Here is a 121,896-nt window from a genome sequence, read left to right as displayed (position 1 = left end):
ACATGGAGATATAGACAGTAGATAGATAGACAGAGGCATAGAGAGAGACAGTCATGGAGATTAGATAGATAGATGATAGATAAACAGAGACAGACAGAAAGACATGAAGATATAGATAGATAGATAGATAGATAGATAGATAGATAGATAGATAGATAGACAGACAGACAGATAGATAGAGGCATACAGACAGACACATGGAGTTTAGAGAGAGAGAGATTGATAAACAGAGACAGACAGAAAGACATGAACAGATAATAGATAGATAGTTAGATAGACAGAGGCATAGAGACACACACACACATGAAGTTTAGATAGATAGATAGACAGACAGGCAGGCAGGCAGGCAGGCAGGCAGCAGGCATACAGACAAACAGACAGACAGACAGACACATGGTTTAGATAGATAGATAGATAGATAGATAGATAGATAGATAGATAGATAGATAGATAGATAGATAGGCAGGCAAGCAGGCAAGCAGGCAGGCATACAGACAGACACATGGTTTAAATAGATAGATAGATAGATAGATAGATAGATAGATAGATAGATAGATAGATAGATAGATAGAGACAGAAGAACAGAGATAGTAGAGAGATGATAGATATATGCAGAGACAGATATAAGTCGATAAAGAGAGAGACTGACAGTGCTGCTGGTTGGAAGACATAGTTGTGCCTCTGAGCATATCCAGAGTGTTGGCTTTCTAAACTACCTCCTTCCAATCCCTTTTTTCCTGGCAGAAGCCTCTGCTCCCTTCTTGGTTTGGGCTGCAACTTCCAAAGAGGCGGAGTTGTGTTTGTAGGGGGAAGGCAATATATCCCCCCCCCCCCCGCCGCCCGAAAAGAAGAGAGAGAGAAAAAAAACCTATCACAGCCAGCAAAAGGGAGGAGTGGACCCCCCAATTTCCCCCGAAGGCTCAAGAGGAAAGGGTGTTTTGCATGCCTCCCAGATGCCAAGACAGCTGCGGTTCCCCCTCGACACCCCTCTCCCAAGTCTTTCTTTCTCTCTCTCTCTCTTTCCTTTTAAGTGGGTCTTTTTTTAAAGATGCCCAAAGAGGGTTGCAACTTTGGAGCTTCACTTTAAGCCTCCCCCAAAACAACTAGTTGGATCCGTCGGCAGAAGGAGGCACGAAGGGGAAACCCGATTCTATTTCGTTTAGAAATATTGAGAAAGATTATTTGTATTTTTTAAGAAATCCAAATCTCCGCCTGGCAGTCGGGAAAATGCATTGGAAAACCGGGAATATCAAGGAGGAAAGGTACTACTTGCAGGTAAGGAAGCGCCGGGGAAAATCCCTCGTTTGGGTATTTCTATAGCGACTATAATACATATCAACACACAAATATGATATTGTATTGTATTATATTTAGATTATACTAGCTGGGGTTGTTAGAAGAAGGCATTGTTTGCTTTTGGATGCTGGGGAATATCATTTAAGTTTGGTCCAGATCCCTCGTTGGCTGGATTGAGTGCTCTCTGGATCAGGGAGAACTACAACTCCCACACACACAACACACACACACACACACACACACACACACATCTCGCATGCTGATACTATTATAATATACACACATATGCACATATTGCATGCTCATAATATATACCCCTCATGCTGATAGATAGATAGATAGATAGATAGATAGATAGATAGATAGATAGATAGATAGATAGATGGATGGATGATAGGATAGATAGATGATAGGATAGATAGATAGATAGATAGATAGATAGATAGATAGATAGATGATAGGATAGATAGATAGATAGATAGATAGATAGATAGATAGATAGATAGGATAGGATAGATAGGATAGATAGATAGATAGATAGATAGATAGATAGATAGGATAGATAGATAGATAGATAGATAGATAGATAGATAGGATAGATAGATAGATAGATAGATAGATAGATAGATAGATAGATAGATGGATGGATGATAGGATAGATAGATAGATAGATAGATAGATAGATAGATAGATAGGATAGATAGGATAGATAGGATAGATAGATAGATAGATAGATAGATAGATGATAGGATAGATAGATAGATAGATAGATAGATAGATAGGATAGATAGGATAGATAGATAGATAGATAGATAGGATAGATAGATAGAGAAAAGTATACAGCATGCAATACACATATAAATATTATCAGCTTGCTATAAATATACTATAAAAATAGCATATTTCAGCCTGACAGAGACATGTATCTATAGTATAAGAATCTCAGCATTTGTATTTGACCATATTAAGCTGATCATACAAAATAATATAAAATAATAGAAATATGTATACACAATGCATTCTCATATTGTTATAATATGCACATATACAATCTATATATATATATATATATACACAAAAATGCTCTGTGCATAATGAGTACCTTAAAAACGAAAGAATCAAGGAACGAAATCACACCAAATTTGGCAGCAAAACGTCTCACTACACAAGGAGTGACCATCACTCAAAAATTTATGCTTTTGTCATTTGGGAGTTGTAGTTGCTGGGATTTATAGTTCACCTGCAATCAAAAAGCATTCTGAACTCCACCAATGATGGAATGGGACCAAACTTGGCACACAGACCAATAGCAAATACTGGAAGGGTTTGGTGGGCATTGACCTTGAGTTTGGGAGTTGTAGTTCACCTACATCCAGAGAGCACTGTGGACTCAAACAATGGTGGATCTGGACCAAACTTGGCACGAATATTCCATATGCCTAAATATGAACACAGATGGAGTTTGGAGGAAATAGACCTTGACATTTGGGATTTGTAGTTACCGGGATTTATAGTTCACCTGCAATCAAAAAACATTCTGAACTCCACCAATGTTGGAATGGGACCAAACTTGGCACACAGACCAATAGCAAATACTGGAAGGGTTTGGTGGGCATTGACCTTGAGTTTGGGAGTTGTAGTTCACCTACATCCAGAGAGCACTGTGGACTCAAACAATGATGGATCCGGACCAAACTTGGCACAAGCGCTCAATACGCCCAAATAGGAACACAGATGGAATTTGGGGGAAATAGACCTTGACATTTGGGAGTTCTGGTCACTGGGATTCACAGTTCAAATACAATCAAAGACCATTCTGAACCCCACGAACGACAGAACTGGGGCAAACTTCCCACACAGAACCCCCATGACCAACAGAAAATACTTAAGGTCACCCAGTCCAACTCCCTTCACCAGGGCAAGAAAACGTAATCAAAGCCGTCCTGACAAAGAAGCATCCAGCCATAGATATAGAGACGAGATATATTTGATTCACACACATAGAGAAATAGTATCCTAGATTTGAAAGGGACCCTTAAAGAAGGACAATAATATGTTGCATGTTCCAGGGTGGACAAACCAGGCACTCTCCACATCAACACTGACATAGAAACAACAAGAAATACTGTTTACCCACAAGCATAAGGAAATTACATATATTAAAAACCAACACTTTCTCATCCCCTTTATTTTCCAGATCACTAGAATGGGCCACAGCAACGCGTGGCAGGGGACAGCTAGTATACTATAAAAATAGCATGGAATACACACATAATATGAAATATTTCAGCTTGACAGATACATGTATCTGTAGTATAGGAATTTCAGCATTTGTATTTGACTATATTAAGCTGATCATACAAAATAATATAAATATGTATACATAATGCATTCTCATATTGTTATAATATACACATATACAATATTATATATACACATATATAATATACAATATTATATATGTGTAGATAGATAGATATAAACAAAATACACACACATATATAATTATATCTATGCATATAATTTTATAATAATTAATTGTACATATAAACTACCTTATATAATATACTATAATATATATTATATAAATAATATGCTATTATAATATAGTAATTTTATATTATAAATAAATATAAGCTATTATAAAGTAATATATAATTGGGTCGTTGTAGGTTTTTTCGGGCTATATGGCCATGGTCTAGAGGCATTCTCTCCTGACGTTTCGCCTGCATCTATGGCAAGCATCCTCAGAGGTACAACCTCACTACCTCTGAGGATGCTTGCCATAGATGTAGGCGAAACGTCAGGAGAGAATGCCTCTAGACCATGGCCATATAGCCCGAAAAAACCTACAACAACCCAGTGATTCCGGCCATGAAAACCTTCGAATATATATATATATATATATATATAATTACATATTACTTTGATAATTATTTTAATAATTACTTTAATAATTATAATTATATATATTATATATTATATATAATTATATATTATATATTATAATAATAAGATATAAATATCATATTTATTTATAATATTATTTTCCATGCTATTATAATATAGTAATTTTTATATTATAAATAAATATAAGCTATTATAAAGTAATATATAATTATATATATCTATATATAATTACATATTACTTTGATAATTATTTTAATAATTACTTTAATAATTATAATTATATATATTATATATTATATATAATTATATATTACTTTATGATAGCTTATATTTATTTATAATATAAAAATACTATATTGTAATAGCATGGAAAATAGTATTATAAATAAATATGATATTTACATCTTCTTATTATATTATATTATAATAAATTATAATAAAATAAGATATAAATATAATATTATTTTCCATGCTATTTTTGTGTGATATATATAAAGAGAGAGGGGGGAGCCTGCTGATAATATTTATATGTGTATTGCATGCTGATACTTTCAGAATAGCTCTATGTAGCACATACTTACGATATATATTATATTATAATATTATATTATAATATTATATTATATGAAATTATATGAAATTATATTATATGAAATTATATTATATTATAATATTATATTATATGAAATTATATGAAATTATATTATATTATATGATATTATAATATTATATTATATGAAATTATATGAAATTATATTATATTATAATATTATATTATATGAAATTATATGAAATTATATTATATTATATGATATTATAATATTATATTATATTATATGAAATTATATTATATTATATTATTATATTATATTATTATACTATATTATATTATATTATAAGAAATTATATCATTAAAATTGTGTGTGTGTGTATGTCTCCGCTCATATTGTAATGCAAATCCACACTGATAGACTGGGATCTACTTCAGTGTAACCTGTGTTTACACTGCGGTAAATCCCAGTCTGTCAATGGGTCTACTCTACTGAGAAACCCACCAATGGCTTTCGGGTTCTGTTCGCCTGTCCGGAATGGAAGGCTTACTTCTGAATAAAGCAAGACAAATGGAGTGGAGGGGTCCCAATCCTAAAAAGGCACAATTGACCCGCTTCTCTTTCCTATTAAAATCAATGATCTGTGGGCTCTTAAAGGGAAACCGATGGAAGTTACTTTGCAACCGGTGTCTGTGGAAATCAACGCTTCCTAAAGAAGGAATGTCATGATTGTTCTAAAACATTAGGGTTGTCTCTGAATCATGATCACAGAAAAGGCACAGAGCAAAAGAGCTAGATAATATACCCTTATTATATAGTAAATGAAGACTACATAGATAGATAGATAGATAGATAGATAGATAGATAGATAGATAGATAGAGGAGTGTGAGGTGAAAGCCTCTGAGTCCCATTGCAATGCCTGCTTTGCTACTCTCTGGTTAGTAAGAATAGATAGGTAGATAGATAGATAGATAGATAGATAGATAGATAGATAGATAGATGAGTGTGAGGTGAAAGCCTCTGAGTTCCATCGCAATGCTTGCTTTGCTACTCTCTGGTTAGTAAGAATAGTTAGATAGATAGATAGATAGATAGATAGATAGATAGATAGATAGATAGATAGAGGAGTGTGAGGTGAAAGCCTCTGAGTCCCATTGCAATGCCTGCTTTGCTACTCTCTGGTTAGTAAGAATTGTTGGATAAATAGATAGATAGATAGATAGATAGATAGATAGATAGATAGATAGATAGAGAAGTGTGAGGTGAAAGCCTCTGAGTCCCATTCCAGTGCCTGCTTTGCTACTCTCTGGTTAGTAAGAATAGATAGATAGATAGATAGATAGATAGATAGAGGAGTGTGAGGTGATAGCCTTTGAAGCCCATTGATACGGTCACCCTAAGCCTTGGAAGTTGGTATTATTATTATTACAGAGATAATATCTAATGTAATATTATAGCCTTAGTTAATAAGAATGGATGGATGGATGGAGAGACGGGGGGAATGTGAGGTGATAGCCTTTGAGGCTCATTGATATGGTCACCTTAAGGCTTGGACGTTAGTATTATTATTATTACAGAGATAATATCTAATGTAGTATTATAGCCTTAGTTAATAAGAATGGATGGATGGATGGATGGATGGATGGAGAGAGCGGGGAGTGTGAGGTGATAGCCTTTGAGGCTCAGTGATATGGTCACCCTAAGCCTTGGACGTTGGTATTATTATTATTACAGAGATAATATCTAATGTAATATTATAGCCTTAGTTAATAAGAATGGATGGATGGATGGATGGATGGATGGGGGGGGGGGAGTGTGAGGTGATAGCCTTTGAGGATCATTGATATGGTCACCTTAAGGCTTGGACGTTAGTATTATTATTATTACAGAGATAATGTCTAATGTAATATTATAGCCTTAGTTAATAAGAATAGATGGATGGATAGATAGAAGAGTGTGAAGTTATAGCTTCTGAGTCCCATTGCATGCCTGCTTTGCAACTCTCTGGTTAGTAAGAATAGGCAGATTAGATAGATAGATAGATAGATAGATAGATAGATAGATAGATAGATGAGTGTGGAGTGATAGCCTCTGAGTCCCATTGCAATGCCTGCTTTGCAACTCTCTAGTTAGTAAGAATAGAATAGTAAAGTTCCATGTTACTGGTGTTAATTTAACACAATTAGAACTTCCATAGATAGACAGACAGACAGACAGACAGATAGAGATAGAGGAGTGTGAGGTGATAGCCTTTGAAGCCCATTCATAAGGTCGCTTTAAGGCTTAGAAGTTAGTATTATTATTATTACAGAGATAATATCTAATACTGTATAACATTATAGCCTTAGTTAATAAGAATGGATGGATGGATGGAAAGATAGATAGAGAGATAGAAGAGGTGATAGCCTCTGAGTCCTGTTGCAATACCTGCTTTTCTACTCTCTGGTTAGTAAGAATAGATAGATAGATAGATAGATAGATAGATAGATAGATAGATAGATGGAGGAGTGTGAGGTGATAGCGTTTTTTTGGCCACTGATATAGTCACCTTAAAGGTTGGACGTTGGTATTATTATTACAGAGATAATATCTAATGTATTGTAAGAATGGATGGATAGATAGTGTCAGCCTTTGAGCCTTGAAACTATGGTTCCTATGGCAGTGAAGTAAATTTAGCCCATATATATATATATATATATAGGCAAGAAACCTATCCGTATGATAGATAGAAGTCTATATATGCGAATGATTTTTGTGTGCACTTATATAAACACACACACACTCAATCATATTAGAGACACCACCTATTACTATGTATGTATATATAAGCACATACACAAATAACTTTATGTATATATATGAGAGAAACAGCCTATTATTATATATGTCTGTATATGTAAACACATAAGCAAAACTTATATGTGTGTGTTTATATAGAGATATACATAAAGTAATAGACTGTGTCTCTCATATCTATATCTGTGTATGTGTAGTCCGGATTAGTAATATAAAATAAAGGGATGGAAAGAAAGAAAGAAAGAAAGAAAGAAAGAAAGAAAGAAAGAAAGAAAGAAAGAGGTAAAGTTTGATATATGCCAGCCTTGAAATCCATCAGTTACTATGAATGGATATATGAATGGATAGAGAAAAGGATGGATAGAGATGTAAGATTATAGCCACTGAGTCCCATTGATATGCCAGCCTGAAAACTCACTGGTTCATATGGATGGATAATTAGTTTGCAAGCCTGAGGGCTGGGAACTGTTTTGTGGTTCTTTTTACTTCTAAAAGGCCCCGGACAGTGATGGCGCTATATAAATAAATAATGATGCTACTAATAAGAATAATAAATAGACATGGGAGTATAAAGTGATAGCCTCTGAGCCCCATTAATATGGTAACCTTACCACTTGCTGGGCTGGATGGATGGATGGATGGATAGATAGATAGATAGATAGATAGATAGATAGAGGTCTGTGAGGTCCTCTCTCTCTCTCTCTATCTATCTATCTATCTATGACTTGGAAATTATTATTATTATTATTAAATAAATAGGTAGATAGATAGATAGATATTGTATTATAGTCCGATTGCAATGCCAACCTTAAAATACTCTGAGAAAGAAGGAAGGAAGGATGATAGATAGATAGATAGATAGATAGATAGAGATAGCCTTTGAGCTCCGTTAATAAAGTAGTCTCAAAACTCTTTGCTATTAGTATTACAGAGATAATATCTAATGTATTGTAATATTATAGCCACTGAGTCCCATTGCAATGCCTGTTTTTCAACTCTCTGGTTAGTGAGAATAGATAGAGGTGATAGTTTTTGAGATCCATTAATATGGTTACCTTAAGGCTTGGAAGTTGATATTATTATTACAGAGATAATATGTAATGTATTATAATGTTATAGCTTTGGTTAGTAAGAATGGATGGATAGACAGATAGATAGACAGACAGACAGACAGAGGAGTGTGAGGTGATAACCTTTGAGTCCCATTCATAAGGTCACTTTAAGGCTTGGAAGTTGGAATTATCATTATTACAGAGAAAATATCTAATGTGTTGTAATGTTATAGCCTCTGAGTCCCATTATGATGCCTGCTTTGCAACTCTCTGGTTAATAAGAATAGATGATAGATAGATAGATAGATAGATAGATAGATAGATAGATAGATAGAGATGGAGATGTGTGAGGAGATAGCCTTTGAGACCCATTGATATGGTCGCCTTAAGGCTTGGAAGTTGGTATCATTATTGCAGAGAGAATATCGAATATATTCTAATATTATAGCCTTGGTTAATAAGAATGAATAGATGGATGGATCGATGGATAAATAGATACATACATAGACAGATAGATAGAGTGTGAGGTGATAGTCTCAGAGTCCCATTGCAATGTCTGCTTTGCAACTCTCTAGTTAGTAAGAATAGATAGATAGATAGATAGATAGATAGATAGATAGATAGATAGATAGATAGATAGAGATGGAGATGTGTGAGGGCATAGCCTTTGAGACCCATTGATATGGTCGCCTTAAGGCTTGGAGATTGGTATCATTATTACAGAGAGAATATCTAATATATTCTAATATTATGGCCTTGGTTAATAAGAATGGATCGATGGATGGATCGATTGATAAATAGATACATAGATAGGTAGATAGATAGATAGATAGATAGATAGAGGAGTGTGAGGTGATAGCCTCTGAGTCCCAATGCAATGTCTGCTTTGCAACTCTCTAGTTAGTAAGAATAGCTAGCTAGCTAGCTAGCTAGCTAAAAAGATAGATAGATAGATAGATAGATAGATAGACAGACAGAAAGACAGACAGACAGACAGACAGACAGACAGACAGACAGACAGATAGGAGAGTGTGAGGTGATAGTCTTTGAGGCCCACTGATATGGTCACCTTAAGGCTTGGAAGTTGGTATTATTATTACAGAGAGAATATCTAATGTAATATTATAGCCTTAATAAGAATGAATGGATGGATGGACGGACAGAGAGACAGACAGACAGACGAGTGTGAGGTGATAGCCTCAGAGTCCCATTGCAATGCCTGCTTTGCAACTCTCTGGTTAGTAAGAATAGATAGAGAGACAGACAGACAGACAGACAGACAGACAGATAGCCTTTGAGGCCTATTGATATGGTCGCCTTAAGGCTTAGAAGTTGGTATTATTATTATTACAGAACTAATTCTGCTCCTCTTGTCTGGGATAGCTAATACCCTGAAGACAGGAGCAGAATTAAAACTATCTTAACAGATTAGAGAGATGATTGGCCAAAACTAACAAAATGAAGTTCAGCAGAGGCGAATGCAACATACTCCACTTAGGCAGAAAAAAAGTGAAATGCAAACATACAGAATGGGGGACAATGCCTGGCTTGACAGCAGGACATGTGAAAAAGATCTTGGAGTCCTCCTGGACAGGAAGGTGAACGTGAGTCAACAATGTCATGCTGCAGCAAGAAAAGAAAAACAATGGGATTTTGGCCTGCATAAATAGGAGTCTAGTGTCTAGATCCAGGGAAGTCATGCCACCACCCATTCTGCCTTGGTCAGACCACACCTGAAATAACACTGTGTCCAATTCTGGGTACCACAATTGAAGGGAGATATTAACAAACTAGAATGTGTCCAGAGGAGGGCAACTAAAATGATCAAGGGTCTGGAGAGCAAGCCCTATGAGGAGTGGCTTAAGGAGCTGGGCATGTTTAGCCTGAAGAAGAGAAGGCTGAGAGGGAATATGATAGCCGTGTATAAATATGTGAGAGGAAGTCACAGGGAGGAGGGAGCAAGCTTGTTCACTGCTTCCATGGAGATTAGGATGTGGAACAATGGCTTCAAACTACAAGAGAGGAGATTCCATCTGAACATGAGGAAGAACTTCCTGACTGTGAGAGCCATTCAGCAGTGGAACTCTCTGCCCCGGAGTGTGGTGGAGGCTCCTTCTTTGGAAGGTTTTAAACAGAGGCTGGATGGCCATCTGTCAGGGGTGATTTGAATGCAATATTCCTGCTTCTTGGCAGGGGGTTGGACTGGATGGCCCATGAGGTCTCTTCCAACTCTTTGATTCTATGATTCTAATGGGTTGAGCCGCCCCTGGGGACCACTTTATGCAGAGAGGCCAATTTAATGAATTTACTACGTGATAAAACTTTCCAGCAGCATGCATAAGAATGAGGAAGTACTCCATCAAAAGACGCTGTGTCACAAGTGGAATGTGAAGCGGCAGCTCCCCCTGTGGCTGGAACGTAGCATACCCTCATGAAACCAGAAAAGCTGGAATGCCTCAATGTCTGCCTATCAGGGGCGGCTCGTCCATTACGCGAAGTAAGCGGTCGCAGAACACTTTTTTTTGTCAGGGGTGCAGAGGCGCCTCTTGAGGAGCACCCCCTCAACTCACAACAGCCCTAGCAGTCCGGGGGGAGCCTCAACTTTGTTGCCTCGCTACCGGGTGATCGTCTTCCCAAAGGGGCCTAGCCCCTCACAGGGTGTGCGAGCAGAGCCGGCGCTCAATAGTTCTCCAAGTTCGATCCCTTCCCCATGACTGGCTCCCTTTCCCGTTCCCTCCCGGCGCTCCACCCGCCTGCTCTCCTCTCCCCAATCAGCGGGTGGGCCAAGGGGTGGAGCCACCACGCCTGGCCCGCTTCGGGTCCATCCCAGCGTGCGCACCAAAAGTCGCCTCTTCTCCTGACTTTTTCTTCAGCCATTGGGACCAAGAGAGAGAGAGAGAGAGAGAGAGAGAGCCCCTCCGGCTGGAGGTATCTCCCACCTCCGCTCCCTCCTTAGTTTTTGCGCCTACCTTCAGGAAAGGTGGGCATCTCCACCTCTGTCTCTCTCTCTCTCTCTCTCTCTCTTGGTCCCAATGGCTGAGGAGAAAGCCAGGAGAAGAGGTGACTTTTGGTGCACAAAGCAGGCCAGGCAAGGGAGCAAGTGCGGCAAGTGTAGTTACTGGGATGTATAGTTCACCTACAATCAAAGAGCATTCCGAACTCCACCATTGATGGAATTGAACCAAATATGGCACACAGAACTCCCACGAGGAACAGAATATATATATCAATGATTGGTTGGGGCGGGGGGGGGGGGGGGCAGGCAAAATACTGTTTGCTTACAGTTGAAAATTACCTAGGGCCACCTCTGCTGCCTATATATGTTGTATGTCTAAATGGCATAAAATGTTTGCCCGGTATATGTACATTGTAATCTGCCCTGAGTCCCATGGGGGGGGGGGGGGGTGAGAAGGGTGGAATATAAATACTGTAAATGGATAGATAGATAGATAGATAGATAGATAGATAGATAGATAGATAGACAGATAGATATTAGTGTCAGCCTTTGAGCCTTGAAACTGTGATTAAAATATAGCAGGGGTGGGGTAAGGTTATCCCCCTTGAGCTCCAGTTTTGGGGGCCAAGTGGGTTATAAATAGATATAACAATGCCTAGGCTGCAACCTCTGAGTCCTGTTAGGGTCCCAGCTTGAAAACTGGCTCCCCAGGGCTACATGGCTATTAAAATCCATATCCCATTGTGGTCCATTTTCCCCAAAGCCTTTCTAAAGTGCAAGTCTGGGGGTCTCTCTCTCGACCCTTGTCAATGGCAGAGCTTGGCTTTGCCTGGTGGATTCCCTCCTCCCTCCCAACCCGCCCTGCAAGTAAACAACAACAACAACCAAACAACAGCAACAACAACTCTCCTTGCATCTGCCTCCTCTTTTCTCCCCCTTCAAATATCTTTTTAATCCGACTCAAAGGCACCAGCTGGAAGGAGAAGCGCCCAGAGCCGGAGGGCTCGACCTGATGGATGGGAAGGGTCTCCCAAGCCCTTAAAGAAGGGAAGGAGAGAGAGAAATGGGAGGAGGGAGGGATGGAGGGGAGGGAATGCAATATTCCTAGATATTTTCTTTTTAAAGTGGGTTTTAAACACAGTAGGAACAGAAGCAATTCGCACCTCCCTAGTTTTCCATAGCAAGAAGTCAAAGCAGTTGACTTGGCAGTTAAACTGCATTAATTCTGCAGTGTAGATGCTCCCCAAGACACAACTGATCCAAATGACAGAGAAAGATATCACATCTAAACATAGTAACCCAACTGATAGCAACCCAACTACAACATTAAACCCATAGTAGCTGTTCTGATTGGAGTAGAGCTTTAGTAGTAACCTAACTCCAACTATATTAGTTATATTAACTATATTAGTTATATTATATATAATATTAACTAATAGTTATATTAACTATATTAGTTATCTATATAAATAAAAATGTAATGTGGGATTCACAGAACTCAAAAACCACTGGACGAATTGACACCCAATTTGGACACAAGACACCTAACAACCCAATGTATGTCCTTCACTCAAAAAAATTGATTTTGTCATTTGGGAGTTGTAGTTGCTGGGATTCACTTACAATCAAAGAGCATTCTGAACCCCACCAACGATGGAATTGAACCAAACTTGGCACACAGTTCTCCCATGACTAACAGAAAATACTGGAAGGGTTTGGTGGGCAGTGTCCTTTGGTTTTGGAGTTGTAGTTCACCTACATCCAAAGATCACTGTGGACTCAAACAATGATGGCTCTGGACCAAACTCTACAAGAATACTCAATATGCCCAAATATGAACACTGGTGGAGTTTGGGAAAAATAGAATCTTGATATTTGGGAGTTGTAGTTCCTGGGATTTATAGTTCACCTACAATCACAGAGCATTCTGAACCCCACCAACGATAGAATTGGGCCAAACCAACCACGCAGAACCCCCATGTGGACCACAGTAACTAATAATAATTAACTACAATAATAATAATAATAATAAACTATATTAGTTATATTAACTATATTAGTATCCCAAATAGTCTAGTTCTAATGGGAACAGACCCATGGTAGTCCAGCTACAGCATTAGTCCCATAATAGCCAACTTCTAATTGAAAATTAGAAATGCTCCCCAGTGACATTAGACTCAAATTACATGAACAAGAACAGACCCGTAGCAGCCTAACTACAACATTCAATCCATAGTAGCCTAATTTTAATTGGAATGGTAACCCAATTACAACTGGGGTCATTGAAACAATCCATAATTCCCATTGATTCCTAGACCCCTTCTACAGTGCCATATAAAATCCAGATGATCTGCTTTGAACTGGATTACATGGCTTTGTAGACTCATATAATCCACTTCGAAGAAGATAATGTGGATTATCTGCATTGGGAATGTTAGATTCTCCCTTTTTCCTAGCCAGGGAGGCAAGCTAATAATAATAATAATAATAATAATAATAATAATAATAATAATACTAATAATACTAATAATAATAATAATAAATTTAGACTGAAGCCTAACACAATCAGGGGGCAAGCGAAGAAGAAGAAGAAGAGGAAAAAGAGGAAGAAGAGGAAGTAGAGGAAGAGGGGGCAAGCTAATAATAATAATAATAATAATAATAATAATTAGACTGAAGCCTAACACAATGGGGGGGGGCAAGCGAAGAAGAAGAAGAAGAAGAAGAAGAGGAGGAGGAAGAAGAAGAAGAAGAAGAAGGAGGAGGAGAAGGAGAAGAAGGGGGAGAAGAAGGGGAAGAAGAGGAAGAAGAAGGGGAAGAAGAAGGGGAAGAGGAAGGGGAAGAGGAAGAAGAAGAGGAAGAAGAAAAAGAAAAAGAAGAATATAGTATTTAGACTGAAGCCTAAACAATAAGGGAAGCAACAATCAGGGGCAAGCTAATAATAATAATAATAATAATAATAATAATAATAATAATATATTTAGACTGAAGCCTAACACAATCAGGGGGCAAGCTAAGAAGAAGAAGAAGAAGGAGAAGAAGGGGAAGAAGAGGAAGAAGAGGAAGAAGAAGGGGAAGAGGAAGGGGAAGAGGAAGGGGAAGAGGAAGAAGAAGAGGAAGAAGAAGAGGAAGAAGATAAAGAAAAAGAAGAATAAATTTAGACTGAAGCCTAAACAATAAGGGAAGCAACAATCAGGGTCAAGCTAATCATAATAATAACTATTATTATTATTATTATTATTATTATTTATTATTATTATTATCGACAGAAGACTGAACGATCAGGGAAGCAAACAAGAATGATAATGACAATGATAATATAACGATATGATAGAATATATTTAATGTAATAATAATAGTAAATATCTCTAGGCAGAAGTCCAAACAATCAGGGAAGGAACAAACAAGGGGACAAACAAATTGTTGTTGTTGCTATTGACAGAAGTCCAAACAACTATGGAAGCCAGCTAGTATAATAATGATAATCAATATCTTTAGACAGAAGTCCAAACGATCAAGGAAGCAACAATCAGGGATCAATCATCTGTATTGAAAGGGGAAGTGAAGCGCGTTTGGAACAGATCAGAGTCCCTTCTTGGGTCCTGATCCGAAAGGGTTTGACTCCGAATCGGAGGCAAGGCACCTCCTCTGGAAAAGTGGGTTAGACTCCCAGGATCCATGGTTGTTTGGACTTCTGTCAATAGCAACAACAACAACAACAACAACATATATATATAGAGAGAGAGAGGGGGGGGAGTAATACATAAAGTATATTCCTTTAAAACAATCAGGGAAGCAACAACCAGGGAAGGAACAATCAAGGGGGCAAGAAAAATTATTATTGTTATTATTCTTATTTTATTGTTGACAGCAGTATGTGTGTGTGTATATATACATATTGCTATATATATTACTTTAAAACAATCAGGGAAGCAACAACCAGAGAAGGAACAATCAAGGGGACCAAACAAATTATTATTGTTATTCTTAGTTTATTGTTGACAGAAGTGTGTGTGTGTGTATACACACACTATATATATAAACACACTAAACATATATATATACACAGACACACACACACACTAGCCGTCCCCTGCCACGTGTTGCTGTGACCCAGTCTGTGTATATGTGTTTTGTGTGTGTATATGTTTATATGTGTGTATATATTTGTGTGTGTGTGGTTTTGTGCATGCATTGTAATGTACTTTTTATGTTTTTATGCTTTTAAAGTCTCTTTTGCTGTGTTAGGAGGGTCACTCGTTGGCCTGCTATGTGTGTCTTGTGTCCAAATTTGGTGTCAATTCGTCCAGTGGTTTTTGAGTTATTTTAATCCCACAAACGAACATTAAAATGTTATTTATATAGAAGAAGAATATATATATATATATTATTTTGTTCTTATTTTATTGTTGACAGAAGTATGTGTATATATATAGAGAGAGAGCTATATATAGAGAGAGAGTAATATATAAAGTATATTATTTTAAGACAATCAGGGAAGCAACAACCAAGGAAGGAACAATCAAGGGGACCAAGCAAATTATTATTGTTATTAATCTTATTTTATTGTTGACATATATATATATAGAGAGAGAGAGAGAGAGAGAGATCTTCTTCTTCTATATAAATAAAAATGTAATGTTCGTTTGTGAGAATAACAGAACTCAAAAACCACTGGACAAATTGACACCAAATTTGGACAGCATACACCTAACAACCCAATGTATGTCCTTCACTCAAAAAAAATTGATTTTGTCATTTGGGAGTTGTAGTTGCTGGGATTTATAGTTCACCTACAATCAAAGAGCATTCTGAACTCCACCAATTATGGCATGAACCAAACGTGGCACACAAGGCTCCCATGACTAACAACACACACACACACACACACACACACACACACACACATATATATATAAGCTGTCCCCTGCCACGCGTTGCTGTGGCCCAGTCTGTTGATCTGGAAAATAAAGCAATGAGAAAGTGTTGGTTTCTAATATATGTAATTTCTTTATGCTTTGGATAAACAGTATTTCTTGCTGTTTCTTTGTCAGTGTTGATGTGGAGAGTGTCTGGTTTGCCCACTCTGGAACATGCGACATATAAAAGTCCTTCTTTAGGGGTCCAGTTCAAATCTATGATACTATATCTCTCTGTGTGTGAATCATATCTATCTATCTATCTATCTATCTATCTATCTATATCTATGGCTGGGTGGCTCTTTGTCGGGAGGGCTTTGATTATGTTTTATTGCCCTGGTGAAGAGAGTTGGACTGGGTGACCTTAAGTATTTTCTGTTGGTCATGGGGGTTCTGTGTGGGAAGTTTGGCCCAATTCTATCGTTGGTGGGGTTCAGAACGCTCTTTGATTGTAGGTGAACTATAAATCCCAGCAACTACAACTCCCAAATGTCAAGGTCTATTTCCTCCAAACTCCATCTGTGTTCATATTTAGGCATATGGAATATTCGTGCCAAGTTTGGTCCAGATCCATCATTGTTTGAGTCCACAGTGCTCTCTGGATGTAGGTGAACTACAACTCCAAAACTCAAGGTCAATGCCCACCAAACCCTTCCAGTATTTTCTGTTGGTCATGGGAGTTCTGTGTGCCAAGTTTGGTTCAATTCCATCGTTGATGGAGTTCAGAATGCTCTTTGATTGTAGGTGAACTATAAATCCCAGCAACTACAACTCCCAAATGACAAAATCTATTTTTTTTAGTGAAGGACATACATTGGATTGTTAGGTGTCTTGTGTCCAGATTTGGTGTCAATTCCCCCAGTGGTTTTTGAGTTCTGTGAATCCCACAAATGAACATTACATTTTTATTTATATAGATATATAGATAGAGATATATAGATATAGAGATAAATAGATAGAGATATATAGATAGAGAGAGAGATAGAGAGCTATAGATAGAGATATATAGAGATATATAGATATATAGATATATAGATATAGATATAGATATAGATGAGATATAGAGATATAGAGATAAATAAATAAGAATAATAATTTGCTTGGTCCCCTTGATTGTTCCTTCCCTGGGTGTTGCTTCCCTGATTTTATATATTGAAGCCCAAAACACCTTATATACACATATAATATATATATATATATATATAATACACATATAATAATATATATATTATATGTGTATATAAGGTGTACACATATAATAATATACACATATAATAATATATATATTATATGTGTATATAAGGTGTTTTGGGCTTCAATATATAAAATCTGGGAAGCAACACCCAGGGAAGGAACAATCAAGGGGACCAAGCAAATTATTATTATTATTATTATTATTATTATTATTATTATTATTATTTAAATGTTGAGAGAAGTATATAACTTCATATATGTAAAGATATATGGATAGATAGATAAAGTCAGATAGATAAAGTCAGATAGAAAGACTATCTATTTATTTATCTATCTATCCTGTGTAAAGATATATGGATAGATAGATAAAGTCAGATAGATAAAAGTCAGATAGATAAAGTCAGATAGAAAGACTATCTATTTATCTATCTATCCTGTGTAAAGATATATGGATAGATAGATAAAGTCAGATAGATAAAGTCAGATAGAAAGACTATCTATCTCTATCTATCTATCATGTGTAAAGATATATGGATAGATAGATAAAGTCAGGTAGATAAAAGTCAGATAAAGTCAGATAGATAAAGTCAGACAGAAAGACTATCTATCTCTATCTATCTATCCATCTATCTATCATGTGTAAAGATATATGGATAGATAGATAAAGTCAGATAGATAAAGTCAGATAGAAAGACTATCTATCTATCTATCTATCTATCATGTGTAAAGATATATGGATAGATAGATAAAGTCAGATAGATAAAAGTCAGATAAAGTCAGATAGATAAAGTCAGACAGAAAGACTATCTATATCTATCTATCCATCTATCTATCATGTGTAAAGATATATGGATAGATAGATAGACAAAGTCAGATAGATAAAGTCAGATAGAAAGACTATCTATCTATCTATCTATCATGTGTAAAGATATATGGATAGATAGATAAAGTCAGATAGAAAGACTATCTGTCTATCTTGTGTAAAGATATATGTATAGATAGATAAAGTCAGATAGATAAAGTCAGACAGAAAGACTATCTCTATCTATCTATCCATCTATCTATCTATCATGTGTAAAGATATATGGATAGATAGATAAAGTCAGATAGATAAAGTCAGATAGAAAGACTATCTATCTATCTATCTTGTGTAAAGATATATGGATAGATAGATAGATAAAGTCAGATAGATAAAAGTCAGATAAAGTCAGATAGATAAAGTCAGACAGAAAGACTATCTATCTCTATCTATCTATCCATCTATCTATCATGTGTAAAGATATATGGATAGATAGATAAAGTCAGATAGATAAAGTCAGATAGAAAGACTATCTATCTATCTATCTTGTGTAAAGATATATGGATAGATAGATAGATAAAGTCAGATAGATAAAAGTCAGATAAAGTCAGATAGATAAAGTCAGACAGAAAGACTATCTATCTCTATCTATCTATCCATCTATCTATCATGTGTAAAGATATATGGATAGATAGATAGACAAAGTCAGATAGATAAAGTCAGATAGAAAGACTATCTATCTATCTATCTATCATGTGTAAAGATATATGGATAGATAGATAAAGTCAGATAGAAAGACTATCTGTCTATCTTGTGTAAAGATATATGTATAGATAGATAAAGTCAGATAGATAAAGTCAGACAGAAAGACTATCTCTATCTATCTATCCATCTATCTATCTATCATGTGTAAAGATATATGGATAGATAGATAAAGTCAGATAGATAAAGTCAGATAGAAAGACTATCTATCTATCTATCTTGTGTAAAGATATATGGATAGATAGATAGATAAAGTCAGATAGATAAAAGTCAGATAAAGTCAGATAGATAAAGTCAGACAGAAAGACTATCTATCTCTATCTATCTATCCATCTATCTATCATGTGTAAAGATATATGGATAGATAGATAAAGTCAGATAGATAAAGTCAGATAGAAAGACTATCTATCTATCTCTATCTATCTAGCTATCTATCATGTGTAAAGATATATCACATGTAAAGATACATGGATAGATAGATAAAGTCAGGTAGATAAAGTCAGATAGAAAGTCTGTCTATCTATCTATCTATCTATCTATCTATCTATCTATCTATCTATCTATCTATCTATCTATCTATCTATCTATCTATCTATCTATCTATCTATCTATCTATCTATCTATCTATCTATCTATCTATCTATCTATCTCACCTCGTTGCCCAGAACCCGGGATACGGCTCCTTCCGAGGTCTTCTTTGAGGGCGCCTGTGCCTTTAAGGCGCGCCCCCGCCGCCCGGCCGCGCGCTCCCGCCTCTATAAACGGGCCGCCCTGGGAGTTGCGAAGGCTTCAGAAAAGAGCAGGCAGGGAGGCTGAGCGGCGGCGTAGAGGGAGAGAAGGAGGGAAGGAAGGAAGGAAGGAAGGGGGCCTGCTTTGGACTTAAAGAGACCCTCAATTTGGGGAGGGGGCTCTTGGGAAGGGAGTCCAGGAAGGGTCCGGGAAGACCCCCGAGAAAGACAGCCAGAGGGAGCCTTCAAATATGTTGGTGCACACCTATTCCGCCATGGTGAGTTCAGAAGTAGTTTGTTGTGTGTTTTGTTTTGTTTATTTGGGGGAGAAGAGAGAACCCACTCCCCTTTATTATCCCAGGATCTGATCCCAGATTATTTGACAGTCTGGACGCATATAATCCGTCTCAAAGCAGACTATTATTTGCTGAAACCGAATCCAAGCCATAGAGCTCTCCTTTTCTGTCCTAGCAACCCCGATCCGTCCGAATTAAACCCGATTTCACCCTTTAATGCGGACCAGATGGGAATTAAGGGGGCAAAGGGTTTCCCGAAGGAGGGATTGAATGGAGACCTACTTCCATTGATGAGGAAAGAGGGAGAGATTGAGAGGAAGGACAAGAGTCTCATTAGGATCCAAAACAAGAGTCTCATTGGGATCCAAACCCCAAAACTGTTAAGGTTTGGGGTTTGGAGGGAAGGCAGAGGGTTGGTTGAAGGAGGGAAAGGAGGGACACACACACAAAAGGGAAAAGAAGGGCTGAAAGTCGGAGGAAAACTCAAACCGGGTGGGAAAAAGATCCCGCAAAAAGGTTGGAAGGGTTTTGAGTGAGTTGGGCAGTTGCCTCCAGGAACTCTATCAGACCTGGGTTTGTTTACCTTTGGAATGAGTCCCATAGACAACCAGAAATGCACCCCCAGTGACATTAGACCCCACATTACATGGGCAAGAACGGACCTGTAGTAGCCTCACTACAATATTAGACCCATAGTAACCTAGTTTGAATTGGAATGGACCCAGAGTATCCCAGTTACAACCTCTCTCTCTTCTGCTTTCTATCCCATTGAAACAGTCCAGAACTCCCATTAATTCCCAGGCCATATACAATCCAGATGATCTGCTTAGAACCGGATTATATGGCAGTGTAGACTCATATAGTTCACTTCACAGCAGATAATGTGGACTATCCGCACTGAGAATGTTAGATTCCCAGTTACAACCTCTCTCTCTTCTACTTTCTCCTTCTATCCCATTGAAACAGTCCAGAACTCCCATTAATTCCCAGGACATATACAATCCAGATGATCTGCTTAGAACCACATTATATGGCAGTGTAGACTCATATAGTTCACTTCAAAGCAGATAATGTGGACTATCCGCACTGAGAATGTTAGATTCCCCCTTTTTTTCAGCCAGAGAGGCAAGATAATAATAATAATAATAATAATAATAATAATAATAAATATCTTTAGAGTGTAGCCTAAACAATAAGGATAGCAACAACCATGGGAAATAATAATAATGTGGACTATCTGCACTGAGAATGTTAGATTCCCCCTTTTTTCCAGCCAGAGGCAAGATAATAATAATAATAATAATAATAATAATAATAATAAATATCTTTAGAGTGTAGCCTAAAGAATAAGGAAAGCAACAACCAGGGGGAATAATAATAATGTGGTCTATCTGCACTGAGAATGTTAGATTCCCCCTTTTTTCCAGCCAGAGAGGCAAGATGATGATGATGATGATGATGATAATAATAATAATAATAATAATATCTTTAAAGTGTAGCCTAAACAATAAGGAAAGCAACAACCAGGGGAAATAATAATAATGTGGACTATCTGCACTGAGAATGTTAGATTCCCCCTGTTTTCCAGCCAGAGAGGCAATATATTATTATTATTATTATTATTATTATTATTAATATTATATGGTTGTTGCTTTCCTTGTTGTTTAGGCTACACTCTAAAGATATTATTATTATTATTATTATTATTATTATTATTATATGGTTGTTGCTTTCTTTATTGTTTAGGCTACACTCTAAAATATTATTATTATTATTATTATTATTATTATTATCTTTAGAGTGTAGCCTAAACAATAAGGAAAGTAACAACCAGGGGAAATAATAATAATGTGGACTATCCGCACTGAGAATGTTAGCTTCCCCCTTTTTCCAACCAGAGAGGCAAGATAATAATAATAATAATAATAATAATAATAATAATAATATTTTTAGAGTGTAACCTAAACAATAAGGAAAGCAACAACCAGCGGGAATAATAATAATAATGTGGACTATCTGCACCGAGAATGTTAGATTCCCCTTTTTTTCCAGCCAGAGAGGCAAGATAATAATAATAATAATAATAATAATAATAATAATAATAATAAATATCTTTAGACTGAAGCCTAAACAATAAGGAAAGCAACAAACAGGGGGAATAATAATAATAATAATAATAATAATAATAATAATATCTTTAGACTGAAGCCTAAACAATAAAGAAAGAAACAACCAAGGGGAATAATGATGATGATGATAATAATAATAATAATAATAATAATAATATATTTAGACTGAAGCCTAAACAATAAGGAAAGCAACAATTAAGGGGTAAGCTGCTTATTATTATTATTATTATTATCGACAGAAGTCTGACCAATCAAGGAAGCAAATATAAACATGATAATATAATGATATAATATATTTAATGTAATGATAGTAAATATATCTAGGCAGAAGATAATCTGCATTATCTGGATTATATGACAGTGTAGAAGGGTCCCCAGCCTAAGAGAGGAGATAATGTGGATTTCAATCATGAGTTCAACTTCCTTTTCAACTCCTATTTGAGCTGAGTTGCTGTGAGTTTTCCTATTTGAGTTGCCGACAATTATCACCTTGCTTGGGGCTAATTATGTTAGATTCCCCCTTTTTCCAGCCAGGGAGGCAGGATAATAATAATAATAATAATAATAATTATTATTATTATTATTATTATTATTATTATATATTTAGACGGAAGCCTAAACAATCAGGGAAGCAACTTTATTTGGTGCTAATAATGTTAGATTCCCCCTTTTTCCAATCAAGGGGGCAAGTTAATAATAATAATAATAATAATAATAATAATCTGTAGACTGAAGCCTAAACAATAAGGGAAGCAACAATCGGGGGCAAGGTAATGATAATGATAATATATTTAGAATGAAGCCTAAACAACCAGGGAAGCAACTTTGTTTGGTGCTAATAATGTTAGATTCCCCTTTTTCCAGTCAAGGGGCAAGCAGATAATACATTATTATTATTATTATTATTATTATTATTATTATTATTATCGTTAGACTGAAGCCTAAACAATAAGGAAACCAACAATGGGGGCAAGCTAATAATAATAATAATAATAATAATAATAATAATAATAATAACTGAAGCCTAAACAATCAGGGAAGCAACTTTGGTGCTAATCACATCAGATTTCCCCTTTTTCTAGTCAAGGAGGCAATCAAATAATAGTCATAATTTATTATTATTTGAAACACAACAAAATGAGTTCACAGCAAACAAGATCACTCTGCGGGCTGTTGTATTGGATCACAAGTGTCTAGGACTGTGTGATGTGTCTGCTAATAATACATGCAGATCCCAGTAAGGTGGCCTTTTGAAGCTGGCAGATGGTCATTTTGTCAGCTCCCATTGTGTTTAAGTGCAGGCCAAGGTCTTTAGGCACTGCACCCAGTGTGCCGATCACCACTGGGGCCACCTTTACTGGCTTGTTGTTGTTGTTATGAAGATCTTTAGACTGAAGCCTAAACAATGAGGGAAGCAACAACCGAGGGGCAAACTAATAATAATAATATATTTAGACTGAAGCCTAAACAACCAGGGAAGCAACTTTGTTTGGTGCTAATAATGTTAAGTTCCCCCTTTTCCCAGTCAGAGAGGCAAGCAAATAATAATAATACATTTAGAGTGAAACAATAAGGAAAGCAACAATCGGGGCAAGCTAATAATAGTAATAATAGTAATAGTAATAATAATAATAATAATAATGTTAATTTATTATTATTATATTATTATTATATTAATTTATTTTATTATTAGCTTTCCCCTGATTGTTGCCTTCCTTATTGTTTAAGCTTCACTCTAAAGGTATTATTATTAATTACTATTTTTAACAGTAATCTACAGAAGTTGGAAAAATCAGGGAAGCAAGGAAATATAATATTGATTGTCTCCAGGAACCCTAGCAGGCCTGGATCTGTTTAGCTTTGGAGAAGAGAAGGCTGAGAGAAGGGCAGCCAGGTTGAAATACCAGGTTGAGGAAGAGGAGGAAGGCGCAAAGTTTGTTTTCTGCTGCTCTAAAAAAGGCTGGACGGCCATCTATCAGGTGGGATCGGGTTGTGTCTTCACTTTTATGGCACTGGGTGGCCTTTGGGAAGCCTTCCCAGGGTTCCTCTTCCTTGGAAACCCCAGGAGCCTTCGGCTATCACCACTACCATCACAATAAATAGTTATTGTTTGTTTTACATTGTTTGTGTACATAACAACAGTTAGGTCCAAGTGTCTGGGATTCATATCTGATGCTTCCCAAGGGCCTAAGAGATTACAGATATTGTTATTATTATTGTTATCGTAATTATAATATATTATTATTATTAATATTATTATTATTAGGTGAAAATGTGGGAATTCATACACCTCCTTAGAAAGGAAAGCTCTGGGGAAATAGAGCAGAATATAAATAAAGTATTATTATTATTATTATTATTATTATTACGCATGTCAAGGAAAATGAGCTCCCTGTTCGCACTGAGCTGATATGATTGTATTACTGCTGATATCATTATTATTATTACTACTATTATTAGTTTTCTGCCTGCTGCCTCTCTCCCTGTCTCGATGGGAGGGTTGCTGATATTATTATTACTATCATTATTAGTTTTCTGCCTGCTGCTTCTCTCCCTGTCTTGATGGGAGGGTTGCTGATATTATTATTACTATTATTATTATTAGTTTTCTGCGTGGTGCTTCTCTCCCTGTCTCCATGGGAGGGTTACTGATATTATTATTACTATTATTATTAGTTTTCTGTGTGGTGCTTCTCTCCCTGTCTCCATGGGAGGGTTACTGATATTATTATTACTATTATTATTAGTTTTCTGTGTGGTGCTTCTCTCCCTGTCTCGATGGGAGGGTTGCTGATATTATTATTACTATTATTATTAGTTTTCTGCATGGTGCTTCTCTCCCTGTCTCGATGGGAGGGTTGCTGATATTATTATTATTATTACTATTATTATTAGTTTTCTGCGTGGTGCTTCTCTCCCTGTCTTGATGGGTGACCTTTCTCTCTGTCGTTCCCTTCTGTCTTCAACACCAAGACTGTTATTACTACTACAGTGACTCCTATTATTACTATTATTGTTATTACTATTGTTATTATTAATAAAATGTGTGTATTATAATTCTTATCCTGATGTTCTTGTGGCCCCTGGCTCACTGTTGACTCTTCCTCCTGTGTCTCCCTTCGCTCTTCGACACTATTATTATTATTATTATTATTATTATTATTATCATACTATTACTGTCATTATTCCAATGCACTTATCATGATGATGATGCTGTTCTTATGACTCCCTGGTCTCTCTTTTCTCTTCAACACCATTATTATTATTATTATTATTATTATTATTATTATTATTATTATTTGTATCATACTATTACTGTCATAATTCCACTGCAGTTTTCATGATGATGATGCTGTTCTTATGACTCCCTGGTCTCTCTTTTCTCTTCAACACCATTATTATTATTATTATTATTATTATTATTATTATTTGTATCATACTATTACTGTCATAATTCCACTGCAGTTTTCATGATGATGATGCTGTTCTTATGACTCCCTGGTCTCTCTTTTCTCTTCAACACCATTATTATTATTATTATTATTATTATTATTATTATTTGTATCATACTATTACTGTCATAATTCCACTGCAGTTTTCATGATGATGATGCTGTTCTTATGACTCCCTGGTCTCTCTTTTCTCTTCAACACCATTATTATCATTATTATTATTATTATTATTATTATTATTTGTATCATACTATTACTGTCATTATTCCAATGCACTTTTCATGATGATGATGCTGTTTTTATGACTCCCTGGTCTCTCTTTTCTCTTCAACACCATTATTATTATTATTATTATTATTATTACTATATTACTGTTGTTGTTATAATCCCTGGTGGTTCTCCCTGCGTTTCCCTTTTCTCTTCAACCCCATGACTTCTATTATTATTATTGCTATTATTATTATTATTATTATTATTATTATTATTCAAATATGCATATTATTATTGTTTATCATGTTCTTATGGCTCCTTGGTGACACTTCTCCCTTCGCCTCTCTTCCCTCTAAGACTCCATTACTTCTATTATCATAATTATAATTATTATTCAAATGTGCATATTAGGCTTGGGCAATCCATGGTTCTAAATGGTTCTAAAGTACTTACAAAACTAAAGTTCTGGTGGTGAAAATTTCAGAACCCCAACCAAACTTTCAAAATGTAATTATTATTTCATTATTGGTGATTTTAATGACAGAACCAATTAGGAACTGCCATTTATTATGAAATTTTGAGAGTTTTGTTAGAGTTCTGAAATTTTCACCACCAGAACTTTAGTTTTGTAAGTACTTTAGAACCATTTAGAACCATGGATTGCCCAAGCCTAGTGCATATTATTGTTATTGTTATCATCATATTCTTATGGCTCTCTGGTGACGCTTCTCCCAGTATCTCCCTTCTCTCTTCAATCCCTGTCTTCTATTATCATTGTTATTATTATTATTATTCAAATGCGTGTTTTATTATCGTTATTGTTATCATCATCATCATCATCATGCTCTTATGGCTCCCTGGTGACGCCTGTCCCTACATCTCCTTTCTCTCTTAAACACCATTTCAACTATTATTACTATTACTATTATATTGTTGTTGTTGCCTTTATAGTCTCTAACACGTCTCCCTTCTCTCTCCAACACCATGACTTCTACTATAATATTATTCAAATGCGCGTATTATTATCATCATGTTCTTATCTCTCCCTGGTGACCCAATTGCAGCTATTATTATTATTATTATTATTATTATTATTATTATTATATTTGAAACACAACAAGATGAGTCCACGCAGACAAGATCACTCTGCTGGCTGCTGTATTGGATCACACGTCGGATTATTATTATTATTATTATTATTATTATTACTATTATTACTATTATTACTATTATTATTATTATTATTATTGTTATTGTCCCTAGCGCTTCCCCCTGTGTCTCCCTTCTCTCTCCAACGCCATGACTCTATTATTATTATTACTACTATTCTTACTATATTGTTATAGTCCCTAGTACGCTTCTCCCTGCGTTCTCCCTTCTCTCTCCAACATCATGACTCCTATTATCATTATCATCATCATCACTACTACTGCTATTATTACTATGTTGTTGTTGTTGTCCCCTGGTGCTTCTCCCTTCGTCTTCAACACCATTACAGCTATTATTATTATTATTATTATTATTATTATTATTATTATTGGGTTGTTGTAGGTTTTTCGGGCTGCATGGGCATGTTATCTAGAAGCATTCTCTCCTGGCGTTTCGCCTGCGTCTGAGGCAGGTATCCTCAGAGATTGGTCATAGGAGAGAGCGCTTCTAGAACATGGCAATACAGCCCGAAAAACTTGCAACTCAGTGATTCCGGCCATGAAAGCCTTCGATTATTATTATTATTATTATTATTACTACTATTACTATATTGTTGTTCCTGGCGCTTCTCCCTGTGTCTCCCTTCTCCCTTCAACACCATTACAACTATTATTATTACTATATTGTTGTTCCTGGCGCTATTATTATTATTATTATTATTATTATTACTACTATATTGTTGTTAGATTCTTGTGGGTTTTTTCGGGCTATAGGGCCATGTTCTAGTGCCTCTAGAACATGGCCCTATAGCCCGAAAAAACCCACAAGAACCTAGTGATTCCAGCCATGAAAGCCTTCGACAATATATTGTTGTTGTTGTTCCTGGCGCTTCTCCCTGCGTCTCCCTTCTCTCTTCATCACCATTACAGCTATTACTACTACTACTACTACTATATTGTTGTTGTTGTTGTTGTTATTCCTGGCGCTTCTCCCCGTGTCTTGCTTCTCTTTCCAACAACATTACAGCTATTACTATTACTATTGTTGTTGTTCCTAGCGCTATTATTACTACTACTACTACTACTACTACTATATTATTGTTGTTGTTCCTGGCGCTTCTCCCTGCCTCTTCGCTTCTCTTTCCAACACCATTACAGCTATTATTATTGTTGTTGTTGTTGTTGTTATGTGGTTGTTGTTCCTAGCATTATTATTATTATTATTATTATTATTATTATTATTATTATTTTGTTCCTGGCGCTTCTCCCTGCCTCTCCCTTCAACACTATTACAGTTGTTGTTGTTGTTATTATTATTATTATTACTATAGTGTTGTTGCTGTTGATCCTGGTGTTTCTCCCTGCCTCTGCCTTCTCTCTCCAACACCTTTACAGCTATTATTATTATTATTATTTTGTTGTTCCTGGCGCTATTATCATCATTATTATTATCATTATTATTACTACGACTACTATATTGTTGTTGTTCCTGGCGCTTCTCCCTGCCTCTCCTTTCTTTCTTCAACACAATTACAGCTATTATTATTATTATTATTATTATTATTATCATTATTATTATTACTACTACTATATTGTTGTTGTTCCTGGCGCTTCACCCTGCGTCTCCCTTCTCTCTCCAACACCATTACAGCTATTATTATTGCTATTATTATTATTATTATTATTATCATCATCATCACTATAGTGTTGTTGTTGTTGATCCTGGTTTCTCCCTGCGTTTCCCTTCTCTCTCCAACACCTTTACAGCTATTATTATTATTATTATTATTATTATTATTATTATTATTATTCTGTTGTTCCTGGCGCTTCTCCCTGCCTCTCCCTTCAACACTATTACAGTTATTATTATTATTATTATTATTATTATTATTATTATTATTATTTTGTTCGTGGCGCTATTATCATTACTACTACTACTACTACTATATTGTTGTTGTTCCTGGCGCTTCTCCCTGCCTCTCCCTTCTTTCTTCAACACAATTGCAACTATTATTATTATTATTATCACTATAGTGTTGTTGTTGATCCTGGTGTTTCTCCCTGCGTCTCCCTTCTCTCTCCAACACCTTTGCAGCTATTCTTATTGCTATTCTTATTACTTTGTTGTTATTGTTGCTGTTCCTGGTGCTTCACCCTGCGTCCCCCTTCTCTCTCCAACACCATTACAGCTATTATTATTGCTATCATTATTATTACTATAGTGTTGTTGCTGTTCCTGGTGCTTCACCCTGCGTCTCCCTTCTCTCTCCAAAACCATTACAGCGATTATTATTATTATTATCATTATTATTACCATAGTGTTGTTGTTGTTGATCCTGGTGTTTCTCCCTGCCTCTGCCTTCTCTCTCCAACACCTTTGCAGCTATTATTATTGCTATTATTACTATTACTATGTTGTTGCTGTTCCTGGCGCTTCTCCATGCCTCTCCCTTCTTTCTTCAACACAATTACAACTATTATTATTATTATTATTATTATTATTATTATTATTACTATAGTGTTGTTCTTGTTGATCCTGGTGTTTCTCCCTGCCTCTGCCTTCTCTCTCCAACACCTTTACAGCTATTCTTATTGCTATTATTATTACTATTACTTTGTTGTTGCTGTTCCTGGCGCTTCACCCTGCCTCTCCCTTCTTTCTTCAACACAATTGCAGCTATTATTATTATTATTATTATTACTACTACTACTATAGTGTTGTTGTTGTTGATCCCGGAGTTTCTCCCTGCCTCTGCCTTCTCTCTCCAACACCTTTGCAGCTATTATTGTTGCTATTATTGTTGCTATTATTATTATTATTATTATTATTATTATTACTATAGTGTTGTTGTTATTGATCCCGGTGTTTCTCCCTGCCTCTGCCTTCTCTCTCCAACACCTTTACAGCTATTATTATTATTATTACTATTACTATAGTGTTGTTGTTGAGCATGGCGCTTCTCCCTGCCTCTCCAACACTATTACAGTTATTATTATTATTATTATTATTATTATTATTTTGTTGTTCCTGGCGCTATTATCATTATTACTACTACTACTACTATATTGTTGTTGTTCCTGGCGCTTCTCCCTGCCTCTCCCTTCTTTCTTCAACACCATTACAGCTATTATTATTATTATTATTATTATTATTACTATAGTGTTGTTCTTGTTGATCCTGGTGTTTCTCCCTGCCTCTGCCTTCTCTCTCCAACACCTTTGCAGCTATTATTATTGCTATTATTACTATTACTATGTTGTTGCTGTTCCTGGCGCTTCTCCATGCCTCTCCCTTCTTTCTTCAACACAATTACAACTATTATTATTATTATTATTATTATTATTATTACTATAGTGTTGTTCTTGTTGATCCTGGTGTTTCTCCCTGCCTCTGCCTTCTCTCTCCAACACTTTTGCAGCTATTATTATTGCTATTATTATTATTATTACTATTACTTTGTTGTTGCTGTTCCTGGCGCTTCACCCTGCCTCTCCCTTCTTTCTTCAACACTTTGACTTCTACTATCATTGTTTTGACTGCTATTATTCTGATTCCGAGGCGCCTATTCTGATGCTCTTCCTTCTTCTTCTTCTTTAGGACCGTTCCGACGGCCTGGGCGGCTCATCCCCGGGCGGCGGGCGCCTCTCGCAGCTCTCCTCCTTGAACCAAGCCGCGGCGGCGGCTGCGGCTGCTGCAGCGGCGGCGTATTCCTCGGCGCCCCCTCCTCCTCCTCCTCCTCCGCCGCCCTTGTGCCACACGCCGGCCTCGGACTTCCAGCCGCCGTACTTCCCGCCGCCTTACCCGCAACCTCCGCTGCCGTACGCCTCGCAGTCCCAGGACAACCCCGGCGGAGGAGGAGGCGGAGGAGCAGGCGGAGGAGGCTACCCGCACTTGGGCGACCCTTACGCCGCGCTCAACCCGCTCCACCAGCACCACCACCACCACCATCACCACCAGCAGCAAGGAGCCTGGCATGCGCAACGGGCCCGGCAAGAGGAAGCCGCCGTGGCCGCCGCCGCAGCTGCGGGGCTGCTCTCTCAAACGCACCGGGCGCTGGGGTTGGATCCCAGAGGAGGAGGAGGAGGGGGCTCTTCCTCAGGCCCACGGGGGCTGCTCCACGGCTTGGGAGAAGGGCCCCACGGGCTAGGAGAGGGGCCCTTGGGCCTCCACGCCTTGGCACACCCCGCTCTCGAAGACATCCAGGTGAGCAAAGAGCCAAGAGCGAAAGTGGCAAGCAAGGGCCAACTTGAGCTCTCCCTCCTTTGGACTTCAACTCCCACCATTCCTAACAGCCTCAGGCCCTTTCCTTTCCCCCCTTCAACAGCTTAGCGAATCGTCAGGAGAGAATGCTTCCATACAGAGGCGGCCCTAGGTAATTTTCAACTGTAAGCAAACAGTATCCCCCCCCCCCCCCAACCAATCACTGATATATATTTTCTGTTCGTAGTGGGAGTTCTGTGTGTCATATTTGGTTCAATTCCATCATTGGTGGAGTTCAGAATGCTCTTTAATTGTAGGTGAACTATACATCCCAGTAACTACAACTCGCATATGTCAAGGTCTATTTTCCCCCAAGAGCGCCTCAAGAGCGCCCCTGGGCAAAATCAACTATACTGCAAATGCTTACTTTGCGTCATGGGTTGAGCCGCCCCTGCTTCCATAACATGGCCATACAGCCCAAAAAGTATGACCATGTTCTAGAGCAGTGTTTCTCAACCTGCGGTCCCCTATGGGGGTCGCGAGGGGGTGTTAGAGGGGTTGCGGAAGACCATCAGAAAATACAGTATTTTCTGTTGTGCATGGGGGTTCTGTGTAGGAAGTTTGGCTCAATTCTATCATTGGTGGGGTTCAGAATGCTCTTTGATTGTAGGCAGGGGCGGCTTGTCCATTACGCAAAGTAAGCGGTCACAGAACACTTTTTTTTTGCCAGGGGCGCAGAGGCGCCTCTGTAAATGCTCCTAGACGGCCACTTGAGGAGCGCCCCCTCAGCTCACAACAGCCCTATTAGTGGGGGGGGGGGGGGGGGAGCTTCGGCTTTCTTGCCTCGCTGCTAGGCAATCCTCTTCCCAAAGGGGCCAGGCCCTTGAGCCTTGCCTAGCCCTTCTCGTTCCTGCTCCACCCGGCGGGTGCACGAGCAGAGCCAGCGCTCAATCATTCTCCGCATTCAATCCCTTCCCCATGACCGGCTCCCTTTCCCAATCCCCTGGCACTCCACCTGCCTCCTCTCCTCTCCCCAATCCACGGGTGGGGGGTGGCGCCGCCATGGGTCCAGAGGTATGTCTGAAGACCCCAGCGTGTGCACCAAAAGTCGCCTCTTCTCCTGACTTTCTCCTCAGCCATTGGGACCAAGAGAGAGAGAGAGAGAGCCCCTCCGGCTGGAGGTATCTCCCACCTCCGCTCCCTCCTTTGTTTTTGCGCCTACCTTCAGGAAAGATTGGCATCTCCACCTCTCTCTCTCTCTCTCTCTCTCTCTCTCTCTTGGTTCCAATGGCTGAGGAGAAAGTCAGGAGAAGAGGTGACTTTTGGTGCACACGCTGGGGTCTTCAGGCACGCCTCCGGACCCAAAGCGGGCCAGGCAAGGGAGCAAATGCAGCAAGTGTAGTTACTGGGATGTATAGTTCACCTACAATCAAAGAGCATTCTGAACTCCACCAATGATGGAATTGAACCAAATATGGCACACAGAACTCCCACGACAAACAGAAAATATATATCAGTGATTCGTTGGGGGGGGGGGGGGGGACGCCAAAATACTGTTTGCTTACTGTTGAAAATTACCTAGGGCCGACTCTGCTCTCCCTCCAGGTGTTTTGGACTTCAACTCCCACCATTTCTAACAGCCTCAGGCCCTTTCCTTTCCAGCCTCAACCGCTTAACCCACAGATGCAGGTGAAACGTCAGGAGAGAATGCTTCTATAACATGGCCATACAGCCTGAAAAACCTATAATAGCATTTCTTAACCTGGGGGTCAGGACCCCTTAGGGGGGAGATCATGAGGAGGTGTCAGAGGAGTCGCCAAGGACCATCAAAAAACACAGTATTTTCTGTCAAAGACTTTCATGGCTGGAAATCACTGGGTTGTTGTAGGTTTTTCAGGCTATATGGCCTGAAAACATTATTTGAAACACAACAAGATGAGCCCACAGCAAACAAGATCACTCTGCTGGCTGTTGTATTAGATCACACGTCAGACACTTCCCAAGTGTCTAGGACTGTATGATGTATCAGGGAATAATGCGTGCAGATCCAAGTAAGGTGGCCTTCTGCAGCTGGCAGATGGTCATTTTGTCAGCGCTGATTATGTTTAAGTGCAGGCCAAGGTCTTTAAGCACTGCACCCAGTGTGCTGAGCACCACTGAGACCACTTTCAGCACAATTAGTTCTATTGTTATTACTATTCAACTGCATTTATCATCATCATCATAATCATCATGTTCTTAAGGCTCCTGGCTCCCTGATTGACTCTTCTCCTTGTCTCTCCCTTCTCTCTTCAACATCATTACTTCTATTGTTGTTATTCAAATGCGATTATTATTATTATTATTATTATTATTATTATTATTATTATCAGCAGCAGCAGCACTAGGGGCTCCTGGCTCCCTAAGTGATGCTTCTCCCTGTGTCTTCTCACTTCAGTAAGGGTTCTATTATTATTGTTGTTGTTGTTGTTGTTGTTATACAAATGTGTGTATCACCATCATTGCCACCACCACCATCATCATCATCATCATCATCATCATCATCATCATCATCATGTTCTTATGCCTCCTGGGTCCCTGGTGACACTTCACTCTGTGTCTTCCTTATCCCTTCAACATGATTACGATTACAATTATTATTATTATTATTATCATCATCATCATTATTAGAAACACAAGATGAGTCCACAGCAGATAAGATCACTCTGCTGGCTGTTGTATTGGATTACACTTCGGAAACTTCCCAAGTGTCTAGGACTGTGTGATGTATTGGTGATGGCAGATGGTAATTTTGTCAGCGCTGATTGTGTTTAAGTGCAGGCCAAGGTCTTTAGGCACTGCACCCAGTGTGCCGATCACCACTGGGACCACCTTTACTGACTCGTGCCAGAGTATTTGCAGTATTAAATCCTCATATCATGTCAGCTTGTCCAGTTGTTTCTCTTCAATCCATTATTATTATTATTATTATTATTATTATTATTATTATTATTACATGTACATAACATCACAGCACACATGCACATTAGGTCCAAGTGTCTGTATGTATGTATGTATTATTATTTTTACTAATATTATAGTCCCACAAGGAAGCAAATACCATCAAACCCCCTGTCATGCAAGAATATTACGTCTTTCCCCATGACACTATGTCACAACAATTGAAAAGTTGCCTGTTTCTGGTTTGAAAGTGTCATTTCCTGTTTAATTGTGCGGTCCTTACTTTGAAAGTAGTTGTGCTCTTCTAGGAACTTCATTTTTGTGGCTGCCACAAGCTATGTTGCATTGCTTGAGACTGGATGAGATGGTCATAGAAAACTATAGCAAAATGTGCTATAGCACAAAGTTTTTGCATTTTAATAAACTTTTCTCACATTTTCATAATAGAACCAATTAGGGAAGGACATTTAGAACCCAGAAACAAAACGAATCCACTTTAATTGCCTTGGTTCAATGCTAAGAACTCATAGGGGCTGTACTTTGACAAGGCCTTGAGTCTTCTCTGACAAAGAAGGTGAACGCCTAGCCAAACTACAAATCCCAGCATCCGATAGCATTGAGCCATTAAATGAGAGATGAGGTCCCTCAAAGAGGAGCTCCTGAAGCAGCTCCACCTTTGGCTTTGGCTCAGCACTAAGATGATCACATTACTCGAATCTAATGCTCACCCGGAGCACCCGGTGGCGCAGTGGGTTAAAGCACTGAGCTGCTGAGCTTGTTGATCGAAAGGTCGCAGGTTCGATTCCGGGGAGCGGCGTGAGCTTCCTCTGTCAGCCCTAGCTTCTGCCAACCTAGCAGTTCGAAAACATGCAAATGTGAGTAGATCAATAGGTACCGCTCCGGCGGGAAGGTAACGGCGCTCCATGCAGTCATGCCGGCCACATGACCTTGGAGGTGTCTACGGACAACGCTGGCTCTTCGGCTTAGAAATGGAGATGAGCACCACACCCCAGAGTCAGACATGACTGGACTTAATGTCAGGGGACTACCTTTACCTTTACCTTTAATGCTCACCTACCTTTTCAGGAGGGAATTTAGCCCCCAAAAGTGAGCCTTAGATTCGAGTCAATGGGGTATTTCACCAGGCTGCAATTCCACCCAAAGTCTTTTGAGGCAGACACACATCTATAAATAAATACATACATAAATAAATACATAAATCACTCTGCAAATCTATATAAATAAAAATGTAATGTTTGTTTGTGGGATTAACATAACTCAAAAACCACTGGACGGATTGACACCAAATTTGGACACAAGACACCTCTCAGGCCAACGAGTGTCCATCACTCATAAAAACATTGAACAACACAGAAGAGACTTTAAAATCCAAAAAACAAAAACAAAAAAACCCCAATTACAACGTATGCGCAAAACCACACAAACACACATACACAAATATATACACACTCATATATAAGGAAGAACTTCCTGACTGTGAGAGCCGTTCAGCAGTGGAACTCTCTGCCCCGGAGTGTGGTGGAGGCTCCTTCTTTGGAAGCTTTTAAACAGAGGTCTCTTCCAACTCTATGATCCTATGAAATATGTGAGAGGAAGTCATAAGCAAGAGGGAACAAACTTGTTTTCTGATTAGGAAGAACGTCCTGACTGTGAGAGCCGTTTAGCAGTGGAACTCCCTGCCTCGGAGTGTGGTAGAGGCTCCTTCTTTGGAGGCTTTTAAACAGAGGCTGGATGGCCATCTGTCAGGGGTGATTTGAATGCAATATTCCTGCTTCTTGGCAGGGGGTTGGACTGGATGGCCCATGAGGTCTCTTCCAACTCTTTGATTCTGTGATTCTATGATATACACACAAAACACATATACACAGAAAGGGGGAAGGAAGGAGAGAAGAAGGGAGGGAAAGAGGGAGAGAAGAAAAGAAAGAAGGAGGGAAGGAGAAAAGGAGAGAAGGAAGGAAAGAAGGGTAGAGAAGGAAGGAAGGAGAGAGAGAAAGAGGGAAAGAAGGAGAGAAGGAAAGAAAGGTAGTGAAGGAAGGAAGGAAGGAAGGAAGGAAGGAAGGAGAGAAGGAAATAAAAAAGTGAACGAAGGAAGAAAAGAGAGGGAAAGAAGGAGAGAAGGAAGGATGGAACCAAAGAGCAAAGGAAGGGAGGAAAGAAACAGGTAGAGAAGGAAGAAAGAAAAAGAGAAAGAAGAAGAAAAAGAAAAAGAGGGAAGGAAGGAAGGAGAGAAAGAAAGGAAAGAAAGAGGGATGGAAGGTTTGGCTACAGTCACTCATAAAAACACTGAAAAATAAATTATTATAAAATATACCACTACACCATAAATAGCTACGGACAATTATGGTGTTGTAGTAGTAATAATCCTAATACTAATAATAGAAGTAGGGTCTCAATCTTTCCCCAAAGCCCATAAATTCTTGCTGTCTCATATTTAACCTTTGTTCTGTGTGTTTTAATATATATATATTGTAGGGATATGTTTTAATGTGTGTGTTCTATAGATTTTTTAGCGAGGTCACCCTCTTGAGATTATTATCACTATTATTAATTATAATTATTATATACTGTAATCATTATTATGATTATAGTAAAAAAATAATAACCTCCATTGGCAGTGCATTATATAGTTCTCCCCCAAATAAATACAGCTCAGTTTGAGAAGGATACAATGCTCCTCCAAAACAGAACTTTGCGTAGTTCCTGGAGACCCTCTTTCCCCGTTCCTTTTCGTTACAAGTAACGAGCGGGGAAAAGCGTTACTCGCGTCCCGTTACTTTGCCTTTTTGGATCTCAATCTTTCCCCAAAAGCTCCATAAAATGAAAAACAACGCATTTCTCTTCCTTGGGAGTTGTTTCTATTTCCCCGTTCCTTTTCGTTACAAACAACGAGCGGGGAAAGCGTTACTCGCGTCCCGTTACTTTGCCTTTTTGGATCCCAATCTTTCCCCAAAAGCCCCATAAAATGAAAAACAACGCATTTCTCTTCCTTGGGAGTTGTTTCTATTTCCCCGTTCCTTCCCGTTACACGCAACCAGCGGGGAAAGCGTTACTCGCGTCCCGTTACTTTGCCTTTTTGGATCCCAATCTTTCCCCAAAAGCCCCATAAAATGAAAAACAACGCATTTCTCTTCCTTGGGAGTTGTTTCTATTTCCCCGTTCCTTCCCGTTACAAGTAACGAGCGGGGAAAGCGTTACTCGCGTCCCGTTACTTTGCCTTTTTGGATCTCAATCTTCCCCCAAAAGCCCCATAAAATGAAAAACAACGTATTTCCATTCCTTGGGAGTTGTTTCCATTCCGTGCTCAGTCGAAACGCCTTCTTCCGAAACCGAATTCAGTCCGGATTTCAATTTCGAATGTGATAAATTCGTTTTAATTCAATTTGCGGGGGAAAAATAGTATTTTGGGGGTATAAATAGCTTCTTTCCGATGGGAAGAATTACTTTTGAGATAACAAAGGAGTTTGGGGGGGGGATGGTAAACTTCGCTTTCTTTGACCCGGAGCAAATCTAATACTTTTCTCGTTTCCAAAACATTTCCTTTCCCTTTCCTTTTCTCCTTGCAAAACCTCCCCGTCCTTGTATTTTTGAAGGCTTTCATGGCCGGAATCCACTGGGTTGCTGTGAGTTTTCCGGGCTGTATAGCGATAGAAGCATTCTCTCCTGACGTTTCGCCTACATCTATGCTAATCAAGGTGGCCAATTGAAACATTCACCGCAAGAATTTTTCCTCCCATCAGGGATATATAAACCGCATTTTCCTAGTTTCCAACAGACCTCACAACCTCTGAGGATGCCTGGCATAGAAGTAGGCGAAATGTCAGGAGAGAATGCTTCTGGAACATGGCTAATAACTCACAGCAACCCTCCCTGTCCTTCCTCGAGATCATTTAGGGATGGATCCCCCTGCTTTCCTGATTTTCCCTTCCAATTGTTTCACCTCATTTCCATCCGGAGTGATCTGTTTCGTTTCGGTTTCGATTCGGGTTGAGCCCTTCGGATTAAGATAAAAAGGCAGCGAATCTCGCCTTTCTTTCCATTGAGCCAAGCTCAGTAAATGGCTGCACTTACAACAACAACAAACAACAACAACAACAAACTTCTGAAAAACTTTCCATCTGAACATGAGGAAGAACTTCCTGACTGTGAGAGCTGTTCAGCAGTGGAACTCTCTGCCCCGGAGTGTGGTGAAGGCTCCTTCTTTGGAAGCTTTTCAACAGAGGCTGGATGGCCATCTGTCAGGGGTGCTTTGAATGCAATATTCCTGCTTCTTGGCAGGGGGTTGGACTGGATGGCCCATGAGGTCTCTTCCAACTCTTTGATTCTATGTGTGGTATGTTTTGCCATCCTCACTGAAACCCCTCAATCTGTATTTGCTAGTGAGTAGACCCTGTTCCAGTTTTTTTGGGGATGGGTGCATCTGCACTGTAGAGTTAATGCGGTTTGGCACCACTTTGCCTGCTGTGATCTACTGCTCCATAATCCAGTATCTGATTTTACACTGCTTCAAACTGGATGGTATGAGGCCCTTTCCACACAGCTAAATAAAATCCCACCTGAATATATGGCATGTGTGGACTCAGATAACCCAGTTCAAAGCTGATATGGTGGGATTTTCTGCCTTGATATTCTGGGTTATATGGCTGTGTGGAAGGGCCCTGAGTCTAATTGTCCTACTTGACAGATGCAACTGTCTTTCAGGCTGCAAAGGTCAACAGCAAACTGCACAAATGGTCGGGAGCTCACTCTGGATTCAGACACTGGGTTATAGGGCAGTGTAGACTCAATCGGTGGACTCAGATAACCCAGTTCAAAGCTGATGTGGGATTTTCTGCCTTGATATTGTGGGTTATATGGCTGTGTGGATTGGCCCAGAGTCTACCAGTTTGAAGCAGATAATCCAGAAACTGGATTATAATGCAGTGTAGACTCAACCGGAATATATGGCAGCATGGACTCAGATAACCCAGTTCAAAGCTGATGTTGTGAGATTTTCTGCCTTGATATTCTAGTTATGTGGCTGAGTCTACCAGTTTCAAGCAGATAATCTGGATTCAGAAACTGGAGTATAGGGCAGAGTAGACTCAACCAGCATATATGGCAGTGTGGACTCAGACAACCCAGTTCAAAGCAGATGTGGGATTTTCTGTCTTGATATTCTGGGTTATATGGCTGTGTGGAAGGGGCCTGAGTCTACTATCTCGAAGAAGATAATCCGGATTCAGAAACTGGATTATAATGCAGCGTAGACTCAACCGGAATATATGGCAGTGTGGACTCAGATAACCCAGTTCAAAGCTGATGTTGTGGGATTTTCTGCCTTGATATTGTGGGTTATATGGCTGTGTGGATTGGCCCTGATTTCGAAGCAGATAACCCAGATTCAGAAACTGGATTATAGGGAAGTGTAGACTCAACCGGACAGCGTGGACTCAGATAACCCAGTTCAAAGCAGATGTGGTGGGATTTTCTGCCTTGATATTCAGGGTTATATGACTGTGGATTGGCCCTGAGTCTACCAGTTTGAAGCAGATAATCCGGATTCAGAAACTGGATTATAGGGCAGTGTAGACTCAACCGGAATATATGGTGGTGTGGACTCAGATAAACCAGTTCAAAGCAGATGTGGTGGGATTTTTTTGCCTTGATATCCTGGGTTTGCCTTGATATCCTGGGTTATATGGCTGTGTGGAAGGGCCCTGAGTCTTCCAGTTCGAAGCAGATAATCCGGATTCAGAAACTGGATTATAGGGCAGTGTAGACTCAACCAGAATATATGGCACCTTGGACTCAGATAACCCAGTTCAAAGTTGATGTTGTGGGATTTTCTGCCTTGATATTCTGGGTTATATGGCTGTGTGGATTGGCCCTGAGTTTGAAGCAGATAATCCAGATTCAGAAACTGGATTATAGGGCAGTGTAGACTCAACCGGAATATATGGCAGTGTGGACTCAGATAACCCAGTTCAAAGCAGATGTGGTGGGATTTTCAGCCTTGATATTCTGGGTTATATGGCTGTGTGGAAGGGCCCTGAGTCTACCACTTCCAAGCAGATAATCCGGATTCAGAAACTGGATTATAGGGCAGTGTAGACATGGCCTCAAATGGTGCCAAATCCAGGCAGCTGTACTTTTCTGCACACTCCCACGATCCTATTGCCTTCAGCTTCTGCCACAGTCAAAGTGGTGTCAAACTGCATTAATTCTACAGTGTGGATGTACCCTTTTGATATTATAGTGAAAATAGATTAACCCTCATGAGTTGAAGAAGGGCTTTTTCTAATGGAATGAATGTTAAGAATTGAACTTTCTTTCCCCTTAATTAATTTGTATTGAATTGCCCTTTGAAATACTTATGGCAGTGTAGTGTTTCTTTGGTTTTTGAGCCATGCTAGAGAGAAGGAACAATCTGCAATAATAATGATAATAATGATAATAATAATCGTAATCATCATCATAGTGATCATAATAAGGGGACACACACACACACACAGAAAGCGCTATATGCAGGATAATTTCAGGAATCCCCACTGCGATCAAAATAAAATAAAATAATGATAATAATAAAATTATCATTATTAATAAAATATAAAATAAAATAATGATAATAATAATGGTAGAGTGTGAAAAGCACCGTAAATAAGATCATTTGTGTAAGCCATACTGCAATAATAATAATTATAATAATAATAAAGTAATTAATAAAACATATGGGCAAAGTGTTAAAAGCACCCAAGTAGGGTCATTTCTGTAAACCATACAACAACAACAACTGAGGATTTAAAGATCAAACTGCAAAGACTCTGGCACAAGCCAGTAAAGGTGGTCCCAGCTGTGATCGGCACACTGGGTGCAGTGCCTAAAGACCTTGGCCTGCACTTAAAAACAATAATCTCTGACAAAATTACCACCTGTCAGCTGCAAAAGGCCACCCTACTCAGATCTGCATGCATTATTCTCCCATACATCACACAATCCTAGACACTTGAATCCAAAAGCCAGCATAATGATCTTGTTTGCTGTGTACTAATCGTGTTGTTTCTTAAATAATCATAATGGCAGAGTGATAGAAGCACCCCAACTAGCACAATTTCAATAAGCCATCAACGACACTAGAGTATAGCTTATCGAAATGATCTCATTTTTGATACTTTGTTGTTGTACTTGGTGTGAAAAGCACCAAGTATGATAATTTCAGTAAGCTATATTCCAATAACAACAACAACAACAACAATAATGGAGTACAGCTTTTGAAATTTATCCTCAAATTATTATTATTATTATTATTATTATTATTATTATTGACAGTGTGAAAAGCACCAAGTATGATAATTTCAGTAAGCTATATTCCAATAACAACAACAACAATAATGGAGTACAGCTTTTGAAATTTATCCTCAAATTATTATTATTATTATTATTATTATTATTATTATTATTATTGACAGTGTGAAAAGCACCAAGTAGGATAATTTCAGTAAGCTATATTCCAGTAATAATAATAATAACAACAACAATAATGGAGTACAGCTTTTGAAAGGTATCTTACTTGGAGTTCTTTTCATCCTCTGCTCATATTATTATTATTATTATTATTATTATTATTATTGACAGTGTGAAAAGCACCAAGTAGGATAATTTCAGTACGCTATATTCCAACAATAATAACAACAATAATAATGGAGTACAGCTTTTGAAATGTATCTTACTTGGGGTTCTTTTCATCCTCTGCTCATATTATTATTATTATTATTATTATTATTATTATCATCATCATTATTATTATTGACAGTGTGAAAAGCACCAAGTAGGATAATTTCAGTAAGCTATATTCCAACAATAATAACAATAATAATGGAGTACAGCTTTTGAAATGTATCTTACCTGGGGTTCTTTTCATCCTCTGCTTATATTATTATTATTATTATTATTATTATTATTATTATTATTATTATTGACAGTGTGAAAAGCACTAAGTAGGATAATTTCAGTAAGCTATATTCCAACAACAACAACAATTGTGTACAGCTTTTTAAATTATCCTGTTATTGGGGTTCTTTTCATCCTCTGCTCATATTATTGTTATTATTATTATTATTATTATTATTATTATTATTATTGACAGTGTGAAAAGCACCAAGTAGGATAATTTCAGTAAGCTATATTCCAACAACAACAACAATTGTGTACAGCTTTTGAAATCATCCTATTATTGGGGTTCTTTTCATACTCTGCTCACATTATTAGTGTTATTGTTATTGTTATTCACAGGGTGTAAAAAGCACCCAAGTAGGACAACCTCAGTACTCCATTTATCTTATCTGTAGTGCCAATTTTCACACTTTGCACAGTTGCAGCAAGGCTGCGAACAACAACCATGCAGTGCAGACCAGATTTCCTCATTTTCCCCATTTTATTCCTTTTAGGCCATGGATGAAACTGGCATGAGCCTCTTGGACCAGTCCGTGATCAAGAAAGGTAAGGAGGCCCTTCTCACTTGGCAACTCAATTCAATTGTGTGCTTTTTGGAGTCTGGAAAGTGGATGATGGGACAGGCATTCTGTGGTTGCTTATGGAGTCTTTCTGTTTCGAACTGCAAGAGAACCAAACTTATAGGCATTTGGACGTGGCTAGCTCTGTTTTCCCCCTTTGGGTTGGACTTCTTGCCAAGGAATACATGAGAAATCCCTGCACCTTTTTGCCTTGGCAAAGCAAAAATCCCCTGCAAGGATTTCCAGCCATATCTCTGACATATAGATCAGGAATCCTATGAAAACTTGGAATAAAATGCAGGATGTGAAGCACACCTTTCTAAGTACTCTCTGCCTTCCCATGTGTTTCCTATTGTGCTGCAGACATGTGTAATATGTCTTTGTGGGAATGCCAGTTTGGAGATTTGGAGGATCAAAGCCCTGGAGGTATTGATTCAGCTCCCTCTCGGCTGCTTTGTGGGAGATAAGGACAGAGTGCTGGGCCTTTGTGCTCTTTTTCTAAAGGCCCGGGCCTCTGCTTATTTGCCCTCTGGGCATTTCTCAGCTTGGCTTCCTTGCTTTCCCTTTCATGCATCATCCAAATGTGTCCCAGTTCCTGGAAGAGCAAAGCAAGCGGGAATGGAAGAGGGCCTGGAATTTGCATCCACACTATAGAGTTGATGCAGTTTGACCTCACTTGACCTGCCAGGGTTAGGTGTAGTCTGGTGAGATAGTAGTTTGGCAGCACTTTAAATGGCATGGGTCAATGCTATGGGCTCCCTGGAGTTGTAGTTTCCCAAGGTAAACTTAGCCTCCTCTGCCAAAGAGGGCTGGTGTCGCCCCAAACTCCTGATCTGAGGATTCCATAGCATTAGACCATAGTGATTAAAGGGGTGTCAAACTGCATTCATTCTACAATGAATGCGGTTTGAATGCATTCAACAATGAATACCCTCCCCCCCCCCCAATCTTTCTAAAATCTCCACCTGTCCTTCTTGCTTGATAGAAATGTGGATTACTATTTCCATTATGAAATTAATGGTGGATTGGAATAGATTTGGGGAGCAGAGGAAATGTGTGGGATCTGCAAATAGGGGTGTGTCGTCTTCTTTCCTTCCTTCCTTCCTTCCTTCTTTCCTCCCTCCCTCCTTTCTTTCTTTCTTTCTTTCCCTTCATCCTTAACTGTCTCCTTCCTTCTCTTTTCTTTATCTTTACCTTTCTTTCTTTGGTCCCCCTTCCCACCTCTTCATCTCTTCTTCCTTCCCCTCCTTTCTTTCTCTTTACCTTCTTTCCCTCTTTTTCTCCTTCCTTCCTTCCTTCTCCTCCTCCTCTCATTCTTTTCTTTCTTTCCCCCCTTTCTCCCTCTCCTTCCTTTTTCCTTTATTTCTTTTCCTCCTTTTCTCCTTCCTTCCTTCCTTCCTTCCTTCCTTCCTTCCTTCCTCCTCCTTCCTCTCTGCTCCCTCCCTCCATCCTCCTCCTCTTGTTCTCCTTCCTTCCTGCCTGCCTGCCTGCCTGCCTGCCTGCCTTCCTTCCTTCCTTCCTTCCTTCCTTCCTTCCTTCCTTCCTTCCTTTCTTTCTTTCCTTCCCCGCTTCCTTCTCTCCTTTTCCTTTATTTTTCCTTTCTTTTCCTCCTTTTCTCCGTCCTTCCTTTTTTTCTCCTCCCTCCCTCCCTCTCCCCTCTTTCTCTTTCTTTCTTTCTTTCTTTCTTTCTTTCTCCCCCCCCCTTTCTCCTTCCTTCCTTCCTTCCTTCCTTCCTTCCTTCCTTCCTTCCTTTCTCCTTCCTCCTCCTCCTCCTCCTTTCATTCCTCTTTCTTTCTTTCTTTCTTTCTTTCTTTCTTTCTTTCCCTCATTCCCTCTCCCCTTCTTCCTCTTCTTTCTTTCTTTCTTTCTTTCTTTTCCTCCTTCCTTCCTTCCTTCCTCCCTCCCTCCTCCTCCTTTCGTTCCCCTTCCTTCCCTCCTGCCTCCCTCCCTCCCTTCCTTCCTTCCTTCCTTTCTTTCCCTCATTCTCTCTCCCTCCTTCCTCTTCTTTCTTTCATTTCCTCCTTTTCTCCTTCTTTCTTTCCTTTTGTCTCCTCCTTCTCTTCTCTCCCAAGATTGCATGGGGATTTGAATGCCCATGTGTATTTGCTTGAAAGCTTGCTGTTGAAATGGGCTCCCAGTTCATTTTTCCAGAATCCACACTGGATTAATACTGTGCTCCAGTCCTTGATTCCTAGCAAAGGGTGGCTCGGGTTAGCCAGAAACCAGAGCCATAGGGGCTGGAATGCTTCATATTCCTGCAAACTGCTTTTCCTGAGACATAAGGGCAAGGTGGCACAGTTTGCTTTGGGAGCACTCAGTTTCAGCAAGACAAGGGCTGGGAGGAGAATGGGGAGGGAGATGAATGCATGGATGCTGTACCTGATGTAACCTTGAGGCTAAAAGGCCAAATGGACTCATCAATGGCTGCTTGAGACTCCGTCCTCTTACTTAGCAAATGTAGGATTTTGTTGTCACGCCATTTCTAATTTGTGGAGACCCTGTTATGGGTTTTCCTGAGGCTGAGAGCGTGTGACTTGCTTGCTTCACCATCCTAGCATATCTTTATCTATTGGCAAGGTTGCTAGACTACCTTTTACCCAGAAAGGCTTCCAAGGCAATACAAGATATAGACTTCAAATGGTATCTTGTGCTATAAATACTGCAATCTATATAAATAAAAATGTAATGTTCGTTTGTGGGATTAACATAATTCCAAAAACACTGGATGAATTGCCACCATATTTGGAGACAATACACCTACTACCCCAAGGAATGCCCATCACTAAAAAAAAAAAAGGATTTTGTCAGTTGGGAGTTGTAGTTGCTGGGATTTACAGTTCACCTACAATCAAAGAGCATTCTGAACTCCACCAATGATGGAATTGAACCAAACTTGGCACACAGGACTCCTATAACCAACAGAAAATTCTGGAAGGGTTTGGTGGACATTGACCTTGAGTTTGGGAGTTGTAGTTCATCTGCATCCAGAGAGAACTATGGACTCAAACAACGATGGATCTGGACCAAACTTGGCACGAATACTCAATATGCCCAAATGTGAACACTGCTGGAGTTTGGGGAAAATAGTCCTTGACATTTGGGAGTTGTTACTGGGATTTATAGTTCACCTACAATCAAAGAGCATTCTGAACCCCACCAACGATAGAATGGGGCCAAACCTCCCACACAGAACTCCCATGACCAACAGATAACACTTTTTTCTGGGGGTTAGGACCCCATCATGACCCCCCCCCCGGGGTCCTAACCCCCAGGCTGAGAAATGCTGCCAGAAGGCCATCCAATCCAACTCCACCATGGCAGGAAAACATAATCAAAGCCCTCCTGACAAAGAGCCATCCAGCCAGCCAGATAGATAGATAGATAGATAGATAGAGAGGTATGATTCATACACACACACACACACACACACACACACGGTATATGTATATATAATATCATAGATTTGAATGGGACTCCTAAAGAAGGACAATTATATGTTACATGTTCCAGAGTAGGCAAACCAGGCAATCTCTACATCAACGCTGACAAAGAATCAACAAGAAATACTGTTTACCCACAAGCATAAAGAAATTACATATATTAGAAACCAACACTTTCTCATTACTTTAGTTTTGAGATCACCAGACTGGGCCACAGCAATGCATGGCAAGGGGCGGCTAGTCTATGTAAATAAAAATGTAATGTTCATTTGTGGGATTCACATAACTGAAAAACCACTGGACAAATTGACACCAAATTTGGACACAATACACGTGTCAGGCCAACGAATGATAAACATCACTCATAAAAACACTGAAAAACACAGCAGAAGAGACTTAAAAAGCTAAAAACCAAAAAATACTTGCGCAAAACCACACACACACACATATACATGCAAACACACATATACACAAATATATACACAAAACACATATATATGGACAGAGGTGGCCCTAGGTAATTTTCAACAGTAAGCAAACAGTATTTTGGTGCCCCCCCACCCACCCCCAAAACCAATCACTGATATATATTTTCTGTTCATCGTGGGAGTTCTATATGCCATATTTGGTTCAATTCCATCATTGGTGGAGTTCAGAATGCTCTTTGATTGTAGGTAAACTATGAATCCCAGCAACTACAACTCGCATATGTCAAGGTCTGTTTTCCCCCAAGAGCACCTCAAGAGCACCCCTGGGCAAAATCAACTCTACTGCAAATGTTTACTTTGCGTAATGGGTTGAGTCCCTGTATATGGACTGGGCCACAGCAAACATGGCAGAGGACGTCTAGTCTTAAATAAAACCCATTGGTTCCCCCGAATGTGTTCCTCAGGTGCAATGTGGATTGGTGATCCCTTTTTTCATACCTTTCCCCCTTAATTTTCTTTTCCTTCCATTCTTCCTTCAAGGCAGATAATCCACAATATCTGCTTTGAAGTGGGTTATCTGAGTCCACACTGCCATGGTGGTCCATGCCTTGGTCACCCCTAGACTGGACTACTGTAATGCTCTCTACGTAGGGCTGCCCTTGAAAACGGCTCGGAAATTCCAACTAGTCCAACGGGCAGCGGCCAGGATGTTAACTGGGGCTCCTTACAGAGAGAGGTCAACCCTCCTGTTTAAGGAGCTCCACTGGCTGCCATTTATTTTCCAACCTCAATTCAAGGTGCAGGTGCTTACCTACAAAGCCCTAAACGGTTTGGGACCCGCCTACCTGCGTGCCCGTATCTCCGTTTATGAATCCACGCGCTCTCTTTGTTCATCCGGAGAGGCCCTGCTCGCGATCCCACCTGCATCGCAGGCGCATTTGGTGGGGACGAGGAACAGGGCCTTCTCTGTGGTGATCCTTGACTTTGGAACACCCTCCCCAAAGACGTAAGACAAGCCCCCACACTGGCAGTCTTTAGGAAGAATTTGAAGACCTGGCTGTTCTGATGTGCCTTTCCAGAATAGGAAAACTCCCGTAAGCACTTTATTAGAGTCCCAGAAGCACTTTATCAGAACTTTAAGATTCTCTGCACACTGCACTTCCTTGAAATCCGATAGATCACCTGTCACATCCAGCACTTTTTAATCTGTACCCATTACTTGGCCCGGCCCTGTTTTTATTGTGTTATGCTGTATTGTTTTGTTGTTTTTACTGTTATTGCTTTAATGTTTTTGATTTGCTTTGAATTGTAGTGTTATGCTATTGTGTTGTTGAGGCCTTGGCCTTTGTAAGCCGGATCGAGTCCTTTGGGAGATGCTAGCGGGGTACAAATAAAGTTTAATAATAATAATAATGTATTGAGAAGGCTTTCATGGCCGGAATCACTAGGTTGTTGTAGGTTTTTCCGGGCTATATGGCCATGTTCTGGAGGCAATTTTTCTCCTGACGTTTCGCCTGCATCTATGGCAAGCATCCTCAGAGGTAGTGAGGATGCTTGCCATAGATGCAGGCGAAACGTCAGGAGAAAAATTGCCTCCAGAACATGGCCATATAGCCCGGAAAAACCTGGTAGTGAGGATGCTTGCCATAGATGCAGGCGAAACGTCAGGAGAAAAATTGCCTCCAGAACATGGCCATATAGCCCGGAAAAACCTGGTAGTGAGGATGCTTGCCATAGATGCAGGCGAAACGTCAGGAGAAAAATTGCCTCCAGAACATGGCCATATAGCCCGGAAAAACCTGGTAGTGAGGATGCTTGCCATAGATGCAGGCGAAACGTCAGGAGAAAAATTGCCTCCAGAACATGGCCATATAGCCCGGAAAAACCTACAACAACCTAATAATAATAATAATAATATAATTCAGATCAATGTGGATTTTATTCAGCGGTGTGAAAGGAGCCTCAGTGTTCAGCTGAGGCTCTAAGGGACTGAAGAGCGGGACTGAAGAAGCACTTCCTTGGGGCAGAATTCCTCCTTTGGGGAGGGGCACATTCCCCCATCCCTCCCCTCCGTCCCCCAAAGCGTCTCTCAAATACCTGCCTGTCCCACCGATCAGAGAAGCAATGATTATCTTGACAGGTCCAGGTGTTCCTGAGCCCTCCTGGCCCCAGGGAAGAGGGCCTTGGAAAAGAATTCGGGATGACATGTTAGGGTATCCATGTCGCAAGCAAGCGAGGGACCCTTATAACTTGGAGCTAAGTGATGCATAGAGATACCCATTATACACTACTTTGTGGTTGCTCTGAGCCTTCAGAGCTTATGGGGATGCTACGGCTGGGTCTCCTTGGAAAGGTTTGTGCAGAGACGGTTTGCCCTGACCGTCCTGCAAGGCCAAGAGAGAGTGGCTTCTGAGGATGAAGAGAATGTGGCCTCATCTTACTTCAGGGCCGAGAGTGACTTTGCCTTCTTCTGAGGCAGAGAGAATGTGGCCTCATCTTCCTCCAAGGCTGAATGTAGAGAATGTAGCTTTGCTCTCTTGATAGAAATGTGGATTACTATTTCCAATATTCTTGCTTCTTGGCAGGGGGTTGGACTGGATGGCCCATGAGGACTCTTCCAACTCTTTGATTCTATGATTCTATGATTCTTCTGAGGCTGAGAGAGCGTGGCCTCACCTTTGCCCAAGGCTGAGAGAGAGTGGCTTTGCATTCTGAGGCTGAGAGAGTGTGGCTTCCCTTATGAGGCTGAGAGAATTTGGTTTTGGGCCCCATGTAAGCTGCCCTCAGTCCCTTCAGGGAGATGGAGGTGGGGTAAAAAAATAAAGTTTTTCTTCTTTTGCCTTCTTCTGAGGCTGAGAGAATGTGACCTCACCCCCTTAGAATCATAGAATCAAAGAGTTGGAAGAGACCTCATGGGCCATCTAGTCCAACCCCCTGCTAAGAAGCAGGAATATTGCATTCAAATCACCCCTGACAGATGGCCATCCAGCCTCTGTTTAAAAGCTTCCAAAGAAGGAGCCTCCACCACACTCCGGGGCAGAGAGTTCCACTGCTGAACGGCTCTCACAGTCAGGAAGTTCTTCCTCATGTTCAGATGGAATCTCCTCTCTTGTAGTTTGAAGCCATTGTTCCGCGTCCTAGTCTCCAAGGAAGCAGAAAACAAGCTTGCTCCCTCCTCCCTGTGGCTTCCTCTCACATATTTATATACGGCTATAATATCTCCTCTCAGTCTTCTCTTCTTCAGGCTAAACATGCCCAGCTCCTTAAGCCGCTCCTCATAGGGCTTGTTCTTCAGACCCTTGATCATTTTAGTCACCTCCTCTGGACACATTCCAGCTTGTCAATATCTCTCTTGAATTGTGGTGCCCTTTGAGGCTGAGAATTTATAGCTTTGCCCTCCTCTGAGGCAGAAAAGTGATGTCACTATCATTTTGAGGCTGAGAGAGTGTGACTGAGGATGGGAGCCTGGCCTTTCCTCCTCCTGAGACTGAGAAAATGTAGCCTTGACTTCCTCTGAGGCCAAGAGAGTGTGGTTTCCCTTTTGAGACTGAGAGAATTTGGCTTTGCCTTCTTTCGAGGTTGAGAGCATGTACTTCTGTGGCGGACAGCGTGACCCTCCGATCTTTCCTTCTGAGGCTGAGAGTGTGTGACCTTCCTATGAGGCTGAGAGTGTTTGCCTTTCCTCCCTCTGGGGCTGTCTTTCCTTCTGAGGGTGAGAGAGCGTGACCATGCCTCTCTCTGAGGCGGAGTGAGTGTAGCAATGTCTTCTTTTGAGGCTGAGAAAGCATGACCTTATTCCCATGAGCAGGGATTTGAACCCAGAGTTTTAGGCCAACAATCAAAGCACTCTTGGTTGGGAACCATTTTCTGCATTGCTAGATATTTGGGGCTTATGGTACCCTTCCAAGGGCCGGATCCCCTTTGCTTTGACCCTGAAAGAAGTGCCATTGATGCCCACTGGATTGAATCCCATGGAAATGTGGGCAACTAGTCTGCCATTGGAGTTGGCTTGGTGCAATTGAGGATCGATGGGGGAAGGAAGCAAGATGTTGAGCTGCTAAGCAGTGCCAGTCCTGGTTCGTCCTTGGATGGGAGACCACCAAAGAATGCTAGCTTCAGAAGGAAGGGACTGACCAAACCACTGAGTCTTCCTTGCCTAAGAAAACCCTTCAAAAATATCACAGAGTTGCCCTATGTCCATAGGCAACTTGAAGGTACATACAAACAGAAAGGTTGGAGCACCGATCACCATAAAAAGGTATCTGTAGGGGAGTGTTTCTCAACCTGGAAGTCAAGACCCCTGGGAGGGGGTGTCGCAAGGGGGTGTCAGGGGGGTTGCTCAAGACTGTCAGAAAACATAGTATTTTCTATTGGTCGTGTGGGTTCTGTGTAGGAAATTTGGCCCAATTCTGTCATTGGTGGGGTTCAGAATACTCTTTGATTGTAGGTGAACTATAAACAGGGGCAGCTCAACCATTACGCAAAGTAAGCATTTGCAGTATAGTTGATTTTGCTCAGGGGTGCTCTTGAGGCGCTCTTGGGGGAAAATAGATCTTGACATATGCGAGTAGTTACTGGGATGTATAGTTCACCTAAAATCAAAGAGCATTCTGAACTCCACCAATGATGGAATTGAACCAAATATGGCACAAAGAACTCCCACAACGAACAGAAGATATATATCAGTGATTGGTTGGGGGGGGGGGGGGGGCAAAATACTGTTTGCTTACCGTTGAAAATTACTTAGGGCCGCCACTGACTATAAATCCCAGCAACTGTTGGTCTATTTCCCCCAAACTCTACCAGTGTTCACATGTGGGCCTACTGAGTGTCCATACCAAGTTTGGTCCAGATCCATCATTGTTTGAGTCCACAGTGCTACCTGTATTTAGGTGAACTATAACTCCAAAACTCGAGGTGAATGCCCACCAAACCCTTCCAGTATTTTCTGTTGGTCATAGGAGTTCTGTGTACCAAGTTTGGTTCAATTCCATCATTGGTGGAGTTCAGAATGCTCTTTGATTGTAGGTGAACTATAAATCCCAGCAACTGTTAGTCTATTTCCCCCAAACTTTACCAGTGTTCACATGTGGGCATACTGAATATCCTTGCCAAGTTTGTCCAGATCCATCATTGTTTGAGTCCACAGTGCTCTCTGGATGTAGGTGAACTATAACTCCGAAACTCAAGGTCAATGCCCACCAAACCCTTCCAGTATTTTCTGTAGGTCATGGGAGTTCTGTGTGCCAAGTTTGGTTCAATTCCATCATTGGTGGAGTTCAGAATGCTCTTTGATTGTAGGTGAACTAGAAATCCCGGCAACTACAACTCCCGCCACAACATGAGGAACTGTTAAGGGGTTGCAGCATTAGGAAGGTTGAGAAATACTGCTATAGGAGGAAGAAATCTTCATAGGTATTGAGGAAAGATAACTCCCAATGAGTGCATTGTAATGAGAACATATGTTCCGAAGTCCCCCTTAAAAGGAAATAAATTTGAAAAGACAATATTTGCCACATGCAAAGTAGTAATGTAAATAACAGGGATGGAGAAGTAAAAGCAATATTGTGCAAATCCTCCTGTTACAATGCTTTCAACTGTTCACAAACTCCAAGCTGCCATGATTTCTCTGCTAACATGTTTGGAGAACTTGTCCCCTTGAAATTCAGTCAGGTTTGTTACTTTGCAAAGACCAGAACCTTATGTTCATTTTGAGTGGTTTCCCATCCAGATAGTCACCAGGCCTGGCCCTGCTTAGCTTTGAAGATCACACAGACAGTGATTTGGTGCCTTTCAGGTTTTAAAAGTAGCCAGTCTTTTGATTAGAAACATCCCAATTAGACCTAACAACCTCTGAGGATGCTTGCCATCGATGCAGGCGAAACGTCAGGAGAGAATGCTTCTGGAACATAACCACATAGCCCGAAAAACCTATAATTCCAATTAGTCCATAGCCATCCCTTTTATTCAGTTGCTCTGGTTTCTCTATCCTTCTACTTTTCGCTTTTATCATTGGCTTCTTTCATTTGCTGCAAAATGAGCTCAAAGTCTGGAAGAAGTTTCAAGTCTTCTATGTTGGAAGAAAGGTGAGAGATACATTCAGATACATTTATTTATATAGAGTTAAATCTATATAAATAAAAATGTAATGTTAGTTCGTGCTACCATCAGAACTCAAAAACCACTGGGGGAATTGACACCAAATTTGGACACAAGACACCTAACAGTCCAATTTATGTCCTCCACTCAAAAAAATTGATTTTGTCATTTGGGAATTGTCGTTGCTGGGATTTATAGTTTACCTACAATCAAAGAGCATTCTGAACTCCACCAATGATGGAACTGGGCCAAACTTAGCACACAGGGCTCCCATGACCAACAGAAAAAACTGGAAGGGTTTGGTAGACATTGACCTTGAGTTTGGGAATTATAGTTCACCCACATCCAGAGAGCACTGTGGACTCAAACAATGATGGATCTGGACCAAACTTGACACAAAAATCCCATATGCCTAAATATGAACACAGATGGAGTTTAATGGAACTAGACCTTGACATTTGGGAGTTGTAGTTGCTGGGATTTATAGTTCACCTACAATCAAAGAGCATTCTGAACTCCACCAATGATGGAATTCAACCAAACATGGCATACAGGACTTCCATGACCAACAGAAAATACTGGAAGGGTTTGGTGGGCATTGACCTTGAGTTTTGGAGTTGTAGTTCACCTACATCCAGACAGCACTGTGGACTCAAACAATGATAGATCTGGACCAAAGTTGGCACGAATACTCAATATGCCCAAATATGAACACTGGTGGAGTTTGGGGAAAATAGACCTTGATATTTGGGAGTTGTAGTTGCTGGGATTTATAATACAATCAAAGAGCATTCTGAACCCCACCAACAACAGAATTGGGCCAAACTTCCCACACAGAACCCCCATGACCAATAGAAAATACTGTGTTTTCTGATGGTCTTTGGCAGCCCATCTGGCACCCACTCGCAAACAGGTTGAGAAATACTGTTCTTATTTAAATTGTCTTTCCTACTACCTTGATGAAACTTGGGAAAAGTAGAGAATTGTTCAGCTGGTATTCCTCTAAAATTTTCCTGAGGTCATTTGTATAGAGGCAATTGTATCAAAGTATTACAATGTAATCGTTCTGCGCCCCTCTTCTTGCCCGAAGCTCATGACCAATGTTTGCCTATTTACACCACATTTTAAAAATAGCTGGCACTTGGGCAGTAAAACATTGTTGTCATTGGGGAAAGCCTGCCAGGTTATGAAACATGTGATGGCAACAAGGCAAAGGAGGAATGCCTCTCTATTTTGAGCATATTTGGTTGGGGGCCGTCTCTAAAATGCCGCCCAGCTGGCTCTTCTGGAACGTCCAATGAACACGGAGATTTAGATGAGACAAAAGGAGTATTTCATAATCTCTGAGTTCTTTCCAAAGGAATTTGGGGGCCAAAAGGACAATGTTGGGGGACCGTAGCTTGTGCTCAGAATGGTATAAATAGATAAACCCATAGAATGAGCAGGATCTACTGATGTGTTGGCTTGCCCTTCAGTTAGTCTGATCCACCATGGATCTATGGTCAACTTCCACCATAAAATGACCATAGGATTGCTCAGAAGACCTACAAATCCCTAGCTCTAGGTTCCCCACTGGGACTCTGTGGTCAACATCCACCATAAATTCACCATATGATTGCAATGGAAAACCTACAAATCCCTCACTCTGAGAATCTCTAGCACTGCTCTGTAGTCAACATCCACCATAAATTGACCTTAAAATTGCAGTGGAAAGTTTGCAAATCCCTTGCTCTAGAAATCGCTAGATCCCATAGCATATAGTCAACAGGATTTACAACAGGATTGCAATGGAAGACCTAAAAATCTCTCTATCTAGGTGCTTCACTGAAACTCTGGCCCCTCCTACACTGTCCTTATATCACAAGATCTGATTCCAGGTTATCTGCTTTGAACTGGATTATATGAGTGTACACTGCCATATAATCTGGGATCAGATCCTGGGATATAAGGACAATGTAGAAGGGGCCTTTATGGTCAACTTCTACCTCAAAATGACCTACAAATCCCTTACTCTTGAAATTTCTAGATCTTCTAGCACTGCTCTATTGTCAACATTCACCATACATTGACCATAAGATTGCAGTGGAAGACCTACAAATCCTCAGATCTGGATCTTTCCCTGAGATTCTGTGGCAGTGGTTCTCAACCTATGGATCCCCAGATGTTTTGGCCTTCAACTCCCAGAAATCCTAACAGGTGGTAAATTGGCTGGGATTTCTGGGAGTTGTAGGCCAAAACACCTGGAGAACCACAGGTTGAGAACCACAGCTCTGTGGTCAACTTCCACTATGAAATGACCATAACATTGCTCTGAAGACCTACAGATCCCTAGGTCTAGGAATCTAAAGGCCCTCCACTGAGACTCTGCGGTAGACTTCCACCCTAGATGAACCATGGGATTGAAATGGGAGTCCTATGGTCAATGTCCAACATAAATGGACCATAGTATTGCAATGAAAGACCTATAAATCCCCCATTCTAGGAATCTCCAGGTATCTTAGCACAACTCTATAGTCAACCTCCAACATTAACTGATCATAGGATTGTAAAGACCAACAAATGCCTAGATCTAAGTCCTCTACTCAGGCTCTGTTGTCCACTTCCACAATAAATTGACCACAGGATTGGTCTGAAGACCTACAGATCCCTAGCTCAGTTGATCTCTAGGTACTCCACTGAGACTCAACTTCTAGTAGAGGTTGACCATAAAGTCGTTCTGGAAGACCTAGAGATCCCTGGAGAGAAGATCGCAATCAAATGTTAAGGGCCAGCTGTGTACAAGCTCCAACCTTTGAGTTCAATAGAGTTTACTCATATAGGGTTGCCTACTTTGGGCACATTGCGAAATAAGATTATTTCTTTAAAGAAAATGCCATAATTCTTGGCAAAGTGGGAGATAGTTGGAAAGAAGGAAGATCGTGTTACAGATGGATAGACTTAAGGTGCATCTACATTGTCAAGTTAATGCAGATTTATTGACTTGGCTCAATTGAATCCTGGGAATTGTAGTTTGGGAGAGACACCGGCCCCATTTGGCAGATCCCAGGGTTCCATTGCTTCGAACCGTGGCAATTAAAGTGGAGTCAAACTGCATTAATTCTACAGTGTAGATGCACCTGACTTTGCAACATCCTGAGTAGGACTCATGGAGGTCTCACTCATAATTGAAACGGGTTTTTCAACAAGTGACAACAGTAAAGAATCTAGAGGTGGATTTTTGCAGAGGACCATATGACTCCGTACTCTCAAGTATTGAGTTTCGCCTTTGAACCGGCTTGTTTCTTTTCCTTTCTAATTATGCTTCATATTGTTTTGATGTTTTATGCATGTTTGGAAACGCCCTGCTTGTAAACAGAATGGGATATAAATAGCTGGAAGGATGGCGCACGTTGTTGCAGACTCCACAATCGAGTGCCGTGCTGTGCTTCCGGAATTACATATCAAATATTTCTGGGAGTGGGAGGGGATGATGGGATGCGCTATCCTTCCCCAAACCGGTCCTTTGAGTTTCGCATGGGAATTTGCATTCATAATCCTTCCCTTTTGACTTGTTACCTTTCTGCAGTTGGACTTAGGGAGGAATTCAGGTTCATTTTTAGGTATAGATCTGGACTTCATTGGCGGAACGGAGAGTGCATTTACACTGTAGAATTAATGCAGTTTGGTGCCACTTTAACTGATATGGCTGAATGCTTTGGAATTATGAGTCTTGTAGTTTTAGAAACCATGATGGTGGAAGGGAGGCGCATTGGGTGGGGTGAACAAGAGCAATGTGTTTACGTCGAAGAAGCGCATAAGAAATCGCAACCGTGAAATGTCAAGCCCTCTGCCGACTTTTCTGCAGCTGCTTCCAATGTGGCATCTGTTTATTGGCAAAACAGGACATTGCCCAATATATGTATATATCAGACCTGTTTTGTCGTACTAGTAATAATCAGTTAACTACATCCTTCTTGGATCCATAACAGACATGGTTTGGACTGTTGTTTTATCTGCAAAATACATACACAAGTGTAAACATACAAATGACTGAAGCAGTAGGGGATATCTGTGAGCATTATAGATGTTGTATGGATATGCAAAGCCTTAGTAGTAGTGTACCCTTTGGGAAAGAAGGACTTCAGGCTCCAAGAATACCATAGAGCCGTGGTTCTCAACCTACCTAATGCCATGACCCCTTAATACAGTTCCTCATGTCATGGTGACCCCCAACCATAACATTGTTTTTGTTGCTACTTCATAACAGCCATTTTACTACTGTTATAAATCGTAATGTAAATATCCGATATGCAGGATGTATTTTCATTCACTGGAACAAATTTGGCACAATACGCCCAAATATGAATACCGGTGAGGTAGAGTTTGTAATTTGAGAGTTGTCGTTGCTGGGATTTATCGTTTGCCTATAATCAAAGAGCATTCTGAACTCCACCAGCGATGGAATTGAATCAAATTGGGCACACAGAACTCCCATGCCAACAGAAAACACTGTAAGGGTTTGGTGGGCATTGACCTTGAGTTTGGAGTTGTAGTTCACCTATATTCAGAGAGCACTGTGGACTCACTCAATGATGGATCTGGACCAAACTTGGCACAAATACTCAACATGTCCAAATGTGAACACTGGTGGAGTCTGTGGAAAATAGACCTTGACATTTGGGAGTTGTAGTTGTTGTGATTTATAATTCACTACAACCAAAGAACATTCTGAACTCCACCAATGATAGAGTTGGGTCAAACTTCCCACATGGAATCCCCATGACCAACAGAAAATACTGTGTTTTCTGATTATCTTTAGTGATCCCTCTGACACCCCCTCGCGACCCGCTCAGGGGTCCTGACCCCCAGGTTGAGAAACACTGCCATAGAGTCACACTGGAGGACCTAGAAAATGCCTAGAAATGACATATTGTGTCAGTTGTGGATAAATGAAACCATGGATAATCGCTACTAATAAACATACCCAATTTCTGTCTCATAATAATAATAATAATAATAATAATAATAATGAGTTTTGGATCACAATACTCCTGACCTCACAATCGATCGTGGAAAAAAACAAAGTGTGGATCGTTGATGTTGCAATTCCAGGCGACAGCCTCCGGTGGAGCAGTGGGTTAAACCCCTGTGCCGGCAGGACTGAAGACCAACAGGTCGCAGGTTCGAATCCGGGGAGAGGCTGATGAGCTCCCTCTATCAGCTCCAGCTCCTCATGCGGGGACATGAGAGAAGCCTTCCACAAGGATGATAAAACATCAAATCATCCGGGTGTCCTCTGGGCAACGTCCTTGCTGACGGCCAACTCTCTCACATCAGAAGCGACTTGCAGTTTCTCAAGTCGCTCCTGACATGACAAAAAAAAAAAGTAGAATTGGCGAGAAGCAACTTGAAAAGCTGACACGATACGAGGATTTAAAGATAGAACTGCAAAGACTCTGGCACAAGCCAGTGTAGGTGGTCACAGTGGTGATTGGCATACTGGGTGCAGTGCCTAAAGACCTTGGCCTGCACTTAAAAACAATCGGCCCTGACAAAATCACCATCTGTCAGCTTCAAAAGTCCACCCTGCTTGGATCTGCATTCCATATTCGTCGATACAACACACAGTCCTAGACACTTGGAAAGTGTCCGACATGTGATGAAATACAAAAGCCAGCATAGTGATCTTGTTTGCTGTGTACTGATCTTGTGTCTCAAATAATAACAATAACAACAACAACATTGCTTGGCATTATTTCTACACTATGATCAAGCTGTTGCTTTTAGGCCAGGGGTACATCTATACTATAGAATTAATGCACTTTGACACCACTTTCACTGCCCTGGCTTTGATGGTATGGAATAATGGGATTTGTATGTATTGTTGAAGGCTTTCATGACTGGAATTATTGGATTGTTGTAGGTTTTTCAAGCTGTATGGCTATGTTCTAGAACAGGCATCCTCAAACTGTGGCCCTCCAGCTGTTTGGGCCTCCAACTCCCAGAAGCCCTAATGAGCTTGTTCAATTGTCAGGAATTCTGGGAGTTGAAGGCCCAAACAGCTGGAAGGCTGCAGTTTGAGAATGCCTGTTCTAGAAGCATTCTCTCCTGACGTTTCACCTGCATCTATGGCAGGCATCCTCAGAGGTTGTGAGGTCAGAGGTTGTGGGATTTGTAGTTTGGTGAGGTACTAGCACTCTTTGTAAAACTACACTTCCAGTGATGCCTTAGCATTGGGCCAGGGCAATTAACGTGGAATCCAACTGCATTAATCTTAGAGTGTGGATGCACCTTTGGATGGAGTTGGGACGGGAACTGCTACCTTTGCAAAAATGTGCTCCAATGTTCCATTTTTTGCGTTTGTAAAATGCCAAGGCTTCAATCTGCTAAGCAAAGGAAGATCAGCAACAGAAAAAGAAGAAGAGCCCTAGAAGGCAAGAATTGTAATTAATTATATTTTATTTTCAAGCTGGGCCTTAACGCTTTACACTCAGAGCGGGGCCTGACAAGGCATCACTTGCAGGAGAGAAAGATGAGCTTAATATTTGGGATGTCCCTCCAGGCAGCGAGGAGGAAACGGATAGCGCATAGCATGCTCAAACAAGATTGGCAGCACTGGGAGAACACTTCTTTTTAAACCTGTAAAGGGGGAGGTTGGTTACAATGCCACACTTTCCAGGATAAGACATGATGCATTGAATTCCCCTCCCATCTGAAGGCTCTTTATCAACCTACAATACGTTGGACATGATGGCACCCCATGGGATCATTTTTCAGGGATGATGGGATGAGACACAAGGGAGCTATGTGCGAACCATAGCAAGTAAGCATCAGAACATAAGCTCATAAACTCAAGTACATCCAAGAGTATTGAAGGAACTAGCAGAGATCATTTTGGAACCACTGGCAACCATTTTTGAGAGTTCTTGGAGATCCCAGCAGATTGGGGGAGGGCAAATGTGGTCCCTATCTATAGTACCTTAGGAAGTACTATAGTCCACACTCTGGTTACATCCCGTATAGACTACTGCAGCGCGTTCTACATGGGGTTGCCTTTGAAGACTGTCCAGAAATTTCAAATGGTCCAACGAACGCCAGCCAGATTGCTAACAGGAGCGGTGCTCAGGGAGCGTACAACTCCTCTGTTGCGCCAGCTCCACTGGCTGCCAGTTTGCTACCGGGCACAATTCAAAGTGTTGGCTTTAGCCTATAAAGCCCTAAACCAGTGGTTCTCAACCTGGGGTCCCCAGATGTTTTTGGCCTTCAACTCCCAGAGATCCTAACAGCTGGTAAACTGGCTGGGATTTCTGGGAATTGTAGGCCAAAAACATCTGGGGACCCCAGGTTGAGAACCACTGCCCTAAACGGTTCTGGCCCAACTTACATGTCCGAACGCATCTCCCCTTAGGAACCATCTAGGACCTTAAGATCATCTGGGGAAGCCCTGCTCTCATTACCACCTTCGTCACAAATATGTTTGGCGGAGAAGAGAGATAGGGCCTTCTCGGTGGTGGCCCCTCGGCTGTGGAACAACCTTCCTTTAGATATTAGATCGGCCACCTCCCTTTTAACATTCCGGAAAAAAAGTCAAGACGTGGCTTTTTGAACAAGCGTTTGCAAATGCAGAGTGACTGACATAGGAAAATGGAATGACTAGACAATGAGTCTGGACAATGTTTTTAACAAGGAGACACTATGAATTTGTATTTTATCGATTTGTTTAGTTTTTATTATATGTTATTATATGTTATGTTTTTAATTGTATTTATGACATTGTAAGCATTGAGTTTTGCCCTGTTAACTGCCTTGAGTCGCCTACGGGCTGAGAAAGGCGGTATACAAATACAGTTGACTCTAAGTTGGAATGTGTCCAGAGGAAGGTGACTAAAATGATCAAGGGTCTGGAGAACAAGCCCTATGAGGAGCAGCTTAAAGAGTTGGGCATGTTTAGCCTTCAGAAGAGAAGGCTGAGAAGAGACATGATGAGGGCCATGTATCAGATGTGAGGGGAAGTCATAGGGAGGAGGGAGCAGGCTTGTTTTCTGCTGCCCTGGAGACTAGGATGTGGAACAATGGCTTCAAACTACAGGAAAGGAGATCCCACCTGAACATTAAGAAGAACTTCCTGTGAGAGCTGTTCAGCAGTTCTCTCTGCCCCAGAATGTGGTGGAGGCTACTTCTTCCAATAGAGACTGGATGGCCATCTGTTGGAAGTGCTTTGGATGCGATTTTCCTGCTTCTTGGCAGAAAGGGGTTGGACTGGATGGCCCATGAGCTGTCTTCCAACTCTATGATTCTATGATAAGAGTTGGAAGACACCCCCAAGGTGAACAAGTCCAACCCACTTATGCCATTAAGAAACACACAATCAAAGCCTTACTGACAGATGGCCATCCAGCCTCCGAATAAAAATCTCCAGAGTAGGAGACTCCACTAGACCCTTAGAAGAAGCATATCTCACTGCCCAACAGCTCTGACCATCAGGAAGTTCTTCCAAAATGTTTACGTGGAATCTCTTTTCCTGCAACGTGCATCCATTGCTCCATTGTGTCCCAGTCTCTGGTGGAGCAGAAAACAAGCTTTTCTCCTTCCTCAATGGGACCTCCTTTCAAATATTTACATATGGCCCTCATGTTCCCTTTCAACCTTCTCTCATTTAAACATCTCACATTCCTTAAGCCATTCCTCATTCATAGTTTCCAGATCTTTGCCCATTTTGGTCACCTTTCTCTGGATGCCTTCCAGGTCCCCATATTTTCGTATCTTGTATTGTAGCGCCTTGTTTAGAGAATTATTCTTTCTAGGAATCTCTAGTCCTGTGGCATAACATTCTGGTTATATTTATCTGCCAGAAGTGGACTATAAAGTTGTGTCAGAGGACCTAGATACAATATGTTAAATCAAATCTGTAAATAACCACATAAACAAATGGGAAACCCACGAATGGAGGGCCAACGGAGGCTCAGAAAAAGGTACGAACCAGCTGCGATGGTCCTTTTACGCAGCTCTGTAGAAAAATGGTTATTCTTACAGATTACAAAATTCGTTACATTAAAGAAAAACAGAAAGAAGAGGAAGCGAGGCGAGCACTAACAACCATAATGATTTTCACTTTAATTAGAACATAACAGGCTTTTCATTCAATAAGAAACGGCTTCCCTGTCCGGCGTTTTGTGCATTCATGACACGCAGCCATAGGCTTCCTTGTGCTTGTGCCAAGCCAGCAAGAGATAATATGGAGAAAACACGCTTCGGCAAGTTTTATTTAATTTGCGTGCTTAAAAAAAAACAAACTAAAGAAGACTGGAAAATTTGGTTGTAATTACAATGTTGGGGCTTGTTTTTCGCTTGTGTTCCTCGTTGGCCGTTACAATGATGTCGAAAACTGCTTTGGATGGGGTTAGGATCCACGATTGCAAACTTCAACACTCTTCGAGATATTTATTTATTTATCGTGTCATCCGCAACCAGAACATTGTATTACATTTCTAACAGAACAAAACAGACAAACAGATAAAAAAAAACCACACAAATTTTGCAAACTTGGTAGCTGATTAAATGTCCTTTGACCAGTATCTGGCCACTTGGACTGTCTCTGGTGTTGACTCCATCGTGCATGTAGCAGGGCTCAGGTTGCATTGCAGCAAGTGGTCAGTGGTTTGCTCTTCTCCACACTCGCATGTCGTGGATTCAACTTTGTAGCCCCATTTCTGAAGGTTGGCTCTGCATCTCGTGGTTCCAGAGCACAGTCTGTTCAGCGCCTTCCAAGTCGCCCAGTCTTCTGTGTGCCCAGGGGGGAGTCCCTCATCTGGTATCACCCACGGATTGAGGTGCTGGGTTTGAGCCTGCCACTTTTGAACTCTCGCTTGCTGAGGTGTTCCAGCGAGTGTCTCTGTAAATCTAAGAAAACTATTTCTTGATTTAAGTCGTTGACGTGCTGGCTGATACCCAAACAAGGGATGAGCTGGGGATGTCTCTGCCTTGGTCCTTTCACTATTGGCTGCAATTTCCCGGCGGATGTCAGGTGGTGCAATACCAGCTAAGCAGTGTAATTTCTCCAGTGGTCTAGGGCGCAGACACCCTGTGATAATGCGGCATGTCTCATTCAGAGCCACATCCACTGTTTTAGTGTGGTTCCACACTGGGCATGTGTACTCAGCAGCAGAATAGCATAGCGCAAGGACAGATGTCATCACTGTATCTGGTTGTGATCCCCAGGTTGTGCCAGTCAGCTTTCGTATGATATTGTTTCTAGCACCCACTTTTTGTTTGATTTTTGTTTGATTTTGTATGATTTTTGTTTGTTTGTTTGTTTCGTATGTTATTGTTTCTAGCACCCACTTTTTGTTTGATGTTCTTCAAGATTATTTTTGGTTCAAAAAAGATGGGAGAACAATGCAGCATCAGGACTGAATGGGGTCTTGAAGTCATTTTTAGGGTCCTTTTTGGACCTTCATGTTGATGATAGATGGACGCCAGCAACATGCTGCCATGTTGGGGAACCAAACATCACCGAGATGTCAACTTTGATTCTTGGGGGCATCCAATAAAAGCCATTTTGCATTAAAACAAGGCTGAGATCTACATCTAAACCACTGTTTCTCAACCTTCCTAATGCCACGACCCCTTAATAAAGTTCCTCATGTTGTGGTGACCCCCAACCATAAAGGTATTTTTGTTGCTACTTCATAACTGTAATTTTGCTACTGTTATGAATTGTAATGTAAATATCTGATATACAGGAGGTTGGTCACAACCTCTGAGGATGCCTGCCACAGATGCAGGCGAAATGTCAGGAGAGAATGCTTCTAGAACATGGCCATATAGCCCGAAAAGCCTACAACAACCCATACAGGATGTATTTCCATTCACTGGTACTAAATTTGATTTTGTTCCTTGGGAGTTGTAGTTGCTGGCATTTATAGTTCACCTACAATCAAAGAGCATCCAACGATGGAACCGATCCAAATTTTGCACACAGAACTCCCATGACCATCAGACAATTTCGGAAGGGTTTGGTGGGCATTGACCTTGAGTTTTGGAGTTATATAGAGGTGGCCCTAGGTAATTTTCAACGGTAAGCAAACAGTACTTTGCCCCCCCCCCCCCCAACCAATCACTGATATATATTTTCTGTTCATTGTGGGAGTTCTGTGTGCCATATTTGGTTCAATTCCATCATTGGTGTTCAGAATGCTCTGTGATTGTAGGTGAACTATACATCCCAGTAACTACAACTCGCATATGTCAAGGTCTATTTTCCCCCAAGAGTGCCCCTGGGCAAAATCAACTATACTGCAAATGCTTACTTTGCATAATGGGTTGAGCCGCCCCTGGAGTTATAGTTCACCTATATCCAAAGAGCATTGTAGACTGAAACAATGATGGTTCTGGAACAACTTGGCACAAATAATCATATTTTTTATTTATTTGACCAGTCATATGGCCATTTCAAAATACAACATGAATAAAAGATGAGGCAAAAAGGAGAGGACAGCAGCTGACCTTCTGTTTACATTCAGAATCTTATTTTCCTGGTTCTTCTTTCAGGAAATGTGCTCTTTTCTTGATAACTTTCAGAATAAAAAGGAGCACGAATACTCAATATGCCCAAATGTGAACACTGGTGGAGTTTTGGGGAAATAGACCTTGACATGTTGGAGTTGTACTTGCTGGGATTTATAGTTCACCTACAATCAAAGAGCATTCTGAACCCCACCAATGATAGAATTTGACCAAACTTCCCACACACCTCCCTCCAGCCTCACACGCTCTCCTTTACCTGCACATGCGCACCACGCTACCATGCACCAAGCACACCTGCTCTCCCTCCCCGCTTAGAGTCTCAGAAACAGCCCTCCCCTTGGCTGAAAGGCCGGCCAATCACAGCGAAGGAGGGCTTTTGGTGGGAGGATTCACTCTCTGTTTCCAAAAAGGAAGAGAAGAACGGGTGAGAGATCTTCAACCTTCTCTGCCAAAGAGATTCCTAAGACCATCAGAAATATGTTTTCTGATGATCTTTGGTGACCCCTCTCTTGCGACCCTCCCAGGTTGAGAAACACTGATCTAAATCCATAAGTAATATGGGAGTGTCCAACCAAAGGGAACCACAGCATTATTTATAGATTTGATTGCCGTAAAATATTGTCTAAAGCAGTGGTTCTCAACCTGGGGGTCGGGACCCCCGGAGGGGTCACGAGGGAGTGTCAGAGGGGTCACTAAGGACCATCAGAAAGCACAGTATTTCCTGTTGGTCATGGGGGTTCTGTGTGGGAAGTTTGGCCCAATTCTATCATTGGTGGGGTTCAGAATGCTCTTTGATTGTAGGTGAACTATAAATCCCAGCAACTACAACTCCCAAAATGTCAAGGACTATTTCCCCCAAACTCCACCAGTGTTCACAATTGGGCATATTGAGTATTCATGCCAAGTTTAGTCCAGACCCATCCTTGTTTGAGTCCACAGTGCTCTCTGGATGTAGGCGAACTACAACTCCAAAACTCAAGGTCAATGCCCACCAAACCCCTCCAGTATTTTCTGTTGGTCGTGGGAATTCTGTGTGCCAAGTTTGGCCCAATTCAATCGTCTGTGGAGTTCAGAATGCTCTTTGATTGTATGTGAACTATAAATTCCAGCAACTACAACTCCCAAATGGCAAAATCAACCCCGCCCCTCAACCCCACCAGTATTCAAATTTGGGCATATCAGTCCAGTGAATGAAAATACATCCTGCATATCAGATATTTACATTATGATTCATAACAGTAGCAAAATGACAGTTATGAAGTAGCAACGAAAATAATTTTATGGTTGGGGGTCACAATAACATGAGAGACTGTATTAAGGGGTCACAGCATTAGGAAGGTTGAGAACCACTGGTCTAAAGGAATCTCTTGGTCCTCTAGTGTCAACATCTGGTGGAAATCTCTCTCTATATATAAAAGTCAAAGCATGCATGTATGTATGTCGATTTGTACCCCAAAAGGTGTTGCTAGGTGAAGTGGCCCTCTGCAATGTCACCAGGTTGGCTGTTGCTAGGTGAAGTGGCCCCCTGTGATGTCACTGGGAAAGAAAGGTGGCATGTGCATGAGGAAAAAGGTGGAAGGGAGGGAAGAACGAAGGAAAGTAAAATAAGGGAATGACAGAAAGAGTGAAGGAAAGAAGGGGAAAAAGAAAAAGGACGGAAGGAAGGAAGAGAAAGGAAGGAGAAGAGATCTGAGGGAAGGGGAAGAAAGCAAGAGAAAGAAGGGTGGCAAGCAGTGGGCAATGCTAGAGCTTTCCAGAGAGAGGCTTGGCCCCATCCACCGACTTTGCCACAGTGATTCTGGTTCATCTCAAAGCTGGGCTTGGCTCTTCCCAGCCCTTCAAGCAATGCATACTTTCAAGCGGAAGATAGCTATCTGCACATGGCCACCTCCCCAGAGTCTAATTGGCACCGAGCAGAATCAGTGCCCTTCCAGCCAGGTTTATTTGGATCTGCGTTTGCACCATTCCTTCTCATCCCATAGGAAAGAGATGGGAGCCAGGCCTGGAGGAGAAGCAAGCAAGGGAGGTCATATGCAAAGGGGTAGCCAGATGGATATGGGGACGCCACCCAAACGTGGCCTGACTTTATAGTGAAGCGATAGTGGACCTGAATTCCATGCAATGCCAGACAACAACCACGGAGCTACCAGTGTTTCCCAACCTACCTAATGCCGCAACCCCATAACACAGTTCCTCATGTTGTGGTGATGCCCCAACCATAAAATTATTTTCATTGCTACTTCACAACTGTAATTTTGCTACTGTTATAATCGTAAGTATGACATGCATGACGTACTTTCATTCACTGGACCAAATTTGGCACAAATACCTGATATGTATAGATTTGAATACTATTGGGGTTGGGGGGGATTGATTTTGTCATTTGGGAGTTGTAGTCGCTGGGATTTATAGTTCACCTACAATCAAAGAGCATTCTGAACTCCACCAAGGATGGAATGGAACAAATCTTGGCACACAGAACTCCCATGACCAGGCATGTATGTGGGGGGGGGGGGGGGGGGTTGAGCCCCCCTTCCCCGAAATTCTCAGGGTGGTCCACAAGAAGGCCTTACTGGTACATTATTTAACCTGTTAAAGGTAAAGGTAGTCCCCTGACATTAAGTCCAGTCATGTTTGACTCTGGGGTGTGGTGCTCATCTCCATTTCTAAGCCAGCGTTGTCCGTAGACACCTCCAAAGTCATGTGGCCAGCATGACTGCATGGAGCACCGTTACCTTCCCGCCGGAGCGGTACCTATTGATCTACTCACATTTGCATGTTTTCGAACTGCTAGGTTGGCAGAATCTAGGGCTGACAGTGGAAGCTTACGCCGCTCCCCGGAATCGAACCTGCGACCTTTCAATCAACAAGCTCAGCAGCTCAGTGCTTTAACCCACTGCGCCACTGTTATGTTTATTCATATCATGATCTGATCACCATGCTCAATATATCCCATATGCATGGGGGTATTGGGGTAACGATACAAAAGGTTTGCTAGGGTAGATCCTCAGCCCCCTCCCCGAATCAAACTTGCCGCCCCCCCCAAATCAAAATCTTGGCTACGGGCCTGCGCATGACCAACAGAAAATCCTGAAAGGGTTTGGTGGGCATTGACCTTGAGTTTTTGAGTTGTAGTTCACTACATCCATAGAGCACTGTGGACTCAAAACAGTGGTTGATCTGGACCAAACTTGGCACGAATACTCAATATGCATAAATGTGAACACTGGTAGAGTTCGGGGGAAATAGACATTGACATTTGGGAGTTGTAGTTGCTGGGATTTATAGTTCAGCTACAATCAATGAGCATCAATGATAGAATTGATTTGTTGAAATGCTTTTAATGTGAGCTGTTTTGAGAGAAAATGTGGGGTTATAAATAAGAATAATAAGAAAAGAGAATGAGAAAAAGGAAAGACCAGCCCCTTATGTCGCAGACCTTCTGTGCTTCCTTTACGCTGCCTGCCTTCTGGGCGAAAAAGCCCCCGGCGCTTTCATCTCTATCCATAAGACACAACAGACGGTCCAATAAATGAGTGCGAAAAAGTATAGTCTTTGTTAGAAGGAAAAGCCGGCTTTTATCTCTTTCTCCTTCCATCCTTTCCAAGCTGAGCATCAAAATCTCCTCTCCATTAGCAGCTTTGCTGATGATGGATGTTCAACCTTCTTCTTGGTCCAATTAAAGTTGTAGCTGATTAATCTATACTTGGGATTGTTAAAACCATGCATTCCTTTGTTATGGAGTTCAAAAAATCCCAATAAATACCTTTCCTATCTCCTTATCTTGAAGCCTAAATGGTACCTCCCCATTGCTTTTAGGGTTGTAATACTTTCATATCCAGCAATGCCCCATTTAACAAGAAAAGTTACTATATTATTATTATTATTATTATTATTATTATTAATAACTGGGACTTGGGCCAGCTTATTTATTATTTATTAATTTATTTATTTAAAACATTTATATTCCGCCCTTCTCACACCGAAGGGGACTCAGGGCGGAGCACAGCATATACACGGCAAACATTCAATGCCAGGACACAAATCCACATACAATACATAAACACTAAAAAACATTTATCAGAATATTAAAATACACCATTCAAAACTGTCCTAGTCATCCGCATCAAATCTAATACTTTGGCCTGGTCATCTTTCCTATTGCCGAAAGCTTGGTCCCACAGCCAAGTTTTTACCATCCTTCTAAAGGACAGGAGAGAGGGGGCCGACTTGATCTCACCAGAAAGGGAGTTCCATAGCCGGGGAGCAATCACCGAGAAGGCCCTGTCTCTCGTCCTCACCAATCGTGCCTGTGACAATGGCAGGACGGAAAACAGGGCCTCCCCGGAGGATCTTAATCTCTGTGATGATTCATAGGAAAACAGGGCCTCCCCGGAGGATCTTAATCTCTGTGATGATTCATAGGGGGAGATGTGTTCGGACAGGGTCGTTTAGGGCTTTATAGACCAAAGCCAGCATTTTGAATTGTGCCCGGTTGCAAACTGGAAGCCAGTGGAGCTGGCATAACATAGGAGTTGTATGCTCCCTGTCTGCCGCCCCAGTTATTAACCTGGCTGCCTCTCGTTGGACTATTGAAGCTTCCAAGCAGTCTTCAAAGGCAACCCCACGTAGTAGTCTATCCTAGATGTAATGGGAGCGTGGACCACCGTGGCCAAGTCTGACTTCCCAAGGTACAGGCACAGTTGGCGCACAAGTTTTAACGAAACAATGGCTTCAAACTACAAGAGAGGAGATTCCATCTGAACATGAGGAAGAACTTCCTGACTGTGAGAGCCGTTCAGCAGTGGAACTCTCTGCCCCGGAGTGTGGTGGAGGCTCCTTCTTTGGAAGCTTTTAAACAGAGGCTGGATGGCCATCTGTCAGGGTTGATTTGAATGCAATATTCCTGCTTCTTGGCAGGAATGAGGTCTCTTCCAACTCTATGATTCTATGACTCTATGAATGCTCCCCTGGCCACTGCTGCAACCTGGGATTCCAGGTTCAGTGATGAATCCAGGAGAACTCCCAAGCTTATATGGCTTATATGGGGCCAAGCCCAAATAACAAAGTTAAAACATAGCACATTGGAGTACATCACAGCAATTTAAAACAACATAAAACAACATTATACAAAATATAAAACATGCATCAAAACCAACAGGAAGAACATAGTTCAAGCCTCGACATGGGTGGGCGGCCTGGTGCACAACAGATCGGAGAATAAGGCCAATGAGTAACATGTAGCAGTGTTAAGGATAAGAGCAATATAAAAAGTTCAACTCTAATTTTGGATAAAATGGTAGTAATTAATTAATCCTATATGTCAGTGGTTCTCAACCTTCCTAATACTGCAACCCCTCAATACAGTTCCTCACATTGTGGTGACCCCCAACCATAACATTATTTTCGTTGCTACTTCATAACAGTAATTTTACTACTGTTATGAATCGTAATGTAAATATGTGATATGCAGGATGTATTTTCATTCAATGGACCAAATTTGGCACAAATACCTGATACGTCCAAATTTGAATACTGGTAGGGTTGGGGGGGGGGGTTGATTTTGTCATTTGGGAGTTGTAGTTGCTGGGATTTAGAGTTCGCCTACAATCAAAGAGCATCCTGAACTCCACCAGGGATGGAATCGAACCAAAGTTGGCCCACAGAACTCCCATGACCAAAAGAAAATACTGGAAGGGTTTGATGGGCATTGACCTTGAGTTTTGGAGTTGTAGTTCACCTACATCCAGAGAGCACTGTGAACTCAAACAATGATAGATCTGGACCAAACTTAGCGTGAATACTCAATATGCCCAAATGTGAACACTGGTGGAGTTTGGGGAAAACAGACCTTGACATTTGGGAGCTGTAGTTGCTGGGATTTATAGTTCACCTACAATCAAAGGGCATTCTGAACCCCACCAACGATAGAATTGGGCTAAACATCCCACATAGGACCCCCATGACCAACAGAAAATGCTGTGTTTTCTGATGGGCTTTGGCGACCTCTCTGACACCCCCTCATGACCTTTCTCAGTGGTCCCGACCCCCTTGTTGGAAATAGGAACCTATTCATGGGGCTCTATCCATACTACATAATTTATACTAGTTCAATATTGCTTTGACCACCATTGCTTCATTTTATGGCATCTTGATATTTTCAGGGTTTTCATTCATTTCATTCATGTTTGTTTATTTATTTATTTACTATACTTGTATACCGCCTTTCTCAGCCTATCGGCGACTCAAGGCAGTTTACAACAAGTCAGTACACATAATAGCAAAATACAGATTAAGCGTTAAAACAATATGAAACCACAATAGAAACAATAAAACCAACATTATCACCAGCGTCTCCTAGTTAAAAACGTTGTCCAAATTCCATTGTCAAGTGATTCCATTTCCTATGTTCACCTCTGATCAATAGCAAAAAAATATTCTAAAGTATTCTAAAATGGATGAAAAAAACATTTTTTTCATGTTTTTAAGGAATCTTCATTAACAGGAAGCTTTTCTGTGCAAAACTTGTCCATTGGCAAATTGCACAGAAAACAGCACTTTTCATGCAGAAAATTGTATTTTAGAGAGGAATTGCATTTTTGCAGAAAAATGTCATTTAATGAACAGAAAAATACAAATTTTCTGTGCTTAAACAACAAATGTGCTTCTACATTGTATAATGAAGGCAATTTGACACTAATTTCAATGTCGTGGCTCAATGTTCTAATTTTCTGGGAGTTGTCATTTCCCAAGGTCTTTAGCCTTCTCTGATTGTGCCTCACCCTGATTGTCCCTAATCCTAAACCCTCGATCCATGGAAGTTATAGTGCTGTCAAATTACATTCCTTCAAGAGGGTATCTGAAGTTAAGATTATGCATCAAAGCCCTGAATGGTGAACACCCACATTTCATCACATAATAGTCGGGGTGGCAAAATTGGTATCTTTGTTTTCCTTACACAATAGTCGCAGCGCCATTTGGGGCTGATTTTTCCTTCATTCCTTTTTTTCCCCTAAAGGGAAGGCAGTTTAAGAATCTACAAAATTGAGCTCTCTAAAACTTCACTCTTCTCTCCTCCCTCCTTCTTCTGAGCCCTTAAAGCAGTTTGCAAAACCTGGAATATATTCCTTTGGGGGAAAGAGGGAAGATCCAAGTTCCAGACAACTCAAATTCAGATGTTTAAAACTACTCTAAGGCTTTGGAGGAAGGAGGAAGGAGAGAAGAGTGGAGTTTCAGGGAAAGACGGAGGAATCAGCCTCAAATGGCTCTGCGACTATTATGCGGGGAAAACAAAAATACCAAACAGCCCTGCAGTTTAAAAAACCAGCCAAACAGAAATAGAATTGTTTGTTTCAATCTGGATCATCCAGTCTCTTCTTCCTCTCTTTTCAGAGGTTAGGTAATTGAATCTTTAAAAAAACAACAGAAACTGGAGAATAAAGGCATATTTTTTCCTCACATAATAGTCGCAGAGTCATTTGGGGCTGTTTTCCTCTTTGTTCCTTTTTTCTCCAAAGGTAAGGCAGTTAAAAACTACAAAATGGAGGTCTCTGAAGCTCCACTCTTCTCTTCTCCCTCCTTCTTCCAAAGCCTTAAGGCAGTTTGATTTTAAAAATTTGATTAAAAAGGGGAAAAGTGTGACTATTATGTGATGAAATATACTACTATGGAGTCTCTTTAGAGAGAGAAAAGGCAGCATATAAATGACAACAACAACAACAACTTATGGCTCAAGACCTTGTCAAACTACAATCCCCATGACCCCATAGCCTTAAGTCAGGGCAGTTAAAGTGGATTCATGCCATAGCATAGATGCACCCCAAGGCTTTTCTTTCCATTGCTGGAAGCTTTGGTGTTTTAACACTTTTGTCTGCAAAGAAGGAATTCTCAGCAGGCAACAACTGTATTAGCCAAATCCCAAAGAGTGCACTTTGTGCGCATTGAATTTGGGAGCAAATACTTTTTTTGATTTCAGGGTTTTCGAAAATTGAGGTGCGCATCAGATTCAATGGCGCATGAGACTCGAGTCAATACGGCAATACAAAACGGCAACGAAAGCAGAGCTCCAAAGAGAGAAAGGCACTCCCCTCCCAGGAGTGACCTCTGAGGAAGCTGGTAAACAAGGAAACTGAGTCCCTCGGGGCACATTATTCCCCGTCTCTTTTAGCGCGGTCCTGTAATTATGGATCGTGTTGGAGGGGATCCATATTCCCATCGCGCACATTGATACTGAGGACGAGTCGGGGAGCATTTAAAGCAATGGAATTATTAGGCAGGAAGCCTGAAAGGAGAGAAGTGGTCTAGAAACAGGGCCCCGAAAGACCTGCCAGCCAAGTCTGAACTGCATTATATGGTCAGTGTAGACTATTATAATGCAGTTGAACTACATTGAACTCAATTATATTAATCTACATTGGGCACATACTGCCGTTTCAGACCGCATTTTCTGGCAGTGTACATGGGGCCTAAGTGAAAGAGCCTTGGGTCTTGCAAGGTCTGATTTGAAGACTGAAGCCACCAGAGTTTGGAAAAGAGTGACTGCAAGTCCCATAATCCCCTATGAGCCTAGTGGTTGCTGGGTGTTAGAGTCCCTCAAATTGGTTTTAAAGACTCTGATAGTTTATTATTATTATTATTATTATTATTATTATTATTATTATTGATATAACAGATGCATTACAAGGTTGTTGTGAGTTTTCTGGGCTGTATGTCCATGTTCCAGCATTCTCTCCTGACGTTTCACCTGCATCTATGACCGTCATCCTCAGAGATTGTGAGGTCTGTTGGAAACTAGGAAAATGGGGTTTCTATATCCGTGGGATGTGTAGATATCGGGACATTCTACAGATATATATCTGGGTCTATTTTCCTAAATACCTCAACCCCATTTTCCTAGTTTCCAACAGACCTCACAACCTTTGAGGATGCCTGCCATAGATGCAAGCAAAACGTCAGGAGAGAATGCTTCTGGAACATGGCCATACAGCTCGGAAAACTCCCAACCCAGTGATTGCGGCCATGAAAGCCTTTGACAATATAGATGCATTACATATAGGCACACTTTGCAAAATATGGAGCCAATCCACAAAAGGTTGTTGTTATTATTTTGTTGTTGTTGTTATTAATATTATTATTATTAATAGAATCAGATGTATTACACATAAATATGCTTTACATAATATGTCGACAATCCACGATGAGTTATATTATTATTATTATTATTATTATTATTATTATCATCATCATTATTAGTATTATTATTATTGAATGTAATCAGATATATTACACTCGACAATCCACAAAGGGTGCATATACACCATACTATTAATGCAGTTTGATGCCACGTGAATAATAATAATAATAATAATAATAATAATTATTATTATTATTATTTCTACCCCAAAGCGACTAATTATAAAAGCAGTACAATCAACTACATCTCCATAGCAGTTAAAGTGATATCAAACTTTATTATCAATATATGCCAGTTTAAATCCATAATAAAAAAACAGACTGGGTAGGTTTGTTGGAACTGCAAAAAAAAAATGTATATTAAATATTAAATAACATTTTTGCAAAGGCCCGTTGGGAAAAGGATACAGCCCTCGTTGGGTTATATAAGAATATGTTTTGATTCTCGCAACACTATAAAATAAATTAATATACAATAACAGGAGGAAATGGAAGGAAAAGCTATGTTTAAAGACTCATTTTTGCATTGCGTTCAGAGCAAAGGGGTCGGATGTTTATGTGTCGCTTTCGTCCCGAAAGAGTCCTCCCTATAAAATTCTTGGGCTGTAAATACAGATTATATTGACCAGGAGGGAGCTATAAAAATGTTACTCCCGTGTGTGTGTGTGTGTGTGTGTACAGACACACACACAACAGATGGATTGAACACAGGAATAAAGGGTTAGATCCAAACATTAAAATTGGCCTTTTGTGGAGTTTTAATGCATTACAACTTTTTTAATGACACAAATAGTTTAATTGTTTTAATTGTTTTGCACCCGAATATCTATCTATCTAGCCAATATGGAGGTATTTGGGGAGATTTTGGAGCATTCAAAGCCTGCAATTTGAGGTTTCGGGGCGTCACGCAACCCATTTAAATCAATGGGCCTCATTTACGGTAATTAGGTAACTAAAGTCTTATTGTTCTCCATGGCTTTCTGTAAGCATCATTCTGTCCAGTGCCTGATTCATTTTATTCAATAATAGTGCGATGAATCCTGCAGAAATCCTGGGTTTTGTAGTTCCACGGGGTATTTGCTGGAAGGCTGCTGCATCTCCCCAAACTACACATCCCAAAACTCTGCAGCAGACAAAGCTGGATTGAAATGCCATAACCTTGTGGTACAAAAGAGACAAGTATAATATACCAATAGCTGCCTTGACCTCCGGGAGAGTTCCTCTTCAGCCCCAAATCAGTGAGTCTCTGAGCATGGACGAAGAACCGGTCAATCGGGAACGTCCAGGGGAAGAATTTCCACCTTTCGTTAGCTTCATCAGATGACCCAGGGCATTTTGCAATGATGAAAGAGTGCATCTCAATTGCAAAAACACACTTTGAATGCAAAATCCAATCCTTTTTCATGGGCTCAGCCTCTTGGATTGCTCATTTAAAGTTCGGATTAAAACCCAGAGTGGATCTGCCACTCCACTGACATAACAGAAGCTAGTGTAACACAGTGGCTCGAGTGCCGGATTGGAGCTCTGTAAGACCTGGGTTCGAATTCAGCAAAATGAGCTTGGCAGAATTAATGCAGTTTGACTCCACTTGAATGTCCATGGCTTGATGCCATGAGATGCTGGGATGATGGGAATGTCTGGAGGATTTGAAGCAGCTCTTGTCATTGGGGCAAAATAAAACAGAGGACCAGTGTTTTGGCTTGGGTCCTGTCTCCAAGTGATCTAATTAAGTATTATTATTATTATTATTATTATTATTATTACTATTATTGCTATTATTGCTGCTGCTGCTGCTACTACTACTACTACTACTACTAAAGTAAAGGTAAAAGTTTCCCCTTGCTATTAAGTCTAGTCGTGTCTGACTCTGGGGGTTCGTGCTCATCTCCATTTCTAAGCCGAAGGGCCGCCGTTGTCCATAAACACCTCCAAGGTCATGTGGCCAGCATGACTGCATGGAGTGCTGTTACCTTCTTGCTGAAGCAGTACTTATTGATCTACTCACATTTCCATGTTTTCAAACTGCTAGGTCCTGACACGACAAAAAAAAAAAAAAAAGCAGAAGCTGGGGCTAACAATGGGAGCTCACCCCACTCCCCAGATTCGAACCGCCCACCTTTCGGTCAGCAAATTCAACCGCTTAGTAGTAGTAGTAGTAGTAGTAGTAATTAGTACAGCAGAGTCTGTCTTATCCAACATAAACGGGCCAGCAGAGCATTGGATAAGCGAAAATTTTGGATAATAAGGAGGGATTAAGGAAAAGCCTATTAAACCTCAAATTACTTTATGATTTTGCAAATTATGCACTGAAGCATCATGTTTTACAACAAATCGACAGAAAAAGCAGTTCAATACACAGTAACGTTATGTAGTAATTACTGTATTTACGAATTTAGCACCAAAACATCGCAATGTATTGAAACAGCAGTGGATCTGGGCGGGACTGTCCGACTCTGGGAGTTAGTGCTCATCTCCATTTCTGAGCCGGTGTTGTCCACAGACGCCTCCAAGGTCATGTGGCTGGCATGGCTGCATGGAGTACTGTTACCTTCCTGCTGGAGCACTACCTATTGATCTATTCACATTTGCATGTTTTCAAACTGCTAGGTTGGCAGAAGCTGGGGCTAACAGCGGGAGCTCACCCCACTCCCTAGATTTGAACCTGTGACCTTTCGGTCAGCAAGTTCAGCAGCTGAGCAGTTTAACCCACTGCGCTCCATTATTACTATTACTAACGCTATATCAATTATGTATATTCCATTTTCTCTCTTAAAAGAGACTTAGGTATGTGCAAGTATTCCAAAATACAGAACACTTCTAGCCTCAAGCATTGTGTACATCTTGAAATATTTTGGAGATGCCTAAATTTGCAATTCATTTATGATTCGTACCCACCTTATACTGATTGTATTGCAATCCTTTTTAAACAATTCATTGTCTGGAACAAAGTCTAGTGACCTGGAACCCTCCAAAAGTAAAGATTTCACCATTTTGGATGAAAGGTAAAGGTGAACATACCTTTCGAGAGGGAAAACTCCCTCCGGCAAAGAAAAGGCTAATGATAGAGGAGGAATGGAATGGCGATGATGATGATGATGATGGCTCTCTTTGACCATAAATACCATTCCATTTGGAACAATTTGAACCCAGAAGCCACCTCCACATTGCAAAGAGAAAGTGGAAGGCTGATCTATAGAAGATAATGACATGTTGGGAATAGCAATGCAATTCTAGATGCTGAGTTTTTGTGAGTTTTCTGGGCTGTATGGCCATGTTCCAGAAGCATTCTCTCCTGACGTTTTGCCTGCATCTATGGCAGGCATCCTCAGAGGTTGTGAGGTCTGTTAGAAACTAGGAAAGTGGGGTTTATAGTATATCTGTGGAATGTCCAAGGTGGGAGAAACAACTCTTGTCTGTTGGAGGTAGGTGTGAATGTTGCAATAGGTGTCTAGTTCCTATTGAGATGCACTTTCCATCCTCATTTCTTTTATTTTAGAGGGAAATGCAACATGGATACACCTTTAGTCTTGTAGGCCACTTCCACACATCTGTATAAAACCCACATTGAACTGGATTATGTGGCAGTGTGGACTCAAATAATCCAAAATAGATATTATGGATTATCTGCCTTGATATTCTGGGTTATATGGCTGGCTGGAAAGGCCCTTAGAAAACAGGTTTGCTCCGTCTTCAATATGAGATCCTTTCAGACATTTAAACATGGCTATCATGTCTGCTCTCTGCCCCTTCTCGATATCCAGCTCCTTAAGCCGCTCCTCATAGGGATTTATAGTTTCCAGACCTTTGGCTATTTGCGTCACCTTCTTCTGGACATACTCCACTTTGTCACTAGATTTCTGTATCATAAAAAGCTGTCAAGGACTACTATAATATCGAATGTCCAAATAATTATATGTTTTGATTTGCTGGTAATACTCCATAGCCACATGTTATGATTGTTATGTGCCTAGAATAGTGTTCCAACGTGTGCTACAATGCTGTGGGACGAATAGTGCAATTCCACCAGTAGATATTTACACCCAGAGCTGGACACAAGCATTATTATTCCAGGTGAGGTTTGACGGGGGACTATGACTTCCATGGACCCTAAACTCCTACTGATGCAGCCTACAATCATGTTGGTCTTTTTAGCTGCAGCATCACACTGTTGACTCGAATTCATCTTGTGGTTCTACTAAGATTCCCAAATACCTTTCATATGGAGTATGACCAGCTCAAGGTCACCCAGGACAGAGAAAGAGCACCGAAGGTATAATTAAAAAGCCCTCTCAGGTTGCAGATGGGGTCAGGAAACTACCAGGTGAGGCAACACTTTCCGTCTTCTCTGGAGGTTGCAAAACGGGGTTGAAAGTTGAAAAGAATCAAAGAGATTGAGAGTGTGAACTAGTTAGTGGCATGAAGCACCCATATCCAAATTCGCCCACATCAGTCCATACAACTGGCTCCCAAGAATCATAGAGCTCAAAGGGGCCCTAAAGGTCATCTAGTCCAACCCCATTCTGCTGGACAGGAATTGCATTGGGCTTTTTAGCTGCTGCATCACACTGTTGACTCATGCTGATCTTGCAACAGAGTTGGAAGGGATCCCAAGGGTCAACCAGTCCAACCCCCTTCTGCCAGGCAGGAGAACACAATCCAAACCCTCCTGATAGATGGCTATCCAGAGAAGGAGACTCCTCCATATCACATCGACCAATGGTGTGCTGTTTTAGTTTCAATTTTAAATGAGCTGTCTATGGTGCTGTTTGGAGGGGAGGGGCAACCCTTTAAAGTTTGGACAAAACATAGAAGAGACCCAGGTTTGAATGGGGCTGACCCATATTACAAAAATGTGCTCACCTTTAACATTGGGATTTTTTTTTTCCGTGTCAGGAGCGACTTGAGAAACGGCAAGTTGCTTCTGGAGTGAGAGAATTGGCCGTCTGCAAGGACGTTGCCCAGGGGAACGCCAAGATGTTTTGATTTTTTATCATCCTTGTGGGAGGCTTCTCTCATGTCCCCGCATGGGGAGCCAGAGCTGACAGAGGGAGCTCATCCGCGCTCTCCCCGGATTCGAACCTGCGACCTGTCGGTCTTCAGTCCTGCCGGCACAGAGGTTTAATCCACTGCGCCACCGGGGGCTCCTGAACTTTGGGGTGAAGACCCGAAGTGGATTCCCTGCCCCACTGGAATAGTAGCTGTTAACCAGGGTTTTTTCATATTCTCCAGTGTGTCAGATCTTGTTGCAGTTAGGCATCTCAAGGTGGGAGGAGGCCTAGCATATTTCCAGGGGTGCATCTACAACATAGAAATAATGCAGTTTGGCACCATTTTATCTGCCATAGCTCAGTGGTATGGGATCCTGGAAGGTACAGCTTGGTGTAGCACTCTTGGAAGAGAAGGCTAAAGAGCTTGTAAAACTATGCATGGAGCCATGACAGCTAAAGTGGCATCAAACTGCATTAATTCTGCAGTGTAGGTGTACACAAAGACAAAGCAGGGCAGTGGGAGGAGGAAGCGGGACATTAATAGGAGCCTAGAAATGACCAAGATAATAATAATAATAATAATAATAATAATAATAATAATAATCTTTATTTATACCCCACTACCATCTCCCCGGTGGCGCAGTGGGTTAAAGCACTGAGCTGCTGAGCTTGTTGACCAAAAGGTCGCAGGTTCGATTCCAGGGAGCGGCGTGAGCTTCCGCCGTCAGCCCTAGCTTCTGCCAACCTAGCAGTTTGAAAACATGCAAATGTGAGTAGATCAATAGGTACCACGGGAAGGTAATGGCGCTCCATGCGGTCATGCTGGCCACATGACCTTGGAGGTGTCTATGGACAACGCTGGCTCCTCGGCTTAGAAATGGAGATGAGCACCACACCCCAGAGTCAGACATGACTGGACTTAATGTCAGGGGACTACCTTTACCCTTACCATCTCCCCAAAGGGGACTCGGGGCGGCTAACATGAGTCCAAGCCCAAATATATAATACAACAAAATAAAATATAGAATGCAGACAACAAAAAATTATATCAAAATAAAATACATACAGTACCAAAATAAAATAAATAAAACAGATTAACACAATATAAAATCGAACAGAATGGGCAGGCCAAATGAACAAGGCAAAATGATAGAACCCTGAGTGAGGTAAGAAAAAAAAAATGTAATCACTATCAGGTTCACGATGTAAAAAGTAACCCAAATGTCCAAAATGATATATATCCATATGAAATCCCTACATCAGGACAGTTGGAGGTATGCTTTGTTTTTCTGTGCCTTGAGAAACTGCAAATTGCTTCTGGTGTGAGGGAATTGGATATCTGCAAGGATGTTGCCCAGGGGACGCCTGGATATTTTGATGTTTTACCATCCTTGTGGGATACTTCTCTCATGTCCCCGCATGGGGAGCTGGAGCCGACAGAAGGAGCTCAACCCACTCTTCCTGGATTCAAACCGCTGACCTCTCGGTCAGCAGTCTTGCTGGCACAACAGTTGGAGTTATACATACTAATCTATAATACTATGTAATACGATTTTTGTTCCTGGGTTATGAATGTAATTTCCTAATTGGTTCTGTCATAAAACATGGGAAAAGTTTATTAAATTGCAAAAACTTTTGCAGGACATCCTGCAGCACATTTTGCTACAACTTGTCAATGAATATCTCATCAATTCAACTTAGTTTGTGGCAGCCACAAAAACAAAGTTTCTGGAGTAGAACAACTGCTTTCAAAGTAAGGACCGCACAATTAAACAAGAAATAACTATTTCAAACCAGGAAGAGAAATGTTTTCAAATTTTGTTACATAGTGTAATCCAGCTTTGTGACTGCTCCAGATCTGCACAGAAGGGCATGTCTCCAGCTCTTGCCTCCATCATCGAGGCACAAAACCTGTTTGTACACAAGTGATTAGACCATGAAAGTTTATGAGAAAGGAAGGAGCAGAAGGGAAAAGCAAGCCGAGGCAAGCACTCTCCACCTTCGGGGCAGAAGCCATGCAAATCTTCTAAGCCCCACAAACTCAGGCCGCTTTTCCCAGCATCAGGCATTCGATCCCCTTTCCCTCCTTCCATAAATACACTTTTGGGTTGTTGTAGGTTTTTCGGGCTATTTGGCCATGTTCTAGAAGCATTCTCTCCTGACGTTTCGCCTGAATCTATGGTAAGCATCCTCAGAGGTTGTGAGGCCTTTTGGTTGGCTTGTCAGAGGCTGGCTGTCCACTGTAGCATTAATGCTGCAGTTTGATACCACTTCAAGTGCTGTGGCTCAAAGCTGTGGAATGGGCAGAGAAGGCTACAAAGTGGAAAAGTACAGCTCCCATGATCCCCTAGCACTGAACCATGGCAGTGAAATAGAGCAATTTAAAATGACTGTGGATAATGAGATCTGAACCCCAGATACCTGAATCTGAGCCACAGTTACCAAGACCCGATACACAGCAATTGGTACCGGCGTCAGACTGTTCTGGTGTCCAAAGAAGCCCAGTGTTCCTGAATAAAGCTCACCAAGTTAAAGAAAAAGCCATAGAGATAGTTTATTAAGTCAGCTGCGGATACCGGGGGAACCTCGCGACTACAGAGGCCTGGTATCCATGGTTAGAGGAAAATGCATACTCATGGGATCCATGAATACCAAGGGGGTCCCGATGGGTGCTAAAGATAGGGGGGAAATTCAGGGAGGCAAGAATAATAATAGAGAATATAGATCCGTGGATACCGGGGGAACCTGGTGATTGCAGAGGCCCGGTATCCATGGTGAGAGGGAAACACATACGCATGGGATCCATGAATACCAAGGGGGACCCGACGGGGGCTAAAGATTGGGGGGAGGCGAAAATAATAATAAAGAATATAGATCCATGGATACCGGGAGTGAAGAGGTTGGTTTTTGTATGGAAGGCATAAGTTAAGGTAGGTAAAGGTTTTCCCCTGACATTACGTCCAGTCGTGTCCAGCTCTAGGGGCTGGTGCTCATCTCCATTTCTAAGCTGAAGAGCCGGCGTTGTCCGTAGACACCTCCAAGGTCATGTGGCCGGCATGACTACATGGAGCGCTGACTACATGAAGGCATACACTGGGGTTATTGGCTCAAGGGTAAGGTGAGTGCAGGGTAGCTTAAACAGACGCACATGAAGGGTCCGTGGATACCTAGGGAGATTGGTGCCCACAGGAAAAGGGGAAAACATACATAAAAGACCCGCGGATACCGGGAACCCCAAAGGGTTTCAGTATCCGCGGAGGTTAGTTTCGATGTGGAGTTATGGGAATGAGACTGATGTGCGTGCAAGGGATAATGGGAAGGATGCTATGAAGATCAATAGGGAAAGCACAATGTTCTGTGAGTATTGGGGCTCCTATGGAGAGAACCGGGGCACACATGGGGGTGGGAATTCAGCAATGGGATCCCAGGAGCAAGAAGGAAACACACAGCATAGATCCACAGATACAGGGGAGAGAAACAGTAGATCTCGGTATACGCGGTTTGGGGGAGTACCTATCAGGGTTACCGGGGTGAGGTCTTCCTGCGTGCCAGTAGCTGCTGGTAGGAAGTCAATTCATAAAGCTCCAGTCCTCTGCTATCCGTGGAACTCTCCGCCATGGTAACAAGTTTATCAATTTAATATTTGGACCCCGGGGGGGGGGGGGAGGTGTCTGTGTATCTGTGCTTGACACCAACAGCGACAAAGAAACAACAAGAAGTACTGTTTACCCACAAGCATTAAGAAATCACATATATTAGAAACCAACACTTTCTCGTTACTTTATTTTCCAGATCACCAGACTGGGCCACAGCAACGCGTGGCAGGGAACGGCTAGTGTAATAATAAAAATAACAACAGAATAAAATAATAAATAACTTTGACTCGAGTATATACCGAGCCTAAAAAAGGGACTGAAAAACTGATGTTATACTCAAGTATATGTGGTATTTGTCCTAAGAAGGAAGGATAAAATATAGTCAGTGGAGGCCCATCCTCACATATCCTTTGTCACTTGAGGATGCATCTACGCTGTGGAATTAATGCAGTTTGGTATTACTTTGAATACCGTGGCTCGGTGTTGTGATATCTTGGGAGTTCTAGTTTCACAAGAACTTTCTCTGCCACCTCTCTAAGGTACAACTCCCAGGATTCCCTTGCATTGAGCTCTGACAGGTAAAGCGGTGCCAAACATGCATTCCTTCTATAGTGCGGATCATGCAACCCAAGACCGGAAGGGTGACCCACTTGCTTTTCATTCCTGATAGGACACAAACGGGAGGTGGCTTGGGTGGATCCCGTCCGGAATTCGTAGTTCACAAATCCCTATTCATTAGGTGCTCATGAATTCACAATCGGCTGTTTTGTCGGCCGTAAATGGGCCACACGGATGACTCACGAATCCATTGCCAGCCGTGGATTCTGTGTTTATGTAAGTTTTTTTTTTGTTTGTTTGTTTTTTTTGCAAATGCACCCTTTGCACCATGAGAGCAGCTTTGATTTCTCCCCTAAATTGTCAGAGCTAATGAAGTCAAATCTAGGCTCAAGGGAGAAATTGCCTCCCCTTTATTGAGGATGATCTACAATACGGTTTGACCCCACTTTCACTGTCATGGGTCAGTGCTATGGAATCGTGGGAGTTGTGCTCCCACTAGAGAAGGCAAAAGACCTTGTGAAACTACAGCTCCCAGAATCTCATAGCATTGAACCATGGCAGCGAAAATGGGGTCAGGCCACATTGCTACAGTATGGATGATCTTCATGAGACGTCTCACCTTTTGGCCCTGAAATCCAAACCGTGTTTTATGTAATTTAACAGATTGGTCTAATGGTTGTATTGCTTTTGGCTATTTATTATTATTTCTACATTTGTTTCTGCTTTCATGTTTATATGCGGTTTAAATCCACACATCGTCATAACTTTTTAGCGTTTGTCGCTTAGAGTCTCCTTTGGCAGAGAAAAAGCAGGGTATCAGTGTGTGTGTGTGTGTGTGTGTGTGTCAACTGCAAAATAAGATGCAGGAAGCTGATCCCTGGAAGCCGATCGGTTGGGCAATGCCCGGGGAGATAGCTGAGCCTGAGACTTTTGAATACTGTTGCATTTTTATTCAGGCTTGAGCTATGCACGTGCAGAGAGAGAGAGTTTGAAGAGAGAAGCAGAGAGAGACACAGAGTTTGAAGTGTTCTTTTGCTTCATGAGCTGCTAAATAAGTTTATCCACATGGGCAGAAAGTGGTATAATAACTATTTATGTGGCCGCCTCTTGTCTACCGAATGCACAGAGAGAAAGGGATCCATTGTTAGAGCATGCAAGGAATCTTTCTGTGTGTGTGTCGACTGCAAAATAAGATGCAGGAAGCTGATCAGTTGGGCAATGCCCGGGGAGATGGCTGAGCCTGAGACTTTTGAATACTGTTGCATTTTTGTTCAGGCTTGAGCTATGCACTTGCAGAGAGAGAGAGAGAGTTTGAAGAGAGAAGCAGAGAGAGACACAGAGTTTGAAGTGTTCTTTTGTTTCATGAGCTGCTAAATAAGTTTATCCACATGGACAGAAAGTGGTATAATACCTCTCATAAAAGGACTTAATGTGAGTTGATGCAACTGATCACATTGTGCATATGTTGTTCTTGAACTGCGAAGAGTAAACTACATCTTTATTGTTCAACTGTGTGGCATATTTTCTTTACCTGGCGAGGCAGTGTGTGGGCTGACCAAATGTGAACTATACATGGTTTATTTTACATTACACTACATGCATTTCTACATTGTAGAATGAATGCAGTTTGTTAACGCTTTAACAGCCTTGGCTCAATGCTATGGATTCGTGGGAGTTGTAGTTTTACAATGTCTTTAGCCTTCTTTGTCAGAGAGTGTTGGTGCCTCACCAAAACTACAACTCCCAGGATCCCAAAAGGGGAAGAGACTACAATTAAAGAGGTGTCAGACTGCAGCTGGATGCACCCAAAGCTTGGATTTGGATGCCACTTTGGATCTGGAAAGCAAACTCTTCCATTGACTTCCTTGATGAGTGCTGCTGGCTCTCAGCCGCTTGGTGAGATCTCATGCTGGGCAGGAAGGGGATGCTTCAGCTGACTTCGCCTTCATCTTTGAGCCCTAAGAGCATTTGCCATTTTTATATAACATGTGCTGCCTTTTTATGGTCCTGCTAACAAGTCGGGGAGGCGGTGGCGCACAATGCGCCGATTGTGGTGGCCCCCTTAATGGATTCCCCGCCGCCGCAGAGCCCTCTCTGGATGGGGTTTTGAAGTGGGCTTTCCCAATTTGGGTCTGGACACTTCCTTCATAAAAAGGGGGCGATTTGTTGGTCTCCCTATTAAACCAAGTGCACCGATGGAAGAGAGCATGCCTTCTGGGGCGACGGCGATTAAGTCAGCAAACCATTAAAAGGGGGAAGAAAGCCAAGAGTTAGGAGTTACTTTACATCAGTTGCTTTGCAAAAACTTTGGGCTGAAACGGGCTCTTGAATCTCAAACAAGCCTCTTTTTCTATGACTATGACCAATGTGCCTTCATTGTTTGTTTGGAAACCCCCATAAATAAGGAGGGGAGGAACTGAAATCCTACACTGTGAACATTTGCTGCTGTTGTTGGGCATCCTCATGTCATTTCCAACTTACGGTGACTCTGTTGTGAGTTTTTCTGGGGCTGAGAGTGTGTGACTCGCTTAAGGCCACTTCAGTGGGTTTCTGTGGCTGAGCAGGGATTCGAATCCTCATCTCTATGATTCTGTGACTTCTTAGGATCTAGAGCAGTGGTTCTCAACCTTCTTCATGCCGTGACCTCTCAATAGAGTTCTTCATGTTTTGGTGGCCCACAACCATAAAATTATCTTTGACAACTGTCATTTTGCTACTGTTATGAATCGCAATGTAAATATCTGATATGCAGGATGTATTTTCATTCACTGGACCAAATTTGGCACAAATACCCAATAAGCCCAAATGGGAATACTGGTGGGGTGGGATTGATTTTGTCATTTGGGAGTTGTAGTTGCTGAGATTCCACCTACAGTCAAAATGCATTCTGAACTCCACCAAAAATGAAATTGAACCAAACTTGGCACACAGAACTCTCATGTTCAACAGAAAATAGTGGAAAGGTTTGGTGGGCATCGACCTTGAGTTTTGGAATTCTAGTTCACCTACATCCAGAGAGCACTGTGGACTCAAACAGTGATGGATCTGGTCCAAACTTGGTATGAATACTCAATATGCCCAAATGTGAACACTGATTGATTGATTGATTGATTGATTGATTATGTCAGGCGCAACCAGACAGTTGTATTACATTTTTAACAAAACGAACAAACAAACAAACAGACAAAACACAAGTTTGCAAGCTTGGTAGTTGATTAAATGTCCTTTGACTAGTAGCTGGCCACTTGGAGTGTGTCTGGTGTTGCCGCAAGGAGGTCCTCCATTGTGCATGTAGCAGGACTCAGGTGGCATTGCAGCAGGTGGTCAGTGGTTTGCTCTTCTCCACACTCGCATGTCGTGGATTCCACTTTGTAGCCCCATTTCTTGAGGTTGGCTCTACATCTCGTGGTGCCAGAGCGCAGTCTGTTCAGCGCCTTCCAAGTTGCCCAGTTTTCTGTGTTCCCAGGGGGGAGTCCCTCATTTGGTATCAGCCATTGATTGAGGTTCTGGGTTTGAACCTGCCACTTTTGGACTCTCGCTTGCTGAGGTGTTCCAGCGAGTGTCTCTGTAGATCTTAGAAAACTATTTCTTGATTTATGTTGTTGACGTGCTGGCTGATACCCAAACAAGGGATGAGCTGGAGATGTCACTGCCTTGGTCCTTTCACTATTGGCTGCTACTTCCCAGTGGATGTCAGGTGGTGCAATACCGGCTAAACAGTGTAATTTCTCCAGTGGTGTAGGGCGCAGACACCCCGTGATAATGCGGCATGTCTCATTAAGAGCCACATCCACTGTTTTAGCGTGGTGAGATGTGTTCCACACTGGGCATGCATACTCAGCAGTAGAGTAGCATAGCGCAAGGGCAGATGTCTTCACTGTGGTGAACGCTGATGGAGTTTGGGGGAAATCGACCTTGACATTTGGGAGTTTTAATTACTGGGACTTATAGTTCACCTACAATCAAAGAGCATTCTGGACCCCACCAACAATAGAATTGGGCCAGACTTCCCACACAGAACCCCCATGATCAATAGAAAATGCTTTGTTTTCTGATGGTCTTTGGCGACCCCTCTGATACCCCCTGACGATCCCCTCCGGGGGTCTCAACCCAAAGGTTGAGAAACGCTGATCTAGTGGGTAACCTACATGGAGCACACTTTTGGACTCAAAAGTCAATGGGGCCCTATCCAACCCTGTAATGATTCCGATGGCGATTGAGTTATTAGACCCCGCATGGAGCATTGGATTGTGCTCAATGGTCAATGGGGTCCTTTCCAACCCCTATAATTACATTATTCCAATGCCCGTTGAACTGCGCAGCTCAACCAAAAAAATCTTGGTGTCTTGGTTTTTAGGCCTGTTTCTGGGGTTTCGGGGGGGGGGAGGGGAGTGCTGATTCAGAAAATTCAATTAGATGGACTGCAATAGCAATAGTTTCTTGGATATTGTTATCATGGTTGTCTATGGGCAAGCAGATGGCAACCGGGAGATGCCATATGTTCTGTATTTCAAAAACTAGAGCTGATGGGGAAAAACTGGTGCCATGCTTGGAATCAGCAGGTCCCAGAAACAGAGCTAACTGTATAAATATGTGAAAGGGTATCAAGGAAGAGGGAGTAGTCTTGTTTTCTGCTACCCTGGAACCTAGGAGCAATAGGTTCAAATGACAGGAAAAGAAATTCCACCTGAACATTAGGAAGGACTTCTTGACCTTACAAGCTGTTCAACAGTGGAGTTCTGCCCTGGAGTGTGGTATGCAGATGACACCCAACTCTACTACTCATTTCCACCAAACTCCAGAGGTAGTGAGGTCTGTTGGAACTAGGAAAAAGGGTTTATATATCTGTGGAATGACCAGGGTGGGACAAAGGACTCTTGCCTGCTGGAGCTAGGTGTGAATGTTTCAACTGACCACCTTGATTAGCATATAATGGCCTGACAGTGCCTGGAGCAAACCTTTGTTGAGAGGTGATTAGATGTCCTTGTTTGTTTCCTCTCTGTTGTTGTGCTGTTGTAATTTTAGAGTTTTTTAATACTGGTTCACACCTAGCTCCAGCAGGCAAGAGTCCTTTGTCTCACCCTGGTCATTCCACAGATATATAAACCCTTTTTCCTAGTTCCAACAGACCTCACTACCTCTGAGGATAGTGAGGATGTTTGCCATAGATGCTGGCGAAACGTCAGGAGAGAATGCCTCTAGACCATGGCCATATAGCCCGAAAAAACTGCAACAACCCAACATTTGAAAACTTTTCTGTTCTTGGTTTGAAAGTATCAATTCCTGTTTCATTGTGCGGTGCTTTCTTTGAACGTAGTTGTTAGAGTCTAGGAACTTCATTTTTGTGGCTGCTACAAACTAGGATGAATTGGTTGAGACTCAATGAGATATTTATTGAAAAACTAGATCAAAATGTGCTGCAGGATGTCCCTTCCACAAAAACAAAATTCTTGCAGTTTAATAAACCTTTTCCATGTTTTTATGATAGAACCAATTAGGAAAGGACATTTATAACTCAGGAACAAAAATCGTGTGACATAATGTTATCTTTTACTTGGTGCAGGAAATGTCGTCTTTGGTAACAAGTAGACATTCTCAGTGGTTCGGTGGCATTGCATTACTCAGTCCTGCGTTCTTGTCTTTTCCTTCCAGTGCCCATGCCGTCGAAAGCAAACGGGACCTCCATCTCTGCCCTGGCCATGAACAAGGACAGCCTGATCGGAGGTGTGACGAACCCCAACGAAGTCTTCTGCTCCGTTCCGGGACGCCTCTCCCTCCTCAGCTCCACCTCCAAGTACAAGGTGACCGTCGGCGAGGTCCAGCGGCGGCTTTCGCCTCCTGAATGTCTCAATGCCTCTCTGCTTGGTGGAGTCCTTCGAAGGTGAGACGCCTAGAAGATCCATTTATATCATTACAGATCTGGATCCTTTGATTTGGTGGCATCACGTTGACTATGACACCTAGAAGATCCATTTATATCATTTGGTGGCATCACGTTGACTATGACTTGTGATGACTCAAAGGGCCTCTTGGGGGAGAAAGCGAGGGCAATTGTCTTCTTATTGCAGCACTAGCTGTCCCCTGCCATGCGTTGCTGTGGCCCAGTCTGTGTATATGTGTTTTGTGTGTGTATATACGTGTTTTTGTCTGTGTATATATTTGAGTATATATGTGTGTTGGTGTGTGTATCTATATATAAAAAAATGCTCTGTGCATAATAAGTACCTTAAAAACAAAAGAACCAATGAACAAAATCACACCAAATTTGGCAACAAAATGTCTCAAACACAAGGAGTGACTCAAAAAATTATGATTTTGTCATTTGGGAGCTGTAGTTGCTGGGATTTATAGTTCATCTACAATCAAAGAGCATTCTGAACTCTATCAATGATGGAATTGAACCAAACTTGGCACACAGAACTCCCACGACCAACAGAAAATACTTGAAGGGTTTGGTGGGCATTGACCTTGAGTTTGGGAGTTGTAGTTCACCTACATCCAGAGAGCACTGTGGACTCAAACAATGATGGATCTGGACCAAACTTGGCACAAGCACTAAATATACCCAAATATGAACACAGATGGAGTTTGGGGGAAATAGACCTTGGCATTTGGGATTTGTAGTCACTGGGATTCACAGTTCACCTACAATACAAAGAGCATTCTGAACCCCACGAACGACAGAATTGGGGCAAACTTCCCACACAGAACCCCCATGAGCAACAGAAAATACTTAAGGCCATTAAGTCCAACTCCCTACACCAGGGCAAGAAAACGTAATCAAAGCCCTCCTGACAAAGAGCCATCCAGCCATAGATATAGATAGATATGATTCACAGACACAGAGCTATAGTATCCTAGATTTGAAAGGGACCCTTAAAGAAGGACAATGATATGTGGCATGTTCCAGGGTGGGCAAACCAGACACTCTCCACATCAACACTGACAAAGAAACAACAAGAAATGCTGTTTACCCACAAGCAGAAAGGCATTACATATATTAGAAACCAACACTTTCTCATTACTTTATTTTCCAGACCAACAGACTGGCCCACAGCAACGCGTGGCAGGGGACAACTAGTATATATATGTGTGTGTGTGTGTTTATATATGTGTGTGTATTTCTGTTTATATGTGCATATGTATATTGTGTATATGCATGTATTTGTGTGTCTGTATGTAAGTGTGCATGTGTATATGTATATTCTGTGTTTATATGTGTATATGTATATTGTGTATATGTGTGTGCTTGTATATATGCATATATGTGTGTATGTATGTGTATATGTGTAAGTGTATATGTAGGTGTGTGTATATGTGTATATTTGTGTGTGCTTGCGTATATATATGTGTGTGTCTGTATGTATGTGTATATGTATATGAATGTATGTGTAATTGTATATATGATTTGTTTTGGGGGTGGGGGGTTAAAGTCCGCTCTGCTGGTTTTTGTGTGTTTTTAGGGGTGATGGACACTCGTTGGCCTGATATGCGTACTGTGTCCACATTTGGTGTCAATTCGTCCAGTGGTTTTTTGAGTTATGTTAATCCCACAAATAAACATTACATTTTTATTTATATAGATTTCGTGCCTTTTCATGTTTAAGAAAAAACGATAATTTATTCATCCTTGTCACACATGATAGAGTCACAGTGGCACAATGGGTTAAACCTTTGTGCTGACTGAATTGCTGACCTGAAGGTCGGCGTTTCAAATGTGTGAGATGGGGTGAGCTCCCATCTGGGGACATGAGAGAAGCCTCCCACAGGATGGTATTTATTTACGACATTTATTTGCCGCCCTTCTCACCCTAAAGGGGACTCAGAGCGGCTCACAAGATATATATACATACAATATATTATATTAGCATAGTACAATATCAGTATTACATATTATTAAATTGTACTATACCATTATATTGTAATATTATTAGTAACTAGCAATCCCCTATCATCCGTTGCTGTGGCCCATTCTGTGTATATGTGTTTTGTGTGTATATATGTGTATAGGTGTGTATATATCTGTGTATGTGTGTTTACTCATATATATGTGGTTTTGCACATGCGTTGTAATATATTTTTTTATTTTTTGGCTTTTAAAGTCTCTTCCACTGTGTTTTTCAATGTTTTTATAAGTGATAGTCACTTGTTGGCCTGATAGCTGTATTATGTCCAAATTTGGTGTCAATTCGCCCAGTGGTTTTAGAGTTATGTTAATCCCACAAACGAACATCACATTTTTATTTATATAGATATTACATGTAATATAAATATATAAATATAATATATTATTAGTAGTAGTATTAGTAGGAGCCCCCGATGGCGCAGTGGGTTAAACCCCTGTGCCGGCAGGACTGAAGACCGACAGGTCGCAGGTTCTAATCCAGGGAGAGGCGGATGAGCTCCCTCTATCAGCTCCAGCTCCTCATACGGGGACATGAGAGAAGCCTCCCAAATCATCAGATCATCCGGGTGTCCCCTGGGCAACGTCCTTACAGACAGCCAATTCTCTCACACCAGAAGTGACTTGCAATTTCTCAAGTTGCTCCTAACACAACAAAAAAAAGTAATAGTATTATATTGCATTACATTATAATATTATAAATATTATATGGATATACAATATATTATGTTATATAGATAGTAACACATCTGCGCGTCCCCTGGGCAACGTCCCTGCAGACGGCCAATTTTCTCACACCAGAGACGACTTGCAGTTTCTCAAGTTGCTCCTGACACACACACACAAAAGTCACACATGATCGACTGCATCAATTTCTAGACAAATCCTCTGCATTCCAAACTATTACACAGGGGAATGTAATATATGTATGGGAAATTTCGCTATTGCGGAAGTCTTAAATCTCATGGATTTATTCTCTAGCGTTATTTATTTATTTATTTCGTATCAAAAGCATTGCATAAATTAGTATAAAACTGATAAAAATAGGAGGAACGCAGGCGGCTAAATATCTTTTGACCAAAAACAGGCAACAGCAATGGCATTGTCTGTAGCCTCCAACAATTCTTCTTCTGTACATGAGGCAGGGCATAGTGGACAAGCATACAGATGCAGAGTTGTGTATTCTGTTCCACAGTCACACAAGGCGTGGGATTCTTTTAGTTAGTGCCATTTTGCCAGGTTGTCTTTTGATCTGCCCACTCCACTTCTGAGTCTGTTCAGGGACTTCCAAGTTGCCCATTCTTGGTTTGCCTTTGGAGGAAGACCCTTGTGGGGGGCCATCCAGTTGGGATTTCCTGGTTTAGCTGCCCAGAGGGATACCCTTGCTGTTGCTGAAGGGATGCCAAGAGGAGTGGTAGTTCTCATAAATCTTTTCCTTGATTTGAGTCTACTGGGAGGAAGCTGGTAGCCATGTAGTGGGTGGCTTTCACAATGTTCTACCCGGAAAGAACCTCCTTGAAGACTGAGTAAATACAGCTGAGCGTCCCATGGGCAAAGTTTCTTATAAATGGCTAATCTTTCCAAACCCAAAAGCATTGCTTTTAAACATTGTTTTTCTCTAGTGTGATAAAATAGAAAGTAAATAAATAAATATTATTTATTTGTTCAATCACTTCCGACTCTTCGGGACCTCATAGACCAGTCCACGCTAGAGCTCCTTGTGGGCCGTCACCACCCCCAGCTCCTTCAGAGTCAAGCCAGTCACTTCAAGGATACCATCCATCCTTCTTGCCTCTAGTCGGCCACTCTTCCTTTTTCCTTCAATTTTCCGCAGCATCATTGTCTTTTTCTAAGCCAGAGGTCCTCAAACTTTTTAAACAGAGGACCAGGTTACAGTCCCTCAAACTGTTGGAGGGCCGGATTATAATTTGAAGAAAACATAATTTGAATTCTATGCACACTACACATATCTTATTTGTAGTGCAAAAATCACTTAAAAACAATACAATAATTAAAATGAAGAACAATTTTAACGAATATCAACTTATTAGTATTTCAATGGGAAGCATGGGCCTGCTTTTAGCTGATGAGATAGCATTGTTGTTGTTGTTGTTGTTGTTGTTGTTGTTGTTGTTGTGTGCTTTCAAGTCATTTCAGACTTAGGTTGACCCTAAGTGAGGGCCAGGTAAATGACCTTGGAGGGCCGTATCCGGCCCCTGGGCCTTAGTTTGAGGACCCCTGTTCTAAGCTTTTAAATAAATAAATAAAATGGAGGGAAGCCAGAATATGATGAGGTCCTGAGAACTGAAGGCCTTCAGGTCACCATGGTTGAATCTACATTGCAGAATTAATGCAGTTTGATTCCACTTGAACTGTCATGGTTCAATGCTATGGGATCCTGGGAGTGTTTATGAAGTCTTCAGCCCCCTCTGGTCAAGGAGAGACCCCCTAAGTCAACTTGTTATACTTGTTATCAGCAACCGGTTTTGGATCTTGCAAACTCAGGGCAAGCATAGCTTCCTTGATTTGGTTCTATCTTTCGGCAATTCAACTTTTCCTCCTACTTTGCTGAGAATTACATATTGATTTATTTTCTGTGATTATGTGATTTATTTCTAAATCACATAATTACATATGTGGTTTATTTTCTGTGTTTAAATTATTGTGGTTTTATATTGTTGATGTTTATTTATATTGTTTCTTGTATTTTTTTATATTTATATTTTACTGTCATTGTATGTTGTTTATTTGCATTGCTGTATTGTTGGGCTTGGCCTCATGTAAGCCGCCCCGAGTCCCCTTAGGGAGATGGTGATGGGATATAAATAAAGCTTATTATTATATTATCATTAATATATTATTTCCCAATGGAATTGTGCCTCTCATGATCGGCCCAAAATACAATAGTCTCAGTTTAATCATTTTTGGCTCCCAGGGAGAGTTCAATTGTGATTTGCTCTAGGATCTATTCATTGGTCAGTTTTAGATATCCATAAGTTCCCTGGCAACACATTTTAAATGAGTTGATTTTCTTCCTCTCCACTTTCAAATAGTCATTTGTTGTGTCAGGAGCGACTTGAGAAACTGCAAGTTGCTTCTGGTGTGAGAGAATTGGCCGTCTGCAAGGACACTGCCCAGGGGTTTTGATGTTTTACCATACTTGTGGGAGGCTTCTCTCATGTCCCCGCATGAGGAGCTGGAGCTGACTGAGGGAGCTCACCCACGCTCTCCCCAGATTCGAACCTGTGACCTGTCGGTCTTCAGTCCTACCGGCACTGCACCACGACTTAGGTATTCATGTCTTCATGGAAATATGAGAATTAATTGGGCCCCTCTCTGCCAAACCGGAGGCTTTATAACGTTCCTACTGAACTCTGACTTGTGGTGGGATCCTATATTCTTGTCTGAAGGAAGGGTTCTGACAGGATAGGGTTAGCTGATTTTGAAGAAATGACAAGATATTGACATATTAGGCCACTGTGTTTGCGGAAAGAAACGTGGACATAAATAAATAAAAGTTTTCTCCATTGTCTCTTTTTAGGGCCAAATCCAAAAATGGCGGAAGGTGTTTAAGGGAAAGACTGGAGAAGATAGGGCTAAATCTACCTGCCGGGAGGCGTAAAGCAGCCAATGTTACCTTGCTGACATCACTAGTGGAAGGTGAGTGTTCTTTACTTTTAAAGTTTGGCTTTTGCCAGGTATGGCGAAAGATTGAAATGCCTTAAATATCCTCACTTTCCGACTGAAACAAGAAGGCTGCATTCCTTTGCTTTGCCAATCTGTTGGATTGTATGCCTTTGGGGTTGGACTGGATGACTCTTGAGGGTCCCTTCTAACTCTGTTATTGACTTCATCACATTTACTAAATACCACTGAGTGCTACACTTAAAGTGTGGAAAGCCACTGTTCTCATCACATTAGGTTGGGTTCAAGTGTAGGATAGAGCATTCTTTGTGTATTTAAAGCGTGGGGGGCCAATATTCCTTTCAAACGTTTCAGGAGATGGTGGGGAAGTGGATTTTTGGTAATGATCCAGATGTTTGGCCAATTCTGTAGTGTGATGGCATTCGTTGCTCCCAGGCTTAAAATGATATGTTTCCCCAATTTGCAGGAGGGGGAATTGTGGGAGGAGCCAAGCCAATCTCTGGGTGCATCTGCACTAGAGAATAAACTTTAAATAAAATAGCTCCATACTATGCAGTCCTGTGATTTATAGTTTCCCAAGGTCCGCACCCTTCTCTGGGTGTATTTGCACCGGAGAACAAATGTAATTGGGACCCACTTTAAATGTCATTATTATTATTATTATTATTATTATTATTACTACTACTACTACTACTACTATTACTATTATTATGCTACACCTCCATGCTGTGCAGTCCTGGGAATCATCATTTCCCAAGGTCCATACCCTTGTCTTGGTGCATTTACAATATGGAATAAATCCCCTTGCACCCCACTTTAAATAACGTAGCTTCGTACTATTCGGTCCTGGGAGTTATATTTCCCAAGGTCCATACTCCTTTCTGGGTGCATCTGCACTGGAGAATAAATGCAGTCAGGACCCATTTTAAATGCAACTTACTATTATTATTATTATTATTATTATTATTATTATTATTATGCCTCCATGCTGTGCAGTCCTGGGAGTCATAGTTTTCCAAGGTCAAAACCCTTCTGTTGGTGCATTTAGAGTATGGAATGAATGCCCTTGCACCCCACTTTAAATACCACAGCTCCATGCAATGGAGTCCTCCTGGGAGTTATAGTTTCCCAAGGTCCATACCCTTTTCTGGGTGCATCTACACTGTGGAATGGATGCAGCTAGACCTTACTTTAAATACCACATCTCCATGAGGTGGTCTTGGGAATTGCAGTTTCCCAAGGACCATGAACCTTGTGGGTGCATCTACACTGTAAAATGAATGCAGTTGGACCTTACTTTAAATGCTGTAGCGCCATACTATGCAGTACTGGGAGTTATAGTTTTCCAAGGTTCTCTGTGGGGCAGCTGAGAGAGAGTGGGGGAGTGTGCATCCCCACTTTCCCTCTCTGCTTCCTTGTTTCTGGAATTGAAGACAGGTAATAGCTGACATTTTTCAACAAAGAACATGGAGAGGGATGGTGGTGGGGGTGCAAATCTTTATAATGTGATGGCAAATGAACTCAAAGAATTCTGAGTACAACTGAATAACATGGATACATTTAACAGTGTGATGAAGGTCGGGAAATCATCTGTTTCATTCCAAAACGGAGTCCTTGGTAACCTTGTCTTCGCCAAGCAAAATAACACCAGCATGATATTTATTTATCGTGTCATCAGTAACCATTGTATTAACAGAGCAAAACAAACACACAGATTAAAAAGAAAAAGAAAAAAACACACAGATTTTGCAAATTTGGTAGTTGGTTAAATGTCCTTTGACCAGTATCTGGCCACTTGGAGTGCCTCTGGTGTTGCCGCAAGAAGGTCCTCCATTGTGCATGTGGCAGAGCTCAGGGTGCATTGCAGCAGGTGGTCAGTGGTTTGCTCTTCTCCACACTCGCATGCCGAGGATTCCACCCTGTAGCCCCATTTCTTAAGATTGGCTCTGCATCTCGTGGTGCCAGAGCGCAGTCTGTTCAGCGCCTTCCAAGTCGCCCAGTCTTCTGTGTGCCCAGGGGGGAGTCTCTCATCTGGTATCACCCATGAATTGAGGTGCTGGGTTTGGGCCTGCCACTTTTGGACTCTCGCTTGCTGGGGTGTTCCAGCGAGTGTCTCTGTAGATCTAAGAAAACTATGTCTTGATTTAAGTCGTTGACGTGCTGGCTGATACCCAAACGGGGGATGAGCTGGAGATGTCTTTGCCTTGGTTCTTTCACTATTGGTTGCTACTTCCCGGCGGATGTCAGGTGGTGCGATACTGGCTAAGCAGTGTAATTTCTCCAGTGGTGTAGGGCACAGACACCCTGTGATAATGCGGCATGTCTCATTAAGAGCCACATCTACTGTTTTAGTGTGGTGAGATGTGTTCCACACTGGGCATGCATATTCAGCAGCAGAGTAGCATAGCGGAAGGGCAGATGTCTTCACTGTGTCTGGTTGTGATCCCCAGGTTGTGCCAGTCAGCTTTCGTATGATGTTGTTTCTAGCGCCCACTTTTTGCTTGATATTCAGGCAGTGCTTCTTGTAGGTCAGAGCACGGTCCAAAGTGACTCCCAAGTATTTGGGTGCGTTGCAATGCTCCAGTGGGATTCCTTCCCAGGTAATCCTCAGAGCTCGGGATGCTTGTCTGTTCTTAAGGTGAAAGGCACATGTCTGTGTTTTAGATGGGTTGGGGATCAGCTGGTTTTCCCTGTAATAGGCAGTAAGAGCACCTAGAGCTTTGGAGAGCTTCTGTTCTACCATCTCAAAGCTCCCTGCTTGAGCAGTAATGGCACGATCATCAGCATAGATGAAACTCTCTGTCCCTTCTGGCAGTGGCTGGTCATTTGTGTAGATGTTGAAACTACATCCATGTTCAACCAGCATGATGTAGAGTCCACACTTTAGTGCTTCCTTGGCTCACTGGCACACTATTGTCATTCAGTACTATTGTGTGGCCCAATTAATGTGTAATCTGCGCATCGGGATTTGTACTACGTGGTCCTGATGTGGGACCTTCGCCAGAGGACATGAGCATGCTTCTAAGTCTCTTTGTGCTCTTTGTGATGATGATAATGATGATGATGATGATGATACATGAAGAAATAGACCTCAAGGCCCAACCTCTTTGCAATCAATCTGGGCAAGCGGTTCACCCCTGGAATGGTGGCGGAGGAGGTCTTATCCTCGGACCCCATGCAAACCAAGGCAGTTCATAACTTGAACATGAGAAACAGGAGAGTGCTTGTGTCCGGTGAGCTCTGAAATCCATTGTGCCAAAGAGAAAGCGAGAGGCAGCTGCTGCGGAGGAGGAGGAATAGGAGATCCTCCATCTCCTTTGTTGGCAGCAAATGAAACGAACAGGTCTGCAGCCGTTGTTCCCCAAGGCAGTTGAGGCAGGCTCGGCCTTTGAAGGGCTGATTTCCATGAAAAATGGGAGGCGGGAAGCAGATTTTTTGGCTCGGCCCAGACAGCTGGGAGCTGTCACTGGCTGCTGTTTGGGAGTCAAGGTAAATTACAAGCAAAAGGGTGCCTGAATCAGGGGGAAAGTAGGATGACCCTCCGTCTAGAGTTCTTGATTCGAAGGATGGAGCTCAGCCTTCGTGAAAACTAAACGAGAGTCAGAAATTGAGTGAGACGTCAAGGCGGAGAAGCGTTGGATTATTCTGTTGCTGAGGATATCATTCTTCTTTTGGAAATTTTCTCCCTGGTGCATGGCTTTCTGCAATTATTCATAGTTCAGGGCCAATTCTTTTGCTCAGGTTTGCACAAATTGGTACATGAAAAAAGAGCTGGCTTGTTTCCTATTTTCTCCAGAGACTACACCAGACGTGGGCAAACTTGGGCCCTCCAGGTGTTTTGGACTTCAACTCCCACCATTTATTTCATTTATTTATTTACGTCACTTCTATCCTGCCCATATCATGTGATGTGATGTGGCGGCAAAAAAAGCCAATGGGATTTTGGCCTGCAACAATAGGAGCATAGTGTCTAGATCTAGGGAAGTAACGCTACCCCTCTATTCTGCCTTGGTTAGACCACACCTGGAATATTGTGTCCAATTCTGGGCACCACAATTGAAGAGAGATATTGACAAGCTGGAATGTGTCCAGAGGAGGGCGACTAAAATGATCAAGGGTCTGGGGAACAAGCCCTATGAGGAGCGGCTTAAGGAGCTGGGCATGTTTAGCCTGAAGAAGAGAAGGCTGAGAGGAGATATGATAGCCATGTATAAATATGTGAGAGGAAGCCACAGGGAGGAGGGAGCAAGCTTGTTTTCTGCTTCCCTGGAGACTAGGACGCGGAACAATGGCTTCAAACTACAAGAAAGGAGATTCCATCTGAACATGAGGAAGAAGTTCCTGACTGTGAGAGCCGTTCAGCAGTGGAACTCTCTGCCCCGGAGTGTGGTGGAGGCTCCTTCTTTGGAAGCTTTTAAACAGAGGCTGGATGGCCATCTGTCAGGGGTGATTTGAATGCAATATTCCTGCTTCTTGGCAGGGGGTTGGACTGGATGGCCCATGCGGTCTCTTCCAACTCTATGATTCTATGATTCTATATCAGCACAAAGGCGACTCAGGGCGGCGTTCAAATCGGCAACAATTAGATGCCATATATAAAAATACATACATCAGTTAAAAGCAAAAAATCACATCACAATACATTTAAAAACCATAAAAGCCATCTATTTAAATAAAAATGTAATGTTCGTTTGGGGGATTAACATAACAAAAACCACTGGGTGAATTGCCACCAAATTTGGCCACAACACACCTGCTAATCTGAGGAGTGACCATCACTCCAAAAATTGATTTTTGTCATTAGGGAGTTGTAGTTTCTGGGATTTATAGTTCACCTAAAATCAAAGAACATTCTAAACTCCACTAACGATGGAATTGAACCAAACGTGGCACACAGGACCCCCATAAACAACACTAGAAGGGTTTGATGGGCATTGACCTTGAGTTTGGGAGTTGTAGTGCACCTTCATGCAGACAGCACTGTGATCTCAAACAATGATACATCTGGACCAAACTTGACACGAATATTCCATATGCCCAAATATTAACAGAGATGAAGTTTGGGAGAAATAGACTTTGACAATTGGGAGTTGTAGTTACTGGGATTTATAGTTCACCTACAATCAAAGAGCATTCTGAACCCCACGAACGACAGATTTGGGGCAAAATTCCCACACTGAACTCCCATGACCAACAGAAAGGGTCCAACTCCTTTCATCAGGGCAAGAAAACATTATCAGAGCCCTCCTGACAAAGAGCCATTTAGCCATAGATATAGATAGATAGATAGATAGATAGATAGATAGATAGATAGATATGATTCATACACACACAGATATAGTATCATAGATTTGAAAGGGACCCCTAAAGAAGGACAATGATATGTTGCATGTTCCAGGGTGGGCAAACCAGACACTCTCCAGATCAACACTGACAAAGAAACAGCAAGAAATACTGTTTACCCACAAGCATAAAGAATTCACATATATTAGAAACCAACACTTTCTCATTGCTTTATTTCCCAGATCAACAGACTGGGCCACAGTAACACGTAGCAGGGAACGGCTAGTAAACAAAAAAAATTTATTAAAACTATGTCTTCTTGTTCAAATCCTCAACCATTCCATCGTCTTAGCCGTTCCTAGTTCATATTCCAATTTGAGTTTATCTGGTCATGCTGAAGTTCCAAACGCTTGCTCAAAGAGCCAGGTTTTCACTCTTTTCCGAAAAGTCAGAAGAGAGAGGGCTGATCTAATATCCCTAGGCAAGGAGTTCCACAGCCGAGGGGCCACCACAGAGAAGACCTGTCGTCCTCGCCAGACGTGCCTGTGAAGCAGGCAGGATCGAGAGCAGGGCCTCCTCAGATGATCTCAAGTTCCTGGAAGGTTCATAGGGAGAGATGCGTTCGGATAGATAAGCTGGGCTGGAACCGTTTAGGGCTTCATAAGCTAAAGCCAGCACTTTGAATGGTGCTCGGTAACCTCAGGCCCCTTCCTTTCCCCCCTCAGCTGCTTAAGCAGAAAGGGCCTGAGGCTGTTAGGAATTGTGGGAACTGAAGCCCAAAATAGCTGGAGGCCCAAGTTTGCCCATGCCTGGTCTACACTGAAGCATGAATGCAATTTGATTTAATTGCCTCACTCAATACGATCCTATATTTGGGAAGGCACCAGCACTCTTTGGCAGAGAAGCCTACAGACTTTGCAAAACTACAAGTCCCATGATTCCATGGCATCGAGCCATGCCAGTTTAAGTGACACCAAACCATTTTCATTCTACAGCAGTGTTTCTTAACCTGGGGGTCGAGACCCCGGGGGGGGGGGGTCATGAGGGAGTATCAGAGCAGTTGCCAAAGCCCATCAGAAAACACAGTGTTTTCTGTTGGTTTCTGTGTAGGAAATTTGGCCCAATTCTACTATTGGTGGAGTTCAGAATGCTCTTTGATTGTAGGTGAACTATAAATCCCAGCAACTAGAACTCTCAAAGGTCAAGGTCTAGTTTCCCCAAACTCCACCAGTGTTCACATTTGGGCATATTGAGTATTTGTGTATATCTATCATTGTCTGAGTCCAAAGTGCGCTCTGGATTATTATTATTATTATTATTATTATTATTATTGTTTAGAGCTTTTATAACCCGGTCTTTTCGACCTCCGAGGAGGGACTCAGGCCGGCTAACAACAGAGAACCAATATACAAATAAACTAAAGCATCATAACATCATAGTACATTAATACATTAAAACACATTAAAATACAGATCAAGAATTACATAAAGCCAATTCATCAAGGTAAATCACAAATTCACCACCATCCGCCTTGTGGTCAACAGTTATTGATTCGATCATCAATCTGAGAATGCTAAGTTCCAGAGCCAAGATTTTACCATCTTTCTGAAAGTCAGGAGGGAGGGGGCAGATCTGATCTCTATTGGGAGAGAGTTCCACAGCCGAGGGGCCACCACCGAGAAGGCCCTGTCTCTCGTCCCCACCAGACGCGATTGCGAAGGTGGTGGAACCGAGAGCAGGGCCCCTCCAGAAGATCTAGGTGCACTACAACTCCAAAACTCAAGGTGAATGCCCACCAAACTCTTCCAGTATTTTCTGTTGGTCATGAGAGTTATGTGTACCAAGATGGTTCAATTCCATCGTTGGGGGAGTTCAGAATGCTCTTTGATTGTAGATGAACTATAAGTCCCAGCAACTACAGCTTCCAAATGACAAAATCAACCCCCCTCCCAATCCCACCAGGATTCAAATTTGGGCCTATTGGGTATTCGTGCCATATTTGATCCAGTGAATGAAAATACATCCTGCATATTTACATTACGATTCATAACAGTAGTAAGATTACAGTTATGAAGTAGCAACGAAAATAAAGTTATGGTTGGGGGTCACCACAACACGAGGAACTGTATTAAGGGGTCGCAGCATTAGGAAGGTTGAGAAGCACTATTCTGCAGTGTGACTACATCCTAATATACCGAATCTCGATACTATATGCCAACTTTATGGAAACTAGGGTTGCAGCTATTTCTAAGTTCAGGCCATAGAGATGCTTTGAAAGCCCTCCTTCCTTACAAAGGAAAGTCTAATTTTGCAAATCCCTGTTTTCCATCAAAGAAACACCTTGCAAAACCAAGGGCTCTTGCTCATTATGCAATTATATTGCAGTGCCTGCCTATGGTTTAACTTTTCCGTCCCAGTCCTAGGGTTTGTAACTTTGTGTGCTTGGAAATGTGTACTTGGAATTCACTACCTGAGAATTCTAGTGCCTTACTGAACTACAAAGCCCACAATTCCATAGGTTGGAGCCATAGCAAAGTAGGTTCAAAGTGTCAGGCAGGACTTTTCAACCGGTTACTCAATGGGATCAGATGCAAGTGAGCAAAGGGAGAGCATGCTTCACACAAATTATGCTCTCTGCCATGCAATTTTATTTTAGTCCGAAGAGTTTTAGCATTGCATCAAAGCTTCAGTTGGGGATGCAGAAATAAGAGTTTTGGTCTCCTTAGAAAATGTGTAAGCAACGTTATTAATATAGCAGTGATCTTGTTGTAATGAATGGTCTCTTGCTCCTTGCAAACTGTGTGCCAGCACACATTAGTTTGTTCCCCGTCTCCTGAAAAAGGCCCCCACAAACAAAGCCTTTTCAACAGATGTACATCCTGCCTCACTCCAAAACATCCAGAGACAGAGACTCTACTGGAACCCTGGCAGTCTATACTAGAAGGGACCCCCAAAGGGTGTTTAGTCCAACCCCTCCTGCCATTAAGGAAGACACAGTCAAAGCCCTCCCAACAGATGACCATCCAGCCTCTATTTAAACATCTCCAGAGAGGTTCAGTTGCTACAGAAATAGGAGTGCTGGTGCTGTTCAAATGTTGGTACTGCTATATCTTTTATAATTTGCCCAGTTTGTCGATTGAGTTGCGAACCACCCCTTACGAACCACTGAGGACTTTAAGATCATCTGGGGAGGCCCTGCTCTCAGTCCCGCCTTCGTCACAAGCACGTTTGGTGGGGACGAGAGACAGGGCCTTCTCAGTGGTGGCTCCTCGGCTATGGAACGCCCTCCCTAGGGAGATCAGATCTGCTCCCTCCCTCTTGACGTTTCGGAGGCAAGTTAAAATGTGGCTATTTGAGCAAGCGTTTACAAATGCAGAGTAGCTAATATAGGAAATCGAATGACCTGACAATGGAACTGGACAATGCTTGAGAATAATGAGACACTGATGATGTTGTTTTTACTGATTTTGTGATGTTTTATACTGTTTGTTTTTTATCTATATTATGTTTTATGTATACTGATTTGTTGGAAACCGCCTTGAGTCGCCGATTGGCTGAGAAATACAGTAAATAAATAAATAAATAAATAAAATATGGGGGGGGGGAAGCTTTAGATAGCATAGGGAAGAGCTAAGACCCCTGAAACTCCAAGTCGCTTTTGGTGTAAGAGAATTGACCATCTGCAAGGATGTTGCCAAGGGGACGCCTGGATATTTTACCATCCTGTTGGAGGCTTCTCTCATGTCCATGCATGAGAAGCTGGAGCTGACAGACGGGAGCTCACCCTGCTCCCTGGATTGTGCCACTCTTCAGAAGGTTTCACCTCACTTTCTGTCCCTGTACTAATTGGATTTTGGAAAATGTGGGTTGTTGTGGAAACAAGGATTGGGGATAAAGCTTCAGTTGAGACAGCTTTTCCCCAGGATAACTCTTTCAGGAGTAGATTTTCCTTCTGAGCGGTAGATTTCTCTCACTTGCTATTATCTCACCCCCATTCTTAACTGTGCGTCGTTTGTAAGTTGGATGTTTGTAACTTGGGATGTCTAGAACTCAGGGATGGCCTGTATGTATGTGTGTTTGTGTGTATGTATTGTCACAAAAATATGCAGGTCTAAAAAGCATGTCACCAACATGGACAATTTGGAAAGCTCTGCCATAGATACAGCACCAGGCTTCCTTCGGACACAGCTCCGAGGCCGGCCTGATCCATCATGGTGTGGCAATGCCCTCTCATCCTGGGTGAAATCGATCTGTCTTCAGGCATCCCTCCCTGCGGAAGTAATCGGAGCTGACGGCCATCGATCACGTCCGGCCCATGGACACCCAAGCTGGGCAGACAGGCCGCTCATTCACCCAGCGCTCTCCCGCTGGTTCCTAGATTAAGGCCATCCATCCACGGCGTTTTAACCTACTTGCCAGCATTGTTTATGCCCTCCTCCTTCTTGCAAGTCTGGGACTCGCTTGTTTAGGGTCGAGCCCAGAACCCTCTGAGGACGTCCCCAGTTCTGATGGCTGTGCAGATTGATGATTCCTCCCATCCAGATGCGAGGAACCAACAGGCAACTTCTTTGCAAATAGGAGTTGGCCTCTTAGATAGGGCCTTTACAGCTCAGACTAAAACCCAGAGTCATACAAGCTGTCCCCAAGTTACAAACATCCGACTTACAAATGACTCATAGTTAAGAACAGGGGTGAGACAATTTCAAAATTATTTTAAATGCAATTTATCCATCCCTTTAGGTCTGAATCCAATATATTTCCTGTACCCAGATACATGTTTGTGGCTATAGCCAACATTTTATTGTAGCAAAGCAAAAGCTTGTGGTTACATTCAAACTGTTTCCTCTGTTTCTAAACTTAATACATTATACATAATGCTCAGGCAATAGGAGTAGACAAAGAAAGGAAGAACTATGTGGGTTTGCAAGGCTTAGGGACAGAATTAGGGGGCAAAGGTCTCCTGAAGGATCCCATGACTGGAAAAGTTTGGGAACAGCCAATGTAGAGAACTTCCCACTTGTGTTGGCACTTGAGGAACTGAGACTTATTACTAGCACATATACTTGACCTCGTGCATAAGTTAAGCACAGGTTTGGGGGCTAAAATTATGGATCTTTGGCAGACAGCAGAGAGAATAGAGAGCTCAGTGCTTCTTTTCGGTTCTTCTGGGACAGACTAAGCCTTTTTGGGTTGACTTGTTGACTTTTTTTCATGTCAGGAGCGACTTGAGAAACCACAAGTTGCTTCTGGTGTGAGAGAAATGGCCGTCTGTAAAGACGTTGCCCAGGGGTCGCCCAGATGTTTTACTATCCTGTTAGAGCCTTCTGTCATGTCCACCAAGGTTCTGTTCCAGCAGACACCAGCCATCCCCTCTCCAATGCCAGTAATACAGCTTTATGGTGTAACATTAGAAAATGTTGATCATTTCCGCTACCTTGGCTACCTCTCCACCAAAGTCAACATCGACACCGAAATACAACACCGCCTGAGCTCTGCGAGCGCAGCATTTTTCCGAATGAAGCAGAGTGTTTGAGGACCGGGACATCCATAGGGATACCAAGGTGCTTGTTTATAGAGCTATTGTCATCCCAACCCTGCTATATGTCTGTGAGACGTGGACTGTCTACAGACGTCACATGCAACTCCTGGAACGATTCCATCAGCGCTGCCTCCGGAAAATCCTGCATATCTCTTGGGAAGACAGGCAGACAAACGTCAGCGTGCTGGAAGAAACAAAGACCACCAGCATTGAAGCGATGGTCCTCCGCCACCAACTCCGCTGGACCGGCCACGTTGTCCGGATGCCCGACCACCGTCTCCCAAAGCAGTTGCTCTACTCCAAACTCAAGAACGGAAAATGGAATGTTGGTGGACAGGAAAAGAGATTTAAAGACGGGCTCAAAGCCAACCTTAAAAACTCTGGCATAGACACTAAGAACTGGGAAGCCCTGGCCCTTGACCGCTCCAGCTGGAGGTCAACTGTGACCAGCAGCGCTGCAGAATTTGAAGAGGCACGAATGGAGGGCGAAAGGGAGAAGTGTGCCAAGAGGAAGGCGCGTCAAGCCAACCCCGACCGAGACCGCCTCCCACCTGGAAACCAATGCCCTCACTGCGGGAGAAGATGCAGAGCAAGAATAGGGCTCCACAGCCACATACGGACCCACAGGAATATTGGAAGACAATCCTCCTCAGAAAACGAGGGATCGCCTAAGTAAAGTAAAGTAAGGAGCTGACAGATGGGAGCTCACCTCACTCCCCAGATTCAAACCGCCGACTTTTCAGTCGGCAGTCCTGCCGGCACAAAGGTTTAACCCATTGCGCCATGGGGGGTTCCTTGACTCGTTGACTAAAATATCTAAACTTACACATGAGCTTATATGGTATGCAAGATGCAGAAATATGAACCTTTTGGGCATGCGTTGCAGGCTTAGGTTTTGTGGATTGCAGGTTTAGATTAATATATTCTTTCTAGGATTCTCTAGGTCCTCTTGTGCAACTCTGTGTCAAAAATAACAACTACATTTGCCAGAAATGTAGTGGTTATGTCATTCATTCATGCTCCAGTTGACAACAAAATGGACAGGCTGTGGATGGTTAACTCACTGATGTAATGAAGTTTCCAGTGTGCTGCACACATCTCTTCTTCTTTAAATGCTTTGAAACTACATCAGTCCTGTATCAACTTGATACTTTTAATTAAAATATGGGTTTGCATGGTGATGATTAGTTTCAACTTTTGTGCATTTTAATTAATCTGTGTTCTAAGCCGCCTTGGGTCCCAGTCGAAATGAAAGACGGAGTAGAAAGCCATTCAAGAATTAAACCCAAGGATGTTTTTGTTTACAGGAGAAGCTGTTCATCTGGCCCGGGATTTTGGTTATGTCTGTGAGACGGAGTTTCCAGCCAAAGCCGCAGCGGAGTTCCTCTGTCGGCAGCACGCGGACCCCGGTGAACTCCATGCGCGGAAGAACATGCTCCTGGCAACTAAGTGAGTATCCGCTCCTTCTTTGCAAAGGGAATGAGAGGCGGGTGAGGACTGCTTGCTCCTGTGCCAATGGGAAGTGTGTTCATTCTGGGTTTTAGTCCGAACTTTAAAGGAGTGACCCACAGTGCGGAACAAGATTCTCCCAAATAGACACAACTTCCTGGAGAGCTCCTCAAAGTTCAGAGTCAAACCCAAAGTGGAGTCAGCATCCCACTGAAACTGAGGCCAACTGCTGCAAGACTCCATTCAAAACCATAAAAATATCCTTAGTTCACAATGCAGCAAGACTACCATCATTTCAGAGTCCAAATCCATGGTTTCAATTATGGGAGAGAATGGTCTTGTTAGGTATTTGTCATGTTCTCCAGCATGATTTTATGCTATTGGCACCCAACTTGTATCCCTCCAGGTGTTTGGGTCTCCAACTCTCAGAAGCCCTGCCTAGCTTATGCAGCAGTCAGGAATTCTGGGAGATGAAGTTCAAAACACTTGGAGGACCAAAGGTTGGACACCACTGCTTTATGGTATGCTGTCCCTGGAAGTTACCATAAAGTCACTATGGAGGACATAGGAAATTGCTAGGGAGGATACCTAGATGTGAGGGAATTTAATAGCATTTGCCCGGTTTCAGGTAACTATAGTTCACCTGAGAATATATCTTTCGCAGGGAGGAGGGGATGTTTCAACAACAATGGAGTAGTGGGTTCAGGGGTGCAAGGGTTTTGAGATATTCCATGTGGTGTCCAGGACATATGATTCCCACTCTAGCCATAGGTTGTGGTTGAAGCAAAATCCATGGATGTTCAAGTCCCACTACATATACAATGGCATAGTCATTGGATATAGTGGGACTTGAGCATCCATGGCTTTTGCTTAGACTACAACCTATGGATTTTCCATCATATAAAATGGCAAAACCATACTTTGTCTTTGGGATTTTATTGAGCCGTGGATGGGTGAATCCCTGGATGCTGAATCTGTGGATATGGCGGGCTGACTGAAGATTGGCTTGTGCAAAATTAACTTTCTTCACAAGGGTTGCATAGCATAAGCTATTGTACAACCTTACATGCAAATAGGATTTCAGACGTATTCACATGTAGGATTTCTTAGGGTGCAACCTTATTTGCATGTTATGATTTCAGCCTTATTCTAATGTAGGATTTCTCAGGGTGCAACCTGACTTGTATACAGGATTTCAAGGTTTGTTTTCATGCAGAACTTCATTCTTGTATTGTCGAAGGTTTTCATGGCCGGAATCACTGGGTTGTTGTAGGCTTTTCGGGCTGTATAGCCATGTTCTAGAAGCATTCTCTCCTGACGTTTCACAACCTCACAACCTCTGAGGATGCTTGCCACAGATGCAGGCGAAATGTCAGGAGAGAATGCTTCTAGAACATGGCCATACAATCCAAAAAAACCTACAACAACCCAACATCATTCTTAATTGCATACAAGATATCTCAAGGCACAACTTTACTTGCACGTAGGATTTTAACCTTATTTTTATGTAGGCTTACCCAGAGTGCAACGTTGTGGTGCAATGTAAAATATACCACATGTAATTCACATTTGATCAACCCACACACTGCCTTGCTAGAGAAAGAAAATATGCCACTCAAGTGAACCATAAAGAAAAAGTAGTTTACTCTTCTTAGTTCAAAACAACATATGTACAATATGATCAGTTGCACCAACCCACATATTGTCCTTTCATGAGAGGTTCAAAATAGTCTCTCTTTTGTCCATGTGGATAAACTCCTTCAGTGGTTCATGGTGCAAGAGCACACTCCAGATTCTGTCTGCTTCCCTCTTCAAACTGTCTCTCTCTGCATATGCATAGCTCAAGCCGGAACAAAAATGCAACAGTATCCAAAAGTCCCAGGCTCAGCCATCTTCCGGCCATTACCTGACCAATCAGCTTCATGCATCTTTTTTTTCAGTTGATACACACACACTGATTCCTTGCATGCGCCAACAAATCTGACTTGTATATAGGATTTCATTCTTATTTTCATGTTAGATTTTTCAAGGTGCAATCTTACTTTTATGCAAGATTTCAATCTTACCTTCATGTAGGCTTTTCAGCCTTATTTGCACGTAGGATTTTGGAGGATACAGCTTTACATGCATGTAGGATTTCAGCCTTATTTCCTTGTAGGATTTATCATGGTACATGTTTATTTTCATGTAGGATTTTTCAGGGCTACAACCTGACTTGTATATAGGGATTTATTCTTATTTTCATGTAGGATTTCACCTTTATTTGCATGTAGGATTCCTCAGGGTACAATCTGACTTGTATATAGAATTATGATCCCTGTTTCCAACTCTTCTGGTGAGCAGGTCCTACAACGTACCCCTTGAGACCTAGTCCCCAGTGCCCCCCCCCCCCCCCCCAAAGCAGAATGTATGGAAGAACACTGAATCATAGAATAGAATAGTTAGAAGAGACTGCATGGGTCATCAACAGCGTTTCTCAACCTGGGGGTCAGGACCCCTGGGGGGGGGGTCGTGAAGGTCTGTTGCGGGGGTCGCCAAAGACCATCAGAAAACACTGTATTTTCTGTTGGTCCTAGGGGTTCTGTGTGGGAAGCTTGGTCCAGTTCTATCATTGCTGGAGTTCAGAATGCTCTTTGATTGTAGGTGAACTATAACTTCCAGCAACTACAACTCCCAAATGACAAAATCAAAGTCTATTTTCCACAAACGCCACCAGTGTTCACATTTAGGTATATTGAGTATTCATACCAATTTTGATCCAGATCCATCATTGTTTGAGTCCACAATACTCTCTGGATGTAGGTGAACTATAACTGAAATTCAAGGCCAATGCCCACCAAACCCTTCCAGTATTTTTTTCTTCTTCTGTTCATCATGGGAGTTCTGTGTGCCAAGTTTGGTGAATTCATGCAAATGTGAGAGGATCAATAGGTACAGCTCGGGTGAGAAGGTAACGGAGCTCCATGCAGTCATGCTGGCCACATGCCTTGGAGGTGTTTACGGACAATGCCGGCTCTTGGCTTATTTATTTATTTAAAACATTTATATTCCACCCTTCTCATCCCGAAGGGGACTTAGGGTGGAGTACAGCATATATGGCAAACATTCAATGCTGAGACACAAATTCACATACACATACATAAACATTAAAAAACATTTATCAAAATATTGAAATTCACCATTTAAAACCGTCCTAGTCATCCGCGTCAAATCTAATTGGCCTGGTCATCTTTCCTATTGCCGCTTTATTGCCCTGTCCTGAAAGCTTGGTCCCACAGCCAAGTTTTTACCATCCTTCTAAAAGACAGGAGGGAGGGGGCCAACCTGATCTCACCAGGAAAGGAGTTCCATAGCTGGGGAGCAATCACCGAGAAGGCCCTGTCTCTCATCCCCACCAATTGCGCCTATGACAATGGCAGGGCGGAAAGCAGGGCCTCCCTGGAGGATCTTAATCTCCATGATGGTACATAGGAGGAGATGCGTTTGGACAGGTAATTTGGGCCGGGGCCATTTAGGGATTTATAGGCCAAAGCCAGCACTTTGAATTGTGCCCGGTAGCAAACTGGCAGCCAGTGGAGCTGGCGTAACATGGGAGTTATATGCTCCCTGTACGCCACCCCAGTTATTAACCTGGCTACCTCTCGTTGGACTATTTGAAGCTTCCGAGCAGTCTTCAAAGGCAACCCCACATAGAGTGCGTTGCAGTAGTCTATCCTAGATGTGAGCACCAACCCCCAACTGGACTTAATGTCAGGGCAAAACCTTTACCTTTACCTTTATCTTGTACTACAATGTCTCCTCTCAATCTTCTCTTCTGCAAAGTGTCAGTGTCTTGTTGTCCGATCCCAAGGTCACCTCTTCTCCCTTTCCCCCGATTCCAGGCAAATCTGCAAGGAGTTCTCGGACATGATGGCCCAGGACCGCTCTCCACTGGGGAACAGCCGCCCCTCGTTCATCCTGGAGCCCGGCGTCCAGAGCTGCCTGACCCACTTCAGCCTCATCACGCATGGCTTCGGGGGGCCGGCCATCAGCGCGGCCCTCACCGCCTTCCAGAACTACTTGGTGGAGTCGCTCAAGGGCCTCGACAAAATGTTCTTGAACAGCACAGGCAACGGACACCCCGTGGGGGACTCCAAAACATCAGAGAAGGACGTCAAGCACCGGAAATGACGCCACCAGCCCCGCCGTTGCTTTCTTAGCCGGCCCCGATCCCTGGAGGGAGTCCCTTCCCAGTTCATGAGTGAAAAGAAAGAGAGGCCTCTGTGGTTCCTATCAGCGTCAGGAAAATGGAAAAGAAACGAGCCCCCGGACTCCATATTCCCCTCATGTTTTCCAAACTGTGACCAATGCATTTCTGGAACCCAATGGAGAAACCGTGAAGACAGAGAAGGACCTTTCCGTTGAGACGGACGCTTTCTGGACACACTTTTAGGTGCCGGAAGCCAGGTTCGATGTGCAATGATTTTCCCCGCGTTTTGTTTTCCCTTTGGAAATTCAGAGTTGTAAAATAGTAAGATGGTTCAACGAGTTAGAAGAAGACGACGTGAGATGGAGAACATCTCAGATGGAGTGGAGAACTGCTTAGGGTCAGGAGGACTATGGACGAAAAAAAAAGTGTTTTGTGGGGGATTGTAGGGAAGGAAATGGCATAGCTTTCAAATGGCCCACTGGCCAAGGAGAAAGGAACTTTTCCAAGGATGCTAAAACATCTTTTGGCCTTGGAAGTCAATGTGGATTTTCCTTACGGGAGACGTACACATCAGTACACATATACAATCATCCACATTTGTTGGTGTTAGAGGCACAGCATTCCCAAGAAAGTGAAAAAATGGGAATAAAGAAATAGCTATCTTTTTTTAAATCTAAGAATTTCTATGTCTTCCAGCACAACTTTGTGATAATTCTTTGTCCTCCAGCAGGACTTTATGGTCAACTTCTGGCCATAGAATTGCATTGGAGGATCTATGTCCTTTCTAGAATGCTCTATGTCAGCGTTTCTCAAGCTGGGTTTCAGGACCCCTGAGAGGGGTCGCGAGGGGGTGTCCAAGAGGTCACCAGAGACCATCAGAAAACACAGTATTTTCTGTTGGTCATGGGGGTTCTGTGTGGGAAGTTTGGCCCAATTATATCGTTGGTGGGATTCAGAATGCTCTTTGATTGTAGGTGATCTATAAGCCCAGCAACTACAACTCCCAAATGTCAAGGTCTATTTCCCCCAATCTCTACCAGTGTTCACATTTGGGCATATTGAGTATTCGTGCCAAGTTTGATACAGATCCATCATTGTTTGAGTTCATCATTGTATGGGAACCACATCTCCAGAACTCAAGGCCAATGCCTACCAAACCCTTCCAGTATTTTCTGTTGGTCATGGAAATTCTGTGTGCCAAGTAATATCTGGTCCCACACACCAGGCAGATCACACACTTGACCTAGTTTTATTGTGGACGGTAGTGTGATCAAAGTGGAAGAGCAAAATATTTGGTCTGGATCCATCATTGTGGATCACTGCTCTCTGGCTGTAATTGAACTACAACTCCAAAATTCAAGTCCCACGAAGCCCTTCCAGTATTTTCTGTTGGTCGTGGGAGTTCTGTGTGCCAAGTTTGGTTCAATTCCATCATTGGTGGAGTTAGGAATGCTCTGTGATTGTAGGTGAACTTGAAATATCTACAACTCCCAAATGACAAAATCAATCTCCCTGCTCCCCAACCCCACCAGTATTCAAATTTGGACATATTGGGTATTTGTGCCGAATTTGGTCCAGTTAATGAAACTATATCCTGCATATCAGATATTTACATTATGATTCATAACAGTAGCAAAATTACAGTTCTGAAGTAGCAACGAAAATAATGTTATGGTTGGGGGTCACCACAACCTGAGGAACTGTATTAAGGGGTCGTGGTATTAGGAAGGTTGAGAAACTCTGCTCTAGATCCTTCAGCATTATTGGAGGACAATCTCCATAGAGTTGCACTGGAAGACCTAGAAAACCTAGAAAACTCCTAGAGAGAACATTTTTTTCAATCAAATCCATGAATAATCTGCAAAACCCCCAAATGCAAATGAGGAGAGACGACTGTACAATCCCATTGGGACCTTTCCTTGCGAAAGGGAGAGCATTTCAACAGATCCTCCCATTTATCAAAGTGTGATCCAATCAATCCAGCGAAATCATACGACCGTTCTCGACCCTTTTTTTGCCCAGCGTTAGTAATAATATTAAAGAGTGTTTAAATAATAATGCTAATAATAATAATAATAAATTAATAAATGATGAAAGCACAAGAAGCAGACCTTGAAGGAGGCCAAACTGAACTGTTTGAAAATTCTGTGTATATTTATTTATGTGTAATTAAATCAAGAAAGTTTCTAAATGTCCAGTGAGCGTTATTTATATTGAATTCCTTTGGGACTTTGGAAGGATCTTTCCAGAATGAAGGTTGGGATTCTCGAGAAGGCAGCATGGATCAAAACCTTGTGATGTGTGTGTGTGTGTGTATAGTGCCCCTGGCACGTGAACCATGTCATCTTCCTCCTCTGCCATTTGATGAGTGCTACTATCACCGATGGAGCCCCCGGTGGTGCAGTGGGTTAAACCGTGGAGCTGCTGAACTTGCTGATCAAAAGGTTGGAGGTTCAAATCTGGGGAGCAGCGTGAGCTCCCGCTGTTAGCACCAGCTTCTGCCAACCTAGCAGTTCGAAAACATGCAAATGTGAGATCAATAGGTACTGCTCCAGCGGGAAGGTAACGGTGCTCCATGCAGTCACACTGGCTACATGACCTTGGAGGTGTCTACGGACAACGCCGGCTCTTCAGCTTAGAAATGGAGATGAGCACCAATCTCCGGAGTCTGACATGACTGGACTTAATGTCAGGGGAAAACCTTTCCCTTTCCCTATATATATCTATATAAATAAAAATGTAATGTTTGTTTGTGGGATTAACATAACTCAAAAACCACTGGGTGAATTGACACCAAATTGGGACACAATACACCTATCATGCCAATGAGTGACCATCACTAATAAAAACACTGGAAAAAACAGCAGAAGAGACTTAAAAAGTCAAAAAACAAAACAAAAATCCCTCACTCTAATCCTGTATCTAAGTCTAGCTACTCATTGAGGACAGGAGACTTGTGCAATCCAGGGATGAAACCCAACACCTGTTACTATACCATACTATAGCTATATAAATAAAAATGTAATGTTTGTTTGTGGGATTAACATAACTCAAAAACCACTGGGTGAATTGACACCAAATTTGGACACAATACACCTATCATGCCAATGAGTGACCATCACTCATAAAAACACTGGAAAACACAGTGGAAGAGACTTAAAAAGCAAAAAAAGAACCCACAAAATACATTACAAAGCATGCGCAAAACACAAATATACACACACAAAACACATATACATAGACTGGGCCATAGCAATGCGTGTCAGGATTCGGCTAGTATATATACATATGGGAAGGAACCGTAGCCCTATGCTTTCCTGTTCGGTTCCTTTTCTTTCTCCTCCTTTCTGTACAGTGTGGTTGCTTTCTCCGAAAAAGGCGCACTAGATGTAACAGTGCCGCCATTTGCAGCCCCAACCGACTGATATTGACACTAATTTTTATTTGGAAACCCACCTCCCAATCCCTGTCTTTGTGATGTTGATCTGCAAGAGCCAAAAAGAGAAACAAATAACATCGGAGGCGATGGAAAAAATGTTTCCAGCCATTTAGAGAAGGAGAAATTGTATTGAGGGAGTAATAGGGCATTCTGAGCTGTTTTGGGGCAAAGAGGGAATATAAGAGGATGCTTAAGGAAAATATACACACAGTGGACTCTTGGTTGGTCTGTGGTGGCGCACCGGGTTAAACTGGTAAGTTGCAGAACTTGCTGGCCTTGATGGCTCAATGGGTTAAACCCTTGTGTCGACAGGATTGAAGACCGACAGGTGGCAGGTTCGAATCCAGGTAGAGCGCAGATGTGCTCCCTCTGTCAGCTCCGGCTTCCTATGCAGGGACATGAGAGAAGCCTTCCACAAGGATGGTAAAACATCAAAACATCTGGGCATCCCCTGGGCAACAGCCAATTCTCTCACACCAGAAACAACTTGCAGTTTCTTAAGTCGCTCCTGACATGAAAAAAAAGGAAGGTCGGCAGTTTGAATCTGCAGGACAGGGTGAGCTCCCATTGATAGCCCCAGCTTTCGCCAGCCTAGCAGTTTGAAAACATGCAAATGTTAGTATTTATTTATTTACTTTGCTTATATACCGCTGTTCTCAGCCCGGGGGCGACTCACAGCGGTGTACAACATAGAAAGAACAAGGTTCAAAATTCAAGACACAATCTAAAATAATCAGTCCAGCATTAACCAAAAACATCATAATCAAAAAACATCAATACTACAAAAGCCATTCCACATCGTCTCATCGTCTAAACCACAATCCAGTATCATTTTCCGTTGTTCCATTCCTGTCGCCATTACCAATTATTGCACTTCTTGTTGGAACGCCTTCTTGAACAGCCAAGTCTTTAGTTTCCTGTGGAATATCATCAGGGAAGGAGCCAGTCTGATGTCCACGGGAAGGGTGTGCCACAGCCGAGGAGCCACCACCGAGAAGGCCCTATCTCTCGTCCCCGCCAGGCGTGCCTGTGAGGCAGGCGGGATCGAGAGCAGGGCCTCTCCGGACGATCTCAAAGTCCTGGTGGGCTCGTAGGTCGAGATGCGGTCGGATAGGTATCTTGAGCCAGAACCATTTAGGGCTTTATAGGCCAACGCCAGCACCTTGAATTGATCAATAGGTACTACTTCGATGGGAAGGTAAAGGCGCTCCACGCAGTCATGCTGGCCACATGACCTTGGAGGTATCTACAGACAACCCTGTGAGAAGGTTGCATTAGGGTCACCCCAAGTCTGAAATGACTTGAAGGTCTTAATTAACTTGACTCTCATAAGCCAAAAGCAGGCCCACGCTTCCCGTGGAAATACTTATAAGTTTATGTTGGTTCAAATTGTTCCTCCTTTTCAATATTGTATTGTTATTTCATGTTTTTTTCACGGCAGTGTGCATAGGAATCCGTGCATGTTTTTCTTTTTTCAAACTATAGTCCGGCCCCCCAACAGTCTTGAGTGGCCCTCTGTTTAAAAAATTTGAGAACCCCTGCAGTAAACTCTCAGTTAACCGGCAGAAATAGTGATTGGTCAGATGTCAGCTAAATGCGTTTTCTGGTTGCTTGAGCTTTACTGTTCAAACTAGGACTAATACTGTGCCGCATACCTCACCATACCATAAACTCCGTGTGGACTTGATATTCGTATTGAAAAACAAATCATTCAAAGCAAGTTGAGACAGAGACAAACACAATCTAACACAGTTTTACTGCATTATAAAAACAATAAATAATACAATAAATAATACTTTACCCAGTGATGTTGCAGAGGGCCACTTCACCTAGCAACAGACAACCCAGTGACATCACGGAGGGCCATTCATCTAGCTACAGCCAACCCAGTGACATTGCAGAGGGCTACTTCACCTAGCAACAACCAACCCAGTGACATCACAGAGGGCCACAACATGGAGATCAAGCTACCCTCAACCTGCTATCCCTTTCATTCATTACCTGTGACCTCCAAGATCTCAAGGCAGAAGTGCTTGAATGCCTTCCTCCGTTGTCCTCACAACAGCCCTGCAAGGGAGGCCTGGGCCAACCAGTACATTGCATAACCTAATGATGAGTCAAACCCGGATTTCCACCCAATATTTTCATTATTATACACCAGCTTTTCTGTATCATGGGGTTTTTTTAGGGTGCACTTGAGTCCCATTGAATCCCCATTGTGCCTTGTTGTAATTTATTAGCATGGCCCCACATCATAGTGCTGATGTACATCCATAACCTGAAATGCAAGATCTCAGGCAGTTATTTGCCACTTTGGGTCTTTCTTTAGAATGATAAAGCGGGATAGAAAGAATTATTATTATTATTATTATTATTACTATTAGCAATTTGCTAATAGTGGGTGCTAGAAACAATATCATACGAAAGCTGACTGGCACAACCTGGGGATCACAACCAGATATAGTGAAGACATCCGCCCTTGCGCTGTGCTACTCTGCTGCTGAGTATGCATGCCCAGTGTGGAACACATCTCACCACACTAAAACAGTGGATGTGGCTCTTAATGAAACATGCCACATTATCACGGGGTGTCTGCGCCCTACACCACTGGAGAAATTACACTGTTTAGCCGGTATTGCACCACCTGACATCCGCCGGGAAGTAGCAGCCAATAGTGAAAGGACCAAGGCAGAGACATCTCCAGCTCATTCTCTGTTTGGGTATCAGCCAGCACGTCAACGACTTAAATCTAGAAATAGTTTTCTAAGATCTACAGAGACACTCGCTGGAACACCCCAGCAAGCGAGAGTCCAAAAGTGGCAGGCTCAAACCCAGAACCTCAACCAATGGCTGATACCAAACGAGAGACTCCCCCCTGGGCACAGAGAGGACTGGGCGACTTGGAAGGCGCTGAACAGACTGCGCTCTGGCACCACGAGATGCAGAGCCAACCTTCAGAAATGGGGCCACAAAGTGGAATCCTCGATATGCGAATGTGGAGAAGAGCAAACCACTGACCACCTGCTGCAATGCAACCTGAGCCCAGCCACATGCACAATGGAGGACCTTCTTGCAGCAACACCAGAAGCACTCCAAGTGGCCAGATACTGGTCGAAGGACATTTAACCAACTACCAAACTCACAAATGCTGTATTTTATCTGTTTGTTTGCTTTGTTCTGTTAGAAATGTAATATAATTGACTGGTTGATCTGACACGACAAATAAATATAGCAACTTGCTCTTTCCTTATTGCTATTTTTAAATACAACATTTTAGCATAAAATGCAACAAAGCTTTTGTGGAATGATGTCTGAGACCGGCAATCGACTAATGGTACTGATCACAATATATGGACTGGACATACGGACTGAGTTGGACACGATTTTATCCTGGCGAACGGCTTTTATGTAATTTTATGTAATGTAATTGGTAACTTAATATTGTGTATTATGTTTTAGATTTTCAGTGTTAGCATTGAATCTTTGCTGTTAGCCACTCTGAGTCCCTCTGCAGAGGTAGAGAAGATCGGGATATAAATGTTTTAAATAAATAAATAAATAAATAAATAATAAAAGCACCTATACATACATAAATAAACATCCTTGAATGACAATAACCTAGTGACACAATTTCTCTACCAACATCTATCTCTAATTACATGTACAGTAGAGTCTCGCTTATCCTATCTCATCAGCCAAAAGCAGGCCCACACTTTCCATTGAAATACTAATAAGTTTATATTTGTTAAAATTGTTCTTCATTTTAATTATAGTATTGTTTTAAGTGCCTTTTGCACTACAAATAAGATATGTGCAGTGTGCATGTTTTTTTTCAAATTATAATCCGGCCCTCCAACAGTTTGAGGGACTGTGACCTGGCCCTCTGTTCAAACAGGACGGCAGAAAGTTGGATAAGAGAAAATGTTGGATAATAAGGAGGGATTAAGGAAAAGCCAATTAAACGTCAAATTACATCATGATTTTACAAACTAAGCAGCAAAACATCATGTTTTGCAACAAATCGACAGAAAAGGCAGTTCAATACACAGTAACCTTACATTGCAATTACTGCATTTACAAATTTAGCACCAAAACAGACACGGGTTCTTCTTTCTCCCACCCTGGACATTATTCCACAGGTAAATATACACTCCATTTTCCTCACCTGTGACGTTGGATAATATAGAATGTTGGATAAGCGAAGATTGGATAAGCGAGGCTACTGTAAATCTAAAATACACCCATATGTTGTTCTCATATGTTCGTGACCTCATGGACCAGCCCACGCCAGCGCTCCCTGTCGGCCGTCACCACCCCCAGCTCCTTCAAGGTCAGTCCAGTCACTTCAAGGATGCCATCCATCCATCTTGCCCTTGGTCGGCCCCTCTTCCTTTTGCCTTCCACTTTCCCCAGCATAATTGTCTTCTCTAGGCTTTCCTGTCTCCTCATGATGTGGCCAAAGTACTTCAACTTTGTCTCTAGTATCCTTCCCTCCAGTGAGCAGCCGGGCTTTATTTCCTGGAGGATGGACTGGTTGGATCTTCTCGCAGTCCAAGGCACTCTCAGAACTTTCCTCCAACACCACAGCTCAAAAGCATCGATCTTCCTTCGCTCAGCCTTCCCTAAGGTCCAGCTCTCACATCCGTAGGTGACTACAGGGAATACCATGGCTTTGACTAGGCGGATCTTTGTTGCCAGTCTGATGTCTCTACTCTTTACTATATTTATTTATTTATTTATTTATTTACAGTTCTTATATTCCGCCCTTCTCACCCCTCAGGGGACTCAGGGCGGATATGGCAAACATTCAATGCCAGTTTGACAAACATTTAACACACAAATACACTGAGGCTATTTAACTTTTTTCTGGCTGCCAGGGGAGCTGCTGCTTTTCATCATCCATCAACGACACCGATGAAGTTCTTCCGCATTCCACATTCCCCGGAGTCTTTTTTCTTTATGGCCTCATAAATTAGTTAAATTTAGCTTCCCACACAAGGTGGTACCTTATTTTTCTACTTGACAGATGCAACTGTTTTTCGGGTTGCAAAGGTCGACAACGGGCTACACAATGGCTGGACACCCACTCCAGCCCGGGCTGGCTTCGAACTCATGACCTTTTGGTCAGAGTGATCTTAATGCAGCTGACACTCAGCCAGCTGCGCCACAATCCCGGTGTATATTATCGAGATTGGACATTGCTCTCCTTCCAAGAAGTAAGCGTCTTCTGATTTCCTGGCCACAGTCTGCATCTGCAGTAATCTTTGCGCCTAGAAATACAAAGTCTGTCATGGCCTCCACATTTTCTCCCTCTATTTTCCAGTTGTCAATCATTTTTGTTGCCATAATCTTGGTTTTTTTGATGTTTAGCTGCAACCCAGCTTTTGTGCTTTCTTCTTTCACCTTGATTAGAAGGCTCCTCAGCGCCTCCTCGCTTTCGGCCATCAGAGTGGTGTCATCTGCATATCTGAGGTTGTTAATGTTTCTTCCAGCAATATATATACATACATTTGTTGTAAGAGGATGTCCCTATTCCCTTTTGTCAGTTACCCTTTAGTTCAATATTTTTTTTTCTTCCTTCTTGTGTGGGATGTTATTTAGTTCTGCTTGTTTTGACATTAACAAATGAAAAACCAAGTAGCGTATGTCTTAACAACTGTCCATACAATATTTTCCTCTCCCTTAGATATGTGTGTGTGTGTGGATAAGAAAGGTTCTCATTCTTCTAATGTGTTAATTGATCTATCCGGAGTTGTTAACTTGTCCGTTTCTATTAATGAACATGTCCATTTCTATTAAGGGAACGAGCAACTTGTTTCCAAGTTCGTTTTAGACAAATAGGATTTCCCCCTCTTTGCCCATTCGAAATACAAAATTGTGCCATTCTTTTTATATAGTTTTTGCCATCTCTTCCTTGCATTGATCCGTTTCCGAACGTCGCGTTTTGACTCTCGGGCCGCCGTTCTGCTCCGCATGAGACCCAGCCGTCTCCGCAAATGGAAAGTGACATTTTTAAGCCCTTTGGTTCGGCGCTAATGTGCCATTAGGTAGTTATCCAATAAGTCCATTCGTGTAGCTTAACCAGAGCCAGCTGTCAGAGGAAAGGCCCAAATTGCAAGGCTGAGACGTCTCCTCCTTTGCCTTCCTTCTTCGTTTTGTTTTTCTTGTTTCGAAACGAAAAGGCCCCGTTCTGGAATTACAAGCATCGCCGACTTCCTGAAGGGCTAATTCTGTTAACAAAGATCTGGACGAAACAAGGCCGTCGCTCAAGCCGGGGATCGAAAGCAACCCACCAAAAGAAAACCCTTGTATTTTTAAAGCAGAAGAATGTGTGAGTGCGTCAACCTTGGGGCCTTCGGGGCATTCGGTCCTTTCTCCGAATGATCAAATTCCATTGATAAATTAAGTGTCTTCTAACCCTTTTATTAGGGGCAGGCAGCAGGTATGTCAATCATTTCCGCATGAAAGGACGAATTGGTCCTAACATTTTTCTGGGCAAAACGATGCTTCCCCCCCCACCCCCATGACTTATTCATTGAATTTTTTTTGGATGGCAACCAGGTTAGATTGACCCATTTGCAACTGTTTGGCGTTATGATTATTACACTAAAATAGGGGTCCTCAAACTATGGCCTGAGGGCCGAATACGGCCCTCCAAGGTAATTTAACTGGCCCTCGCTCAGGGTCAACCTAAGTCTGAAACAACTTGAAAGCACACAACAATCCTATCTCATCAGCCAAAAGCAGGCCCACACTTCCCATTGAAATACTAATAAGTTTATATTTATTGTCGAAGGCTTTCATGGCTGGAATCGCTAGGTTCTTGTGGGTTTTTTCGGGCTATAGGGCCATGTTCTAGAGGCATTTCTCCTGACATTTCGCCTGCATCTATGGCAAGCATCCTCAGAGGTAGTGAGGATTGACCTCTGAGGATGCTTGCCATAGATGCAGGCGAAACGTCAGGAGAAATGCCTCTAGAACATGGCCCGAAAAAACCCACAAGAACCAAGTTTATATTTGTTTAAATTGTTCTTCATTTTAATTATAGTATTGTTTTAAGTGCCTTTTGCACTACAAATAAGATATGTGCAGTGTGCATGTTTTTTTTTCAAATTATAATCCGGCCCTCCAACAGTTTGAGGGACTGTGACCTGGCGCTCTGTTTAAAAAGTTTGAGGACCCCTGTGCTAAAACATTTCAATACAACTGCAAATGTACAAATATTAAAACAGAAATAAGCATAATTAGTGTAAAAAACAATTCAGTTAAAAACCATTAAAAACATATTCAAAATTAAAAACCACAGCAGCCCCTGACTTGAGAGCTGTTCAGCAGTGGAACTCTGTCACAGAGTGTGGTGGAGGCTCCTTCTTTGGAGGCTTTTAAGCAGAAACTGGGTGGCCATCTGTCAGGGGTGTTTTGAAGGTGAGTTTCCTGCTTCTTGGCAGGGAGTTGGACTGGATGACCCTCCAGGTCTCTTCCAACTCCAGGATTCTATGATTGTATGATCTTAAAAACCTTCTTTAAAAGCCTGCCTGGATAAAAAGGTTTTTAAATATATTGTTATTATTGATCAGCTGAGGAATGGTAAAGAATAAAATATGAAATGGAGATACATGTGGTCTTTGGAGGCATACATAAAAGTATGTTCATGTCTATAATCATGGCACTCTTATGAATGTTCTGTCAAACCTATCCTGGTCTCCTAGGTTGAATGCACACTACAGAATTATAGCACTTCTGCACTGCAATAACTTCCATAGATTTGTTGTTTTGTGACAGGCATCCTCAGA

The 121,896-nt window shown here is 41.7% G+C and overlaps 1 protein-coding gene across 2 annotated transcripts; it reads left to right on the top strand.

Annotated features, from left to right (window-relative positions):
- The first annotated feature begins 839 nt into the window (after positions 1 to 839).
- On the top strand, positions 840 to 112,137 carry TFAP2E (transcription factor AP-2 epsilon). Of its 2 annotated transcripts, none has more exons than XM_060784182.2 (7): positions 840 to 1,275; positions 30,798 to 31,403; positions 42,785 to 42,836; positions 88,309 to 88,537; positions 94,101 to 94,219; positions 106,334 to 106,475; positions 110,357 to 112,137. In XM_060784182.2, the coding sequence occupies exons 1-7, from the start codon at positions 1,228 to 1,230 to the stop codon at positions 110,643 to 110,645; spliced, it is 1,485 nt and encodes a 494-aa protein (XP_060640165.1). In that variant the 5' UTR covers positions 840 to 1,227; the 3' UTR covers positions 110,646 to 112,137. The 2 variants fall into 2 exon arrangements, with proteins under 2 accessions (XP_060640165.1, XP_060640166.1); XM_060784183.2 differs by lacking the exon at positions 840 to 1,275 and adding an exon at positions 20,013 to 20,242.
- The last annotated feature ends 9,759 nt before the right edge of the window (positions 112,138 to 121,896 follow it).

Source organism: Anolis sagrei, chromosome X, assembly GCF_037176765.1.
Source record: "Anolis sagrei isolate rAnoSag1 chromosome X, rAnoSag1.mat, whole genome shotgun sequence".
Taxonomy (NCBI): Eukaryota; Metazoa; Chordata; class Lepidosauria; order Squamata; family Dactyloidae; genus Anolis; species Anolis sagrei.
The sequence above is the reverse complement of the archived record's forward strand: the minus strand, read 5'-3'. Positions and strand labels throughout refer to the sequence as shown.

Coding starts and splice junctions, on each gene's coding strand:
- TFAP2E (XM_060784182.2), top strand. CDS start 1,228: ATGCATTGGAAAACCGGGAATATCAAGGAGGAAAGGTACTACTTGCAG. Junction 31,404..42,784: donor CCGCTCTCGAAGACATCCAG/GTGAGCAAAGAG, acceptor TATTCCTTTTAG/GCCATGGATGAAACTGGCAT. Junction 106,476..110,356: donor AACATGCTCCTGGCAACTAA/GTGAGTATCCGC, acceptor CCCCGATTCCAG/GCAAATCTGCAAGGAGTTCT.